We start from the raw sequence: 101,342 nt of genomic DNA, 5'->3' as shown, positions 1-101,342 counted from the left end.
GGAACCTGAGGGACAATTTATTTTATACAGAGGTTGGTGGGTGTATGGAACGAGCTGCCAGAGGAAAGATTGAGGCAGGGACTACCTCAACATTGGAGAAACATTTTGACAGGTGCATGGATAGGACAGGTTTAGAGGGATATTGGCCAAACACAGACAGGTGGGGCTAGTGTAGATGGGGCACCTTAGTCAGGATGTGCAAGTTAGGCCACACTGTATGACGATGATTCTTTGACCACTGCTGACCACTTGGCAACGTCACTAGTATCAGCGTTGTTCTGCCCCACATCTGTGTGCGCTGCAGATTCACACTGACTGCAGCAACATACGTGTGGCATGCATGTGCTGGTCACTGGGACTATTTGCTACCAAGCTGATGGGCCTGTGTCAACAAACCACAGTCACTCTACAGACCAGCAGCTGTAAGCTGCCCTCACGCTGCCTCTTTAGCAGCAAATTCTGAAGCAAATCCAAAACATCCTGTTTGTGTGAATCTTTCTCACACCCACGTACATGGAGTAGCCACACCAACATCCATGCCCAACCTGTACTTGAACCTGTCGACCGTTGTCTGTGGCACGTTGTCGACAGTACAGCGCTGAATCGAGCAGCAAACAGCAACCCTGGGAGGAAGAGTCTACCCGAGTCCTGGTCCGGATTAGACCTGGTTCAGAAACAGTTTGTGAATGTCAGTGCAGACAAACAGGGAGAGGTTCAGCTCATATACACTTCTGAAGTCTTCAACATCTCTCGGTTTTCATTTGCCTGGTTTTACATTATTAATGCTGTTTAATAGTCTAATTAACTTTTCACTCCTTTTGGACGCAACCATTTAATCATTTCCATCGTCTCAGTGATGCCGGAATGTTCTGTGAGCATCGATGTCCACACTCTTCCCCAAGCTGGATTATTATAGGCACAAAATGTTTCATTAACTTTCTACTGAATTTTAGAAATTCAGCAGAACTATTCTCTAACTCTGTCTGTGCAAGACATAAAGGGCAGTGGCTCAGTAATGAAAGTGATGTATGGCACTTTCTCACACAACCAGGGAATCATAAACACTAAGAGAGTCATGCATCCTTGCTCCTGTAGCGTTGCACAGTGACAAAGATAGGCCACGCAATTGCAAGATAGTTGGTAAATTATGGCTTTTTTGATCGGGAATTGATGTGTGAGGAGGTTGGAGAATCATTATTCTGTCAGTGTTGAAGCAAACATTGTATCTCACACCTCACTCCCATCCATCAGTCTCTGCTGTTGGTCCCTCTAGTGCTCGGCGCCAGGACCAGGACAAACACCAACACCAGGACCATGACCACCCTGTCCACTGCCCTGATATACAAACCATTAGTCTCAGTCATCACACAAACTCCAGCAATGTCCCTCAGCTCCCATCTCCTTCACTAATCTGCCTCTCAGTCTCCTGAACCCAGAGCAACATTTCAGTTCCATTTCTCTCCCCTGCTCAAGAGCATCAGCTCTGTTCTCCCAACCTCTGCACCTTTGTTCTGGTGAGGTGAACAGAACCAGCAGTTCTCCATCTGTAACATGGTTTGTTCCAGAAAGCCGATTGCCCGAGGGTACAATAAACCACATCAGGAACAACTTCTTCTGTCATCAGGCTCCTGAATGAATCTTGTATTCACCTCTATCCTAGTGAGGACATTGGACATTGTGTATGGGAGCTACAATGCTGAGATCTGTATCTGTCTTGTCCATCTACCTAACGTACTTGATGATATTTATTTATTTATGGTGTATCTGACCTGATTGGATAGCATGCAAATCAACGCTTCTCACCAACAGTCCATGTGACAATAAAGAACTGAAAACGAAACTTAAAATGAAATTTAGAATCCTAAACTTCCCAAGGTGTCGCCTAAGTAACTTTGATCACACAATATTCATACCAAGTCTCAAACCAACACCAATTCTTAATTCAGAGCATGCAATTCAAATGATGTAATAATTCCAGTTTTTAACACAAAGCTCTGCTTTTTCTATATTTATAATCTGTGCACATTTCTTCAAATAGCTTTGTACTTGCAGGTTCAGAATGTGCTTGACAATCCACTCTGAGCCGGTATCACCAGCCGGGCCAGAAACCAACATGGTCCTCAATCAAGTTCCTGGAGATTCTGCTGAAGGCAGGAGGGTTGAGATACAACTCACGGCACACTCAAAACTAGGGTAAGATTGATAATGAGATATCTTCTCCAGTCTGGGGCTCCTCACCAATGATCAGATATGGGCCATGGTTGGTGGCAGTCATGAATTTCCTTCCATGTCTATCTGTTAGACCTTTGGACAGCTCATGGGTCCACAAAACAAAGCAGGTAGGATGTCACCAACACAGTGCAGTGCACAGTTCGAGACAGCACAGGGAGTAAGTCATCAGACAGTGGAGGATGTGCTTTGCAATGAAGTGCAATGTGTAAACTAAAACTGTTAACAGGTCATCGATTGAGCAAAGTATATCTGATTTCTAAAGATCACTGCTCCAGTGTTAAAGGTTTTTTAAACAAACTCTGGGGATTTATGAAGACTTCATTAAACAGATATTTGCATCTTCTCCAGCCACAGGCAAGGTCCCACAGGACTGGATAGTAGCAAATGGTCTTCCTTTGTTTAAGAACGGAACTGGATAGAATCCAGGGAACTATAAGCCAATGATCCTCACGTCAGTGGCAAGAAAACTATTGGACGAGACAGGATTTATTCCCATTTGGAGGATAATGTGTAAAATCGGGGTAGCCAGCATGACTTTGTACATGACAAGTCGTATCCTAGTAACAATCACATGTTTGAGGTGGTGACAAAGGTGATGAATGAGGGTGAGGTGGTGGATGTTGGGAAGGCATTTGATAAAGTCTCCCATGCTATGTGGATCCAGAAGATTAAGATGCACGGGACCAACAGTGACTTGGTCATGTGGATTCATAAATGGATTACTGGTAGAAGACAGAGGGTTGTGGTGGAAGGACAATATTCAGGCTGGTGGGCTGTGAGTTCTGCAGCGATCCACTGCTGTTTGTGATAGATATAAATGACTTGGGCATAAATGGGTTGGGTAGTATGTTTTCAGATGACATCATGATTACTGGAGTTGTGAACTGTGAAGAAGGTTGTATAGTTATTTAATGGGATATAGATCCGCTATAGATCAACATCGCCCAGTATTGCAATGGACAGGGATGATACGATGCTGCCGATAGATTGCCACAGTGTCAACTGTGTAGAAATGACAGTCACAGGTTTCCTGGTTCCAACACAAAATAAAACATTGAGGAACAAGAAAATTTAAAATATTCAGCAAAAGATCCCAGAGCATGTTGGGCTTAATTTTAAATGGTCACCGTGGGGTAAATGGTATTTAGATTAATTCCGATAAATCTGAATCGCCTCCAGTGAGTATTCAGTGTGTTTTGATCCCATGCGGTTTTCTAAATATCCTGATTGATTTGTGTTCTCGGTGACCTTGGCAAGTCGGAGTGAGCTTCATCCAACATAACTCCCTGACAATCCCATTGTGTGTACAGCAACACCAATAATCAAGGACATCCTCTGCTCAAGAGTATTCAGTTTAAACCAATCTATTCTAATTCACATATATTTGTGGAAACATGTTTTTAAAGAAAGAAGTCTTTGCTGAGATGATATCAATGTTCGACTGACGTCACTGGGGTGGATGTTATGGAGTTTGTTTGCAGCAGAATACTAATGTGTTTGAAGAAACAAAAGCTGCAGATCCAGCAAAGAAATATTCCCTCCACACTGTGGGTGGGGTTACATTCTGCCCAAGTGCCTGCCGCACCTCACTCAGCACGCACTGAAAATATTACTCTTTTGACAAAATGTCTCTAAACTTAGAAGATGGAAAATAATAATTGCAACAGCTCATTCAGTGAAGATTATTCCCCTCAGACTGATCTCCTGAACATACTGGTACTGAAATAAAGATAGTTATATAGTGCAGAATTAATTAATTAATCAGCAATGTTTCAGTTGGCCTGCTCTAGTTTCACACAAGCGCTGCAGATTATGACAAACCCTGTACAAGGTGTTTGTGTCCAACTGCTACACACTGGATGCTGGAGACTCGACTGGAGTAAAACAACAGTCGCTTTGTCACCCCTGTCCGTTCCAGTATCACCGCAGCCCTGGACTGGCCTTCCTTCCTTCCTTGCTGTGTGTGTGTGTGTGTGTGTGTGTCTGTGTGTGTGTGTGTGTCTGTGTGTGTATCTGAGTGTGTTGTGTGTGTGTGTGTATCTGTGTGTGTCTGTGTGTGTCCCAGAGTGTAACAGCCGTGATATGTTGCTGTGTGTGTGTGTGTGTGTGTGTGTGTGTGTGTGTGTGTGTGTGTGTGTGTGTGTGTGTGTGTGTGTGTGTGTGTGTGTGTGTGTGTGTGTGTGTGTGTGTGTGTGTGCACATGGCTGAAGGGAGCAGGTGTCATCATAATCACCATTCTAATGAACCTCCTTCCTTCCATGTGTGTGTGGCGTAGTGTGTGTGACACAGGTGTGGGCAATCACCTCTAATGAACCTCCTTCCTTCCTCTCCCCCCACCCTCTCCCCCCACCCTCTCCCCCCCCACCACCCCTCCCTCTACCATCATCTCCCCCCCACTGGTTCAAAGGCACCCACCATTCTCTGTGTAATAATGTTAAAGCTATGCCCTCTAGTCTTTGACACTTCCACCCGGGGAATAATACTCTGCCCACTCTCTATTTGCCTCTTTGCGACATGATTTTTGGTGCAGTGCCCACCTGTGTTTGCCAGCTGTACAGCGCTGGAGTTGGTGAGGGGAAGGGGGGAGGGGGTGGTGAAATGAGGGGGGGGGGGGGGGGAGATCTTTGAACACAATGCCGTGACCTTCACAGTTACATTATTCAGTTTCAATTGGACTAGGTGCACAGGGACATGATCGACTAGTGCAGATAAGACAACTAATTCAGTTATCTAACCTTAGCAATGAACTGCAAATAAACAACGTTTTAAAACTGATATTACATGTCCGTTTTCATGAGATAAAAGTGGATCAATGTAATGAATGTTAGTACAAGTGGATGTGAGCAGAATCTCACACACACCCACACACAGATAGTAAGACACACACTCACACACACACTCACACACAAACATTCACACTCATACACTCACACACACACACTCACACACACACACACACACACACACACACACACACACATACACTCACACACATACACACACACACACTCCCACACACACTCACACACACACACACACACTCACACACACTCACACACACACTCACACTCACACACACATACACAGACATACACTCCCACACACACACACACACACACATACACAGACATACACACACACCCACACATACACAGACATACACTCCCACACACACTCACACACACACTCACACACACACACACACACAAACACATACACAGACATATACTCCCACACACACTCACACACATACACACAAGCTGGACTTGCTTTCACTGCAGACCCATGAATCTTTTGTTTGGGGCTGTCATTGTGTAAAACAGACCAGAAGTGGTTAAATTCTTGAGAATTGATTTTTGTTTTTAATCTGAATGTCAACGGTTATTATCAATGTTCTCATTTCATGTTATTTATTACACTCATAAAACTAAATAAAATCAGAGAAACTGGAGCAATAAAACTGTCGATTACCGTGGGAGGGGCATTTATCAATGGGGAGGGGGGAGGTATAAGGAAGACATTGAAGGGGAGAGGGTCCAAGCAACAAGAGAGAGAAGGTGAGTGAGTGGGGGAGGGAGAGAGATAATACGGGATGTGACTGTAGATAGGAAGATAGTGGAAGTGTGAGGTGGAGAGAGAGAATGGGAGATAGTGAGATGAAGCGAGAGAGAGAGAGATAGGGGGACAGAGAGGGAGAGAGAGAGAAAAAAACAGATGGCGTGAGAGAGAAAAAGAAAGAGAGTGGTGGAGAGAGAGAGAGTGGGGGAGTAGGAATGGGATTAGGTGGGGGGGAGGGGGATAATGGAGAGATGTGTGAGAGGGGAGTGGGAGGGAGGGAGGGAGGGAGGTGGGGGGGAGAATGTCTGGGTGAGTGTGGGGGGAGGGGGGGGGAGTGTGGATTGAGAGAGGTGGGTCTGTGCCCGCATCTACCCCGCATCCGCTGCTGATCCGCAGTCCCTCCGCAGTGAATCAACAGTTGGTGCAATGCTCCAGGATTCTCTCCAATCCCACCTACGCTGCAGGGTCATTAACTCCTGGTGTCCCGGTAGCCGCTCACCTGCAATGTGGGCTCTGGAGCCGGACCCGGGGGGAGGGACGTGAAGACGGGGAGGTCAGGGTGAAAAGTAACGGCGTGGGACCAGCCCGGGCGTGAGATCCGCTCCCGATGCCCCGGCCATCGCCTGTTGCCTTCATGGAGTTGAACCCCGCACAGCCTGGTCTGCAGCAAAGATCGCTCTATAATCTGTGGTCTGTAGAATGTCCCTCAGTAGCTACAGGGTTCAAATACCGCGAGTCTGCTCTGGGGCATCTAGATTTGCCATGAAGTGTCTGCATAAAGACCTTCATTTATCATCTCACACACACTGCTCACACACTGCACACACACACACACACTGTTCACACACACACACACTACACACACACACACTGTTCACACACACACACACTGCACACACTCGCACACACTCACACACTGTTCACACACACACTGTTCACACACACACTGCTCACACACACACTGCTCACACACACACTATTCACACACACACACACGTTCACACACACAGCACACACTCGCACACACTGTTCACACACACAGCACACACTCGCACACACTCGCACTCACACACACACTCGCACTCACACACACTGTTCACACATACACACTGCTCACACACACACACACACACACACACACACACACGCGCGTTCACACACACACACATACACACACTGCACACACTCACACTCACACACACTGTTCACACACACACCATCTCTCTCTCTCTCTCTCTCCCGGGTGGGATACACTTGACTTTCATTCGCCCCGTTAACATTATTCAAACGCGAACGCTGGGCGATTGCCAACGCGTGGGCCCGGCCGGGCAAAGCTGGAGGTGGCAACGCTGCCGCTGTTTTACAATCTAATGGAGCTTCCCCGCTCCGGTAAACTCAGAGAACAAACCCTCAGCCTGCAACATGAAAGATCTTAGATATAAAAAGCTGGAGTAACTCAGCGGGTCAGGATGGTGAATTACTCCAGCACCATCTCCCAGCAGCTGCAGTTCATTCTCCATCTCACTCTGTTCACTCAGCTCTGCGCTGACAATAATTCTCCAAGTCCACGTGAATAATTTATAAGGTTGTAAGGACCTCTAAAGATATAATATGTGAGAGAATCGTTTAGGGAAAAGATTATTAAAGACAGCCCAGGGAGTGTGAGGCAGAGAAAGAGTCTCTCGCTGACCTCGCCTGATAGTGGCCTCGCACAGTGAAAACACAGATGGGTAGCATGGACAGTTCGGGAGTGAAGGGGTTAAAATCGTTGCCCCCTCAGTCCTGACAAACAACAGATCCGCCACTCTGTTCTGCACCATTTCTGTTCATTACTTTGAGTTAGGATTTGTTCAAAGTTGGTGAGAATGCTGCAGTGAAACAGCCTTGCCCATTGACGTCAAAAGACCCTTAATACATCCGCACTATCCAGCAAGCTGCAGCGCATGAAACATTGAACAGTGCAGCCGAGGAATAGGCTCTTTGGCACCAAACATCATTCCGTCAAACTAATCAAATCTCCCCACACTTGATCCACATCTATCCATAGCCGCTGCCCCAACACCGCGATCATATCACCCCGCTCACCCCCCCCAACACCGCCCCCCCCCCCCCCCCCCCCCCCCCCCAAACTCTCTCTGTACAAATCTGTCCAAAGCTCCTCTATTCACGTTTCACCCTTTAAAGCCGCGCCCTCTACTATTTGACATTTCCATTCTGGGAAAACGTACTTCGCCCGTCTCCGCCTTTCATAGTTTTATCAATGTCTACCAGACCTCCCCACAGCCTCTGACACTCTAGAGAAATCAATCAGTTTGTCCAATCTCTCCTTAAAGTTAATCCCCTCAAATCCAGGTCGGGGATCATGTATTGTGTGTTTATCTGTACTCTGTTATGGTGACAAATCTCACTGTACCATGGGTGCATGTGACCAACTTGGACTTGATTCCGGTAAACGCCCTCTCCGAAGCCCCCACGTGTGTAACGGGACGGCCAGAATTGTTCGCTGTACTCCAGATACAGCTTCATCAAACCAACAACATAACTTCCTGATTATTTTACTCAAGCACTGACCAATGAAGGCAGGCATACCACATCCATTATTCCCCACTATCTATATGAGCTATGGATTTAGACTCCAAGACCCCTCTCTACATCAATACTGTTACAAGTCTTGCCGTTATCGATATACTTTCCACTTTCATTCAACCTCCTATAGTGCGGCATCTCACACTTGTTTAGCTGCGATTCCATCTGTCATTGCTGTAGCTGGTCTACATGTTGTTGCAATGTCCGCCAGTTATTGTGTGTTAATTTACTAACCAATCCATCTACATTTACATCCAAGTCATTTATACACATCACAAATAGCGGAGGTCCCAGCACAGATGTCTGCAGAACCACTGGCCACAGGTCTTCAGTCAGAATAACACCAACCCATGGGTTAAACCAGTTCTGATTCAAAGTGACCGAGTCACCGTGGACCCATGCAGTAACCTTCCGGATCAGCCCACCATGTAGACAGCACCCACCACCCACCCTCATCAATTACCTCCGTCACCTCAAAACAACTCGGTCATGTTGGTGACACACGCCAACCGTGTACAAACCCTAACCCTAACCGGCCTTACAATTCCAAATTAACCCATTCTCATCCACATGCAAGTAAATGACATCCCAAAGAATCCTCTCCAATAGTTTCCCGACTAGTGACCTATAATTCACTTCATCATCTCTATTTCTCTTAAACAAAGAACAGCGCTGGGATACAAAGATCTTTCCCCCCTGCCCCGAGCATTTATCCACCTTAATGCTCCTCAAGAGCCGCAATACCTCCCACTTCTCCGTCTCACGCTGCCCTTGCAGTGGACAGGCATGGTTGGCCCAAGTGGAGGGCAAGGCGGACGCTCACAGGGACTGACCGATGGTCACACGGGCTGCGGCCGCTCGGCCCGGCCCTGCACCGGGCCAGATTTGCTCCCGTGCACTGGGACACAATGAGCAGAGAGTCACACAGCAAATAAACTGGCCCTTCGGCCCACCGTGTCGATGCCGACCAGGAAATACCAATATCCACTAATCCCATTCCCAGCCCTTGATCCGCGACCGGCCCGGGAATTAGTCTGGATGTTTCTGAAATGTGAGAATCAGCGCCTCCGTGGCCGCCCCGCCCCCCCCCACCCTTCTCTCTCCCCCCCCCCCCCCCCCACCCTTCTCCCCCCCGCACCCCCCCCCCCCCCCTTTCCCCCCTTCCCCCACATCTAACTCCCTCTCAAATATAGCCAATGAACTGGCCTCAACTACCTTATGTGGCAGAGAATTCCAGAGATTCACCACTCTTTGCACATCCCCGGACAGGACAGTAGACACAAGCTGGCCGAACGGCCATCGCTGCACGCCCTCCCTCCACACACGCTGCTTTGATTCTGACCGCGCTGTGAAACGCCGCCCACGTGTCCGCAAACCCCCTCCGGCCAGAAGCCGCGACCAAACACTAAAGGCCGGTCTGTGGAAGGTTCCGGTCTAACATCGTGTCCACACCCTCTCTCTCTCCCCCACAGCTGCTGCCCGACCCGCTGACTTTGTTCACGTTTCCAGCGGCTGCACTTTTTCCCACACCCACATCCCCCATTACCCACCCACCCCACCCCCCCCACACCACCCCCCACCCCACCCCCATCCCCACCCCATTCACTGTTCCACGTTCCCGCACTGCTCTGGGTTACGGAGCGGGGGGAGATGGGGTGAACTAGCGGGAATTACGCGCCGACCCGCAGTCGTGTTTTCTAGAGATTTTCGCCAATGGGACTATATTTATCATTGGCATTTTCCGTTCAATGTCAGAGTGTTTCGTGCGTCACACAGACGCGGTGATCAGCGGCCGCTGCAAACTCCGCTAACTATATAAAGCGAGCAACTATCTAGCAGCGCACTCCACTCCACCGACAACATGAGCTCCGCCTGGAACCCGCTGCCCTACCGGCACATGCAGTATGAGCCCGGCCGGGACCCGGTGCCCGTCCCGCGGCTGTCCGGCACCTCTGGCCGGCGTAGCGCCCGCAGCCTCGGGCTAGCCCAGCACATAACCCCGGGCCTGGGCTACTACCCCCAGGACGGTCCGGCGGAAAGGATGAGCGAGAAGCAGTTGATGCAAGGACTGAATGACCGCTTCGCCGGTTATATCGACAAGGTCCGGCATCTGGAGCAGCAGAACCGGGGGCTGGAGGCGGAGATGGGGCGGCTTAGGCAGCGGCAGGCCTCGCCGTCCCGCCTGGCCGCCGTCTACGGCCCGGAGCTCGATCAGATGCGCCGCCTGGTGCGGGATACGGAGTGGCAAAAGGCGGAGGCTCAGCTGGAGCGGGAGCGGCTTGAGGAGCGGCTGCGGGAAGTGGCGGCTCGGTGCGAGGACCAGGAGCAGATGCGGCAACGGCTGGAGGTGGAAGCCCGTGGCTACATGAAAGACAGCGAGGATTCGCGGCGAGTTAAGTTGCAACTGGACAAGAGAGCGCTGGCGTTGGTCGAAGAGGTGGTCGCGCTACGGGACACCCACCACGACCAGGTGTCCGACTTACGCGGCCACATCCAGGCGCCTCCACTCACACACTCGCCCAAACCCGGCCTGGCGGCGGAGTTGCGGGAGATCCGAGCTCAGATGGAGGGTTGTACCGGCACCGACCTGGGCCAGGCCGAGGAGTTGTTCCGCTTCAGGGCCGCCGCGCTCGGACAGGCCGCTCAGACCAACAGCGAGGCGCTGCAACGCAGCCGGCAGGAGATCGGAGAGTTCCGGCGCCAACTTCACTCCAAGACCGTGGAGCTGGAGGCGGCGCGGGGAACCAAACAGTCTCTGGACCGGCAGCTGAGCGACATTGAGGACAGGCACGACTCCGAGCTGCTGCAGTACCAGGTGACCCCTTCCTCCCTCCCCCCCCCCCAATCCCCATCCACACGGCGGGACCCGCGTCCCCCCCTCCTCCCCCCCCCCCCCCCCATATGGCCGGACCCGCGTCCCCTCATCCCCTCCCCTCCCCTCCCTCCCATCCCCATCCCCACGGCGGGACCGTCCTCCCGTCCCCCCTCCCTCCCATCCCCATCCCCACGGCCCCGCGTCCTCCCCTCCCCCCCCCCCCCCCCTCCCCCCCCATATGCACCCCCACGGCGGGACCCGCGTCCCCCCTCCCCTCCCCCCCTCCCCGCGCCGCCCCAGGTCCTGCACCCCACGGCGGGACCCCTCCCCTCCCCTCGCTGCGCCGCCCCAGCTCCTGCACCAGTCACTTTACAAGAACCGCTCTTGTTTTCCAGGGCACCATCCAACAGCTGGAGCACGAACTGATAAACACAAAATGTGAGATGTCCCAACACCTGAGTGAGTACCAGGACCTGCTCAATGTCAAGACGGCCTTGGACGTGGAGATTGCTTCGTACAGGTACGTGTGGCCCAGCCGGGCAACTCAAACCCCGCGCTGTCCGCTGCCCGCGACCGCTCACGGTGAAGCGAGGCTCCGGCTCCGGCACCAGCTGCTTAATCCTAAAGGGATGAACGTGCGGCGGAAACGCGAGGAACTGCAGATGCTGGAATGTCGTGTAAACCACAAAGTGCTGGAGGGACCCAGCGGGTCAAGCAGCCTCTGTGGAGGGAACGGCCAAGCGGCCAGACTGACCATTCCCTCCACAGACCCGCCGTTGCTCCAGCACTTTGTACTAAACCTGTCACCAACAGTAGTATTTCTGGAGGTGATTTTCAAACATGTAAAGGCCAATAAGGGGGCGTGCCCTTGGTTTAAGGTATTTAATTAGATTTACCCGCCAGTCAATGAGGTGGGGCCGAGACATGAAGGGGTTAAAGCTGCAGCAGATAACGGCCCCACTCACTGATGCCCGCCAACATGCCCATCTACACTAGTCCCATTTGTCCATATCTGTCTAAACACGTCCTATACACAACCTGCAAAGACCAATAGCCGTGAGAACATTTACCTGACGGCGGGACTCTGTAAATAGATCAACGTTCACCACAACTGCGATATAATCTCACCGCGCTCACGGGGACTGACTGATCCTGAAATAGTTCAAATCACCAGAGACTCGGGTGAGGCGGGGAGACTCTCAGTGCGGCTCGATCCACAGTCCCGACCCACCCCGGCACCAGGAGTGACCCCCGCCCCAAACACACAATCCCTGGGCACACAATCTCACGTCACCCCCTCCCCCGGGTCACTAACTAAGTTACAGGAAAGGCAAATGTCGAGTGGGAAATGAAAACAGGAGCCAGGCGGAGAGAATGTAACTCATTGATGTCGGGACCGGAACAATGACATTAGTTGGTGCAGCGTTAGAACATGTACTGTAAACAATATCATCAATTATCCGTGATACTGTGGCCACAGAAGTCCCACCTAAACACAGCCCATAGGTGCCCACTAACATGGCGCAGGCTAAGCAGGAGGTTCCACAGCTGGTCCTGAACTTGCAGCTCTCGTTCCTTCTCCCAATGGGTAGAATGATTTATTTGTGTCTCACCTGTGACTTCTCTTTCCCGAATGAAGGAAACTACTGGAAGGCGAGGAGACATGGTTTGGTTCCATGGGTTGCAGCGTCGCCCCTTCCTACACGTACAGACAGACTCAATCGCTGACTCATTCCATCTACGCCCCGGCCAGCGCGCAGGGCACTCCCACCAAGACAGCCCCTCGGTACAAGTTTGTGGAAGAAATTATCAGTGAAACAACCAAAGAGGTCGACATGGACGAGCTGGAAGCCTCTGGGCTGAGAGTCATGTCTGAGGACGGGTCTGGGGATGGAGTGGACGAGGAATGGTCAACCAGGCCGGAGGACGAGGCAACCACAGCCGAAGCCTCGGATGAAGAGGAGGCCGAGAGGAGCAGTGAAACTAAGGAAGACAGCGCAGAGGAAGGCGGCATCGAGAGTAACGAACCTGAGGAGAAAGTCACTACATCTGGAGCAGAGAGTGACGCGGGTATAACAGAAAGCAAATGTGGGAAAGAGAGTGGAGTAGATGACAGCGCTGTCCAGGCGGAGGGAGGGATAGTGGAGGAGGAGACTGCAGGTAGTGAAGAGGAGGTTAGAGAGGGAGAAAGCAAAGAGGGAAACGCGTTGGAAAGTGAAGAAATTGGTAAATCAATTGAACCGTCTGAAGAGCAAAGTCTTACCGAGGGGAAAGACGTCGACGAGGAAAAACCGTCAGAAAGAAAAGCAGAGAGAGAAGATATTGCAGGAATCACAGTGTCTAATGAGCAGGAAGCAACAGAAACAAAAGCAGCGGCTGAAGAAGTTAGCACAAGCGATAAAACCGAGAGTGTTAAACAAGGAGTGATGGAGGGAAGTCAGCGTAAAGAGGAAAGAAGCGGCAAGCGACAGAGTGAAGAGCGAGTACATCAACAGCAGGAGGAGTTGAAAGTAATGAAGCAAAAAACAACTGTTGCGTCTGAAGTCAGAGGGGAAAGTGAAGGTGATAAGAAAGAGGATAAAGTGGAGAAAGCAAAAGAGGAATCACGAGGAGACGAGAGAGAAACTGCTCCCCGAATATTAGCAAAAGAAAGCGAAAGCCAGAAAGCTAAAGTTGAAACAAGGGAAGAGATAACAAGGCCTGAGGTGATTGGGCAAGTGGAGAAACCGCAGCATCAGATAGAAGGCAGCAAGAAACTCTCTGTCTCCAAGGAGGGGAACGAAGGCAGTCAAGAGAAAGGAGAAACAAAGGAAGAACAGAGTGAGAAAGAGAAAGGAGAAAGTGAAGAAAATGTAGAGAAAATCTCAGTAGAAAGAGTGGAAGAAAAAAAGGTAGCTGAAACTCCCAGAAGCAAGGACCAACAATCTGGGGACAAGGACCAACAATCTGGGGACAAGGACCAACAATCTGGGGACAAGGACCAACAATCTGGGGACAAGAGTCCACAGTCTGGGGACAAGGGTCCACTATCGGGGGAGAAGGTCCAACAATCTGGGGACAAGAGTCCACAGTCTGGGGACAAGAGTCCACTATCGGGGGACAAGGGTCCACAGTCTGGGGACAAGGGTCCACAGTCTGGGGACAAGAGTCAGTCTGGGGACAAGGACCAACAATCAGGGGACAAGGGTCCACAGTCTGGGGACAAGAGTCAGTCTGGGGACAAGGACCAACAATCGGGGGACAAGGGTCCACTATTGGGGGACAAGAGTCCACTATCAGGGGACAAGAGTCCACTATCGGGGGACAAGGGTCCACTATCGGGGGACAAGAGCCCACAATCAGGGGACAAGAGCCCACAATCAGGGGACAAGAGCCCACAATCTGGGGACAAGGACCAACAATCTGGGGACAAGAGCCCACAATCTGGGGACAAGGACCAACAATCAGGGGACAAGAGTCCACAATCAGGGGACAAGAGTCCACTATCGGGGGACAAGGGTCCACTATCGGGGGACAAGGGTCCACTATCGGGGGACAAGGGACCACAATCTGGGGACAAGAGTCCACTATTGGGGGACAAGACTCAGTCTGAGGACAAGAGTCCACAATCAGGGGGACAAGAGTCCACTATCGGGGGACAAGGGTCCACTATCGGGGGACAAGAGTCCACTATCGGGGGACAAGAGTCCACTATCGGGGGACAAGACTCAATCTGCGGACAAGAGGCCACTATCGTGGGAGAAGAGTCCACCATCGGGGGACGAGAAGGAACCATCGGCGGACAAGAGTCCACCATCGGCGGACAAGAGTCCACTATCGGGGGACAAGAGTCCACTATCGGGGGACCATCAGGGGACAAGAGTCCACTATCCGGGGACAAGAGTCCACTATCGGGGGACAAGGGTCCACTATCGGGGGACAAGGGTCCACTATCAGGGGACAAGGGTCCACTATTGGGGGACAAGACTCAGTCTGAGGACAAGGGTCCACTATCGGGGGACAAGAGTCCACTATCGGGGGACAAGGGTCCAACTATCGGGGGACAAGAGTCCACTATCGGGGGACAAGGGTCCACTATCGGGGGACAAGAGTCCACTATCGGGGGACAAGGGTCCATCGGGGGACAAGAGTCCACTATCGGGGGACAAGGGTCCACAGTCTGGGGACAAGAGTCCACTATCGGGGGACAAGGGTCCACTATCGGGGGACAAGGGTCCACTATCGGGGGACAAGGGTCCACTATCGGGGGACAAGAGTCCACTATCGGCGGAGAAGGTCCAACCATTTGGGGACAAACAAACACAGTCTGGGGAGAGGGTCCCAGGGTCAGGAGACAGGAGCCCACAGCCTGGAGACAAAGGGCTACAGTCGGGAGACAAGGTTACACAGTCAGGGGACAAGAGCCCGCCGTCTGGGGACAAGGACTCAGTGGCCATCATAAATGGGTTGGACATCAACATGGATAATGAAGAAAGTGAAGCTGAAATTGATAAGAAGATGCCAAATACCCCAGAGGTCGTTCAGAAGATCACAGAGAAGACAACTGAGCACACGACGATATCTAAAGTCTCCATCACCCGCACAGTGAATGAGGATATGACGACGGTGGTAACAGTGGCCACAGCAGACCCAGAGAGTGCCGCCAAGGAAAGTAAATGAAGACTGAGGCAGCATTAGTTCTTCGATGATAGAAATGCATGTTTCACAGCAGAGCGGGCACTGCAGAATTTCCAGATCATGATCGTCCAACGGGAAGTGTGAGAATTTCTCAGGGGAATAATTTTAGTTTTAATTTAATGCATGAATAATTGCACAACTAAACATTTGCCATGGGGTGCTTGGACTTTGACGAGTAGATTTAACGATACTAAACACAGCATAATATTTGTTTTGTTGCTATTAATCTATTGCAGTACATGCACATTGTGTATTTGGATTTTGACACTTTTGATGAACTGCTCTACCAACTGTTGCCACAAATACAATCAACCAACAAAGAACTATCAACTTGCCAACCACAAATAAATAAATAAATGCACTTTGTCCGAGAAACCAGACCTGTTTAACACGATTCATTTATGTGAACCAGTGACTCGGGCTACCTTCACATTTAATCATCCCACCTGCAACGGTCATTTCTCCATCTCTCCCCCCCCCCCCCTCTCCTCCTTTTAGTTGGTGTTTGAAATCTCTCCCTTTCTATTCAGTTTTCACCCAAACCTCATCTCATATTGCTGGGGGTTTCGTTTGAGAACTCTGCTTTGGAAGGGAATTATATCAAAAGCACCAAGTAAATACAATCTTCATCCAAATACACGCTGGATATTTTGTTGCCTGGGCTTTGACTTAATGCAACCTCGACACTACAGCAGATGCAACAATTAACACAGTGAATCACAGTCTGGGTTAGAGCAACTTCCTGTTTTATGCACCAGGCTGCAGCGAGATTCCTTGTTCACATGAATGATAAACACAACAGCGAGTGAACACCAGCACAATGGGGCAGGGCTGTAGTAAATCTGAAGTCGTGCAAAATTAATATTAAAGCACAATAAGTGAATAACTAATGACGTAGAGTTAAAGGTCGCTGTATGCAGCACCACACGGTTGGATCAGGAGTCTGATGGCCGTGTGGCTTCCCAGCTCCTGCATCCTCACCCACAAGGGGCATTGTTGACGATACTTGCAGCTCTCCTGATGCAACGCAACGTGAGGATGGACTGGGTGGAAGAACGGGAGCGAGAGAGCGAGAGCGATAGAGAACGAGTGAGTGGGCGCAGAGTTGAGACAGAGAGATGAGACAGACGAGAGAGAGGCACACGCACACACGCACACACACACACGCACACACACGCACGCACACACGCACACACACACACACACACACGCACACACACCACACACACGCACACACACGCACGCACGCACACACACACACGCACACACACACACACACACACACACACACACACACACACACACACACACACACACACACACGCGCACACCACACGCACACACACACGCACACACACAGACACACACACACACACACACACAGACACACACACACACACACACACACACACACACACACACACACACACACACACACACACACACACACACACACACACACACACACACACACACACACACACACACACACACACACACACACACACACCAAGGCCCATGGACAGCCAAGGACAGAGTGAGAGAGGGCTTGTGTGTTCTGTGGCGATGACAGGTGTACCATGCCCACAGCTCCACTACGTGGCTGGGTCTCCGATCGTCTATCGATCCCAACCCGTTGTGGGCTTTGTGACTAGGGAACCCCATGGCCCACCCCAGTCTGGGAGAAGAGGGATTTCCCCAATCCCCCCCCCCCCCCCAGCCCCCCCCATCTCCACAACCACCATCCTCCCACAACCCCCCCATTGGGGAAGTCAATGTTCATACCGCTGGGGTGTAAACTACACAAGCGAAATATGATGGTGCTGTTCCTCCAATTTGTGCTGGGCCTCACTCTGACAGTGGAGGAGGCCAAGGACAGAAAGATCAGAGTGGGAATGGGAGGGGGAGTTGAAGTGTTGAGCAACCGAACGATCAGGTACGTTAAGACGGACTGAGCGGAGATGTTCAGTGAGCCTGCGCTTGGTCTCGCCAACGCGGATGCAGTAGATGAGGTTGGAGGAGGTGCAGATGAACCTCTGCCTCACCTGGAAAGACGGATTTGGTCCTTGGATGGAGTTGTGGGGGAGGTAAAGGGAAAATTGTTGCATTTCCTGCGGTTGCAGAGGAAAGTACCCAGGGAGGGGGAGGTTTGGGTGGGAAGGGACAAATTGACCATGGAGTTACAGAGGGAAAGGTCTCTGCGAAAAGCAGAAAGGGGAGAAGATGGGAAGATGTGGCCAGTGGTCTTTTTCCTGCCCCCCCCCCCCCCCCCGCCCCCGACATCAGTCAGAAGAAGGATCTCGACCCGAGATGTTGCTAATTCCTTCTCTCCAAAGATGCTGCCTCACCCGCTGAGTTTCTCCAGTATTTATTGTCTACCTTTGATTTTTGCAGCATCTGCAGTTCTTTCTTAAACACTTCACCTTTAGTTTAGTTCAGATACAGCGCAGAAATAGGCCCTTCGGCCCACCGAGCCCACACCGACCAGCGTATTACTGCACACTCACACAATCCTAAACACGTTAGGGACAATTTACACTTATACCAAGCCAATTAACCTACAAACCTGCACGGCTTTGGATTGTGGGGGGAAACCGAAGAAAACCCACATAGGTGACGAGGAGAATGTCCAAACTCCGGCCAGTCCGGATCGAACCCGGACCTCCGGCGCTTTAAGGCGGCAACTCAACCGCTGCGCCACCGCGCCGCCATTATGCCCCATCTGATGGGTGATTTACAATGGAAAGCAAATTTAAAACGTGTCTGAATTGAAGGAGGGATAGAAACATAGACAATAGATGCAGGAGTAGAGGCCATTCGGCCCTTCGAGCCTGCACCGCCATTCAATATGATCATGGCTGATCATCCAACTCAGTATCATGTACCTGCCTTCTCTCCAAACCCCCTGATCCCTTTAGCCACAAGGGCCACATCTAACTCCCTCTTAAATATAGCCAATGAACTGGCCTCAACTACCTTCTGTGGCAGAGAATTCCAGAGATTCACCACTCTCTGTGTGAAAAATGTTTTTCTCATCTCAGTTCTAAATGATTTCCCCTTTATCCTTAAACTGTGACCCCTTGTCCTGGACTTCCCCAACATTGGGAACAATCTTCCTGCATCTAGCCTGTCCAACCCCATAAGAATGTTGTAAGTTTCTATAAGATCCCCTCTCTATCTTCTAAATTCTAGCGAGTGGTCTTATAGCGGTGTATAAAGCCTGGTCCTTAATTGGTGTGTGGTCTGCGACTTCCAATGTACATCTGATCAGTATACGTGAGCTTCCCCCCCCCCCCCCCCACCCCTCCCCCGAACACTTCCCATCTCATCCACTCAGCTCATGGGTCCCTCTGCACCACAACCCTTCACTGCAGGGACACACACTTACTGGTTTAGTTGCGCAATGATCTATATTTCCTCTGTCATCAGAAATAAATACTGCAAGCAAGTGAATAGATATCTTCTAAACGTCTGGTGGAACTGAGAGAGATCGAACGTTCCCCATTCTGCTGAATATACAGTGTCTAAAATAAGCTCAGCATTAGAGGGAGAACCTACAGCATCCTGAACCATGATGTGAATCTATTCCACAGTACATTGATCAATTGTACCTGTCCAAATGTTTGTTTTAATGTTATAGTATCTGCCTCACCTGCCTGCCTGCCTCATCTACCTGCCTCACCTGCCTGCCTCACCTGCCTGCCTCACCTGCCTGCCTCATCTGCCTGCCTCATCTGCCTGCCTCACCTGCCTGCCTCACCTGCCTGCCTCACCTGCCTGCCTCACCTGCCTGCCTCACCTGCCTGCCTCATCTACCTGCCTCATCTACCTCCCTCACCTGCCTGCCTCACCTGCCTGCCTCACCTACCTGCCTCACCTACCTGCCTCACCTGCCTGCCCTCAACCACCTGCCTGCCTCACCTGCCTGCCTCAACCACCTGCCTCACCTACCTGCCTCACCTGCCTGCCTCACCTGCCTGCCTCATCTACCTGCCTCACCTACCTGCCTCACCTGCCTGCCTCACCTGCCTGCCTCAACCACCTGCCTCAACCACCTGCCTGCCTCACCTGCCTGCCTCCCCCACCTGCCTCTCCCGCCTGCCTCTCCTGCCTGCCTCACCCGCCTGCCTGCCTCATCTGCCTGCCTCACCTTCCTCCCTCACCTGCCTGCCTCACCTGCCTGCCTCAACCACCTGCCTCAACCACCTGCCTGCCTCACCTGCCTGCCTCACCTGCCTGCCTCACCTGCCTGCCTCACCTGCCTGCCTCAACCACCTGCCTCATCTACCTGCCTGCCTCATCTACCTCCCTCACCTGCCTGCCTCACCTGCCTGCCTCACCTACCTGCCTCACCTGCCTGCCTCACCTGCCTGCCTCACCTGCCTGCCTCACCTGCCTGCCTCAACCACCTGCCTCATCTACCTGCCTGCCTCACCTGCCTGCCTGCCTCATCTACCTGCCTGCCCTCATCTACCTCCCTCACCTGCCTGCCTCACCTGCCTGCCTCACCTACCTGCCTCACCTGCCTGCCTCACCCACCTGCCTCACCTGCCTCACCTGCCTGCCCTCACCTGCCTGCCTCACCTGCCTGCCTCATCTACCTGCCTGCCTCATCTACCTCCCTCACCTGCCTGCCTCATCTACCTGCCTGCCTCACCTGCCTGCCTCAACCACCTGCCTCACCTGCCTGCCTCACCTGCCTGCCTGCCTCACCTACCTGCCTCAACCACCTGCCTCACCTGCCTGCCTCACCTGCCTGCCTCACCTGCCTCCTGTGCCTCACCTACCTGCCTCATCTACCTGCCTCACCCGCCTGCCTCACCTACCTGCCTCATCTACCTCCTGTGGCAGTTCGATTCATCCACCCACCACCACACAGCAAGAAAAGCTGCCCCTCAGAATTCTATTAAATCTTTCCCCTCACCTGAAACATATGTCCTCTGGTTCTTGATTCACCAACTCTGGATAAAGAACTGTGCATTCACCTTATCTATTCCCCGTATGATTTAATACACTCTGTAGGATCACCCCTCATCTTCCTGCTCTCCAAGGAATAAAGTCCCAGTCCTGGCAACATCCTTGTAAATCCAACATACCATGGCAGGATTAGAACTCAAGTCACTGATCTTCTGACTGGGCACCTGGACACCTCACTTGGTAAGTAACCACTGAGCTCAAAGCCAGGCAGTATCTGTGGAGGCAACACTTTGGTCAGGACCATTCTTCAGACTGATGCCAGCATGACCTTACTGAGCTGCATAAAGAACGGCCTGTAATCGCTGAACCACATTGGCCCACACAGTGGCATGCCATCCCAAACCCTGGAAATCACCTTAGGAAGTTATACTGCATCTATGCACTCACACGCACACATACACACACACAATGCACACACACATACACACACACACACACACACACACACGTACATACACACACACACACGTACACACACACGTACACACACACACATACACACACACACACACACACACACACACACACACACACACACACACATACTACACACACACACACACACACGTACATACACACACACACACACACACACACACACACACACACACACACACGTACATACATACACACACACGTACATACACACACGTACACACAATGCACACACAACACACACACATGCATGCATGCACAGTACGCTTACAATCCCTGCACGTATGCACAAATATCCTGATCTAAAGACCAACCCACAACATGGTGCTCTAAACTAGTAGCTACTATTTATTAGAATCAGTATCGAGTATAGAAACAGGGCCTTTGCCAACCATCAAGTGCCCATGTTACACTAATCCTGGCCATATGCTTATTCCACCTACCTTCCCAAAGCACGCCCCATACACTCCCCCTCCAATTTCACTCCACATGCAAACCTCATGAAAGTCCATTGATTTATCCAGAAAACAAGAGACATTTTCCTGTTTCTGAAGAAGGGTCATCCATTTGCCTCCACAGATCATGCCTGACCCACGGTCTGTATTTTGTTCTTGTGTTCCACTCTCTGCACAAGAACAATGAGTGAGTATCTGGAGTCTCCGATGGTGCAAGTATTCCCCATTGCTTCAGTCAGCTGATTATCTGCTTGAGCAAGGATCAGAACAAACTGTCCTAGCAGAGATGATATCTTCCCACCAGTCCGAGTACATCCACTTCACCCCGACACTTCAGGTGGAGAATCTTTAAATTCCTGTATTTGGAAATGGCAAAATGCAGAGCAGTAATAGAGGTCCAGCCCACAGGTACAGCGCTTACCCCCTTATATTCCATCTGTGGGGATTGTGAGTGACTGGTGTCTTAGCGGTCATTCACATGGTGATCAGCATTAACTGATGAGATAATACAAGGAGATAGATTAGGTGAGCATAGACATAGCAGGGGCAATGGTATCACTCTGAACAATGCACAGTCATTCCCTCTTATCTTCTCTCCCACCAGCCACAAGCTGCAAAAGGTTAAAAGCATGAACCACCAGATTCAAGGACAGTTTCTTCACCTCTGTATTCAGACATTTGAACAGACCTCTCATAAGCTAACAATGAATGCCAGATCTCCCAATCAACCCGCTGCTGCACTTGCACTTTAAAAAAAATGTGCTCTTACTCTGTAGCTGTAAGATTGCATTCTGCACACTGTTTATTTTCTATGTTGTACCATCTGGTGTATATATGATCTGCCTGGATAACTTGCAAACCAAAGTATTTCACTGTACCTATGTACACCTAACACCAATGAACCAATCTCTGTCTGGCCTGCTGTTTATGTCACAATTGTATTATTAGCGGGTACACACCACTCTGAGATAATGCAGAAACATTATCAATGGGATCAAATCCACAAGTTTATTCAGGTTCGGTAGATTCCAAAACTAAAATCAAAGGAGTTTCAGTGCAGTGGATATTATATGCAAAGAAAATAGCAATAAAAATGGCACAGCTACCAATGATAATGTTTGAGCACTTGTTTAGTGAAACAGGAAAGCTGTGCAGTAATTCAGTGGTTAATAACACAGTGAATGTAGTTTGTTATTCATTAATTTGTTGATGACACTCTACGTGAGATATGAAGCATTATACGTTTGTTTTATTAATGTATTGGTATTCCACTGATAAAGATATCACAACAAGTTCCTCTGCTACTCCCCTCTCCCCCAACATTTCCAGCACTGCTGGAGATAACAGGTTCAATACCATGCACAAAAGATGATTCTCTCCATTCCGCATTAAATATTAAGCCATAAAAGCCATTATTGATCATTGGTTGAGAGCAGAAATGAAGTACTCACCAGCGAGAGGCTGCCAGTGTGAACTTGTCACATCCATCATCCCTGCTGAGAGTCCGCACTGCATCCGGAGTTCCGCAGTATGTCAAGGCCATTCCCAAAGCCGTCAAGTAGCCAGGCTCTGTGCCTGTGCCGGGGAGAAGTCAATGCGGTAAATGTGTCGCTACCTTCTTTCTGAAATTATGTAAAACAGTTTATGTTCAGAAAAATCACAAATCCAAACGGTTTAAAAAGAATTAGCTCCTGTGTTCTCAGTACAGCTGGCATTTGGGATTCACACAGTCAACACAGAGGGATAACAATGGCAGAGGTTGGCGGACAGAGATTTGACGCTGTGTGGTCAGAGAGCAGGACCCAGAGCATGGACAGTGGGCATCACTTCAGGACTACAGGGGTGGGGATGTGTGGAAATTGTAGCGGCTCACTAACATTGCTGAAGTTACAACAAGCCGGGAAACTCTGAACTGTCTACATTCCCTGCCACAGGAACAGATTCAGTCATTGCAACGTTGGGGAATCTGATAATGAGGCGAGTCCAGAATCTCTGCTCCATGGGCATTCGGTGACTGAAGCTGATATTGTTTGGCATTGTGGTAAAGCCATTCTAACCATATCCGTAGAAATATTTGGACAAGAATATAGGTGGGATGGAGACATCGCCCTCAATTCCATCTGGAATAATTCCCTCTCTTGACTCACAACGCTGCCTTTGTGCCCTTTGTCCCCGAGTGGAATTTCACCCAGACAGCTGGCCATCTCCTGATCAGACCAACTCACACTGACATCCCCGTAAATGCCAGAAGGGTTATTGTAAAGGGGGGCCTTGGTGCCAAACTCAAATGGTGAAACTGGGTGGGTTAAATTTCCAGCATTTTTATTCACGCTTACATCACTTCAAAGCATCTCTGAACTGAAACCCTGGTATATCTGTACGCCAGCTTTGCCCTTTGAGCTGTCCATGGTATATCCTTACCCACCCCACACCCCTCACCCCCCCTTTCCAGCTGAGCTGAGCTCCATTCTAAGGGACAGGGTCTACCTGCATTTGGAAAACAAAGACTGAAGAAGGATAGTCAGCATTGCCTTGTGTGGAAAATCATGCCTCACCAATTTGAATGAGGGTTTTGAGGAGACTGAGGATTGACGAGGGCAGAGTAGTAATGCCATCTACTTAGACTTTAGCAGAACCTTGACAAGGTCCTGTCTGATTAGTTGCTCTGGAAGATTAGGTCAATGGGAATATGGGGTGGGCTAGCCAAGTGTGACCAGTGCTGTACTGCAGGGGCCGGTGCAGGGCCATGTGGTTTGACATCTATATTAACAAGTTGGATGACAATGTTGTTAACATGGTTAATAATGCGGATGGCACCAAAATTGGTGGTGTGGTTATCTACAATTACTACAGGATCATGATGAACAGGGAAAGCGAGGAATGGCAATTGGGATTTAACAGATGATGACATCGTTTTGCATTTTGGTAAGATAAACCAAGGCTAGACTTACACGGCAGGAAGTCCGTGGTAGAGCAAAGAAAACTAAGAGAGTTCAGGTACATAGTTCCCTGAATGTGGCAACACAGGTAGACAGGGGAATGAAGAAGGCTTTTGGAAGGTACAAAAAAATGCTGGAGAAACTTAACGGGTGCAGCAGCATCTATGGAGGGAAGGAAATAGGTGTCGTTTCAGGCCGAAACCCTTCTTCAAACTGATGGGGGGGGGGGGGGGGGGGGAGGGGGGGGGGTGTTTGTGAGGTCACACAGAGTATTGTGTGCAGCGCTGGTCACCCAACTATAGCAAGGATGTCATGCATGGGTGGAAATAAGATTCACAGGATGTTAGTGGGACAGAAAGGATTGAGTAATAAAGAGAGGCTGGAAGGCTGGGACATTCCCATGTAGCATAGAGGTTGAGGAGTGGCCTCATAAAGGTGTAATGAATCTCCAGCAGATAGATTAGGTGAACAGTCTTTCCCAGGGTAGAGGCGTCTAAACCTAGAGAGCATTGAATTAAGGTTAGAGGGATTAATAATAACCTGAGGAGCAATGTTTGCCACACAGAGGGTGGTGCCAGCGGTCGGTGTTGGTTGTAGAGGCAAGACACATTAAACAGGTAGATAGATAGCACATGTTTTGGAGACACAAGCAACTACAGATGCTGAAATGTTGAGCAGAGTGCGGGCCAGGCAGCATCAGTGGAGGGAATGGACAGATGCTGTTTACGGATCGGGATCCTTCTTCAGGTTGCCTGTCGCTGAGTTCCTCCAGCACGGTATTTTCCTGCAGACTTAGAGGATGCGGGCCATGCGCGGGTAACGGGACAAGTTTAGAGCGGATCTTGTGGGCATGGGCGAGTGGTGCAGAAGTGTTTCCGTGCTGTAATGACTCTGACTCCATAGTATATCTCTACTACCGCGCCCAGGGCAGTGGTGACTCTGTGACTGATGTTCAAATGTGAAAATATTTCTATGTTCCTAAGTTTCTGGCCAGTTGAATTTCTCGTCAGATTTAACCAGCGGTCACCTTGCTCTGACTAGCGAGTGTCCCACTGTCCGCAGCGAGTGCGGAATCCGCACCGGTGCAGTTTCAACCTGCACCCGTGACCATGCGCCCCTCCTCCGGCCCGGGGTCTCCCCCGCAGTCTCCCCCACCCACACACACCACCCCCTCCTCCAGTCACCGCTGCAGTAACGCGGCGGTCAAGTCCTGACTCAGAGCCGCTGCAGCAGAGGGCGGGGCGGCAGAGACAGTCTCCCTTAAAGCGGCACCGTGTCTGTCTATCCCCCACCCCGACTCCCCCACACCACCACCACCATCCCTGCCCCACTGACCCATCTCCTCATGGAGCAGCCCCAGCAAGGCAGCCACGGTGGGGGTAATGGGTGGATAGCGTCCCATCACACTCATGCTCCGGGCCTTGATGGTGGCCATAGTCACAGGCCCTTCGGCCCAGAGTCCCACATTGACCAACACGTCCCACCTGCCCGTGTTTGGTCCATACACCCACCGTGTGAAAAAGTTACCCCAGGTTATTATTTAATCTTTTCCCGTTCACCTTAAACCTATGTCCTCTGGTCCTCCATTCGCCTACTCTGGCAAGAGACTGTGCATCTACCCGATCTATTCCTCTATGATCTTGTACACATCTATAAGATCAGCCCATCCTCCTGCGCTCCATGGAATAGAGACCCAGCCTACTCCACGTCTCCCAATAACGCACACCCTCTAGTCCTGGCAACATCCTAGTATATCTTCTGTGGACCCTTTCTAGCTCGACAACGTATTTCCTGTAACACGGTGCCCATAACTGAACACAATACTCTAAATGCGGCCTCACCAACATCTTGTACAACATGACCTCCCAACTTCTATATTCAATACTCTGACTGATGTAGGCTAATTAATCTGCCTTCATCTAACTTCATCCATTTCACCAGCAACTTCCATCCAGCACAAATACACCTGGACCATTTCCAACACCCCCTCCCGTTTCTAGACCTCACTATCTCCATCGCATGTAACAGACTACTGACCGACATCTACTACAAACCCACCGACTCCCATGGCTATCTGGACTACACTTCGTCAGCATCTGCAGTTACTTATTATACACTTTTCCCACCCTGCTTCCTGTAAGGATTCTATCTCCTACTCCCAATTGCTCCGTCTATGCCACATCTGCACCCAGGACCAGGGCATCTGAGATGTCCTCATTCATTAGGGAACAGGGGCTCCCCTCTTCTATTATAGTTGAGACAAAGCGTAGGCTTGTAGATCGCTTCGCCCAACACCTCGCATTAACCAACCTGATCTCCCGGTGGCTCAGCACTTCAACTCCCCCTCCCATTCCCACACTGACCTTTCTGTCCTGGGCCTCCTCCATTGCCAGAGTGAGGCCCACCGCAAATTGGAGGAGCAGCACCTCATATTTCACTTGGGTAATTTACACCCCAGCGGTATGAACATTGACTTCTCCAATTTCAGGTAGTCCATGCTTTCTCCCTACTTCACCTCCCTCTCCCAGCTCTCCCACAGCACACGGTCTCCGCCTCTTCCATTCTTTTTCCCACCCCTCCCCCACATCAGTCTGAAGAAGGGTCTCAACCCGAAACGTCACCTGTTCCTTCTCTCCATCGATGCTGCCTCACCAGCTGAGTTTCTCCAGCATTTTGTGCTAAAATCAGTTTTTACCCTTTACCTACGACTCCACCCTCAAGGAATGATGTGCTCCTAAATCGCTCTGTTCTACAACACCCCACAGCGTAGACTGGCCAACTTGCTGTCAATACATCATAGAACAGGCCAGTACAAGAATAGACCCTTCGGCCCACAACGTTGGTGCCGGACATGATGCCGAGTTAAACTAATCTCCTCGGGCTGCACGTGATCCATATCCCTCCATTCCCTATATATCCATATGCCTATCTAAAACCCTCTAATCGCCGCTATCATATCTGCCTCCACCACCCTCTTGTGTAAAACACGTGCCCCACACATCTCCTTTCAGAGAGATTCACAAGGAATGTACTGTTCGTTAACATGGTCTGAAGTGGTGGAAGAGACATTCCGTTGGCAGAAGAATCCATTGGCATTTTAGCTGCAGAGGAGGTGGCGAGATCGGACTGGGCATTGCCGGTTTAAATGCAAATCAGAGTAAGATTGCTAGCATCGCCAATTTCCTGGAGAGTGGAAGCACCAAATGACGGCGTCAGCAACAGATTCCGCAATAAAAGGTTGTGTGTGAGACGGGACGCAGCATTCCTCCAGACGGCGGCACCGGCTCCACCATGAGTTTCGGCTGGGACTTACTTGATGCTTACCCATCCAGGAGACTACCCCGGGACATGGGGGTCCGCACTCCGGCCTGGTCCCTCAAGCACAGCCCCTTGTCCGCTAGCCGCGGCCTCGGCTCCCCGCTGCACAAGTCCCCGGACAGCCTGCACCTGTTACCGCCCGGAGCGCTGGCCGAAGACCTGGCCGCGCTCGGCAGCAACGAGAAGCTACAGATGCAGGGACTAAACGACCGCTTTGCCGGCTTCATCGACAAGGTGCGGCAACTGGAGCAGCTGAACCACGGGCTGGAGGCCGAGATCGCAGGGTTGAGGGAGCGGCAGAGCCGCCAGTCCGGACTGGCCGCTGGCTACGAGCCCGAAATGTCCGAGTTACGGAACCTCCTAGTGGAAGCGGAGAAGCAGAAAGTACAGTTTATGTTGGAGAGTGAGCAGGTGCGGGAAAGCGCACAGCGACTGGCCGAGAGGTGCGAGGCTGAGGCGCGGGCACGTGTGGATACACAGGCTAGTGTCCAGGCATGTAATACTGAGCGGGACAACAGTACTATGGCCACACTCGAGCTGCAGCGTAAAGCGCAGTCGCTAATGGACGAGATCGCCTTCCTGAAGAGCACCCACGATGAGGAGGTGTCCGACCTGTACAGCCACATCCAGGCAGCGCAGGTGAGCGTGGAGGCGAGGGATGTGGCCAAGGCTGACCTGGCGGGAGCCCTGCGGGCGATCCGGGCTCAGATGGAAGGCTGCAGCAGCGACAACATGGGCCAGACCGAGCAGTGGTTCGATGCCCGTGTGGCCAAGCTGAACCAGGCGGCGGCGATGAACAGAGACGCCCTACAGAGCACACGGCAGGAGCTGAGCGAATACAGCCGCCAGGTGCAGTCCCGGGACATCGAGCTACAGACCATGCGGGCGAGGAAGGAGTCGCTGGAGAAGCAGCTGGGCGACGTCGAGACCCGACACGACTCCGATCTAGTCGGCTATCAGGTGAGGAATATTACTCATAGGGCTAACGGAATCAAGGGATATGGGGAGAAAGCGGGAACGGGGTGGGGTACTGATTGTGGATGATCAGTCATGATCATATTGATGGCGCTGCTGGCTCGAGGGGCCGAATGGCCTACTCCTGCACCTATTTTCTTTGCTTATATGGAAACTTACACCACCCCCCCCCCCCCCCCCCCCCCCCCGGCTGTTTACTACATAAAGTGCTGGAGTAACAGCGGGTCGGCCAACATCTCTGGAGCAGGAATAGATGGCGTTTTGAGCTGAGACCCTTCTTCAGACAGTTTTTCATTGTAATTGCGAATCCCAGTCTGCTGTGTGTTTTACAGGACGCCATCCAACAACTAGATAACGAACTAAAAAATACAAAGCGGGAAATGGTACTGCATCTGCGGGAATACCAGGAGCTTCTGAACGTGAAGATGGCCTTGGATGTGGAGATTGCCTCTTACAGGTAAGGACGCGGGGGCCGGAGCGGGCTGGCGGCGGGACAGGGTCATGTCCGCGGGAGGTACGGGATATCGGGACCGGAGGTGGTGGGGGTCGGTAGGATGGGCACTGCCCCAGCGCTGTGCAGACAGATCCAGGCGCTTCCAATCACACAGCAATGCTGGCGATGTCCCATGGACGATGCAGCGGGATCCTCTCTCTCCCCCCGACCCCACCCACACACCGCGTGTTATCTGGAGGGAATCCCCCCCCTCAGCGGCGAGAACGATGCAAGGGTTAAAACTGCGCAACTGCCAATCACCATTAACTTTGGACTCGGACAGCAACATGTAAAACCGCGATGTGGAATCAATAAACTCTGGGCCAACTCTGCAGATGCTGCAAGAATGATTCATGCCGGGAAGCCGCGGCAGCTTCAGCAGTTGCACAAATACCGCGGCTTGGCGACCCGGTCTGTACATCACGACGGGCGCTGACACCGGGAACATTTCCACAGAGAGCAGGTCACGGTCTCCGTGCCACAGCCATGTCCACACTAGCCCGCCGCGCACCAGCCCCGCTCTCCCCTCTACTCCCCTCCCTCAGCCTCCGCTCTGCAGCGTCCCGCAGTTGCCTCTGTCGGCCCTTCATGACCAGACACCTCCAGGACCAATGTTGCCAAACAGTAGTGTACATCAATGAAGACAAACTCCTCTCATGGGTCTTGTCTGTCTTATTATGAATACCGTTTATCTGGAAAGATAAAAAGGAAGAGTTTGCAAACCAAATACTGAGTTGCGATTCCCCAACTTTGGCTGCCGTCCAGCGGGGAAGGAGCTCAGTTACTCCCGAGGCCGCGGTCCCGCCCGGGTGCCGGTCGCTCCAGTCCATGTCCCGGCCCCAACGCGAAAAGGGCTGTTCTGAACTACATTAATCATTTTAAAAATCTGGTGCTTATTTGGGAGCGCAGGTGTATATCGCGGCGGACAGGTGAGGTCCGGGGACTGTGTCGCCTTGTGCTGGCGGCGGGAGAGGAGAGCAGGGACATGCGCTTCACCATGGAATGAGATACATGGAACTGCGGATGCCGGTTTACAAATAGACACAGAGTGCTGGAATAACAGCAGGTCAGGCAGCGTCTGTGGAGAACATGGCAGGCACAATAACAACATTTAAAAGACATTTCGACAGGTACATGGACATAAGGGCTAAATGCGGGTAAATTGGACTAGCTTAGATGGGACATCTCGGTCAGCATGGACTAGTTGGGCCAAAGGGCCTGTTTCTGTGCTGTATATTTATCAATGACTCTGACGCTGTAACATTACTGCTTTGTATTTGAAGGAAACTGCTTGAAGGGGAAGAGACAAGATTCGGTGACTACACACCCTCAACATATACTTACAAACCACAGCCATTAACACATGCAACCTACATGCCAACCAAGACCAAAGCCACCTCAACAAAGGTCATGCCTCAGTACAGGTTTGTAGAAGAAATCATTAGTGCAACAACCAAGGAAGTTAACATGGCAGAGTTGGAATCTGATTACAAGATAGTGATGGGTCAGGATGGAGAAACACAAGGCGAGGCAGCAGAAAGAGAGGGAGATGTGGACAAGGAACCAAGTGAAGCAGGAGAAGCTGCAGAGGAAGGAGAGGAAGCCGAGGAGGTAGAAGATAAAGGCGGGGAAGAAGAGGCAAAGGGGGATGTTGAAGAAGAGGAAAAAGATGAAGAGGAGGTTACAGAACAAAAGGATGAAGTGGATACAGGTGAAGATAAGGTTGAAGAGGCAGAAGAGGATCAGGTAGGAAAGGATGGAGAGGTTGAGAAGGAGGAGGAACAGGTGGAAGAGGAGGTCAAAGAGGAGGGGGTCAAGGTGGAAGTCAAAGAGGAGGAGGTCAAAGAGGATGAGGTCAAAGATGTCAAAGAGGACGAGGTCAAAGAGGACGAGGTCAAAGAGGATGAGGTCAAAGAGGACGAGGTCAAAGAGGATGAGGCTGAAGGAAAGGAAGAGAAGCTTAAAGAGGAAGAGACGGTTGAAGTAAAGGATGAAGAGGCTAAAGAAAAGGTTGAAGAGAAAGCAGTAAAGGAAAAGGTTGAGGAGGTTAAAGAGAAGACTGAAGAGGAAAAGGCTGACATAAAAGATGGAGAGAAAGTTGAAGAGAAGGCTGAAGAGCAAAAAGCTGAAGAGAAGGAGGAAGAGAAGGTGGAAGAGAAGGTGGAAGTAAAGGATAAAGCTGAAGAGAAGGTGGAAGAAAAGGTGGAACAGAAGGAGGAAGTAAAGGATAAAGCTGAAGAAAAGGAGGAAGTAAAGGTGGAAGAGAAGGAGGAAGTAAAGGATAAAGCTGAAGAAAAGGAGGAAGTAAAGGTGGAAGAGAAGGAGGAAGTAAAGGATAAAGCTGAAGAAAAGGAGGAAGAGAAAAGAGAAGGGAAGAGAAGGAGGAAGTAAAGGAGAAGCTGAAGAGAAGGTGGAAGAGAAGGCAGAAGAGAAGAAAGCTGAAGGGAAGGCAGAAGAGGTGGTGGAAGAAAAGGCAGAAGAGAAGAAAGAAGAGAAAGCAGAAGGAAAGGTTGAAGAAAAGATTTCTGAACAAAAGGCTGAAGCAAAAGTCATTTCTAAGACAAAGGAAGGTGAAGGTGTAACGGGAGCATCGGTGGTGAAGGGGGGCGATCAGGTTGAGGATAAGCTAATGGGCAAGGATGAAAAGGCAAAAGTGCCAGACACCAAAGTAGCAGGAGGGGAGAGCCAGTTAACTTCAGGAACCAAGCCAATGAATGGTAAAGAAACAGTGACAGAGACTGAGACCAAGGATGAAGCAGCTTCCACAGAGAACGGCCAGGGGACACAGTAAAGGACAAAAGGCGAAGAAGTGAACAGCAAGCAGCAACAATTGCCAAACGCTTGCTAATACACCAAGCAGAAAGGAACTATGTGAAATGCATGTTGGTGGAGACAGGTCTCAGGAATACAAGTGTGTACTGTAGAGAATAGGTGATAATCTCAGGGCTACAGCTCGGCTAATGCTGCATGAACCATTGCACTGTTAAATACTGCAGGCATCATAGCCAGCTGAGGAAATGTGGGGCTCAATATGTATAAACACGAGCAAATAAAAGACACTTCAATCTGATATCCCGAGTGCCTCAGTGTGACATTAATGTTCTTGGGGGGGGGGGGGGGGGGGGGGGGGGGGGGGGGGAGAAAGTGGGTGAATTGATGTAATTGGTTGGATTTGCAAAGTGCCTCTGTGCAAGGGAGAGCCGAGACCTCTACACTGCTTCACTAGTGTCCATTCTGAGTGAGATTAGGAGAGGCGGGATGTGGATTCTAAACAGGGTCAGACTTGCGGTGGGCAAGTACATGGAGAAGATTACTGGGGCGGAGCAGTTATTTAAAGCATGGGGAGGGCATCAGATGCAATCTGTTGCCCTTTCCTCTTCAGGCATGGTGGGGCACCTTGTGTTTATTAGGAATTAGCACCTGGACATCCTGGTGATTCTCATTGAATCTGTCCTGGTTCTCCTTGGTAGAGAAGCTAAAAGACTCCTCAGAGGTGCCGTCTCTGGTGGACCTCAGTGCAGTCCATACACGATAGGAGCTCGCTCTGTCACCATGAAGACTGAGTCAACAGGTCCTCATCAGACAAACAATTAGGAACAAAGATCTACAGATTCTTATTTGTACCAGAGACTCAACGTGCTTGAGTGACTCAGCGGATCAAGTAGCATCTCTGGAGCAAAAAAGATGGGTGACATTTCTGGTCAGTCTGAAGAAAAGTTCTGTCCCAAGACGTCACCGATCCTCTGTTTCCAGAGGTGCTACCTGTCCTGATGTGTTACTCCAGCACTGTGTCTAAACTCCTGGGAACAGCCTGATTAATTTTCAGCACTCCTCCAATAACTGCATCCTTTTGGAGGCAACCAGACTATAACTGTGCACAAGGCTGCAGTCTCACCATGGCACTATATTATGGTACAGTTAAGACAGCTCTACACTTGTATTCAACTGTTGTTATAAAGACCAACACATCCTCACTTTGTAAAAACAAGAACTGCAGCCGCTGCTTAATACACAAAGTGCTGGAGTGTTCAACAGGTCAGGCAGCATTTCTGGTGAATGTGGATAGATGATGTTTCAGACTGATTGTAGGGAAAGCTTGTTTTCGTGCTGTTAGCTGTCAGTGATGAGTACCAGAACATTAGTCCCTTCGACTATCAATGTTTCTCAACCTCTCACCATTCAGACAATTCTCAGCATTTTCTGCTTTAAGTGGCTATCCTCACATTTACCAAATTTACCACCCATTCGCTCACTCTGTTTGTGCACAGCCACTTGAGCCCACTGTTAACCAGGAGCCATCATCCACCAGTGGACACGACCTGCCTGTTCACTTTGTGAAAGGCCCACGGTTTTACCACGGCCAACTTGAAACATGCAGCACTAACTTGCACAGTAACGTTGGGCAGGGAACAGCTTTCAGTGGTCAGATCTAACTTGCTCATCATAGCACAACATTGCAAAACAACCCTTTCTTTCTTTAGTAAAGGTCTTACACATTACATAAACATCAAGGTGTTGCAGTACTTACAGAATGCTTCCATGCAGGCTATCGCTGAGCATGTTACTGAGGAAGTTGTGCAAGTGTAAGCTATTGAAAACAGTCTCTAGTATGCAGCAAGATACAATCACAATTAGTTAATCACCTGGGACTGGACTGGTCACTCTCTCCTTCTGCAACATCTCTCCTGCCATTGGGCAACACACCACTTGATCAGAATGTAGTTAAGGAACATAATTAAATGATTGGCCAAACCTCTAGCTGTGGAGAAGGACATAGTTCAGATTGGAATCATTACTTTCAGCTTCCCCCTCATCAATCAAACACTGCAAACCAGAGCAGATGCTTGTATACATAACTCCATTCATTAGCTGTTTATAGCCTTTGTTCCAATGCTATTTCATCCATGTTTAAATGTCTTAAAACCAGGCTACTCCGTGACCTTTGGGGTGATCAAAGAGCAGGGCTTTTGTCCACACATCCATTTGGTCCCTTGCAATGTGGCTTGAAGCTCAGTGAAGCCCACATTTCTATCCACTGATTCTACTATTTCCAATTCTGTTCAGGTTTTTAATTGTCTTGAGTTCTGACATTTAAAATAAAATTCCTAACTTATTGTTACTAAACTATTTTCAGCAAGTAAAATGAATGCTTTACCTGATTCTGTACAATTGACTCACCTCAGGCCCGTATCCATTCACCTGGACAGGTAAATCATACGGTTACAAAGCAGAAGGTACAACAGAGACCACACAGGTCCTTTCACTTCCATCCAATGAAGATGCAGAGAAACAGACATTTGTTGGTGGCAATTCCACAATGCCATCAACCTTCTAGGCAGGTACAGGATACCAAGTTGGATGATCAGCCATGATCATATTGAATGGTGGTGCAGGCTCGAAGGGCCGAATGGCCTACTCCTGCACCTATTTTCTATGTTTCATGGATTATAGCATCAAATATATTACTGTCTAGTTCATAGCCTTGCAACATTCCTCCCCAACCTATTTCTTCAGTCACCTCCACGACTGCATCTAGTAGTTTATTCTCAGCGTTGATCAGCGTTTGTGTGAAATTTCCAATTTTAGTTCTCAATCAGCCACTGTGTAAGGTCAAACTAGTGAAAGGCAATGGTTTCATTTGAAGCATTCTTTAAAGAATGATTTGCATTTATACATCATCTTTCATGATCTCAATGTTGTCTGAACTTTGAGCAGAATCTGTATTGCAATATAAGAACATGACAGGCCTTCCCTGTACAATTTCACACTATACACGAATGCAGTAGAGTTGTCTCTCTGGTGCCTTCAAACCTCTAAGCTGACCGATAAACATCACCTTTAGGCCATTCTCTACAACACACCCAGGGAGAATTGGGCTTTAAGTTATAATTGTCGCAGTTCAGTCGGTCAATAGTTGCTCCATAATACCACGTATATCAGCACCCAGATCACTTTGGACCTCCCCTCACACACACTGTAAGCAACATGTACTTTGCTCATCTACTCTTCCCACTGTGCTAGACTGCACTGTGACTGCAAAAGGTGCTGGACACATCGTCATACAATCACACAAACCCAGCACTGAGTTAACATGGAGTGTTTCTCATCGAGCAGCTTCACAGCAGCGTAACTATATTGGCATTCGAACAGAAAATAAGACATCAGCTCCACTAGACCAAACATTTAAAACATCTGTGAAGTAGACTGAAATTCAGACGATAGGAACCACTCCAGCTGAGGCTGAGGTGTGAAAATAATCCAAGTGGACCAAGTCCACTGACTCCACCACCAGAATCATGCAGCATAGAAACAGGCCCTTCGCTCCACCATATCTATTTCTACAAATACCATTTACCAGTTCTTGGACCATTGCCTTAGTTGCCTTGATAATTCAAATCTTTATCCAGACACATGTCAAATGCTGGGAAAATCTCTGCCTCCACCATTGCTGAAGGGATTCCAAATGACAACAACCACCAGGGTGAGTTTATTTTCTCAAAGATCACCTCTAAACCTCCTGCTCCTCACCTTAAACTGTAGCCCTCTGGGCTGAGGCACCCAGCAACAGGTACAAATGTTTTCATCTGTCGACCTCACATACTGTTCTACATTTCAATCAGGTCCCTTTTTAAATTTGTACACTCCACAAACCCAGCCCATTCAGTTTCTCTTTGTAATTGGGACTGATAATCCCAGGTGACATCCTGGTGAATCTCCTCTGCACTCTCCAGTACTATCATACTCCTGGTGACCACAACTGCACACAGTACTCTGGCTGTGGCCTATCCAGTTACTGTGATATATTTTGGAATACAAAGGGCAGAGCCCAGGACAAAGGATCGGGTACTGAGGGACACACCAAGGCTCTGTCCAGCTGCTGTAGCTGAAGAGTGCAGCACTGCTCCATGCACACTGAAACATGCAAACACAACACAGCCTGCTCGCTTGAGGAAGCTGCATAAATGAAATGGAAGGTAAACCTCATAAGAAATTAGAATGATAGGCGTACTGAATACTGCAGCATGTTCTGCAAGTATATATTTGTACATTTTAAAATAAACTGGACATTCTGTAAATGACAATACATTGGCTGTTTATCAGTTTGAGACCAAGGGCAGATCACAGAGATATCTAAAATGTGTAGAGAGCAAGCGATCTAGAAGTGGTAAAGAAAACCTCTTCACGGAGAATGGCTGCAATGTTTGACCTGAGATGAAGGAGGCAGGCCCTCACACATGTAGTTAAATCACCAAGCCGGAGAAGTAAATCTATCAAGCAGAAAATACAGAAGGATCTTGGAGTTGAAGTCCATAGCTCTCTGAAAGTGGAGAGACAGATGAGTGGTAAAGGAGACATAATGTATGCTTGCCTTCATCAGTTGTGGCATACATTACAAGAGGCAGGATGTTGTGTTGCAGCTCTGTCATGTTGCATGCAGTCCTGGTCACCCCATTACAGGAAGGATGTGAAGCCTGCCAAAGGTCAAGGCTATTGTAAGCGTAGTGGGATCTCGACTCAAGAAATTAATCATTTACGTGGCACGTGAAGCAGCAGAATGTAGGTAGAGGCTCAGACCCAATGACAAAGGCTGATGACGGTGGGATCCTAGGAGAAGGTGGTGAGCAGAACCAAAGGGATCCGAATGTTGCTAATTTAAAATGAGCCATTAGAGGATGTGTCGGTCATAAACAGCCCGTCATGTCCTTGCTACTCAAGTTCCCAACACATATACCCAGTACTTGGTCCATTGCTTCTCTCCCATGGTAATTCAAATACTTGAGCATTGAGTCTCCCCTCCCCTACTTCATACACTTCAAGTTATTTTCAGATTTGGTTTAATAGAAACAGCATTGAAACACACCCTTTGGCACAGAATCTGCGCTGACCATCGGTCACCCATTCACACTAGTTCTGTTATCCCACTATTGCATCCAATCCCTGCACACCGGGGGAGGAGAGATTTAAATGACCAACTAGCCCACAAACTCGCACCTCTTTGGGACGTGGGAGGAAAACGCACGTGATCACAGGGAGAGCATGCAAACTTCACACAGGCAGCACTCGAGGTCAGAACCTGGGTCTCCAGTGCTGTGAGGCAACAGCTCTACCAGTTGTGTGACTGTGCTGCCCCATTAGGATATTCCTTACTCTTGCCTGCCAGATATTTTGTGTTCCCACTTTGCTAACGGTGCTAACTGATGAATTTACATTTTTTTAAATGAGGCATAGTTGAGTGCAACCGTGCAAGCTAGGACACGGGACTTGAAGTAAGCTGAGGATTGGAGCATAGCAGCCAGAAATATCACACCATAGAATCTGGAGATGTCCAAGGCAGAGGTGGCATGGACAGCAGAGTGTGAAAGCCCCACTCACCAGCAGAGAGGTTGCCTCAGTGTTTGTGCTGGAAGCCGCAGGCCGTGACACATCTAATGAGAAGTCAATGTATGGCAAAACAAATAGAACCAATAAGTTACACAAATACCTCCACTCTGCTCTATGTACGGTTCTTTATTAGTCATTGTTAAGCTAGGTAAAGGCACATGACATGGGCAAAGTGAACAATACAAGGTTAACAATATTTTCTAATCGTTCATAGTTTAATTCCTACAAATTCCTATTATCTGTATGAGAATAAAATCCTAATTACACTAACACTTGATCATGAGATGCAGTGGGTGCAATAAATGATAACTTCATTGGCATCAATAATGTTCCACAGAAATCCTACACCATGGGATTTAGCAAGTCCTAAGCGTGTCATCTTTAATATATATTATTCCTTAAATAGAAGCACAGTTCAGATAAATCTGGATTTGAACAAACCTTTTACAGGGGGACCTTAGTAAAGGGTTCCATGTGTTAAGATCCGGTTTGTAAATGGAACACTTAACATTAGCGGGCTACTCCCGACTCAGACACACAATGGTGATGGCCAATTAATCCAAATAATGAAAGAGGAATTTAACTTTAGGCCCTTCAGCAAACTCACTGCCAGTAAAAGATGGCAAAGAACAGGACTTAAATATATATCTGTAAGCATAATATGCCCACTTTGATCAATAGAAATATTTTACACCAGTTACCCATTCACAAATGACAATTCATGTTTGCAGTTGTACTGTCTCAATGCATCTGATTACAGGAGCTGCCAAAATGCTTGCTACAAGGGCTGCCATTGCAACTGCACACCTTGCAAAGATTACCCTCTCCTGTTGAAATGTCCATGTCAATGCAAACAGCATTACAGAACATACAACTACATGCCAGTCAACCCTTCATTAAACACATTGTATAAGACTGACAGCTTCAGAACATTGAAGCTAGGCAAAATGCTGATGTAACTCTGCAGGACGGGCATCTCTGGAGAGAAGGAATGGGTGATGTTTTGGGTCGGGACCCTTCTTCAGACTGAGTCAGTGGAGAGGGAAACCAGAGATATGGAAGGGCGATGTGCGCAAACGACAGATCAAAGCAGACGATGATCATTGTTGGCTGAGGGGAAGGTGACAACGATGCATACAAACAATGAAATGAATCAGGACAGCGAAACTAGTCAGAGAACATTATCCATTGTAATAGATGCACCAACGTGCCCAAACACAAGGATCTAAAATATTGAATTTGTGTCCATGATTTTATTCTTGACTTTCAACGTACAACATTGCTATGTCCAGATGAACTGATATTACATTCATCACCACAGATTTAACTTTCTGTTGAGGGCCACGTCCATTTGCCGTTGCGGTGTCACAGGCAAAATATGAATGTTTCCTGGCAGTAGAGGCCTCCACACGACATTAATGACCAAAACACAAGAGGCAACAAACCCCAGCCCCTTGCTCAACCAGGTGGGAACTAGAGGTCAGTGAGAAGGGTCTCGACCCAAAACGTCACCTATTCCTTCGCTCCATAGATGCTGCCTCACCCGCTGAGTTTCTCCAGCATTTCTGTCTACCTTCAGTGTTCACTGGGAGAATGGCTTCTTCAGCTGTAAGTGACACAGGATTCTACTTCACACTCGCAGCCCATCGCAACTTGGAGTCGGGAATAAAACGTACAAGGGAACTGAAAATAAACATTTTTGGACAACAGAGAATCCCAGCTCCACCTTCTTTACACATTAACGATCTGCTACGTTGTTAAGGATCCGAGCATCACTCACAATGTGTCACAGGTAATCGTCAGACTATTGCTGACATTTTAATCCATATGGCATTCCATAACAACAAAATCAATGTTACTGTGTAGGAAGGGACTGCAGATGCTGATTTACACTAAGGAAAGACACAAAATGCTGGAGTAACTTAGTGGGTCAGGCAGCATCTCAGCAGAAAAGAAATAGGCAACGTTTTGGGTCGAGACCCTTCTTCAGACAGAAGGGCCTTGCCCCGAAGCATCACCTATTCCTTTTCCCAAGATGCTGCCTGACTGCTGAGCCACTCCAGCATTTTGTGTCTATTTTCACGTGTCCATGCCAATGTTACTGCCTGGGAAAGTTTTTTAATTCCAATAATAAATATCCAGATTAATTCAGCAAGGCAAGAACTTATGTCGCCCTCAATTACTAAACTAATTACTTTCCAGATTAATCAGATGTCAACTTTGACACTTCAATAGGCAATTGTAAGTGATTTAAATTGGCAAAGACAGACATTTGGAAAAGCAATGTAGAATACTAATCATTCTACAAGGTCAAAGCTTTAGTGCTGTAAAAGTGGAACATGCAAGCCAGGCACGACTCGCTGAGTATTCCTGCCATTTTCTTTTTCTTTTATATTTCTTTTGTCGACAGTTTTGATTTTGATGTAGCTTTACGGGTACTACCGTAGAGCAGCAACATGACTGTACAAGTATAACACTCGGACTGGTGCCTGCCCTGTTCAGCTACAGCCCAATAAATGCTCATTTACGACTAAAACAACTTCTGACCAAGCCACACCAAGAGTAATCAAGCCTATTTTCTAGCAAGAGCGTATTTCTGTCTCATTTGCCGACTATTCAATTATTAAAGGGCTAACATTAAACCATAAAATCTTACTGAATTTGCCAGGGCAAGATCAATTGCAAGAGAAATGACAGTGTAAAGTTACATCAAGTGCTCATCCAACAAACAACCTTCCTCAAAGACTATTTCCTTGTCTGCAATACTTTGATACTAACCAATTTGTTGAATTTAGCAAAATAACAAAATCAGAAAGTAGCATTAATTTACACACCTACTACCACCCTGGCAACAAATAGTTTAATTTTATATACCAACATTTTGTATTTTATCAATTAATCCAGTTCCTTCTCTTAAATAATAAAGTCATCTCATAATTAGCACAGTAAAAAGTGGAAATTGAGTCACAAACCCATACAAATCTTCCCATTTCGACACCTTGGGCATTTCCTGCTCCCCCACACCCAGCACACAATAGCTAATCTCCTGTCCTCTAATGCACTGTGTGATGGGCACACTCGGCCACGGAGCAATACAGCAGCAGCAGAGACGTACGAGTTTGCAGTGATCAAACTACAATAGTTTATTATTATTTTGCAACTACTTCCCTTGGGACATTGAGCTGCAAGAAATTCTCCAGACAAGTGCTTCATACATACAGCTGAGCAACAGCTGGGGAAATGCAAACTGGTTTTAAAAATACATGATTTCCTTTCACTGCAATCAAGTTACTGTCCCAAGTAACCTATTGCACTCTCCTGGGGAAGTTGTACAGCATCAAGTGTTACACAAAAGAGCAAGAGGAATAAACAACTGTATTTGATTTTTTTTATTATCATTCAGCATCAACTGTATGGATTTAGGATACCGGAAATAGTTTGAATTTTTGCTACACAGAATCCATAAAATGTTTCAAGTGTAATTTGGATCATTTCAATTTATCCAATTGCAGGTGAACTGACATAGCACAATGTCTCAAGATAGACATTAAATCAGGAAACATGCAGTCACCACTTGTCAGTATTGTGTTTCCATTATTTAGGTTGCTGTAGTAACAGTTAAATACATTTTAAATAAAGAGTGATCTACGACTTCTGAATGACCTTCTAGAGAAGCAAATTTCACATAAAAGAACAGAAACAAAAAGTTCTAAAAATACAGGTATGTGGTTGGTTTGAATCTTTCTTTCCAGGAAAGCTTGTTGCTCAAGTTGGAATTACATGTCACGGCCAAACGTTGCTTTCTTCTGATATCCCTTTTCATCCGAGGTTCTCAGCTTAAGCTTCCAATTCAAGACCCAGGCCAAGTTTGTGACCACCAGAATTGAAACCCTTCCCATCAATCAGGGTGCTCAGTGTCAGCTTTATCCCTGGAATCAACAAGCCAGTGATTAAAAACACATCAGTGCCATGTTTTACAGCATTTTTGCATCAAGCTCCTGTTCACCAAATCTTTGGCAGAAGGCAACAAACGCTGAGACTATACAGCTCTCTGCGCAGTGCAACCTCACCAGACCAGTCAATCACTGCAAGCTGCCACTCCAGTTTGTAGCTTCTCTCCTGCCTTTGTCAACTTCAGCAAAGAGGGAAATAAGGCAACCGAGAGTAGCCCCCTAATGTAAAAACATTCCTCAAACTGCAGACTAAAAAGCGGGCAAGTACAACTGGCAGTTAGATATCATCCTGCTGAAAAAGGACACAGCATCTTACCCAGCAACAATCTCATTGGGAAATCTACACTAACTGCACATTCACTGAAGATAAACACCTTGCATAACTTGGAACCTGAACCATCTTCTTCAACTTTACTGGGCATAGAAATGTGACAGGCAGAAACATTCAAGTTATGGAACTTCAGGGACTCAAGCCATTCACCTTCATTGTCTCAGGAGTTGCAACTCATTTTTCAGTTTGGGTTTTATCAAACATCTGAGGGGTGACGAGGGGAGTGTGGGCAGGTTGAACAAAGCTACAACTGTCAAGCACTTATTCTGAAAGGGAGAGGGAGGGCGGTTCAATGAGCTTCAGGGAAATCCGATTACAATCATTTTACAGTTATCCAACCCATCTAACTACTCATTGTAGCAGTCTTACAACAAATAAAGCAGCTGGAGACATACCTGGCCTAAGAACCTGGCTGTAACCTATTCCAATTAGGCTGGAGTTGTTGACTTTTGCCTGAAAGAGATCAGTAAGATGTTAGCAAGGCAAACATATTGAATTATATTTAAACGACAGGGATCAGAAACCAGAAAGGTGCACTCACAGAAATGGAAGCAGTGGAGTCGAGCTGGTATTTAGCAGCAATGCCAAAGCGGGTGCTATTGTTGCCGGCGGTCCAGGCTAGGTTCACTGCTGTCTCCAGACTATCGCTCACCTTCTGGTAGATTGATCCACCAAATTCAGCACCGTCATTCCTGCAGTAAAATAACCACTTGGTTTAGCTGATTCATGGATAATCCAAAAAGCAGCAATTGCTTATTTACAGACCAAGATTTCTGTTTTAATAACGAAAATAAATGTAAATAGATAACCCACTGCCAAAGGCAAAATCCAAGTGTTTTACCTACGCAAGCATCACTCTATAAATATAACTTACACGTTAGTATGTAGCTGGAAATCTCCGGTTTTGTAACCTACAGCAAAGTTGTTCTGGGTGAGTTTTGATTTGGCTGTGTCAAAAGACATTTGGTAGCCAGCAAGCCAACCCTCATAGCCAGCTACTGCTGAGGCATGGATGGCAGGGCCTGCAAAATCAAAATCCACATCACAGCCCAAGTTGACATATTCACGCTTGTAGGCAGTTTTCACTCTGCCACTCTTCTTGCTGTGGAGGCAAAGTAGGAACATTTAGCGTTCTGTTGACACCAGAAAATAAAGCTGCTGCAATATCTTTCAGAGCTAGAATTACCCAGTGTTAGGCGAGAAGGTGGTGTCAAATGTCAGCTTCAGACCTTTGGCAAGCTGGAAAAGTAAAATAAACATTGTTTCAGTGTACAACCTAATATTCAAGTCACAATTTGGGAGGTAAATGGGGTGTACTACATTTCTGTTCTTGTCCAATATCACAGGTAAACAAACAAAAGTAACTAGATGATGGACATGGAGACAAAGTGCCCTCGCGTTTATTGTTGAAAAACTCTTTCTTCCTCAAGATATTGAGCATCGCTTGTGAGTTGTGCCACGCAAATGTTCACACTGGCACCCTACAGTTTTCCAAATGGGTAAACTCTCAGGCCAGAAGGTATTTTTGCTTCCACCCTCACTCATTCATTAAATTTCCAATATGCTGGAGGAACAGTGGGTCGAACAGCATTGATGGGGAGGAAATAGGGGCTGATATAGGGCGTCAACATACAGTCAACAATTCCTGCCCCACCCACCACACAACAGTTGATGCTCAGCCTGTCGAGTTCCTCCAGTAGATTGTTGCTCCAAATCACAGCATCTGCAGCCTCTTGTCTCCAACTCAACTTGTCATCAACTAAAATGAATTACCTGATCTTCAATTGCAATTTCTGTGCCCAAAGTGTTATCAGTGTTCCATTTCTCCGTAAACGTGAGGCCATATTCAGACCACTTGTACTTGGTTTCCAAGCTGCCAGACACTTTCCCACTCTCAGTGTTTGAAGATCCGGAAGTTGTGAATTCCTGTTAAATTTTGAAATAATGGGCGTTCAATATTACTTGTAAATACAGACCTACTTAATTGATGAATTCTGCAGAATCATATTTACACACTGTAATATCTTCATCCATTTACACTGGGACAGTTAATGTCCCATTGCTGTATGTGTAGCTTACCGAAACACACTCCCAAACCTTTTTCACCACATGATGGGGGGGCGGGGAGAAAGAGTAGAAATCCATGAAGATTCCTGGGTTCTCTTCAAGATCAATTACTTTGAATGGAAACATTCTTATAAAGAACCATCGCGCCACTTAGGCACACAAAACAGACTGTAGCAGGGGCCTGTAAATGAACAAGCCAAAGTTTATGGTCTCTATTCCTGGTTCATTGCTTACAGGTGACTATAATCCACAGAGCAAAGGAGGCAGAGGGGCGACATTATAGAGGTGTATAAAATCATGAGGGGAATAGGGAGAATGAACAGGGCAGAGAGGTCAAGATCCAAACAACACAGGTTTAAGGTGAGGGGGGGAGGGTTTATTTTTAGTGTGCCGATGCTTCATCTAGCACTTCTAAACTCCTCACTCAACCAATTGTTCCCTGGGCTAATATTAATGGTACAGTTGGGGGTGTGAGCCCTAGAGGTTTAAAGAAGGTTTCAGGCATTTGTGGCAGTGAGCCCACTGGTGAGGAAACAGTCTATAGGAGGTGAAAGGTGAAGGACCATGCCTATATTGGCCTACTGAAAGGTCCAGACACTCTGTGCCCCTGAACACAATGAACACAACTGTCATTAAACAAACAGATATCACCACAGGTGCTCTGTAGATTAATCCCCAAGCAGTTCTTTATGGATGACCACATTTTCCCTGAAAAACGGCTATTTCTTTGAAGATCCACCATCGAACATTGCGAGCTAATACTTTACAAGTAAACCAATTCTGTTGGCAAGAAAGTAGTAAATTAAGCTCACCACTCCACTCTGTGACTTGGTTTTCACTTCCAGTTTTACCAAACCGAAGCCTAGGACATAGCACACAATCAGAACAGGCCTTTGTATTTTAATTACATTTAATTCAAAATGGTGATGAAAACATCACTGTTAACTACATGAAAACAGGTGAATGCAAGCGTCTCAGTCAGCTCGCAAGTGGGGCTTCACAATTCAAGGCTATCGCGATACCACGGCATGATTATACAACTGTTTACAGTGTAAATGAGATTGATGTCTGAAATGATAACACCAACGACTTTATGTGTAGGAAAGAACGGCACATGCTGGTTTAAACCGAAGGTAGACACAAAATGCTGGAGTAACTCAGATATTCTTCAGACTGAAGAAGGGTCTCGATCTGAAATGTCACCCATTCATTCTCTCCAGAGATGGTGCCTGTCCCGCTGAGTTATTCCAGCATTTTGTGTCTACACCAATGTCCATACTTAAAAAAAAAAAAAAATCTGCCACTTATATTATAATGAAAAAGATCTGTTTGGGTACAAGTTAAAATCAGATTCAAATTGATTCATGCAAAATAATTAGCATTTTTTATAGCCAACTGCACTGTTAGAGAGCCAGGTTCCAGTAGAGTCACAACTCCCATCACATCAGTTTACAAATCCACATCAGAAAGGGCAAATTCAAACATATTAATACATGTGTGTAAATAGTGTCAAAGAATGTTATTCATTCAAATAAATAACCCAATTTGTTTACTGAATGCCAACTCATTGTTCAACGTATAACGATCATGCAAAACAACATTCTAAAATCTCTCACACCCAAAATATATCCAAAAGCATTCTACATTAAGGGCCATTTACCCATTTGTGATCAACTCCATCTGCATTTCAGTTAAGCAAATAATAATTTGCAAAAAGGTGAACTGCTTCCGAAATAGGGTCAGTGGTGCAGTGAATAGCTGAGAAACACATGACCCAGCCAGAACAAGAGCAGCCACGCCTATCTAAGCTTTCTAGCCTCTCATTTAATGAACAGGATGAAGGGATATCAAAAATAATGAATGGCTTTGAAAGAGCAGGTAAAAAAATGGTTCTCGGGTTATACAAATTGGTAGTTAAAGAACAAAAAGAAGATGGGAGGGGGAGCGGGGGGGGGAGTAAAATGAAGGTCAATTAAATGTTTTGTATAATATGGTCAACAGGAACAAAGTCCTGAATTTATAAGGACATTAGGTGAACATTTATAAAGGAAATGAACCAAATTGATTACTACCCATGATTAGAGACTACAGCAGGTGGAAATGTGTAACTGAATGGCTTTCCTCTGGACTGTAACTGATAATACAAGATCCAAGCACATACATACTAACAGATCTATCTTTTACAAACAGTAGGTGTGTAGAATTATTTACCATAGCCTTTGTTGAAAATATCTCTGGCTGATTTGCCAAGGTCTGTATATGAAGGAGGTATGGCCATTGTATCTGCAGAAAAGAACATTTAATGATAAACCAAATAATGTTACTTGATTATACCAATCCCTAATTACAAAACAATTATATAAAGATTCCAGGTGCGGCAGAGGTTCACCTGCACCTCCTCCAACCTCATCTATTGCATCCGCTACTCTACATCGGTGTAGGCTTGGTGATCGCTTCACCGAACACCTCCACTCGGTTCGCAATAACCAACCCGATCTCCCGGGGGCTCTCCCACAGCTTACTGTCCCTGCATCTTCCTTTCTTCTCCCCCCCACATCAGTCTGAAGAAGTGTTTTGGCTCAAAACGTTGCCTATTTCCTTTGCTCCATAGATGCTGCCGCACCCGCTAAGTTTCTCCAGCAATTTTGTCTACCTAGCATCCTCAATAAGCTGCTAATGCCAAAAGAATCCTTCAAAATTGAAGGTGAAGTTGTCGGTCGGCAAGGGAATGATGTGGGGAAACACAGTTAATGGGAATTAAAGTCTTGTTCAGGCAGGATCAGAGTGAAGCAAGAAGCTGGATGGATGACTACCTCCAGGATGCAAACCACAACCACTACTGGGAATGTGTTTGCCGAACATTTTAGATTTACTATCAACACACATTAGCAAGAAAACAAACTGCATCCCATTGAATGATCATTCTTAAATCACAAACTGTTTTGATATATAAATTTGCAAGCATATTGGACCACTTCTAGCATTGCATTAAAGAACCAACTCAGATCAAACAGCATCCTTTCCCCACAGCGACAATTAAGCAGTGCAATCCAAATAAAGGAGACCACCAAGAGAATGGAGGTTTGATATTTTCCAAACACCACAGGCCCTAACTTGTACTTTCTTCATAGTGTAGGTATGGAATGAGGTCCTAGAGGAATTGTTCAAGGTGGGTACAAAAAAGACATTGGACGGATAAGTCAACCAGAGGAGTATGGGCCAAGCACAGGCAAATGGGATTAGCGCAGGTAGGCAATATGGTCGGCATAGAAACCTGGGCCAAAGAGTCTATTTCCATGCTCTATAATTCTGACTATGTAAAAAATTTGCCCCTTAGGTCCATTAGCAGTAGAAGCATCTTTTAAATCTATGCCCTCTAGCTGTAGACTCCTTGACCTTTGGAAATAAACTGATTATTTACCTTATCCAAGGTAGATAAAAATGCTGGAGGAACTCAGCAGGTGAGATAGCGTCTATGGAGCGATGGAATAGGTGACGTTTCGGGTCGAGACCCTTCTTGAGACTGATGTGGAGGTGTGGGGGGGGGGAGACGGGGAGAAGAATGGAAGAGGCGGCGACAGTAGGCTGTGGGAGGGCTGGGGAGGGGAAGGAGAGAGAAAGCAAGGGCTACCTGAAATTGGAGAAGTCAATGTTCATATCGCTGGGGTGTAAGCTACCCAAGTGAAAAATGAGGTGCTCACTCTGGCCATGGAGGAGGCCCAGGACAGAAAGGTTGGATTCGGAATGGGATGAGGAGTTGAAGTGCTGAGCCACCGGGAGATCAGGTTGGTGAGTGCGAGCTGAGCGGAGGTGTTGGGCGAAGCGATCGCCAAGCCTGCGCTTGGGCTCACCGATGTAGAGCAGCTGACACCTAGAGCAGCGGATGCAATAGATGAGGTTGGAGGAGGTGCAGGTGAACCTCTGCCGCACATGGAAAGTTTGGGTCCTTGGATGGAATCAGGGGGGGAGGTAAAGTGACAAGTGTAGCATTTCCTGCGGTTGCATGGGAAAGTACCGGGGAGGGGGTGGTTTGGGTGGGAAGGGATGAATTGACCAGGGATTGATCAAGAAACCATTCTCCCTGGTCAATTCATCCCTTCCCACCCAAACCACCCCCTCCACTGGCACTTTCTGCTGTTCTTTCTTAAACATTTACCTTATCCATGTCCTTCATGGTTTTATACATCTACAAGGTCAACCCCCACCCAGCCTCCTACACTCCAGGGTAAAGTGTCACAGCCAATTTAATCTTGTCTTATAACTCGAGACCTTCATTTCAAGTATGATCCTTGTGAATCTTTTCTGCACCTATTCCAGGTTGGTGACATCCCACAACGAATGACAAAAACTACACACAAAATATTGCCAAGTGTGGGTTCACTAAGATATTTTACTAGTTGTAACATGGCATCCCAATGTTTGTATTCAACACTGTGATTGATGAAGGCAACCGTGCCAAACACCTTTCTTCACCACCCTGTCTTTCTATAACATCATGCTAATTCTCTCAGCTTCGTTACATCCTCTAGCACTGCCATTTACTTTGCATGTCCTGTCTGGGAGGAATACATAGGTTAACCTATGATGAACGTTTGTCAGCACTGGGCCTGTACTCGCTGGAGTTTAGGAGAAAGGGGGAACCTCATTGAAACATGCAGAATAGTGAAAGGCTTGGATAGAATGGATTTGGAGAGGATGTTTCCACGAGTGGGAGAGTTTAGGACTAGAGGTCATAGCCTCAGAATTAAAGGAACGTTCTTTTAGGAAGGTGATGAGGAGAAATGTCTTTAGTCAGTGGGTGGTGAATCTGTGGAATTCTTTGCCACAGAAGGCTGTGGAAGTCGTCAATGGATATTTTTAAGGCAGAGATACGTAGATTCTTGATTAGTATAGATGCCAGAGGATATGGGGAGAAGGCAGGAGAATGGGGGTAGGAGAGAGCGATAGATCAGCCATGAATGTATGGCGGAGTAGACTTGATGGGCTGAATGGCCTAATTCTATTCCAATCACTTATGCCATGGTTTAATTAACCAAAATATGAGCTATCCTTCAGTCATCTACCTTGCAACTCTTCAGACTCAACAATACATGATTCTGATAGAGCTGGCAACATCCCACCAAGCGCCTACCCTGCCTCAGGATATGAAATGAAAATGCCAAATAAGACCACAGGGACTTAATAAACACTAAAATGACCACCTGAACTATTGGCCACAAGTGGAACGCTCCGCTGATAAAATTAATACTCAAAGCTCCTAAAATTTTCTCCTAAAATATTTCACCATCTTCCATGTCATGTGATGGCTTCCACAAACATTAAAAGCTGCAAGATTAAATTTGAATACAATATTCCATCTTCTACCATATCAATCCACACTCTATCCAAACCCCTCTGCACCATATTCTATTGTCACCGAGCTAGCTGCTACAAGGGACATGACAGCAATGCCAACAAATTGTTGATCTTGTTAATGAGAATCCTGCAGCAAACCAACTGATATTACAAGTTCTATGCATGGGAAGCAAAGGGCTAAAGCAATTAACTGCCAGGTACAGCACATTGATTTAATCTGCAGGCACCATGTTCTGCAAACATTTTCTCATGTATTCAGATCCTTAAGCTTCACTTTTGGTTTGAAGTTTGCAACAATATTACTGAATTCTGCAAACAAGAGGTTGATGATTTGTCAAATACATTTCTAAACTGCACAAGGGCCAAGAAAGGTTAAGCTCAGTACGTTGTTTCATGCTACAGATAACTTTGTGCACAGGGAAGCAATTACCAACAGGTACGCAGGACCCATCTAATGTGCTGACGTGACCATTCTCCAATCAGCAGAACTGCCGAATCCAACAGAATGTAAAAATATTGGCTGCAATGATCATGAAATAAGAGCAAGATTGGTGTGGATTTGTAACATATGTTCAATTATCATGTGTCCAGATACAAACCAACCATTCTTTCCCTCAAAGCAACAGCCCATTTGGAAGCCAAATTATCATTTTTATCAGGATATACTAAAAACAAGTCCTGGTGAATATCCTCCCAACAGGTCAGGTATACATGTGTACCATACTGTGTACTGGTAACCTATTCAGTCCCTCAAACCTAATGCATTTTCTTCTCCCATAATGATATTCTAGCACCTTTCATTAATTAAAAATGTAAAACATTTAGAACCAGTTATTTCAACTAGGAACCCTGGGCCGGGGAATGGCAGGAGGTGGAGGCCGGGCCGGTGTCTGTCTGTCTGTCTGCCCACACACACTATCCCGGGCCCCCACACACTACCCCGGGCCCACACACTCTATCCCGGGCCCACACGGGCCTACACACTCTATCCCGGGCCCACTGGGGCCTACACGGGCCCACTCGGGCCTACACACACTATCCCGGGCCTACACACACTATCCCGGGCCCACACACTCTACCCGGGCCCACACACTCTATCCCGGGCCCACACACGGGCCACACACACACACTATCCCGGGCCCACACACTCTATCCCGGGCCCACACACTCTATCCCTATCCCGGGCCCACACTATCCCGGGCCCACACACTCTACCCCGGGCCCACTCGGGCCTACACACTCTATCCCGGGCCCACACGGGCCTACACACTCTATCCCGGGCCTACACACACTATCCCGGGCCCACACACTCTATCCCGGGCCCACACACTCTATCCCGGGCCCACACGGGCCTACACACACTATCCCGGGCCCACACACTCTATCCCGGGCCTATCCCGGGCCCACTGGGGCCCACACGACCCTACACGACCCTACACGACCACTACCCGGACCTACACGACCCTACACGACCCCACCCGGGCCTACACGACCCCACACGACCACTACCCGGACCCACTCGGGCCTACACGGGCCCACCCGGGCCTACACGGACCCACTGGGGCCTACACGACCACGACCCGGACCCGCCCAACACGTACCCGCCGCCGCTCCGGGTTTGAGGACGAAGTGAAGGAGACAGCGCCGCGCACGCGCACTACCACCTCCAGCAGGGCCCCAGCCCGTGGCCGCGGCGCGCCTGTCACTAGGTCCCCGGACAGCGGCATAAGCCCCGCGCTGCAGCGGCTCCGGCAATCACGCGTCCCCGCCCCCTTCTCCCCCCCCTCCCTCGCCCCGACCTACCCGGTACCCGTACACACGGAGAAGGAATTCCCGTCCGGCTACCGGGGCACTGTGTGGGCCAGCTGTGGACCGTGGGCCCGCTCTGCCCCCTGGCGGCCGCACCGCTAGTTGCAACTCTCCTTCCCATTGACTATAGGGGGGGTTGCACGAAAGGTCACCGGGTCATAGGAGGGGGTTGCACGAAAGGTCACCGGGTCATAGGGGGGGGTTGCACGAAAGGTCACCGGGTCATAGGAGGGGGCCCCCTTGTTGCACGAAAGGTCACCGGGTCATAGGGGGGGTTGCACGAAAGGTCACCGGGTCATAGGAGGGGGTTGCACGAAAGGTCACCGGGTCATAGGGGGGTTGCACGAAAGGTCACCGGGTCATGGGGCTCGGCACACGGAGCCGCTAAATCCAACTGGAAGACATCCGTCACTTCCGGTATATGTTATTAATGCTAGAAATGCGTACTTTCCTACCTGTTAAAAACCGCCAAAATGTTGAATTTTTGCGCTGAAACAAATTGTGGGAGTCGGGGTAAGTGTGAGAAACATGAACCCAACTTTAGAATTCCAAACGTGAAGTGAAATAAAGGTATCGAGAAGCGAGAACTGAAGGGACTACAGCAGCTAAAGTGCTTGGTAAACATTGAGAATATTGGGAATTATCGCGTTTGCATTTCATCAATAGTAAGGCATTATTTGTGTTTTTTCTTGATTCCTTTGGTATCTAAAAATTCTCAGAAGTGATAAATTTGGCTGTAAATTTTTCTTCAGGTGCGTTTTCATTTTGTATGCAAATACCCACGAGAACCATGGGCGATTTAAAAAAATTACAGCCAGATTTATCACTTCTGAAACTTTTTAGATGCCAAAGGAATCAAGAAAAAACACAAATAATGCCTTAGTTGATGAAACGGCCAATGTTCGCCAAGCACTCTGGATGTTGTTGTCACTTCAGCTCTCGTTTTTATCTACCGTCATTTCTCCTCACTTTTGGAATTCTGAAGTATGCTAAATGTCTCACACGCTTATCCCGATTTCCATAATTATTTACAGCGCAAAAATTGACAATCTCAGCGGGTTTTAACGGGGCCGCTACGCTGGAAACAATGGCAAGTGCCTACCTGCAGTACATCGCGTGTAATCCATTTGGAGTAGCGTAGCAACAGTACGGGTCATGGGTCGTGACCCGACTGCCGTGAAACCTCCCTATGGCACCTCTAATTTTAAAATATTATAAAAGATTAATAAAGCTTAAACAAAACAACATGTAATAATTAAAGTAGACGGTCAGGACGGTACTGGTACATAAACTTGAACATGGGTAAGAATATTTTATTATATAAAATCCAAAAATATATTGGGAAATGTTTGAAAACTTAGTTGTTTCGTGGTTGAATATTATCAACACAGATTAAACAAGGGAGAGAAAAAACTGAATAAGACTGAGGGAAAACTACGGTAAAGAACTAATGCATGCTGACAGATGTAGGAGTGAACATGTGGCAGGTGAGGTGGTGTGTGGCTGTACCAGAGTCTGACTGCCGAGGGCAATAGTGAGTACAATGGAAGGTACACAAAATTGCTGGAGAAACTCAGCGGGTGCAGCAGCATCAATGGAGCGAAGGAAATAGGCAACGTTTCGGGCCGAAACTCAGTCTGAAGAAGGGTTTCAGCCCGAAACGTCGCCTATTTCCTTCGCTCCATAGATGCTGCTGCACCCGCTGAGTTTCTCCAGCATTTTTGTGTACCTTCGATCTTCCAGCATCTGCAGTTCCTTCTTGAACACAACAGTGAGTACAATGGGTCAGTAAATAACGGTAAAATCAGAGAAAGACACAGAGACACAGTAACTCAGCGGGTCAGGCAGCATCTGTGGAGAACATGGATAGGTGACGTTTCAGGTCAGGACTCTTGTACAATACAATCAGAGAATTCTGGCTCATAATGCCGGGAAATGGTGCCGGCCTTTGACAGCCTCCCACAGTCATGCATGACTGACTCACAGAAGATGACTACATTCTGGTCTCACTACACTCCCTCTCAGCTCCCCAGAAAATTATGCAACAATTTAGCAGCTGGTAAATGGAAAAATATGGCCTGCTACTGATTTAACCAGGGTCAATGATATTTCAAGGTGTTTAAGATTGTTGACTTGCTTATCACCCATTCCTTATCATTTCACCAGCTATCGCTGCATTACACATGACACAGCGGTCTTGGTGGACGGCAGTCAATCATGTCTTGTTCAGGTTATTTTATTTCTCCAGAGGGGCTGATGTCAAAGACTAGAGGACATAGCATTAAGGTAAGAGGGGTCAAATTTAAAGGAGATATGCAGGGCAATTTCCTTTTACACTGAGGTCGGTGTTTTACAGTATGTTTTTGATGTTTCTCGGTGTGTTTTGTGTGGGGGGGGGGCGGAGTGAGGGGGAAACCGTTTCGGTCGCCTCCCCCGTGGCCTAACAGCAGAAGTCCAGAGGTGGCACGCACACCCCCATCCACATTAACGGGACGGAGGTGGAACGTGTTTCTAGCTTCAGGTTCCTGGGAGTCAACATCTCCGATGACCTCTCTTGGACCCACAATACCTCTACTCTGATCAAGAAGGCTCATCAGCGTCTCTTCTTCCTGAGGAGACTGAAGAAGGTCCATCTGTCTCCTCAGATCCTGGTGAACTTCTACCGCTGCACCATCGAGAGCATCCTTACCAACTGCATCACAGTATGGTATGGCAACTGCTCTGTCTCCGACCGGAAGGCATTGCAGAGGGTGGTGAAAATTGCCCAACGCATCACCGGTTCCACGCTCCCCTCCATTGAGTCTGTCCAAAGCAAGCGCTGTCTGCGGAGGGCGCTCAGCATCACCAAGGACTGCTCTCACCCCAACCATGGACTGTTTACCCTCCTACCATCCGGGAGGCGCTACAGGTCTCTCCATTGCCGAACCAGCAGGTCGAGGAACAGCTTCTTTCCGGCGGCTGTCACTCTACTCAACAACGTACCTCGGTGACTGCCAATCACCACCCCCCCCCCGGACACTTATTATTTTTTATTCAAATCGTTTGCTATGTCGCTCTTCAAGGGAGATGCTAAATGCATTTCGTTGTCTCTGTGCTGTACACTGACAATGACAATTAAAATTGAATCTGAAGTGGATCAGCGTGGCCTTTCCCGGAGACGCGCTGGGGCTCGCCGTAGGGGAGCGCTCCGTTCACTGGCCCACGGCAGCCGGTAGCCTGAAGCCGCGGTCTGCACAGCTTATATTGTGTATTGTGTGTTCTTCATCATTGTACCGCTGCTGACAAATTCATTTCACTTGCACTTTATGTGCAATGTGACGAATAAAACTGATTGATTGATTGATCATGGTTGGGAATAGACAAAAATGCTGGAGCAACTCAGCGGGTGCAGCAGCATCTATGGAGCGAAGGAAATAGGCGACGTTTTGGGCCGAAACCCTTCTTCAGACTGGGGGGGGGGGGGGGGGGGGAGGTGGGGGGAAGAGAAGGAAAAGGAGGAGGGGCCCGAGGGCTGAGGAAGAGCTAGGAAGGGGAGGAGACAGCAAGGGTTAACGGAAATGGGAGAATTCAATGTTTATGCCACTAGGGTGCAGACTACCCAAGCGGAATATGAGGTGCTGTTCCTCCAATTTACTCTGGCCATGGTGGAGGCCCAGGACAGAGAGGTCGGATACGGGGAGTTGAAGTGCTGAGCCACCGGGAGATCAGGTTGGTTAATGCAGACCGACTGGAGGTGTTCGGCGAAACGATCGCCAAGCCTACGCTTGGTCTCACCGATGTAGATCAGCTGACATCTAGAGCAGCGGATGCAATAGATGAGGTTGGAGAAGATGCAGGTGAACCTCGGTCGCACCTGGAACGACTGCTTGGGTCCTTGAATGGAGTCGAGGTGGGAGGTAAGGTTTGGGTCAGATTTGGGTGGCAGATACAATAGTGGCATTAGATATGCAAGGAATGGAGGAATCTGGATCACTTTCAGGCAGAGGAAATTAGTTTAACGGCATCGTGTTCAGCAGACATTGTGGGCCAAAGGGCCTGTTTCTCTGCTGTCCTGTTCTATGTTCTTGTTCATAATCCCCCCTACTTTTGCATTCAATTTTCTTAAGCAAGAAACAATAACATGGTTAATTTTATTAATAATAATTTGCAATGCAGATCATGCTCTGTCTCCCAGACCTCTCTGCACCTAGTCAGGTCTCTATCACTTGCTATGTAGGTCATCTTTTGGCAATTACTTATTGCAGCCAGGTGCTGGATATATTGTTGCAAGGTCCAAGGTAACTAGGTTACTAGTAATATGTTGCCTGCATCAACCTAGTTGTAACTAGGAAATAAAAAGGCATTGATAACCATGAAATATGGAACAAATTTATTCAGTTGTACACAAAAACATTCTGGATTTTTTACTAGACGTCAGCAAAAGCTAACAAAAGGCATCATTATAAAGATGGAATTACACAGAGCTGATGCACAGACCTCTGCAAACACTGTTTTACACAATCCTTTATTACTTTTAATTAAGCAAAATGCAAATGTAAACATTAAAGACCTCTGATTTAAACTTGTTAAATAACAGTAATACTGAACAGTACTTTAAACCTATAAGTAAACAGGCTAGAGTTATTTTTATTATGGGGCTTCATGTTTATCCATAGAATTGATAAAAGGTAATTAACTGGGTGCTTGTAAGATAAAAGTTCTGATGTCTAACTTCATGGTTTAAATGAAACACTTGAGTTGTACAGTCTCACGCTCACAAACATCCAGCCTGTACTGAACAATGTAATCTTATTTTAGTTTGCAATCTTATTCAACACCAGGCTATTCTACAGCATTCCCATTGATGCCACTGGATCATATCTCCCCTTCAGTGGGTTGCCACCTATGGGCACATTGACAGGGTCAACACCTCTCAGTTGCAGAGTTGACAAAATATCAAAGGCTTATCCCCACTGTATCCCGCTCACTTTCCTTCACCTCTGTTAATTTGAGCCTGACCAGGTTCTATTTCAAATGAAATGCAAGGGAACATTCCAGGTAGAGGTGTAGGAAGCAGTGGCAGGTGGGACTGGCAGGACTGACCCAGTCTCTCAACCTCTGGCCATTGTACAAACCAGAACGCTCACATGCCCATTTGATCCGATCATCACTAACCTATCTGTCTCATTCCTTGCCAGTGATCTTTCCCAGAGTTTACATAGCAGGACAAGAATAATTTGTAGATTTGAACTCAAGGCACCAATGATTAAGAAATCAGCTGGTCCCAGATGTCAGAAAGAGAATAAATGCATTTCATAACGCACTGGGTTACAGAGAACATGTTTAACTAAAGTTATCCCTTGCCCTGATCCACAAAGTGCTGTTTGGTTAGGCAGGTATCTCTTTGGACAAGGCCATCATTTCAACATCCACGACCCATGAGCAGAATCATCCAGAACTCTTCCCGCCAGCAGCGACAGGGAGCTGAAGAACTCGGAGAAGCCCTAGTAACGGAGGTTTGTCTGATTAATACGGATGGTGAGGAATGGCTGCAGGATAGTACTCAGGCACTGTAGGAATACCAGGGTCACTGTAAATGTCAGAGACCATTAGTCGCTCAGTGTGTGAAGTCGTTCTAGGATCATTAGAACACATTACTATCCTCAATTATCATGACTTTCTGCAGCAAAACTGCTGAAGTAGATATCTTGTGTAAAACTGCCATCAGTGTTTGGTTGGGAATGCTGAGTATTCACATCGATGAATCATCTGAGCAAGCTCATGGGGAGGGTAGAAGAAGGAAAGAGCTCCTCACCACAAATGCCAAACATTCATTCTACAGCAGGAGATAGGATGAAATAATTCCCATCTCACTTCACAAACTGGTCAACATGTTAACAAGTGGACAACATTTCAGGTCAAATTCAGTGCAATCACAGCAGCAACCTTTCAGGCAATGCAAATGTTTTACTACTTTGACTACTAACAGAATAAAAGGATTTAAGTGAGTGAGTGACGCTCAGAGACACTGACAGGTTTCCTGCACTCTGACTGCAGTTACATCTACCACTTCACAAAGCTGGAAGGAAAGGTCAATAAAGCCAGGCTCTGACTCCAGCGGTGAAACAGCCACAGGAATCTCCTGGCAGTAGGAGACGAGAGAGCGGTCACTCTGCTGCAAGGAGTACAGGCAGTCAGGTGGGAAGGGAATAATTGCAGCCGATCTGTGGGGTGCAGAGAAGTATAAAGGTTTATATTTTGGTGGGAAGCATGGGAAGGGGCAATCCAAATGAGGGCAGAGTTCTAAATAAGTACAGGAACAGAAAGATGTGAGATGTACATGCACAAGTGTTGTAGGTTGAGATGCGACCCTGGGCATTAACAATAAAGGTGAATATTAAACTACAGCTCCAGCAAGAGATTTACCAAAGGCATGGATAAGGGTTAGTTGTGGAAAGACAGGAGAGGCTGAAGCTCTCCTTGGAACAGAAATACTCATGACTGTTCTACAGGCAGCATCTTAAATCACGAACGTCAGAGAGAAACTGTTTTATTGGCAAGCACTCAGGCGCAAAGTGTGGTGATGGACAAGAGAACCAAATGACACAAGGATTTTACAGTGGTGGTTGTGGAAGCACTTCCAGGGTCAGTGGATGCAGATTCAGTGTAATGTTCAAAAGGGTTTGGACAGAGGGAATGTGATGGAGCTTTGCCAGAGACTCAGGCACTGTCAACGGAAGACAAGGATAGGTTGGGCCAGTACAGAGTTCAGTGCAGGCGATGATCTTAAAGGTACATACCAATTCTGATGGTGCCTGACAGGGGAGATGCTGGAATGACGTTTTCCCCATGACTTTGGTTTGCACGTCCAGGTATTGTCATCTGTAAGTAACAGCCCAGTCATTTGTGACTCGGTGCAGGAGATGCTTTTCACCCATATAGTGGGTGGAGACCATCACTGTTGTGTTCAGGACAGAGAAGATTAGATTTTTGGATATTCAGGGAATGAGGGAGAGCAGGATAGTGCAACATGGTGGTGTTGATCAGCCTTGTCCTAAAGAACAAAAGGCGACTTCTGACATTCCAAGTTCTGGTATCATCATCTGATCAAATTAACCTGCAAATTACAATAATAAGTCTGGAAGAAACAATAAATATTAGCTGGTTTGTCAGCTTCTTGCAAATATGAAAAGCCATTCCTTCACCATTTTCCATGTTAAACTGTGGCCTGAGGATAGCAAACACAGCCCTAGTCTGCAGGCAAGAGGTGACAAGTGGTACTATCACCTGTGGGGGGACTCTATAGTCTAAACTATCCAAGCATTAATGATAAATCCCATCTCAAAGTCAATAAGAACTACTGAATTCTATAAATGATGGTTTAGATAACATTTTATATTGCAAATAGTGTATTCTAATAAACTACGTAAGTTTGTAAACATTACAAGTGGTTGTCGAGTGTTTTTTCTGAGTACATTCAGTCTGACAATGAATACTGCTTGTCCGTCGAGGTCCACAAAGCCACAGCTAGCAAACGGCAGCTCAAAGGGAAATCGGTTACACTCACAATGCAATCAATGTTGCTCCAAATGTTGTTTTGTTTCTTTAGGAACAGATACTTTGTGCACTTCATGGTGACATTGTAGAATGAGAATGCATTTTTAAAGTTTCTCCAGAATTCCTACACCTCTTTAGTGTTTCCTCAGACAAGTGCAAAACCAGAGTTCCCTGAAATAAAACCGAGCGAGAAACACACTAGAGGGATTCCTCACACGAACATATCAACGAGGAATGCAGAGAAAAACTTCTTCTAAACACCTCAAATGCCAATCTTTGTCACTCACTGGCTCCATCATTTAAAATATTCATCTCAATGTGGAAAAAAAGAGATTATTTGGAATGTAGCAGCAGTACGTCCTGTGGGCTTGTTGTTCCCTCACATCACCATCCTAAACTGTGCCTGGCCTAACCCCAACCCCACCCCAACAGTGCCCTACCATCCTCTAAACTGTGCCTGGCCTAACCCCAACCCCACCCCAACAGTGCCCTACCACCCTCTAAACTGTGCCTGGCCTAACCCCAACCCCATCCCAACAGTGCCCGACCATCCTAAACTGTGCCTGGCCTAACCCCAACCCCACCCCAACAGTGCCCGACCATCCTAAACTGTGCCTGGCCTAACCCCAAACCCACCCCAACAGTGCCCGACCATCCTAACCTGGGCCTGGCCTAACCTAACCCCACCCCAACAGTGCCCTACCATCCTCTAAACTGTGCCTGGCCTAACCTAACCCCCCCCCCAACAGTGCCCTACCACCCTCTAAACTGTGCCTGAACCTAACCCTAACCCCACTCAAACTGTGCTCGACACCCTCTAAACCATGCCTGGCCTAACTTAACCCCACTCAAACTGTGCTCGACACCCTCTAAACTGTGCCTGGCCTAACCCTAACCCCACCCCAACAGTGCCCTACCACCCTCTAAACCATGCCTGGCCCAACTTAACCCAATCCCAACAGTGCCCCACCACCCTCTAAACTGTGCCTGCCTGAACCTAACCCTAACCCCACCCAAACAGTGCCCTACCACCCTCTAAACTGTGCCTGAACCTAACCCTAACCCCACCCCAACAGTGCCCTACCACCCTCTAAACTGTGCCTGAACCTAACCCTAACCCCACCAAACTGTGCTCGACACCCACTCTACACCATACCTGACCCCACCGCTAAACCCGACCTGACTCCCACCCGATACTGTGCCCACCCTTCACCCTAAACCCAAGCCTGATACCACCATGAACCACATCATACACTCACTGAAACCCTGCCTAACCTGCACAGCCAGGCACAGATCCCATTACGGGGGGGGGGGGGGGGGGGGGGGGGGGTGGCTTGCTTCCCTGCCCACAACAAACAGGATTCCTAACTGCTGGAGTCGACATATTGCAGCAAATGAAAAGCACAATTTCAAGTAGTGACTTGCCATGAGTCATACATACGGCCAACTATCAAGGCCTTGGCCCCTTCACACTTACATCTGGCTTGTATTGGCTACACACATCTTGTATACAAAACCAGTTATTTCCATAATCTTTTGTTTGTCCAACAAACCAATTGGTTAGGGCAGATTACTACTTATCCAATTAATCTCTTCAATAATCTTGGTCTGGAAAGTGGCCAACTATATTCATTTGGTACTGCACCGTTGACATTGCATTCAAAGAATGAAAACATTGGAAACCAAATGCGTGCCCTTCGGCTCTGCTGATAAGCTCGAGTGTTGGCTAGTGTGTGGTAATACAAAAAGAGCCTTGTGGTGATATAAAATGCAATGAAGACATCGATTGAGTAATGTTCGTGTGCAGCAAGGATGAAGAAGATTCCAAACAGGTTCATTACCCAAGACAAGGTGTGCAAGAAGTTCCAGCTTCTTGGTGTATCTAAATGGGGGTGCAAAGGAAAGGTTACATGTTAGGTTGAGTTTTCAGTTTCAGCTCAGTGACCAAGACTAGTATCCCCAAAACAGAAACAAATATAGTAGGAAAATTACATGAATGATTGACTGTAACTAAAAACTAAGCTGCACCTCGAATTACACAAACGGAGGAGACTCTCAGTGCCTTTGTGGTTCATTAAATTATCTCACCTGGTCCAATCTCACCCTATCTCAGAACCCTGTAAATATTTTCCCAACAAGTGCTTTTTCAATTTCTTAGCCACCGACTGCAGCCTGTTTAAACGGCTTCAGGACTCTCACATCACTCACACCCCCACCTGCCCTAATCTACCCAGCACCGGGGGGGGGGGGGGGGGGGGGGGGCACTTTCCCTTAACCTACAAGGCAGGAATTTACAATTGGATTCAGAGTGCATACACCAGAATGCAAAGATCAGCTGAAAAAAATATAAAACGTACACTGGTAGGTTTTCAGAAGCAGAGTAAAATTACTTCATTAAAAGTGCCTCAATATTTGTATTCAAGGGTGGTACAATGTCCCTGCACTCTAAACTGGGACAGAAATAGACAATAGGTGCAGGAGTAGGCCATTCGGCCCTTCGAGCCAGCACCGCCATTCAATGTGACAAAACTTTCCCATCGCTGCACTTTCCCATCACCAACTCTAGGATCAGATCCTGGCCCAACTCCAGAGAATAGAATAGTATGCCTTTTATTGTCATTTAAACAGCTTGGTTTGAACAAAATTGCATTTTCTACAGTCTTACATTACAAAAAAACCCAAGACCCACACTTAACACAGTTTACATAAACATCCATCACAGTGAATCTCAAACACCTCCTCACTGTGATGGAAGGCAAAAGTCTTATCTCTTCTCTTGTTCTTCTCCCGCAGTCCAGCAGTCCAACTGCAGCGTCGAGGTGAACTGGGGCTCCCGATGTTAAAGCCCCCGGTGGGCGCTGTTGGGCCCCGCTCCGTGTCCTTTAAACCCCGCGATTCCGGTGGGAGAAGTTGCCATTGCAGGAGCTCCAAAAAGCGGTCTCCCACCAAGGACCTGTGAGCTCCCGATGTCACCGTCCACAGGGCTTGCGGCCAGAATCTCCGAAGCTCCGGTCGGGTCGCAGCCGCGCGCCACCACAGCTCTCCCCGCTCCGAAGTCGGCCAGCTACGCGATGTCAGGTCGGGTCCCCGTACAGGGAAGAGATTAACGGTTTCCCCCACCACCCCCCCCCAACCCCCACATATACACAGCTAAAGAAAAATAATAAAAACTAGAGTCAAGACATACACTTAACAAGACAAAAATAAAAAAAGACAGACGGACTGTAGTAGAACCTCTGCCGATAGGCGTCACCATACCACTGAGGGGACAAACCCACTCCAACCTCACGTTTACCATCTCATGAAGTCATGCATTGTCAAATGTAGACTTTCCAAAATGCTGAGATTCTGCTGCGCTAATTGGGCACTTGCTTAACCGGGCAGTAGGCAACTAAACTGCAAATTTAAAGCTGATGACATATTCCATACATTAACATCATGTTTGTAAAAGCCACAGATATCGATATGACAAAGGCAGTTAGAGTTTCAACAGGCAGCCAAGTCCACAACTGCATGGCTCCTGGTCTCAATCAGCAACAACAGAACAAGAAATGTTATAGAATTTCTTCCCTGATAAATCATACAGAACAACAGAATGAAGTGCTGAGTGCAGTATATGCCACTGACTGGTGACCTTCCCCCTGCACACGAGTGTGAATCACTGACAAGTCATTGCACCCAGTTCTTGGAATTACTGTAATCTAATTGATGTTTGAGAGTTCAAACGTGATTTATTGGTTCAGTAAAATGATGACAACCAAACTAAAGCAAGCTATATGACAGATTCTGCAATAACTAGGTAGAAGTTACATGGATATGCTCAGGTTGTCACCACTGATTTGTGGTGTGTTTAGAACTGCACAAGCATCCTCCCACTTCACCAGCTAACTGCTTCATAATCATTCCTTTCATACCTTCTTATTTGCCAAACTTGATTGTGGACAATTTTGAGAAATGAATTGATAGACAAATGTATTCATTTTATTCAGGGAATATGACAAAACAAATACTTTATTGCCACTATTGCACAGGAACTCGTGAAACATATCCTGTCTTAACTCTTACAATTGGTGGATACCAATATTTACAGACAACAAGGTCTGTTAGAATTCTCTTATTCTGGGAAGTATATCTATAGTTCAATAAACACACGATGATAAAGAGGATTTTAGATAGGCACATAGAAGAGAGGGATATGGATCAAGTACAGGCAGTTGAGATCAGTTTAACTTGTCATCAAGTTCAGCACAAACATTGTGGGCCGTAGGGCCCCTATGGAAGCTGTACTGTTCTATGTTCTCATTTTATGGAGTCTCTTTAAAGAATCTTTCGTCATTGACACAAATCCAACATGTGACCTTCCTACTTAAACGGAAGCGTTTTGCACAATAGTGTGAATCACTGCGACAGTGATCACTCCCCGTTCCTTATAATGGTCTTTGAGTCTGACAGTGACCTAATGAAGGTGAAGTTTAATGCTTACATTCTGTAACAAAGAAGTTGAGCATGGTGATGACAACAGTGTGGCCACTGAACATGTAGTCTCCACAGGTATGGACACCTGTTAGTGTCATTCCAAAACCACTCCAAATCGCCAGTGCTCTTTGGAACTTGGCCCACTGGTCTCCATACAACTGAAAAAGAAAATACACTTGCTGAGCAAAGATGGCTGAGCTTCCTGTCAGAGTTGCAGCAGAACTATTAACATGCCTGTAACATGGTTGTGGTCATCTTACAGAGGCCTGGACTTCAGCAGTGGGGGATTCAAATGTAGTTCATTCATCTGCAATAAAGGTGGTGACTGAAAATACCAGATTCCCGCGAGCATCATCTGTTCACTACCTTCATCAGTGCGGGAATCATCACACACCAGAGGGACAGCACTATGGGACACTCACGGGGCAGTTAGCAACACAGTAAATCAGGCCTCAACAATGATGCCCATTTCCTGTACGAGAAGATGAAAAATGATACCAGTGCATCACAACAAATGTGTCAAATAAATATGTGTTTAAGAAGGAACTGCAGATGCTGGAGAATCGAAGGTACACAAAAAAGCTGGAGAAACTCAGCGGGTGCAGCAGCATCTATGGAGCGAAGGAAATAGGCAACGTTTCGGGCCGAAACCTGAAGAAGGTCTGAAGAAGGGTTTCGGCCCGAAACGTTGCCTATTTCCTTCGCTCCATAGATGCTGCTGCACCCGCTGAGTTTGTCAAATAAATATGATGTGGGGGGAGTGGCGGGGTGAGGGAGGGGCGGGGTGAGGGAGCGGGGGCAGGGCCAGAGAGGGGCGGGGGGGGGGGGGGGTCGGGGCAGTGGGGGGGGAAAGAGGAGGTGACTGGCCACTTACACCTGAGCTTTAAATATTCGTCAAGCAAACTGCAGGTGCCTGTTCCATGTATATCAGTGTTCGGAATATTTGTTCTTTTTTGAATGCCCAAAACTTTATTCTTCACATTCAGCATTTCAAATATTGTAGAAATGTGAACTTTCCATTAATGTAGTGAACAAAATTAATTGCAGTTTTAAAAGCTAAATTTAAAAAAACAGTAAAGCAGACTTTAAAACAAGATAATGCATGGCCAGCCCAAGGAGAGGCGGGATGATTTGTACAAACGTACCTTCCCAGAGCACTGTAGATGGTGGCCAGGTACAGAGAGGGAGGTGACAAACATAGTTACACAGCGCAGCAAGAACACTGTCCCCATCAGACTACACATGCGGCGAAGCAGGATGGACCTAACCAAAACACCAACAAATATCAGCGTTACACTTTGTAATTCATTCCCATTTCATCATTACACTCAAAGCTTCTTGTTCAATTGAATTGAATTGATTGAAAGATACAGCAGGGAATCTTCAGCAGTACCTGGTTGAGATAAACAATTTAGTACAGAGGGCATCAGGTTACATACAATGACGTGGTTTTTAAGAAGCATTGTTGGAGTGTTTGGTTTCACACAATAAATCCAAAGCAATATTTTCAGAAAATTACTATTCAACACTCTACAGAGCAAGTGCAAAATGCACAATCTCAGCTGGTCAACTAACAAAACATCTGCATTTCATTGGAAAATAAACAGGCACTTCCATTTGCAAGAATAAAGTTTTAGAGCTTCATTGGAATTAAAATGGATACTTTTCCAAAGATTATTTGGTGTTTCTTTAATATCCTCAGTCTCACAAAGCAATGGAAAATAATAAGGGCCTTGACAGGAAACGCCACCCATTCCATCTCTCCAGAAATGCTGCCTGAGTAACTCCGGCTTTTTGTGTCTATCTTCAGTGAAAATACATGGTTTAAGTTTGTCACATTAAGCTGTGTTTTTTTAAATGAGAGCTCTAAATCTCGAGCACCAAATGTAATTGTCACACATACCTGTGTTTGTGAAGTAGCAGCAGTAACAACCAGATAATGCAAAGCACAACACCACACACCTCAGCCATCGCAAAAGCCCATGGAATCCTTGGAACACTGTCAACAGAAACAACACAACACAACAACGTGTAAATGTATTTAGAAAGGTATCTACCTGGAGATGCAGTGTTTGGCATCATTTGATCTTTACTGGGAAGTTATTGATTAGTTGCACAACGTGCCCAAAGAGACACAAGAAACTGCAGATGTTGGTTTACAAAAAAACACACAAAGTGCTGGAATAAGTCAATGGGTCAGGCAGCATCTCTAGAGAAGATGTCTCCGGCCCTTCTTCAGACTCACGATATTTTGGGTCAGGCCATTTTTTCAGTTTGAAGAAGTGTCCAAGCCAAAATATCACCTGTCCATATTCTCCAGAGATGCTGCCTGACCCGTGGAGTTACTCCAGCACTTTGTGTCTTTTTTTGTGCCCAAAGGAAATACACTTTCCATGTACAAGCCCCATTCACCACTTTACCATGAGTTTTAACTAACAAAGAAAACAGAAGTGAAGTAATTGAAGGTCAGAACACATCCCTATCCTCAGGGACTTCATCAGAGAAATCCATGCAGATGCTTCAGTTCAACAGTAGAATTTGGAGATAAGCCAGAAGCAGCAGCAGAAAGGGAACTCAGAATTCCAGCAAAGGATTTTGCTGTGTCATACAAGATTAGATTAAGCATACAATGCTGATATCATGGTGAAATGAATGAATTATGCAGTCATATTTTGTGGCTACTCATAGAACATGGAACAGTGCTTCAAGAGTTCAAGTTCAAATTTATTTGTCACATGCACCATAATGTGCAATGAAATTAATTTACCATGCGGCGTTACAATTAAAAAGGACATAATATACAACATAATTCAACACAGACATCCACCACAGCATTCCTCACTGTGATGGAAGGCAATACAGTTCAGACAGTCCTCCTCCTCCTCCTCCCTTGTTCACCCGTGGTCGAGGCCCTGACCCTCCGTAGTCGCCACTCAGGATGTGTCCCACAATGTTTGTGCCAAACATGATGTCTGGCTGAACTTAAGATTCCTCTATTGCTGTAATCTGATAGGAACCCACAATTCCAGATCATTAGTCCGAACTTCTGTATTACTCTTTCAGTTAGGCCACAGAAAGCTGTTTCCATGCTGTATGACGAGATGCTTCCAGATAGGATGCTTTCTACAGTGCGTCAACATTAATTGTTGTGTCATTGGATACATGCTGAATGTCCTTGGCTTTCTGAGGAAGTAGAGTCAATAGTCAATAGTGTACTTTAGCTGTTGCATCAGGACAAATTGTTGGTGATATTTACACTTAGGAAGTTGAAGCTTTCGATCATCTCCACCAGCGCCATTGATGCAAACTGGGGCATATATTCCACCCTGCTTCCTGAAGTCAGTTTTACTGATATTGATGGAGAGGTTGTTGTCTTGACACTATGCTAGGAAACTTTCTCTTTCCTGACTCATCATTGTTTAAGATTCAGCTCATTATAGTGGTGTCAACTTAATGGAGTTAGGATAGAATTATGCCACACAGACCCAAGTATATAATTAGTATTATAAGGTGCTGAGAACGCAGCTTTGTAGGACATCAGTATTGAGAATTATTGGGAAAAATATGTTTTACCTCCCCTTGATCAAGAGGTCAAGCACCCAGTTACAGAGGAGCGTGCTGAATCCAAGGTTCAGGAGTTTGGAGATGAATTTGGTTGGAATGATCATGTTGAAGTGGACCTATAGACAATAAATAAGAATCTGACATAGGTGTTATCCAGATGTTCCAAGGTTTAGGGCCAGGGAAATGCCACCGGCCTGGTAGGCTAATATGCAATTGATCACACTGGTCAGGGAGTCTGGAATTAACATGCACCAAGACTAGTCTCTCGAAGCACTTCATGATGGTAGATATTAGATCCAACAGGTGGTGGTCATTAAGGTATGTGGGCTTGCTTCTCGTTGGTACTGGGATGATGGTGGTATTCTTAAAATAACTGGGAACCTAAGATTGGAGTTGAAAAAGGTGAAAGATATTCATGAATACTCCCGCCAGTGGGACTGCTCAGAACCGAGAAAGTCATCTGGGCCTGTTGTTTTCTGTGGATTCTCTCTCAGGAGGGCCAAGGATCTATGCCGAGATCTGTTGTTTGTGATATACATACTCAACTTAGACATAAATGTAGATAGACACAAAAAGCTGGAGTAACTCAGCGGGCCAGGCAGTATCTCTGGAGATGGGTTGATTAGTAGGTTTGCAGGCAACATCAAAATTGGCAGAGCTGTGTACAATGATGAGGCTGTCAATATACAGCGGGATACAGATCAGCTCCAGACACATCAGTAGAACACATATCTTCATCCATCCTTCCCACCTCTCCAAAATGCCACCTTCAATAATCCTGGGAATTCCGCTATACTCCTCAATCACTGCAACATGTTCTCCAATTCCAATGACTGGTGAAAGATCTTCCCTTTCAAGCAGCCAGACCAAACGTTTAGCAACCCACTTACACTTCTTTCACTTTAACGCAGTATCTCTATGAAAGATCGAAATAACTCACAGGGCGGGCAAACATTAGGTTGAAACACCTGCATTCAGTCCACAAGCTTCTCATGACTCATCACTGTCCCATTCATTTCAATTTAATGGAACAGAATATTTAAGAGGGAGTTAGATGTGGCCCTTGTGGCTAAGGGGATCAGAGGGTATGGAGAGAAGGCAGGTACGGGATACTGAGTTGGATGATCAGCCATGATCATATTGAATGGCGGTGCAGACTCGAAGGGCCGAATGGCCTACTCCTGCACCTAATTTCTATGTTTCTATGAATTACATTCATGGGCTCTGAACTCTGACAGACTTCTACAGATGCACCATAGAAAGTATTTTATCAGGATACATCACAGCTTGGTTTGGGAACAGCTCCATCCAAGACCCCAAGAAATTGTAGCAAATTTTTGACACAGCCCAGACCATCACACAAACCAACCTCCCTTCTATTGACTCGATTTATACCTCACGCTGCCTCGGCAAAGCTAGCAGCATAATCAAGGACCAGTCGCACCCTGGCCACTCCCTCATCTTCCTTCTCCCATCAGGCAAAAAGTATAGGTGTGAAAACGCTCACCAACAGCTTCAACCTAGCTGTTATCAGGCAACTGAAGTATCCTACTACAACCAGAGAGCAGTGCAGAACTACAATCTAACTCTTTGATGACCCTTGGACTATCCTTGATCGGACATCCCTGGCTTTACCTTGCACTACACTTTATTCCCTTATCATGAATCTATACACTGTAAATTGGTTGGTTGTAATCATGTATTGTCTTTCTGCTGACTGGTTATAATGCAACAAAAGCTTTTCATTGTACCTCGGAACACGTGACAATAAACTAAACTAAAACTGATGATAGGCAAAATCTCCATTCATAATAATGGTAACATTGATTGTATGATCCACAAAACCACAATAAGTTTAATCTGTGTACTACACAGCGGTTCAGGTAAAGTCCATACAAATTAACACAATGTACCACCTCACAGAATTGGACATCCCAGGTTGGTGACATCATTGCCTGTTGTTGATATGCAACTCAAAAGGTTGCCAGTTAACAACTATATACTGGCATGGAAATCTCCGGGAACACACACACACACACACCGACTGACCCACAGACAGCCACAGGCAGACACCCTAACTCAATAATTCGGCAACGTAGAGCCTTTAGCCAGCATTTGGAATGTCTCCAGATATTACTGTTAAACAGATAGTTTGGGAATATCTACCAGTTAAACATTCAGAAACGTAAAAGCTAATATAATTTGATTTAAACACTCAAAGCCAATTAAACAGATTAAAGCTAACTCAATTAATTTAAAAGACACATCACCTGAAAGTTGCCCCTTAGCTATTCCTACCCCGTGAAATGAATGGATTCACTGAACCCAAGGCATGTTGACTGAAGCCCAATGGAGTGCTGTTGGCATATCATCAGTGACCCCTTCTGAGGAAGCTTGGGACTTCACTGTTCACACGTGCTTCCTGACAGAGGTAAATCCAGGATATCATCCTGAATTATATAGGTCTTGTAATAAAACCCATTTGACTAACTTGCTTCCAATAGTTTTGCATCAACGACATATTTAAAGTTAGTTAAGTTTAGTCATCATTCAGTTTTTAAACTGACCAGTAACCAATAAAAGGAATTGTTGGGAAGTACACAAAAATGCTGGAAAAACTCAGCGGGTGCAGCAGCATCTATGGAGCGAAGGAAATAGGCAACGTTTCAGGCCGAAACCCATCTTCTGGTCTGAAGAAGGGTTTCCATTGTTGGGAAGCAGTTAGTACCTTTGAATGCTACAAGCTATGCAACAGCTCTTAAAACTTTGAAGCTTCAGAGTTTTATGCACATGATTACCAGCGCTAGTCACATGGTCCTTGAAATTCCAATGCGTGTCCTTTATGGTTTTTGTGGTATTTCATAGTTTGCTCTTAGGACAGGAGAATTTCAAAAGGGCATAATAGATATTTAACAATATGTATCCAATATATTTTCCATGTACATCTTTTTTAACATGCAAATGTTCCATAATTTTCACAAATGGTCCCCCACTAAACATTCGAACATCGACTTCCTGAAAATTAGCGGCCAGAATACGAATGCACAAGGTTCATCATCTGTTGTGAACAGACATGTATAACCACCAAAAACACAGTCGATTCTCAAATGCTTTTTGGAATGCAAAAGACCAAAATGTAGGAAATCTGGAAAATTGCCAGGGCAGAACAGTGGTCAAGCTGTTAGAGCTGCTGCCTCACAGCACCAGACCCAGGTTCGATCCTGACATCTGGTGCTGTCTGTATGGAGTTTGCACGTTCTCCTTCTGACCACGAGGGTTTCCTCCCACATCCCAAAGACCTGCAGGTTTGTAAATTGCCACAAATGTGTAGGAAGCGGATGAAAAAGTGGGATCACCTAGAACTAGTGTGAACAGTTGGCATAGACTTGTTGGGCATAAGAACCCGGTTCCATACTGCATCTCTAAACTAAACTAAGCTTTAATTTCCAAAGATCCGCAGTGCGGCTTTGGCATTGTAAAAATGAGAGAAGCAGTCTGATCCCCACTGCACGAAACAGTGCTCACCAAATGGTGCCTGGCTTGGGTTTAGCAAATCACCAGACAGGAAGCAATGATTAGGACTGTGATTGTCAGAGCAGCAGGTGAAGAGTGCCCAGTCACTCCACATCACTCTGCAGAACAGCAGCTTATACAAATATGGAGAAATTAAATACACTGATTACAGGCATGCTTTCTGTCTGCATACCGTTGTAAAACAGGGAGAGAATTGCAAGAGAAATGCATTTAACATTAATTTAGTTTACATAAAATGCACACAGAGGGTGTTATATGGAAAGAGCTTCCAGACAAAGTGGTTGACACAGGTACAATAATATTTAAAGACACTAGGACAGGTTCATGGAAAATATAGATTTAGAGGGGTATGGATCAAATATGGACAAATGGGACTAGCATTGAACCTTGGTCTGTAAGAATGGATTGAGCTGACATGCTGTACAATTCTACAATGATTTAATAGATTAGAGATTGAAAAGCTACAAAAAAAATCAGAGCCTGCTGGGAACAGATTTGCCAGGATGCTTCAGGAGCCCAAACCACAGGTGCTTCATTTTGATGAGGTAACCCACGTTCCCCAATAACTCCAGCATGCCTCCTACTCACTTGCATATACTTTATCATCACATTATGTAATGCTTACCTATCCAGGAATATGTCTGGTAGAGGTGGATAGGTTTGCATGTCAGGGACACGTTCGTGAACTATTACCATCACAATCGATGTAAACCCGAAGACTATAAACACATAAATAGAACTCAAAATAGTCTTCCAGTATTCGGGGTCAAGTCTTCGTGTTTGATGTTTGTGGTATTTACCATTCTGAAATTGTTCACTATTCGTGTCTCCAACTGAACCACCACTGTTCCCAAAGTGTTCCACGCCATTGCACTGGCAGTCCATGCCTTGTGAAGTGTTTGTGGCACATGTAACATTACCAGGACAATCGTCACTGGTGTAACCCATCTCTGTCAGGACATCTTTGTGCTGTTTTTGCAGTTTCCGAATAGATACCATTAACCTTTTAATATCACCCAACACTTTCAGTTCTAAAGGTGGGCAGCGTAAATCATATTCAGTCAAAGTTAACAGGGCGACACCATCCAGTCTGTGCTTATTACACAGAAGATCGACATAATCGCTGAAGCCTTCCTCCTTTAGCCACTTGGCAACATGTTTGCTGCTCCAGCGTCTGATATTAAACTGGATTCCCATCATGGTTTAACTGGAAAAAAACAAACAAAAGGTCTTCATTGTGTGGAATTACACATCTGATTTAGCAGAATTTAGTCGAGTGAAAAAATACTTCAAATAATATTACATATACTTAGATATTACACATGTGAAGGTTCCTCATTTACATAAATACTTCAAATTAAGACGTGGTTTGTTCCTTAGGGTCTAGGCCTTTCAAGGATAGAATGTTTTGTACTATAAAGTGAATTCACACTGGATGCCACAAGATTGTGGTAATCTCCCTTGCTTGATTGAAAGAAAAACAATCCCACTGTTGGCTACATCGCAACAGACAGCCACAATAAAGCTGAAGCACAGAGAACATAGACATGGAATATAGAACAGGATTGGGCCCTTCGGCCCACAATGATTGTTCTGAGTTTGAAGTTAAACTGATTTCATCTGCCGATACAATGATCTATATCCTTCTATTCATTTCACTTCCAAGTGACTATCTAAACGTATCTTAAACACCACTATCGTATCTGCCTCCACCACCACCTTTGTCAATGTGTTCCAGGTCTCCACAACTCTCTGTAAAAAAAACTTGCCAGCGCATATCCATTAAACTTCTCCCTCTTATTTTATAGATATGCCCTCTAGTGTTGGAGATTTCCACCCTAAGGAAGAAAGGTTCTGACTAGCTACGCTATCCATGCTGCTCATAATTTTATATATTTCTTTCAAGTCTCCCCTCAACTTTCGACATTCCAGAGAAAACAATCCAAGTTTATCCAACTTCACCTTGTAGCTGAAACCCTCTAATCCAGGCAGCATTCTGGTAAACCTTCTCTACACCCTCTTCAAAGCCTCCATCCTTCCTCTAATGGGGCAAACAGAACTGCACGCAATATTCCAAATACGGCCTAACCAAGGTCTTACTTTGTTGCATCGTGGTTTCTTTAGTCTTATACTCATTGCCCCTAATAATGATGGCAAGCATACCGTACGCCTTCTTTACCACCCTACTTACTTGTGCTGCCATCTTCAGTGAGCTATGAATATGGACTTCCAAATGCCTTTGTGCATCAATACTGTTAAGAGTCTTGCCATTAACTATATGCTCCCTTTTCATTCAACCTCACACTTGCTTGGATTAAACTCCCCCTCAATAATGGGATAGATTCCATCAGGCCCTTATCCACCTAAATGCTCTTCAAGAGCCACAGCGCCACCTCGTACTGCACTAGAAATTTATATTTGGATTAGTTGAGAGATACAGCATAGAAACAGGCCCCTCGGCCTACCGAGTCCACGCTGACCAGTGATAATCCCTACACTAGTTCTATCCTAAATATTAGGGACAATTTACAGAAGTCAATTAATGCGCAAACCTACACGTCTTTGAAATGCAAAAGGAAACCGGAACACAGAGAAAATCCATGCAGTCACAGGGAGAACGTACAAACTCCGTACAGACAGCACCTAGGGTCAGGATCAAATCCAGGTCTCTGGCGCTGCAAGGCAGCAACTCTACCGCTGTGCCACTATGTCACCCTAATTCTCCATGCTGATCTCACTGCTCTCCAAGTCCTCCTCAGTGAATACAGATGCAACATACTTATTTACAACCTCATCTACAAGCATTGATACCTACACTCCTTTATCCGAGCGGCCCAACCTTCTCCCTAGTCACCCTCTTCTTTAACATACGTATAAAAAGCCTTTGGATTTTCCTTAATCCGACTTGCCAATGACTTTTCATCGCTCTTCTAATCGCCCGCTTGAGTTCTTTCCCACTCGCTTCATATTCCACATAAGCCCCGTCTAACACAACTTTCTTAAATCTGACATTCATTTATTTTTTCTTCCTGACCAAGTTTACAACCTCCTTGGTCATCCACGGTTCCCTTATGTCTGATGGGAGACTTGGCCAGGCTGGTTTCCGAATACAAGGTCCAGTATGGTCCCTCCACGAGTCAGATATCTACATACTGTGTAAGGAAACCTCTTGGATACACCTAAAACATTTGGCCCTGTCTAATCCTCTTGAACTAAGTACCAGTCAATATTGGGGACCAAATTAACATTTTAAAACCATTTCCCGCATCCCATTGAAATGACACACCCATTCCTGCTGCAAGCACTAAATCTAATTCGACCAGACATGCATTGAGCAAGATGATTAGTTGAGCTTAGAGATACAGCAAGTATCTCGGTCCTCAGCATGGATATAAGCTTATTGGCTCAGTGAGGCTACGCTGTCCATCGATCACCCGTTCACACTAGTTTCATGTTATCTCACTTTCCCATTCACACACTACATTGTAGGGGCAATTTACAGAGGCCAATTAACCTACAACATATAAACCTGCAATGCCTTCATGATGTGAGAGAAATCCAGAGCACCCGGAGGTTGTTATAGGGGGAACTTGCAATCTTCAAAAACACCACCCGAGGTCAGGATCGAACCAGGTCTCTAGCATTTGTGAAGTAGCAACTCTACCAGCTGTGTCACTGCATTTTACAATGAGTTCATATTTAATGGAACTCACCTTTGGATTTCTTTTTCCATAAACACTACCAAGTTTAAAATGCAAATATTTGTGTAAAAATATCCGAATGTACTACAAAAGCAATGCTAATTGTTTTTTAGTTAATCTAATTCAAAGCACTAAACAAAGAGTGAACAACATCTCTTGTATTAGTTTCTGTCGTTTATAACTCAGTCCAGCCCTGCTGAACAAGTAACCAACCATTCCTCAGTCACAAATATCATATGTTAAGCATTAGAAAATCAGTATTGTCCTGCAGCCAACAAAAATGTTATGGGGAAACAAGGCACTTAGATGCTGGTGCATAAAAAACAAAGTGCTGGAATAACTCGGTTTGACAGGCAGCATCTCTGGAGAGCCACATGGTCTACCCCAACACATTTCATACTTCCAAGATGGAGCGTAGATGACCTCATACTCTTCATATCACAAAGATTTCTACAGCTATCACTTGCCGACTCCTCTCTCACTTCAACCAATCTAACAACCGTCTCCAGACTCCTATATTCCATACTTCCAAGTCTCACTCATGTAAAGCTTGGATACATGTAAAGCTCACTGCCACCATCCTAATTACCAACATGGTATTGTTCAATTCCTGTGACTGGATAAACTGAGAGATTGGGAATTTGAAGGATTGAAACTAAACTGCTTCCATAGAAACATTTATATTTTAAAAATACAGTCAAGAGTTTGGGTCACATGATATGGCAATCCCAGTTGTACTTAGTCTGAAGAGTAAAGTTAAAGGAGCTTACCTGACCTTACGTACAGCTCAGCCTCCTCACTGAAGCCTCACAAGCTAAAGCTCAGCACTTCAGCCCAAATATCTTCAGTCTGAAGAAGGGTCTCGCCCATTCCTTCTCTCCAGAGATGCTGCCTGACCCGCTGAGTTACTCCAGCACTCTGTGATGCTGCCTGACCCGCTGAGTTACTCCAGCACTCTGTGATGCTGCCTGACCCGCTGAGTTACTCCAGCACTCTGTGATGCTGCCTGACCCGCTGAGTTACTCCAGTACTCTGTGTCGACACACAGCTAATCTCAATGCGACTGCTCTGAAATACTCGAGTGATTACTGTGGCAAAGATCTATATCCAATTAATTTCTTGCATTTATGCCAGAGGACAACCAGGTCAGCCTGAGAAATATGTTACTCTTACCAAAGAGTAGCAGTCACTAGCTTTATATAATCCAATTCCACCAATGAGAAACACACACAACTCTGACGATAGCCCACTTGACGAACTCTTGACTGTGCCTTTTAAATATAAATGTTGCTGAAGATGCAGTTTCGTTTCAATCCGACTTTTGCACCTGCACCTGTACATAAACCAGGATGACACAGCTAAACATGCTCTGTCAACTCTAACCTCTACCTTGCTTTCAGTAACTGCAAATCACTCCTGATTCACCCATTTCTGTCCAACTATTAAAGGCATCACTTCATTTGTTTCTAAATGTACATCTGTCATCTTGCAGAAAAAAGGATGTGCTATTTAGAAGCATAGTACATATTTTAATACAGAATTAACATTAGGTATTTGATCCAAGTAAAATTAATTAATTTGCAGGTTTTTAAATGAAAGTAGTTTAATTGAGGTAACATACAGTATTTCCAATCCTTTCTGATATCATAATGTAACTATAATCTTCATGTGAAGTTCATATCACATACTACTCAGCAGGGTGGTGAAAGTTGCCCAACGCATCACCGGTTCCTCGCTCCCCTCCATTGAGTCTGTCCAAAGCAAGCGTTGTCTGCGAAGGGCGCTCAGCATCGCCAAGGACTGCTCTCACCCCAACCATGGACTGTTTACCCTTCTACCATCCGGGAGGGGCTACAGGTCTCTCCGTTGCTGGACCAGCAGGTCCAGGAACAGCTTCTTCCCTGCGGCTGTCACACTACTCAACAATGTACCTCGGTGACTACCAATCACCCCCGCCCCCCCCCGGACACTCCTCCCACAGGAAAAACACTATGACTGTATGCATGTAAATAGATTTATTTATTGAAATCATATTCTATGTCGCTCTTCCAGGGAGATGCTAACTGCATTTCGTTGTCTCTGTACTGTACACTGACAATGACAATTAAAGTTGAATCTGAAATGCTACTAATATTTGCACAAAAGACAATGCAAAAGTGGGGCAATGGTGCAGCCAGCATCCCCTTACTCCTATCTCTCACAAAAACAATGCAATTCACTGTGGGGCACTATTTAACCACTGCCTAGAACCTCACATCACTCCACATCATCCAAACCCCTCCCGGTGGATTTAAACGGTGCCCAAAGTAGGATTGCCCTTCACTCAGTAGAAGGTAAGGGTACAAATTTAGGCAACAAAACTGTCTCACAATGTTGGTTTTGGTACTAAATAAAGGTAAGATTAAATTGAAACCAAGGCAGTCATAATCCACACAGAGATAGAACAATACCAGAGGTTGTGGGGAGACGTTAAAAGTGTATAAAATTATGAGAGGCATAGATAGGATAGACAATCAAAACATTTTTTTCCCCAGGATGGAAATATCAAATACTAGAGGGCATAACTTCAAGGTGACAGGGACAAAGTTTAAATGAGATGTGCAGGACAAGATTTTGTCTATGGTTAGCAGCTATTCACTGATGCAATCAGCTTTCAGTATGTTGATTGATATGCCACTCTCAGCCAGAACTGACAATGGTATTCAGTACTATTATATCAGAGGATTATTAAAGCACACACTGACTGTACTGTTTCAGCAACTCTGGCCACTTTGTTCCAAAGTCCCCTGGACACGTAATGTTCTAATCTGTGCCTAAATGACCTATATCTTCAAAATTCCTTCTGAGCAAAGGGCAAAAGATAACATTATCTATTGCACAAACACTTCTCAGCATCCTTTGTCCATTTAGCTCATGAAGGAATTTGTGGGACTTTGGAACAGATTGGAAAGGTTGCTAACACTAGGTGGTAGACAGGAGGAACCTCACATAGAGGTAGCTGGCTGTTGTTGTTGAATGTTTCAGCACCTCATCTCAGGAAGCTCACCCATCAGAAGTTCAGAAGCATTCAACTCCACTCTCAACGCCTAAGCAAATGAAAAAGCCAATGGCTGCCATGCAGTAAGACATCATTCAGACATGGGATATGTGACCAGAACATACAAACCAAGACTGCTGCAGATGGCAAGGTCCAACAAGAAAGTGTAACCACTTACCTTTGGCATTCAATAACATCACCATTGTAGAGCTCCCCTGGCATCAACAGCCTGGGGAGGGGCAATTGTCACCACTGATCAAAAGCTCGCCACATGGCATAAATACTGTGAGAGCATTTATAAGAGCAAGTCAGAGACTGTGTACTCTGCAGCACATGCCCTATCTACCTACTTTCCACTGCTACTTAATACAGCTCAAGCAATAATCAACAAGGTGGCAGCATCCAGGACATGCAGCTTGCTTGGCTAGTTGGCTGCTCACCATCCTTTATTTCTAGCTGCAGTGCACTGCTGTTACTCACTGAGGCTGCTCCGACAGCACCTTATAAACACGGTGACCTTCAGCACCACAAACAAGGGCTTCAAACACATGGGAACACCACCAACAGGATAAATCCCTCCAAGAAGCACACCATATTAAAAATATATCATTGATCATCACTGGATCAAAACCTAGAAACTCACAACCCAACAACATTACGAAGCATCTTCACCAGGTGAACTTCAACAGCTAAGGTGCTCACCACCATCATCCACTTACACAAGCACAATCATGGCTAGGCATTAATTGCTGGCATTGCCACTGATGGCCACATCCCATAGAATACCAGGAACGTTTGTGAAGTTAGGTTACATTTCATTTGATGGAAACATTGAAAAGCATATTTTAGCATATATTTTTCTAAGACTGACAATTTAAACCAGCGCATTAAAAGTCACAGGAAATGGCTGCGAATATTAGTAACTAGGACCTATTTTAAAAGCAATAATGACAAAGGTACTCTGCAGCAAATTATAATGAATCTCCATTCAAGGTTAGACTCATTCTTTGCAAACCAGTTCCCACCGCGCATTATTCTGTCACTAAATTTAAAGGTATCTGTAATATAAATGGAATGTACCAATTAAAATGCAGAAAAAATCTCAAAAATCCACTCAAAGATTAGTATCAACCTACAAATGCCATCCAACAGCAAGAACTGGTTTAGGGAAAGCATCATATATATTTTATAGTCAGATGATGTCAATGTTAATATTGTAGTCTTTATACAGAGTACAGTGTATATAACTTCATATGCACAATGGGGAAAGAATGTCAGAAGTAAACAGCAATTTCTGTGTGAAGCCCAAATGAACATTTCGTTGTCTCTGTACTGTACACTGACAATGACAATTAAAATTGAATCTGAAACTAAATCTGAACATGCCACATGCTGGAACAAATACACTGACTTGCTTGTAATAATTCTACAAAAATCCCTCCACATGTAGTCTCATGTGGCTTTCACTGTGTGGGTCTGAATGCATGGTGTGGATGGTCTATCTCATAGTTGCTGCAAGCCATGAATTGGTTCTTAGCATTTCTAGAAGCTATACATTAAAATATTCTTTTTTTTAAACTGGAAAACACCTTTTTACAAAAACTAGCCGAATTAAACCATATTTAATTATGACAAAAGTCAAACCTATTCCAGTCCTGCATGGGGTGCAACAATAAAACTGATCCAGTCACGAGTTTGAAAGTGACAGACTGATGAGAACATTGCCATTGAGTAAGCACTGACATACCACACCTTGAGTACGTGTTCATGAGTTGGTGCACTTGCTGTGCTGATAAATTGCAGCCTTTTTGCAAATTGACAGCATCAGCTACTTTTATGGCTGAGTACTTCATGCAAATGGCAGATCCTGCATGCAGTGTAAACATTATCCACCACAAATTTGTTTTTAAATACTTAACAATAAAATAGCATTGACAGCTGTAAGCAAAAGGCAAAAAAGCAGAACTTGAGGGCAGGAATCTCGTGGTTGAACCCAGTGCTTGTGCTAATGAAAGGAGGAATAGGATAGGACACATAAATGAGGCGGCTGAGGAGTTGGTGCAGGGGGCAGTGACTCAGATTTTTTGACCGTTCAGATTTCTGAGGCAGAGGTGACCTGTAAAAGAGCAATGAGTTGCACCTGAACAGGAGGAGGGGCTATGCTACAAGGGAGGGTTTAAACTAGATTAGCAGGGGGTTGGGATTCAAAGCAGTAGGAAGTCAGATGAGAGACTGGAGGTTGTTATTAAAGTCAAAACGAGCAAGTCCTGTTGACAAAACAGGTAGGAGCATAGCAGGGAGCAAAGGCTATTGGATTTATTTGCATTTACTTTAATACAAGAGGCCTGTCAAGCAAGACGGATGAACTCATGGCATGGACAGGTCTGTGGGACTTTAGATATTATAGCCAATACAGATACATAGCCAAGGGAGATAGACTGGCAGCTAAATGTTCCAGGGTTCAGGTGCTGCAGGCAGGACAGAGTTGAAGAGAGGAGGAAATGTTGTATTTTGATTTTATTAGAACATTACAACAAGTCCGAGGCAAAATTGCTGAGGGATCATCTAGTGAAGGGATGGAGCTGAGAAATAAAGCGATGATCACCTTGTTGGGATTGTACTGTAGGCCTCCAAATAGTCAATGAGAATTAGAAGAAAAATATACCAAGTAATTGCAGACAGCTGTAAGAACAACTGGGGTGTCACAGCAAGGGATTTTACCTTCATTAATATAAACTGGGACATGGGGTTAGATCAGGTGGAATTTATTAAATATGTTCAGGAAAGGTTTCCTCGGGCAATATAGAGAGGGTCCTACTAGGGAGAGGCAAATTCACTGGATATAAGACTGAGGGATAGGATATACGTGTTATTGGACAGATAGGGGCTGATTAGGGAGTCATCATGGCTTTGTGCATGAGAGACCCTGTTTCACAGATTTGATTTGAGTTTTTTTAACAAGTAACCAAGAAGGCTGATGGGCCCGGGTGGTAGATGCAGTAGATGGTATTGTATACAGTGAAGGATATTATCCAGAATTACATTGATTAGCTGGGTAAGTGGACAAAGTCAAAGGATCGTAGAGCACAGAAATGACCTTCAGGCCAACTTCTCCATGCCAACCAACATGCCCCATCTAAGCTTTATTCCAATTTGCCTGCAGTTGGTCCATATCCCTCTAAACCACTACTTAGATATTCCTGTCCAAGTGTCTTAATGCTATTATAATATCTGCCTCAATTATCCACTCTAGCAGCTCATTTCACCCTTGAAGTGAAAAAGGTTGCCTCTCCAGTTTGAATCAAATAAAGTTTAATTGAGATGAGCACAAGGCATTGCATTTTTATACGGCAATGCAGAATAGGACTTAATATAGTGAATAAGAAGGCTTTTGGCTTGCTGGCTTTCATCATTAAGGACATGAATATTGAAGTAGGACATTATGTTACAGTTGTACAAGACGCTGGTGAAGCAGTTGAGTTTTTTTTACCCAGGGTTGGGGAATGAAAACATATAGGGCATAGGTTTAAGGGGAGAGAGGAAAGATTTTATAGGAACCCAAGGGGCAACCTTTTCACTTAGAGAGTGGTGCGTATATGGAATATACATTTAACTGGAACAATATCGGAAAGGTTTAGGGGATATTAATGAAACATGGGCAATGAGACTAGCTTAGATGGGTGCCATGGTTACATGCAAGGATTGGGCATTGGGTTTAATTGGATAAGTATATACCTAAAGCAGTAAATCAGAGACCAAATTTCCTGCCAAGAGCAACTCCACAAAACCTTTCAGTTATCCACAAAGCAATGGTCAACAGTTTAGTTCCGAGATACAGCATGGAAACAGGCCCTTCACCCCCACCGAATCCTCACTGACCATTGATCATCCGTTCACACTAGTTCTACGTCATCCCACTTTCTCATCCACTCCTTACTTTAGGGGCAATTTACAATGGCCAATTAACCTACAAACCCACATGTCTTTAGGATGTGGGAGGAAACCCAAGTACCTGGAGGAAACCCACGTGGTCATAGGGAGAATATGCAAACTTCACAGTTAGCGCCCGAGGTCAGAATTAAACCTGTAAACCTAAAAGTTGTGTTAGGAAAACGTGTACAGTACCCAGCCACAAAGACTGAATGTTAAGTTCACCATTTTCACATTAACATCTTTTAGACAACATATATTGAGTATGAATTTTAATTCTAAATCTTTATTAGCACTCAAACATTGTGATTATAACCCAAATGTTTACTCGCGTAAGCAGCACCAAGGACACTCAAAACATATTTTTGAAACTGCCTTCTCAAATGAAAGCAATACCCAACACGTTTTGGTAAATAATTCACAAGATTATGTTTTGAAAATCAATTCTGCAGGTTACACCTATCTAGTCCAAACCAAGCTGGTTACATACTGATCTGTATCAAGCAGTGTTTTGGATTGCAAAAACGCATGATTACAAATTCACTGCTTAAACAACGTTCAAATTAACAAATACATTTTTACTGCCAGTAACAAATAAACAAAGCTTCAACTGTTGGCCTGAAATGACTGAACATTAACTGTCTTGCTCTTTGTCGAGGTGAAGTCAGCCCTGTGAGAGTTTCCAGTGTTTTTGTTTGTATTCAAAACCTCCAGTGCCCTCAGTATTTTGCTTTTGATAAGCCCCAACAACATCATCGAATATATCCCTGTAGTATTCACACGGTACATAAATAAAACACTTGCTAGGAACAATAAATAGCTGTAGCTTTTGATCAAAGGGTTAAATATTGAAAAGGTCGACCATTTATCTTTGATGCTGCCTGATTTGCTGAGTTTAATCAACATTTTTTGTTTCTGTGTTAACTCCTAAAACCTGTCTGCAGATACAAGAGACTGCTGGGTTCCTGTACATATCTGCCCGCTCCCTCTACAGATGCTGCCCGACTCACCCGTTGAGTTCCCCAGCACTTTGTTTTTTTCGGCTATAACGTGTGTGGCTGTCGGTATAAACATCGGGGAATAGGCTTCATGTTTAATTTACTTCAATTATAAATCAGGTCAGTGTTCCAGTTCCAGGATTCATTTCTGACAAAGATCAGTGAATGTCTTGAGCAATCACATTCGTGTCAAAGTCTCCGGCAATAAACACGAGCAACACGTCCACTCACACAGGGGAGTGACCACTCCACCACCCGGCCTGTCCGGAACCCTGCTCCCCCCCACACAGGGGAGTGACCACTCCACACCCGGCCTGTCCGGACCCTGCTGACCCCCCACACAGGGGAGTGACCACTCCACCACCGGCCTGTCCGGAACCCTGCTGACCCCCCACACAGGGGAGTGACCACTCCACACCCGGCCTGTCCGGAACCCTGCTGACCCCCCCCACCCACCCCAGGGGAGTCCTCGACCTCCCTTACCCGGCCTCCCCCCCCCCCCCCCCCCCCCCTGCTGACCCCCCACACGGCCGGTTCAGGAGGCCCGTGACCGCTCCACCACCGGCCTGTCCGGAACCCTGTTGACCCCCGTCCCCACACACATCCTCCCCACCCCTGCCCCCTCTAGTCCTCGACCCCCCTGGAGACACAGCCCCCCCTGCAGTACCCACTCCCCCCTGCCCCCCCCCCCCCCGTGGGCCAGCGCCCCCTGTCACTTACCCCACCGCCCCCTTCAGTGACCGGGCCCGTCACAGCGCTCCCTGCGTACTGGACCCAGCGCCCCCTCGTACCGGAGACACAGACAGCGCCCCCCCCGTACCCCCAGCCCCCCAGTACTGGAGCACAGCGCCCCCTGCAGTACTGGAGACACACAGCGCCCCCTGCAGTACTGGAGACACAGCAGCCCCCAGTACTGAGAGTACTGGAGACACAGCGCCCCGCCCCAGTACCGGAGAGACACAGCGCCCCCTGCAGTACTGGAGACACAGCGCCCCCTGCAGTACTGGAGACACAGCGCCCACTGACACGGAGACAGCGCCCCCTGCAGTACTGGAGACACAGCGCCCCCTGCAGTACTGGAGACACAGCGCCCCCTGCAGTACCGGAGACACAGCGCCCCCTGCAGTACTGGAGGCACAGCGCCCCCTGCAGACACAGCGCCCCCTGCAGTACTGGAGACACAGCGCCCCCTGCAGTACTGGAGGCACAGCGCCCCCTGCAGTACTGGAGACACAGCGCCCCCTGCAGTACCGGAGACACAGCGCCCCCTGCAGTACTGGAGACACAGACACAGCGCCCCCTGCAGTACGGAGACACAGCGACAGTACAGACACAGCGCCCCCTGCAGTACCGGAGACACAGCGCCCCCTGCAGTACTGGAGGGACAGCGCCCCCTGCAGTACCGGAGACACAGTACGCCCCCCTCCCCCCCTGCAGTACTGGAGACACAGACACAGCGCCCCCTGCAGTACTGGAGACACAGCGCACCAGCCCCTGCAGTACTGCAGCCCCCTGCAGTACTGGAGACACAGCGCCCCCTGCAGTACTGGAGACACAGAGACACAGCGCCCCCTGCAGTACTGGAGACACAGACACAGCGCCCCCTGCAGTACTGGAGACACAGACACAGCGCCCCCTGCAGTACCGGAGACACAGACACAGCGCCCCCTGCAGAGAATTCCACAGATTCACAACTCTGGGTGAAAAAGTTTTTCCTCATCTCAGTCCTAAATGGCTTACCCCTTATTCTGAAACTGTGACCCTGGATCTGGACTCCCCCAACACCGGGAACATTTTTCCTGCATCTACCCTGTCCAATCCTCTAAGAATTGTATTTGTTTCTATAAGATTCACGCCAACACACGCCAGTACTTTGGTGAATATATAATGTGCCCGTGAATGGACGTGACTTGTGTCGGTCGGTCATTGATCCAAGTTCTTCAGCCCAGACCTGAACCACGGAACCAGAATCTTTGTGTGGATTTGTTTTGAGATATCGGATACGGACCGGGCGGGGTTTAGTTTTGGTCGCATCAGGCGAACTCTGGCACCTGTCACCAGGCGAGACTGACAGCGAGGAGGCAGCTTGGAGCAGCGGCGGTGCCCCGACCTCAGGCCATGTCCGGACCCAGTGTCCACCCCCCGATGCCCGGAGCCGGGACCCCCACAGTAAACGAGCTGGAGCGGCTCCTGCGCGACAACACAGTGGCGCTGAGTCGGGTGGACGAGGTGTGGCCGGGCCTGTACATCGGGGACATGTGAGTGAGTGAGTGAGTGAGTGAGTGAGTGAGTGCGGCTGATCCCCGCCTCACCGCCCACACTGACCCGGCACATTAGGGTAGACCACTCGGCCCTTCAAACTCAGGCCACCCACTCACCTGCTCCAGGAGGGCTCTCCCCGCGCCCCCCCCCCCCCCCCCCCCCTCTGCCTCCCCGTGTATCTGTACATATCGGCCCGGCCGCCCGCCCAGTCTTGGCGAGACGTGACCTGTCGCCTGTGTTTCCATCAGGTCCCAGGTCCCCAACGTTGGAGCCTCGGTCGGTGCCGGACGTTTCAAGGCGGGGGGGGGGGGGGGCATGCAGACGGGACAGGCGGGAAAACCTCTCCGGTGCCGACCCGCCCCATGTTCGCAACCGAAACGCCTCAGAATTGGGAAACGGTGTCTGACCCTGTATCTGACCTTTGACTTAACCTCTGACCTTTCTCTGACCTCTGCTTGGCCTCCAGGACGGCGGCCCACGACAGGTTCCAGCTGTGGAAGCTGGGCATCACCCACGTACTGAACGCTGCCCACAAACAGCTGGCATCCAGCGGCTGCCAAGACTTCTACGGGACCGCCATGGATTACCGCGGCATCGCCGCCCGCGACCTGCCCCACTTTGACATCTCCGCATATTTCTATTCCGCAGCTGAATACATTCACCAGGCAGTTGATGTTCTTGGAGGTAAGAAACAATCCCCGTGTGCCACACGCACACATTGTTAACTTCAGTAGAACATGCAAGCCCTCTCTGTGTGTAAAGACTCTGTGCTCCAGGGCTCCCGTGTGTTCAGAAGTGATAGGAGCAGAGTTAGGTCATTCGGCCCATCAAGTCTACTGTGCCATTCAATCGTGGCTGATCTATCTCTCCCTCAACCCCATTCTCCTGCCATCTCCCCATAACCTCTGATCCACTACATTGGTGTTGTCCAGTGTCGGCGGGTTCACGATTAGATTGACATACGAACATTATGCAATCATAGAACAAAGTACAGCGCGGAAACAAACCCTTCGGCCCATTTTGTCTATGCTGACCAAATTGGCATTCTGGGTTAGTCCCATTTGCCTGCATTTAGTCCATATCCATCTGGAGTCGAGACCCTTCCCGCCCATGCTTATGGCGGACACAGTCACGTGGTGGGGTGTAGGGAAGGGATAGGGCAGGAACATTACAGAGATGATGTTCGGGGTCCCAGTACCTGTTCCAGACACTCACTGTGTCAAATGTGGTTATTTCCTGAGTTCACACATTATGGACCAGGTATCATTTACTGGGCATTTACTGTCGGCTGCCAGTTGGTTGGAGTCACTGGGGGCTTTGCTTTGTCTCAGGGAAGGTCTTCGTCCATTGTGCTTTCGGATATAGCCGGGCGGCCACACTGGCGTTGGCTTATCTAATGATCCACCAACGCCTCTCGCTGTGGGATGCCGTCATCACGGTGGCGAACCACAGACGCATCTACCCCAACCGAGGATTTCTGAAACAGTTGCGGACCTTGGACACAAAATTACAGCAAGAAAGGAAAGTTTGATTTAGTCATCTCTTTGCGGCTCAGTAAATGTTGAGCGATTATTGTCTGCAGTAGGACTACTGTTTAACGATAACTCATTGTGGTGAAATAACTGATTGTGAGCAGAGACGCGCGAGTATTTTAGTGAACTTCACACTCATTCTGTTGATGAACACGCACAGTCCCAAACTCTACTGGTGCCAGATTCTCACTTTACCTGGAACTAGACCAAGGAGCCGTGTCATTGTTGAAGTGTTTCTGCAATTGTAAAGAGCTGTTATTACCTGCAGACAATTCGTTTTAATAAAAGATAATTTTGTCGACTCAGCTGCGACTTTGTTTCTGACATCCTGGTTTCCTGTTCACGGGCGAGACCAAGCGTAGACTCGGCGACCGTTTCACGGAACTTTCCCAAGGCCTGTCGGACCCCCCGGCTGCTACATTTTACCTCCCCTTCCCATTCCCACATTGGCCTTTCTGTCCCGGACCGCCTCCATTGGCCACAAACAAACTAGAGGAACAGCAGTTTGTATCCCAAATGTATGAATTCTCCAATTTTAGGCAACCGCTCACAGCACCCCCCTCTACCCCTCCCCTCTCAACACCCCTCCCCTCTCAACACCCCCCCCTCCCCTCCCCCCACCCCTCCCCTCCACCCCTCCCCTCCCCTCCCCACCTCTATCCTCTTCTCCCCCCCCCTCCCTCCCGTGTCCCCCTCCCCTCCCCCCCCCCCCCTCCCCCCCTCCCCCCCCCCTCTCACCCCCCCACCCCTCTCAACACCCCCTCCCCTCCCCCCCTCCCCTCCACCCCTCCCCTCCCCTCTACCCCTCCCCACTCAACACCCCCTCCCCTCTCAACACCCCTCCCCTCCCCTCCACGACCCGCTTTTCCATCAGCTTCCTCCTCATGTCCACGCTGAGCGTCGCTCTGAGCCCCCGGGATCTCCCGGACTTCGCCCTCCCCGGTCTGAACACGGTCCGGGTCAGTTGTCAACAGACGCGGGAAAGATCAGCGAGCCGCAGCTGTCTGCAAACGTCAAACCAGAAGGGCGCCAGTGACCGGCGGCGAGAAGCGGCCAGACAACACAGAGAAAGCGGCGGGACATGGCGGCGACGTCTCCACCCCAAAATGATCCCGGTCCCGCCACCGTCTCCGCCCCCGGTGACCTGGGAACCCCCTCCATCCTGGAGCTGGAGACGGCGCTGGAGAGCAGCCGGGCGCCGCTGAACCACGTCGATGAAGTTTGGCCCAATCTTTACATCGGAGACCTGTGAGTACAGACGTTGTTTTAGGCGACCACCAGGCCTCGCCGCTCACCCCAGTCCCACACACGCGTTGTCCGCTCGCTTTAAGCTGCTGCTGGGCGCCGGGGAGGGGCGTTGTTGGGCCGGAGCTGTTGGCCCCATCTGTTAGCAAGCAAGTCCACAACTAACGCGGGAGTCGTTTAAAGGCCAGTCCATCAAAGCTCAGGACCGGCGGGTTCCATAAATGATAGGAGAAGATTTAGACCATCAAGTCTACTCCGCCATTCAATCATGGCTGATCTATCTTTCCCATTTCAACCCCACTCTCCCCGTGGCCCGTGACACCTGTACTAATCAACAACCCAGGATGGGGACCTTGGATAACATCAAAGGCTCAAATTTGGTCAAAAGGGAAAACAACCCGTTGTCTCTGCTGGATTGAAGAGAATGTGATCAGACTGGGCCTTTGGGGAGGAAGGAGAGAGAGGTATTGTTGAGTAAGTCACATATACAACACTCAGCAGCGTATCAACTCTACCCTAACCATGCTGCATCACCAGCTTACAGCACACGATAATATGAATGATGTCTCATTGTCCCCGCTGCCGGCGAGAGGCCTGACAGAGACAACTGTTGTAACGAGGCGCGGGGACGGGCCAGACCTGTGAAGGTGGGGCGTTGGTAGGGACCTCACTCACTGTGTTCCCGCCACAGGCTGGTCGCTCACGATCACACATGTGTTGAACGCGGCGCACAACAAGAGCGGCAGCAAAGGCGACACCATCTTCTACGGCAGGAGGTTCCGGTACCGAGGCTTCGCGGCGGACGACTGCCCGCAGTTTGACAGCCGCTATTTCTACCCGGCAGCGGAACACATCGAGGAGACGCTGCGGGATCCAGAAGGTGAGAGATATTCTGTTGTTCACCCTGAGTGGCCGGAGCCGCTGGCAGAGTGACCAGCGGGGTGTGTCCGCGACCCTCAACTCGCTGCTAGCGGGGCCGGACCCAGACAGGGGGCGTTGAACAGCACAGGAACAGGCCCTTCGGCCCAGAGTGTCTGTGCCGAACGTGATGCCAAGAAACCATCTAATGTACCTCCATATGCCCCATTGCCTCTATGCCCATCTGCCGCGGCACCACCCTCTGTGTAAAAATACATTTGCACTGCACATCCCCTTAACCCCCTTCCCTCCACCCTCTCGTCTTAAAACTATGTCCTCTAGGTTTACATATTTCCACCTATCTACCGTATCTATGCCTGCCATAATTTGCAATACTCCAACATTCCAGAGAAAACCCAAGTTTGTTCAACCTCCCCCTGTAGCTCAAACCCTGTAATCCGGCATCATTCCGACAAACCTCCTCCAAAACTTCCCCGTTCACTCTGTAACGGGCCGACCAGAACTGTACAGAGTGCACCCAGAGACCGCGCCTGTCCACTGGTTTAGGACCAGCCTGCCCAGTGGACAGGCGCTGGAAACAGGAACCCGGCAACGTGGGGTTCCGAGACTAGTCGCACGCTCACCAGTAGCACAACAGCCGCCTGTAAGTTTAGAAAGCAAACTTTATTATGCAACTCAGTTCAGTCTGCCTGTAACTAAACAATTCTCCCTCTGTGTGTGTGTGTGTGTATGTGCATCTCTGTGTGTGTATCTGTGTGTGTGTGTGTATATTTGTGTGTATATCTGTGTGTGTGTGTGTGTGTGTGTCTGTGTGTGTATCTGTGTGTGTGTGTATCTGTGTGTGTGTGTATATTTGTGTGTATATCTGTGTGTGTGTGTGTGTGTGTGTGTGTGTGTGTGTCTGTGTGTGTATCTGTGTGTGTGTGTATCTGTGTGTGTATGTGTGCGTGTGTATCTGTGTGTATGTATCGGTGTGTGTATGTGTGTATCTGTGTGTGTGTATCTGTGTGTGTGTATCGGTGTGTGTGTGTATCTGTGTGTGTGTATGTGTGCGTGTGTGTATCGGTGTGTATGTGTGTATCTGTGTGTGTGTGTGTATCTGTGTGTGTGTGTGTATGTGCATCTCTGTGTGTGTGTATGTGTGTGTGTGTGCATCTCTGTGTGTATATCTGTGTGTGTGTGTGTGTGTGTGTATGTCTGTGTGTGTATCTGTGTGTGTGTGTATATGTGTGTGTGTGTGTGTGTGTGTGTATATATGTGTGTGTCTGTGTGTGTGTGTGTGTGTGTGTATGTGTGTGTGTGTATGTGTGCGTGTGTGTATCTGTGTGTGTATCGGTGTGTATGTGTGTATCTGTGTATGTATCTGTGTGTGTCGGTGTGTGTGTGTGTGTGTGTGTATCTGTGTATGTGTACGTGTGTGTATGTGTGTATCTGTATGTGTGTATTTGTATGTGTGTATATATGTGTGTGTACGTGTATCTCTGCGTATCTCTCTGTCCCTCAGCGAGGCTGTTGGTCCACTGCATACTGGGGATGAGCCGCTCGGCCGCTCTAGTGCTGGCCTACCTGATGATCTATGGACAACGGTCTCTGCTCCACGCCATTCACAGGGTCATTCTCTACAGACCCATCTCACCCAACCGCGGCTTCCTGCAACAGTTACGCAACCTGGACATGGAGTTAAGCGCAAAGAAGCCGCAGCGTTTGCGGGAAGAGTTACATGATCCTGTGACGATCGTGGGGTCGCTGTCCGGGGCTGCCGCGACCAAGGAGGCGACTGACTGCCCGCAGTGACGACCTCGTCTGCATTTAACACCTGCGGATTCACGGTGCCTCCTCTAGAATATCAGCAGTCACCCCCCCCCCCCCCCCCCCCCCCCCCCCCCCCCCGGCCATTTATCTTCGCCCAAAGACCTTGCATTACGCTGCAACCTCTGACAGTTGTAGAGTAATGGAGATATACAGCACAGAAACAGGCCCTTCGGCCCATTGAGGCTGTGCCGACCGCCAATCGCCCATTTATTCGAATCCCCCTCCCCCGGCAAGTTCACCTCCAACCCGCGCGTTTTGGGCATGTGCCAGGAAACCGTAGTCACGCAGAGAACGTGCAAACTCCACACCGACAGTGGGTTCAGTCCTGACGACAGCCGGACAGCAGCACTACCCGCTGCGCCACCACGGGCTGCGATCAGAATATCCCCTCGCACTTGCCCAGAGCTTTCACCCTCCCCACCCCCCCCACCCCCCCCCCCCCACCCACATCCCCACCCCCCAACCACACCCCACCCCCACATCCCCCCCCCCCCCCCCCCCCCCCCGGGCTCCTTGTTTAACAGCCGTTACCGAAGCTGCTGCCGACAGCGAGGTCCCTGTTGCTCGCGGCAGCGAAATAAACCAACTCGTGTATCGACAGCTTGAATGTCATCCATTTATAAACCGTCTTGTCTTCCGCCTGAAACAAAATAATATGTTTAATGTTTCTATCCAAGTGTTCGCTGGGCCCCCGGTCCAGAGACCAAGAAGGGGGAGAAACCGCACCCGCGCGTCTATAAATCAAACCACTGACTCTCTGATGGATCTCACTGTCCGAGCGTGGACAGGACAGGACAGGTTTGGGGGGGCGTTCACTGTGGTGGGGATCAGCTGGGCAGCCACCCTGGTCCTCAGCTCGTGATCTGTGAAGGGGTTTGACTCTCCTGGAGGCCGTGACACAGGAACATCTGTCCGAATGGCGGGTTCCTGGGCCCGGGGAGGGGGTGTCTGCGAGCCTGGGCCGCGGTCACAAGGACATTCCACGGGCGGGGAATGAGAGGACAATGTCGGGGAAGTTCCCCAGAATGACCACGGGTCACTGATGTCTTCACCCGCATTAGACCTTCATCTGTCAGTAATATTTCACCAACTGGTTAAGTGTTTTACTTGCTGCTAATTGACCCATTCCAACGATGTTTGGCTGAAAATGTGAAGTCAATGTCCGGTGCTGTTTCTTCATTGCGCTGCCGGCACATGAGCTCGCCGGGCCCGGGCGAGGGAGTCGCTATTCCCGTGGCTGATGGACACAGGAGCCGGGCGCTGAGCGACGCTGCGGACGAGTTGCTTACTTTAGTTTAGAGATACAGTGCGGAAATTGTCCCCAGTGTGTAGGGATCTTGGAGAGTGGGAGGAAACCCACGCATGTCGGGGAGAACATGCAAACTCCGTACAGACAGCAACCAGGGTCTCCGGTGTTGCATTCGCTGAGGCAGGAACTTCTGCGGGAACCCGCCTGGCCGCCGCTCAACCACACACGTGTTTCAATTCATTCGCAGTTTAGGAGCAGAACAAGTCGCTATAACTTCACTGAGAAACAAGTCACGGTGACAATCCACGCAGAGCCACCCCCATCCTCACCCCCCCCCCCCCCCCCCCCCCTCCCCCCACCCCGGCCCAAGTGTGGCTTCACATTCCGGCTATAAATAGTCCAGGCTCCGATGCCCGACAAAGGGCAGAATAAGCAGCTGCCGCCCTGAACATACGGAGTTCGCCGGGTTAAAGGAACGTGTCCGGGAGCGGGAGCGGCGCCGGATCCCGTGAGTAACCCCCCCCCCCCATCTCCCGCTTTACTGACGAGCAAACTCCGTGTCCGCCCTTCACAAGCGCCTCGCCGCGGAGTTTGGTGAAAACCGGCCCCACATCGCGCTGTGTGTGACCATGTCTGCGTTTTCTCCATCCCAGACAGATTACATTTGGAGAACCGCCCGGGTTGGGCCGCTTGCTGTGACGAGATGATGTCCGGCAGGACCCCAAACCCCTACAGGCCAGTGACTGTGGACCCCGACAATGATTACACGACACCTGGAGCCTTCGAACTGGAGCGGCTCTTCTGGAAAGGTTCTGTAAAATTCTCTCACGTCGACGAAGTCTGGCCTGGCATTTCCATCGGAGACGAGTACGTTCCACAACTGCAGCTCGTGTTTATCAGTTATTGGGGTAGAGTCTACTCCATTCAACATGGCTGGTTTATCGTTCCGTCTCAACCCTATTCTCCCGCCTTCTCATAACCCACAACATTACCCAAGAATCTGCCAATCTCCACTTTAAACATGACTTGGCCTCCATTGCCGCCGGTGGTAATGAATTCCACAGATTCGCCACCCCGTGAAATTAAAGAAAATCTTCCTCATCACTTTTCTAAATGTACATCTTTATCTGCAGGAACATTTTATTCTGAGGCTGTGGCCTCTGGTCTGAGACTCTCCACATCCACTCTATCCAGGCCTTTCACTATTCAGTATGTTTTAATGAGGTCTCTTCTCATCCTGTTAATCTCCAGCAAGTACAAACCCAGAACACTCATCCCCAGGATCATTCTTGTAAACCTCCTCTGGATCCTCTCCAATGCCAGCACATCCTTCCTACTCACAATTCCCCAAATGCAGTCTAACAGACTTTTATGATATCTCAGTTTTTATATTCTAGTTCTCTCAAAATAAACGTTAACATTGCATTTGGCTTCCTCAATACCAATTCAACTTCAAATTTATTTTTTGGGGAATCCTGCACTAGCAGCCCTGACCCCTGCACCTCTGATTCCTGAATCATCTCCTCATTTAGAAAGTAGACTATGCCTTTATTCCTACTACCATAATTCTTGACTCTACACCTTGCTACGCTGTATTCCATCTGCCACGTATTTGCCCACTCTCCCTCACCACTACCTGCCTCTCCATCTATCTTTGTCCAAATCATTAATATACAAAGTGAAGAGTAGTGTTCCCAGCACCGACCCCTGTGGAACTCCGTTAGTCACTGGCAGCCAACCAGAAAAAGCCCTTAATTTCCACTTGTTGCCTTCTGCCATCCAGCTCAACCTTCAATCCATGTTGGTATCTTCCCTCGTCTCTCGTCTTCTTTAGCAGCCTCATCTGTGGAACCTGAAAATCCAGGTAAACCACATCCACCAAGTCTCCTCCATCTATCTATATCCATCCTCACAGGGTTCCACCAGGTTTGTCGGTCAACATCTCCCCTTCACAAAACCAATGCTGACTTTGGCCTATTTTATCATTTGCATCTAAATACTCAGAAACCACATCCTTAATAATGGATTTCAAAATCTCACCAACCATTGAAGTCAGGTGAACCGGCGTATAGTTCCCCCTCTTTTGCTTCAATACCTTCTTGAACAGTGGAGTAATATTTGCAATTTTACAATCCTCTGAACTACTCATAGAAACATAGACAATAGGTGCAGGAGTAGGCCATTCGGCCCTTCGAGCCTGCACCGCCATTCAGTCTGATCATGGCTGATCATCCAACTCAGTATCCTGTACCTGCCTTCTCTCCATACCCCCTGATCCCTTTAGCCACAAGGGCCACATCTAACCCCCTCTTAAATATAGCCAATGAACTGGCCTCAACTACCTTCTGTGGCAGAGAATTCCAGAGATGCACCACTCTGTGTGAAAAATGTTTTTCTCATCTCTGTCCTAAAAGATTTCCCCGTATCCTTAAACTGTGACCCATTGTTCTGGACTTCCCCAACATCGGGAACAATCTTCCTGCATCTAGCCTGTCCAACCCCTTAAGAATTTTGTAAGTTTCTATAAGATCCCCCCTCAATCTTCTAAATTCTAGCGAGAATCTAACTAGTTTAGATGGGATTGTCCCGTTGGAATTATGGGGTCATGGACAAGTTGGGCTGAAGAACTTGATTTTGTGACTAGTGATTTTGTGACTAGTGATTCTTGAAAAATCAACTCTAATGCTTCTGCAATCTCTTAAAGCCACCTCTTTCACATCCCATGTGCAGTCCATCCTGTCCAGGTGATTAATCCACCTTCAGAAGCACCTTCTCCTTAGTAATCGCCACTCCACTAATTTCCACCGTCTGACTCTCTTGAATTCAGGCAGTGGGATTTACTAAGACAAAGCTATGTGAAATCTAGAAAATAATATAAAACCATCATCACCAACTGAATTACTGAAAATCGTTTAACTTCTCACAGCCTGATCATGAGGAATTCAGCACAACATCAAGTTCTTCAGCCCAACTTGTCCATGACTCCATAATTCCAAGGGGCCAATCCCATCTAAACTAGTCCCATCTGTGTGTGTTTGGCCCACATCCTTCCAGACCTTTCCTCTTCATGTTATTTCCAAGTGTCCTTGAATTGTTACTGTACCTGCCTCAACTAGTTCAGCTCATTCCATGTACCTACTACCCTCTGTGTGGAAAATGTTGCCCCTCTGGTTCCTATTAAATTAGTCCCCAGTAATGATTGATTCTCCTACCCTAGTGACGAAGACAGAGCAGTTACTCTCTTTTTGCCCCTCGTGATTTTATATAGCTTTTGAAATGAAACCTCTCAAGTTCCAGGAGTATTCCCTCTGAAATTTGTTAGTTTTAAATGTCGTCATGTTTTCCACCCTGCCTTGAGCTGTGATTATATATCTTGTTGCAGAGTGATTGCATTGGACCGCTATACAGTTGAAAAGATGGGTTTTACACATATCCTCAATGCAGCTCATGGTCGATGGAATGTGGGCACTGGGGAAGAATACTACAAGGACATGCCTGTTGATTACTACGGTGTGGAGGCTGCAGACCTGCCAAGTTTTAATTTGGGCCAATTCTTCTATCCTGCTGCTCAGTACATTGACAGAGCACTGAGCACCCCTGGCTGTAAGTAATAATAATAATAATACATTTTATTTATGGGCGCCTTTCAAGAGTCTCAAGGACACCTTACAAATATTTAGCAGGTAGAGGAAAAACATGTAAGGGGAATGAAATAAATAGTAGAGATATGACTAGTACACAAAGTAAAGACAGAATTCAATTCAAAACACAATATGAGGCAATTAATGCACAGATGAAAAGGGAGGGGGACGTGGGGCTAAGGATAGGCAGAGGTGAAGAGATGGGTCTTGAGGCGGGACTGGAAGATGGTGAGGGACACGGAATTGCGGATCAGTTGGGGGAGGGAGTTCCAGAGCCTGGGAGCTGCCCTGGAGAAGGCTCTGTCCCCGAAACTGCGGAGGTTGGATTTGTGGATGGAGAGGAGACCGGCTGATGTGGATCTGAGGGACGTGAGGGTTGGTAGGGGGAGAGGAGGTCAGTGAGATACGGGGAGGCCAGATGGTGGAGGGCTTTGTAGGTGAGGACCAGGATTTTGTAGGTGATTCGGTGGGAGATGGGAAGCCAGTGAAGTTGTTTGGAGGACTGGAGTGATGTGATGCCAGGATTTGGTGTGGGTGATGAGTCGGGCGGCTGCGTTCTGGACCAGTTGGAGTCGGTTGATGTAGGTGGAGCTGATGCCAAGGAGAAGTGAGTTGCAATAGTCCAGTCGGGAGGAGATTAAGGCATGGATGAGTCTTTCAGCAGCAGGCGGTGTGAGAGAGGGTCTGACGATGTTGCGGAGATGAAAGAAGGAGGTTTTAATGACATGGCGGATGTGAGGCTCAAGGGAGAGGGTGGAATCAAAGATCACGCCAAGGTTGCGGGCCTGGGGAGATGGGGAGACAGTGGTGCCGTCGATGGTGAGAGTGGGGTTATTGATTTTGCTGAGTGTGGCTTTGGAGCCTATGAGGAGGAATTCTGTCTTATCGCTGTTGAGTGACACTGGACATCCTCGGCCACAGTTTGGTTTTTGAGCTCCATACCAGGTGATGCTGGCAGAGAATTAATGAACATATTACAACACAATGCATTGTACTCTGAAAAAATTATACTTCACATCACCTATCTGGTCTTTGAAAGGGTGCCACCGGGACAACAGGCCAGACATTATGTTGAATTATCTCATATTTAGGATTGTTTTACAAGGTATAAATACCTGGTTCAGCAGTTTTCCTGGACGTGATTTTAAACTCTGCCTAATTGACTTTAACTAAACCTTTGACAAGATCCTGCATGTCGGTGAGCCTGGAAGGTTTAGATCACAAGGGATCTGGGGTGAGCTATCCATGTGGACACAGAATTGGCCTTGATGGAAGGAGGCAGAGGATGATGGTGCTGGGTTGTTATTAGAGGCCTGTGACCTTCAGGGGCCGGTGCTGGCTCCTTGTGGTTTCTCATCTTATTTGGATGACAATGTTGTTAATATGGTTAGTAATATTGTAGATGACACCAAAATTGGTGAAGAAGGGCATCTACATTTGCAACAGGTTCTTGAGGAAAGTGGAAGTGAGGAATGGCAAGTCGAGTTTAACTAACAAAGTGTTGTATTTTAGTAAGTTAAACCAGGGCAAGACATACTCAGTGAATGGCAGGGCTGTGGCTAAAGAGACCTAGTACTACATGTACCTACTTCCCTGAATGTGGCAACACAGGTGGACAGATGGTGAAGAAATCATTTGGCACATTCGCCTTAATTAGTCAGAGAATTGAGGACAGAAGTTGGGATGTTATGTTACAGCTGTAAAATTCATTGGTGAGACCTCACGGAATGCAGTCCTGGTTGCCCAGCTACAGGATGGATGTCAATAAGCTGGAGAAACAGCAATACAATTAGTTTTATTCGTCACATTGCACATAAAGTGCAAATGAAATGAATTTGCCAGCAGCGATACAATAATAAAGAACACACAAAACAAACTAAAAATTTAACACAAGGTGAGATTCACAAGGATGCTACCGGGCCTAGTAGGTTACATTCATAAGGAGAGGCTGGATCGGCTGGGGCGGGAGATTGCAACCTTCATGTGGTCTGCCCTGTTTTGACAAATGCAATCAATCAATTAAGATCAAATAGAACAAGTTGTCCTACAACTTTAGGCTGTGCACGCCATACGCAAGAAGCTGTATTGGCTGTAACCCCCAGAGTATAGGAGGCTGAGGGGTGACTTTATAGAGGTATATAAAATAATGAGGTGCAGCGTAGGAGAGTCGAGGACAAGACTAGAGATTTAAAAGAGCCCCGAGTGGGAAGTTTTTCACGAGAGTGGTGGGTATGTGGAACAATATGCCAGAGGAGGTAGTAACGCAGGTAGAATTATAATGCTTTAAAGTCATTTGGACAGCAACATGGGTAGGAAAGTTTTATGAGCGATATGGGGCAAACGGAACTAGCTTGGATAGACATCTTGGTCGGCAGAAGAGTGTTGGGCCCAAGAGCCAGTACCACTCTGTGACTCTCAAACTCAATCCATCCTGTTTATTATGCATGTTAAACCAGTAACTGCCTTGGTCTCCAGCCTAATGGCTACATTCTCATGGTCAAGTTCATCTTCATTCAATGTCTGATATTAATCGGCAGGTGTATCTGATGTACATTGAAGTATCTGATGTGTGGATCAGATTCAGTTATGCAACCTATTAATAGCCATCAGGGTTCAGTGGAAAATAATACCACCCTAGAGCTGAGTTCTGTTGGCACATTAGCGCAAACGATGGCATTTATTTTGAGTCAGATACAGTAGAACCTGATTATTAATAGCACCAGTAAATTACCGAGTGCATCACTGACATTTCAACAGCCTTTGATTTCCTGTTACAAGAGCAGCTGTCCCACTGATGATGAACGTCAAGCAGTAATATCTTATACATTTCCCTGGATCCTATTCTGCTCTGATTCACCGTGGTGTTCATTTTTGTGTCGTGTTTTGGCCCAGATTCCACTCTAAACTCAACTCTAATTGGGTGTTCATGTTTAAATAAATTCACCATATGGTTGTTATCCGGCACATGTTATTAATTACTATTGAAGCCGGTCTGTTTATATCAGTCCAGCTCTTTGCTATCTTGCATCTTAGACAATAGTTTGTACAACATTTCACTGAATGCTGTTTTTGCCAGGAAGTAATTTTGTATATTGAAACAAAATCAAATTGCACAAATGTTGAAAATCTGAATTCTAAACGGAAACTGTTGGCAGCAGCTGGTAGATTGTGGAGACAGTTACTGCTTCCAATCCACAAACTTTCATCGTAACCAGTTCAATATTTCTGCTTCAAACTAACCTGTGCTCCACCTGACGGGCAGGTCTGCTGCTACATGTTGCACCAGCTGTCTGATACAGTGGTGCTCTGGGGCAGTGGGCTCATATACATGGCTGCACTGTGACACGAGACTACACCAGCAGTTGCACGCTGATTGTTCAGAGATACCGATCTGATCATCTTGCAGCTTAAATTGCAGGCTTCCACATTCACAAGTGATTATTTGTCATATGCACCGGACATGAAGACTTGCGGCAGCTTTACAATGCAGCATCACCTGTAAATATATATGTCATCAGTTATTCTGTAATGGTGCAAACACCATAGTATGTCGAGCAGACTTACTAGTGCAGGGTCTGTTATCTTTGTTACTGCGGGAGGGCTGGGGTTAGTGTTGAGCAGTGTTCAACAGCCTGATGGTTACTGAGAAGAAGCTTTTCATGAACCAGGTGGTGCCAGTTCCCAGATTGATGTTCAGGTAGCAGTGGCCGGGGTGGTGTGTGTCTTTGATCATCATCTTGAGGCGATGCTTGCTGTAGATCCCTTTGATGGGTGGAACGTCAGTATCCACGATAGACTTGGCATTATCTATCATTTTCTGTAACCTCCTTTATGCCTGGTCATTGGAATTACCGAATCAGCCCACCATGCAACCAGTCAGTATGCTCTCTACATACATTCAAAGTTATTTGTGGTTGACATGATTTTTAATCGGTGTACAATTCCTAGCTCAGATGCTGCAGAAATCCTTTCCTCGTTTGAAACAATTGTTCCTTTGAATAAAAGCTGTTCTTTTTCCTGTGCAGCTAAAGTCTTTGTGCACTGTGCAAGAGGCCGGAGCCGATCTGCCTCCTTGGTGCTGGCGTACCTGATGATCTACAAGAACCTGACGGTGGTGGATGCAGTTGAAGAAGTACTGAAGCATCGGTGCATCTTACCAAACCGTGGCTTCCTACAGCAGCTGAGAGCACTTGATATCCAGTTGATAATGGAGAGATGTGTGGCAAAGAATAACATCAGCATAAATGCAGAGGAGAAAGAAATCTGTTAGCACTGCTTTCACCATACAGACAATAGCATTCTTTTTATATGGAAAAGTACATTGAGCTGTAAATATATTATCTGATAAGTAAGAAAGCTTTAATAAATGGAGAAGACCCTGGTATGACCAATGGCATGGGTCTGAGATGCACACAATTTTACACATGGAATTACTGGCATTATAAAAACAACCCCAATAAGAACAACTAACATCCACTGAACTAGCAATTGTAGTTTGAAGTTCCAAACAGACATGAGCACTAATCCCAAATTATTTAAAATCTTTAAAATTGGGATTATACAACAGAAGTGCAATTAATAAAAAGAACAATTGTGAAATTGAACTTTTAAGAATTTGTAAATGAATGATATTTATTTGCCCTCACTTACAAATTATTAAAATGTTATATAGAAAAAGTGTATCTAGTATCAAAGCCCATTGCCAGGAACAGAATAAACATTAAAAAAAACACACACACACTTGTTCTAGTTGCTCCCCATCTATAGTTACAAAACACTAATGACCACATATTAAAATAATCTCGAAAGGTTAGCTTTGGACTAATCTTGCTTGGAACTGATTCCATTCTCAATAAAGTCATGAGCTATCGTCAGCATCTCAGCCTTCCCTACCTGGCAACGTCTCTGAGGATGGAGCTCTCTCAATCCTGGGACAGAGACTGCAGTGTATGGCAATGATAGATAGAGCACCAATACTGAAAACTGGTAAAGTTGCCTCATCTTTAAACTTTAGGGATACAGCATGGAAACAGGCCCTTTGGCCCACCAAGTCCCTCCGACCATCGGTCACCCTGTACACTAGCACAATCCTACACACTAGGGACAATTTACAGAGGCCAATATACCTACAAACCCGTCCATATTTAGAATGTGGCAGAAAACCGGAGCAACCCCACACAGTCATAGGGAGAACGTGCAAACTCCATACAGACAGCACCCATAGTCGGGATTGAACCTGGGTCTCTGATGCTGTAAGGCAGCCACCCTACCACAGTGCCTCTGTGTCATCTGTGGCAGCAAGATTTATAATTTCCCAACTCTTACACAAACTTTACGCAATGACATTGTGTGATCGAGTATCAAAAGCCAAAGCAGTTATTTTGCTGCTGCACCACTCACCAATAAAGTGCCAGTATTCGGGCTCATCTGTACCTCTGAAGAAGGGTCCTGACCCTAAACATCACCTATCCATGTACTAGAGATGCTGCCTGACCCGCTGACATTTCAGCACTTTTCGTTTTATGTACCTTTGAATCTTCTGGCTTGTGGTGAAATATTGCTTGCAAACTTACACTGAAGTTCATAATAGAATCAACAACCTATTAATGTGCACGTAAATGTAATCCATAAAGCTCTCGACTGCCAGCCACACTCGCACGTACCCTGCTTTAGATTCAGAGTTCCAAGGTAGACAAGAATCATGCAGTCAATACATTAGGTTCCTGGAATGGGCTATAGGATGGGGAAAATATTTTTCCCTTCATTATAATTCCTTTGCTAAATATAGAACAAGTTATAAGGTTTAGCTCGTGTCCAAGAGACAGCACTCACCACATCCGGTAGGAAGTCTATCCCTTTTCCAACATGTTAATGTCTATAGTCAGGAGTAGAGAGGAAGCTGGGTTATGACCGGGAATAGTCGCGGTAGCTGTAAAAGAGTGAGCTGATAAAATTAACATATTATACATGCAGTAAAATAAACTCATCTGATCAACTAAATGGAGTAATTTTGGATATTCCTGCTATTTCCACATAACAGCAGAGGAGCCAGAGCAGAAGGTGAGTGAGCTCTGGTCCCGGCTGATGGAGACAATCTTGTCCATGTCGCTGCCTGATCCCTGGATCTTCTGGTTTCTCCGAGTCCAAAATAATTTCAGTCTCCAGTTGAATACAAACAACTGAGCTCTCATAGTCCGTCCAAGTAGCAAATTTCAACAATTGACAAACCTAATTCAGACATTTCTTCTCATCTCAGCCCAAATGGCTGACTCCTTATCCTTATACTGAAATTGTTTATTCCCAATTGCCCCGTTCAGTACTCACTGTGTCGATACTTCTCAGAGTCGTGCAGGTCTCGGTTTGATCTCAGGCAGGTCTTCCCTAGTGTCTTCTGATTCGCCATTGCCTTTCCCCTTGATTCAACCAAGTAAATCTATACAGCATTAACACCAAGACAAATACATTCTTCCTTCTTTATGTAAAGAGAGACCAAAACAGTACAATTCAAACAAGATCTCATCCAATCGTGTAGGAGTGCAACAAGACTTATTTTTCTTTGTCCTTCAGTTAGTTTGCAGTGAAGATCAAT

At 47.1% G+C, this 101,342-nt stretch overlaps 7 protein-coding genes across 7 annotated transcripts; 5 read left to right on the top strand and 2 right to left on the bottom strand.

Annotated features, from left to right (window-relative positions):
- The first annotated feature begins 10,196 nt into the window (after positions 1 to 10,196).
- LOC129712861 (neurofilament medium polypeptide-like) lies at positions 10,197 to 16,970 on the top strand. Its single transcript, XM_055661590.1, is given in 6 exon segments — positions 10,197 to 11,191; positions 11,587 to 11,711; positions 12,831 to 14,756; positions 14,794 to 15,037; positions 15,040 to 15,224; positions 15,226 to 16,970. Coding segments are annotated over 6 exon segments (4,059 nt in total). The 5' UTR covers positions 10,197 to 10,237; the 3' UTR covers positions 15,851 to 16,970.
- An 8,078-nt stretch (positions 16,971 to 25,048) lies between these two features.
- On the top strand, positions 25,049 to 32,526 carry LOC129712860 (alpha-internexin-like). Its single transcript, XM_055661589.1, is given in 5 exon segments — positions 25,049 to 25,291; positions 27,686 to 28,952; positions 29,300 to 29,424; positions 30,744 to 31,845; positions 31,847 to 32,526. Coding segments are annotated over 4 exon segments (2,619 nt in total). The 5' UTR covers positions 25,049 to 25,291; positions 27,686 to 27,965; the 3' UTR covers positions 32,252 to 32,526.
- An 8,434-nt stretch (positions 32,527 to 40,960) lies between these two features.
- Positions 40,961 to 51,234, bottom strand: LOC129712859 (voltage-dependent anion-selective channel protein 2). The gene is made up of 9 exons (XM_055661588.1): positions 51,150 to 51,234; positions 46,405 to 46,476; positions 45,006 to 45,055; positions 43,900 to 44,052; positions 43,313 to 43,365; positions 43,001 to 43,228; positions 42,668 to 42,818; positions 42,522 to 42,579; positions 40,961 to 41,771 (listed from the first exon to the last, which is right to left on the bottom strand). The coding sequence occupies exons 2-9, from the start codon at positions 46,469 to 46,471 to the stop codon at positions 41,680 to 41,682; spliced, it is 852 nt and encodes a 283-aa protein (XP_055517563.1). The 5' UTR covers positions 46,472 to 46,476; positions 51,150 to 51,234; the 3' UTR covers positions 40,961 to 41,679.
- An 8,326-nt stretch (positions 51,235 to 59,560) lies between these two features.
- On the bottom strand, positions 59,561 to 72,254 carry samd8 (sterile alpha motif domain containing 8). The gene is made up of 5 exons (XM_055661586.1): positions 71,093 to 72,254; positions 65,273 to 65,368; positions 64,515 to 64,632; positions 63,377 to 63,527; positions 59,561 to 60,775 (listed from the first exon to the last, which is right to left on the bottom strand). The coding sequence occupies exons 1-5, from the start codon at positions 71,665 to 71,667 to the stop codon at positions 60,471 to 60,473; spliced, it is 1,245 nt and encodes a 414-aa protein (XP_055517561.1). The 5' UTR covers positions 71,668 to 72,254; the 3' UTR covers positions 59,561 to 60,470.
- An 11,560-nt stretch (positions 72,255 to 83,814) lies between these two features.
- Positions 83,815 to 86,245, top strand: LOC129712857 (dual specificity protein phosphatase 13-like). The gene is made up of 3 exons (XM_055661585.1): positions 83,815 to 84,391; positions 84,862 to 85,079; positions 85,727 to 86,245. Exons 1-3 carry the CDS (start codon positions 84,252 to 84,254, stop codon positions 85,924 to 85,926), a joined length of 558 nt encoding a protein of 185 aa, XP_055517560.1. The 5' UTR covers positions 83,815 to 84,251; the 3' UTR covers positions 85,927 to 86,245.
- A 725-nt stretch (positions 86,246 to 86,970) lies between these two features.
- Positions 86,971 to 99,163, top strand: LOC129712856 (dual specificity phosphatase 29-like). Its single transcript, XM_055661584.1, has 5 exons — positions 86,971 to 87,175; positions 87,864 to 88,052; positions 91,766 to 91,979; positions 94,495 to 94,715; positions 98,779 to 99,163. Exons 1-5 carry the CDS (start codon positions 87,142 to 87,144, stop codon positions 99,021 to 99,023), a joined length of 903 nt encoding a protein of 300 aa, XP_055517559.1. The 5' UTR covers positions 86,971 to 87,141; the 3' UTR covers positions 99,024 to 99,163.
- LOC129712855 (keratin-associated protein 5-1-like) lies at positions 88,072 to 89,931 on the top strand. Its single transcript, XM_055661583.1, has one exon. The coding sequence runs from the start codon at positions 88,781 to 88,783 to the stop codon at positions 89,843 to 89,845; it is 1,065 nt and encodes a 354-aa protein (XP_055517558.1). The 5' UTR covers positions 88,072 to 88,780; the 3' UTR covers positions 89,846 to 89,931.
- Positions 99,164 to 101,342: the final 2,179 nt, after the last annotated feature.

Source organism: Leucoraja erinacea, chromosome 34 (assembly GCF_028641065.1).
Source record: "Leucoraja erinacea ecotype New England chromosome 34, Leri_hhj_1, whole genome shotgun sequence".
Lineage (NCBI taxonomy): Eukaryota > Metazoa > Chordata > Chondrichthyes > Rajiformes > Rajidae > Leucoraja > Leucoraja erinaceus.
This window is presented reverse-complemented; position numbering and strand designations above follow the sequence as displayed.

What these genes read in the sequence shown, in the direction of transcription:
- LOC129712859 (XM_055661588.1), bottom strand. Translation starts at nt 46,471, where the DNA reads ATGGCCATACCTCCTTCATATACAGACCTTGGCAAATCAGCCAGAGAT. An exon ending in TTCCAGCTACATACTAACGT is followed by an intron (nt 42,819 to 43,000) that starts GTAAGTTATATT and finishes ATTTTACTGCAG; the next exon opens with GAATGACGGTGCTGAATTTG. An exon ending in ACTCCACTGCTTCCATTTCT is followed by an intron (nt 42,580 to 42,667) that starts GTGAGTGCACCT and finishes GATCTCTTTCAG; the next exon opens with GCAAAAGTCAACAACTCCAG.
- samd8 (XM_055661586.1), bottom strand. Translation starts at nt 71,667, where the DNA reads ATGATGGGAATCCAGTTTAATATCAGACGCTGGAGCAGCAAACATGTT. An exon ending in CCAGACATATTCCTGGATAG is followed by an intron (nt 65,369 to 71,092) that starts GTAAGCATTACA and finishes TTCTGTTGACAG; the next exon opens with TGTTCCAAGGATTCCATGGG. An exon ending in ATCTACAGTGCTCTGGGAAG is followed by an intron (nt 63,528 to 64,514) that starts GTACGTTTGTAC and finishes TTTCTTTTTCAG; the next exon opens with TTGTATGGAGACCAGTGGGC.
- LOC129712857 (XM_055661585.1), top strand. Translation starts at nt 84,252, where the DNA reads ATGTCCGGACCCAGTGTCCACCCCCCGATGCCCGGAGCCGGGACCCCC. An exon ending in GGCCTGTACATCGGGGACAT is followed by an intron (nt 84,392 to 84,861) that starts GTGAGTGAGTGA and finishes CTTGGCCTCCAG; the next exon opens with GACGGCGGCCCACGACAGGT. An exon ending in GGCAGTTGATGTTCTTGGAG is followed by an intron (nt 85,080 to 85,726) that starts GTAAGAAACAAT and finishes GCTTTGTCTCAG; the next exon opens with GGAAGGTCTTCGTCCATTGT.
- LOC129712856 (XM_055661584.1), top strand. Translation starts at nt 87,142, where the DNA reads ATGAAGTTTGGCCCAATCTTTACATCGGAGACCT. An exon ending in GACGCTGCGGGATCCAGAAG is followed by an intron (nt 88,053 to 91,765) that starts GTGAGAGATATT and finishes TCTCCATCCCAG; the next exon opens with ACAGATTACATTTGGAGAAC. An exon ending in AGCACTGAGCACCCCTGGCT is followed by an intron (nt 94,716 to 98,778) that starts GTAAGTAATAAT and finishes TTTCCTGTGCAG; the next exon opens with CTAAAGTCTTTGTGCACTGT.
- LOC129712855 (XM_055661583.1), top strand. Translation starts at nt 88,781, where the DNA reads ATGTGCATCTCTGTGTGTGTATCTGTGTGTGTGTGTGTATATTTGTGT.